The sequence below is a fragment of the Epinephelus fuscoguttatus genome, linkage group LG22 (genome assembly GCF_011397635.1).
Source record: "Epinephelus fuscoguttatus linkage group LG22, E.fuscoguttatus.final_Chr_v1".
Classification (NCBI taxonomy): domain Eukaryota; kingdom Metazoa; phylum Chordata; class Actinopteri; order Perciformes; family Serranidae; genus Epinephelus; species Epinephelus fuscoguttatus.
The window spans coordinates 19,644,677-19,788,855 of record NC_064773.1 but is presented as its reverse complement, the minus strand read 5'-3'; the positions used below and the strand labels follow the sequence as shown (position 1 = coordinate 19,788,855).

The window sequence follows — 144,179 nt, the reverse complement described above, 5'->3', positions numbered from 1 at the left end:
AGCTTGGCAGGACAGTTAGAGCTGAACTATATTTCTTCAAGGTAATGTGACACAGGGAAGGACTTCTAGTTCAATGAAGGACTAACCTGTTGATGGTCAGAGCACAGCCTCAATGTCGTATCATTGCATCAACAGATGCCCAGTCCAAACAGGCTTACTACACGATATCAGTCTGATTCTAGCCCGACACAGCATCGTACGGTGTCGGCTCGTATCATGAACAACAATGAGTGTCATCTGCGAAAACCCATCGTTTCATCTCGTGTAGTGTGTTATAGTAGATGTCAACCAACGCCACGTCTGGGACACCTCACGACCTTCTGACAGAAAGTCCAGCATGTTTGATTTTCTTTTTGTCTTTCAGGACTGCTCCTGTCACAGCCATCACTTTGACCAATAGAAACACACAGCAATCTGCCGCCGTAGACAAGTGTGCGGCAATGACACCCCAGGGTTTTTGATATTTCCTCTAGGGATGTTACCACACAGAGTGAAAAAGTGAATAATGATGGGGTGAAACAGCAGAGGCACTTAGTCAACCTGGTGAGTAACTCCATTAGCATCAAGCTAGCAAACAATGTTACTTCTTCATAATGGAGAGAGACATAAATTAAGAAATCCAAAAAATAGTGGCAGGGCTTTTACTCACCACAACTGCAGAGGCTACCAGCTTCATTTGAAACAGACTACATCATAAACGGGCCGTTATTTATTAATCCCTCTGTGTTTTTATATTTTTACTTTTTATCCGCTCCCGTTTGCCTTGATAATGTTAATGCATAGTGCTGTCATTTCAAACTCAACACTTCCTGTATCTCTTTCAAATTAAAAGCTAGTTGTTTTGAGGTGAAATACGCACTATATTAGCACTCACTTTGGATTATCAGATGCTATAGTATATTTTTAACTAGGAAAAGTTAAATATATATTTACATTAATTGGAAGATCACTGCCCTTGGCTAACATTATATCAAGCATGAACAATAAAAATAATAGTCAAGTTATAAAGTGCAAAGAGAATATCAAAGAAATGATCAAATGCTTGAGCCTCACAGCAGGGAAGACATTCAACCAATATTCCCCTTTAGCGAGCCAACTAAGCTGTCCCACAGGGATACACAAGAGTTCAGTGCATGTGTCTGCGCCTTTTGAAGACAAGCTTTGAATCCATCTTCACCCTCTTAGCAGTTTTAAATTGGAGACTTAAGCTGACAGTGAGCAGCACCTTGAAATCTCCAGACCAGCATTTATTTTAATTTTTAGTAACTCCCGTCACCTCTTGAATTGAGTTTTATTTGTGTTGATTTGTGTTTTTGTTGCAATTTTCACACCGGTTTTTAATCATTTAGGCATGCTACCAACTTAAATAAACCTGTTTTCGACTCAAAATAAATCATGTTTAGCTGACAGCGTTCACGGCAGCAGCACAGCCCTGTGAAGGCAGGAAATGGAAACGCACCAAAATATACCTGCTGTCACAAGTCATGTTAAGGAGGGAAAAAAAAAAAATCACATTTTCTCTCAGGATTTATTTTTTTTAAAAAAAAAAACATCTTTCTCTCAAGTTGTATTATTAGTTTTAACTTTTTGACCTTTGTTTGTGGAAAGTTTTCATTCAACTGTGTTTGTTTTATGTGCTGTACTCCTGAGCATGTTGCAGCAACTTTCTCACAGAATAGTGGGCTTAGATTGCAGAGTCCTTATCTGCTATATAGATAACACAGAACATTTAACCTTGACTGAATTAATGAGTTTATGGCTCCTGAGCAGAGGGTGTTCATCTTTTCTTAAGTCCCTACAAGTTTGAGTTCCTTCAGTCCTGAGCTGCAGTTTTAAAATAGCAGATAGAGAGTACAGCACGATTTCAGAATTAAAGCAGTAGGGTCTGAAATGATCATAGTATTGCATTTTGTCTCCATCTGCAGTACTCCTGACACTAAACAGAAAAAAATTAGTGGGAAATGGTAACAGCCCTGACGCTTTGGTTTCGATTACAGGGTGAATCATCAAACAATAAGCCTGGTGAAGATTCTGCAGCTGGACCAAAACGTTTGACTTCTTTTATTTCTCTATAAAACCATCTCCTCTGAACCACAGCAAAACAGCAACAGAGTGAATGTGTCTGTACAGTGTTGTACGTGTCTCCCTGCCCAGTGTGCATCTCAGTGCGTGCACGTGCGCCGGTGTGCATGTGTGAAAAACTCGTTTGTTTTTTTCTGTGCATAAACGTTGGCAGGTGTCCAGCTCCACTTGGACGGAGCTCAGTGAGAGAAGGGAGAGACTTGTCTTGTCTTAGCGGTTAAATTCCCTCTGAGACGGCGAGTGAAACACGCTCAGAGAGTTTTATGTATTGTTGCGAAGCGGCTTTTTTTATGGAGTTAAGCAGTGGTAAGCACCCCCAAGGGCTTTCTCAATCGCCTCGTCAACAGGTATCAGGATGCACAGGCTAAGGTTTGCTGACAGGCCTTCAGAGAAAAGGCTATGTCATCTGTTTCCAGAGGATTAGGCGATCACCATTAAACTAAATGATGTACGCAACATAAGAACTGGTTGAACAAAACACTCCATGAAACAGATAACAGATCTTTTTCTCCATCTAAAACTTGTATGCAAATTCAATTATTAGCACAGATTTATGTAAATGTCAATTCCTATTACATAAATGTGATTTTAAATTAAATTAGTGACACTTTCTCTTTGACTCATCATAAACTGATCATTCCATCTGCTATGCTGCAACTAATGAATAAAATTAACATTAGACAAGTTGTTTTTTACTGAAATACTTCTTCCTCAGAGGTATCATGTATATTCTAAATACCTAACAGCTTTTTTGTATTCTGCCCGTCTCTGCTAAGAATAAGTCAGATTGTTTTTGCAGGACATAAATATCACATTGCAGCACAAGATGACTTCTGTCTGTGTTAAACTTCAACTCTCTACACAAACCTTGCTGGCATCACTCTACAGGACTTGTCACACTTACCAGCCATACTGCTTACGTCTTACACATGGCCGATAGTTTGTTCAGCATAAATGAAATTAAATTAAATTCCATTTTTGCAGCTAAAGGTCCAGTTGAATATTGCAATAATGATGTGTGGTTATCCCAAAATCCCATGGCACACCTGGACAGGCGTCATGCCACACTGGCACAACATTTAAGAAACACTGATCTAAACTGCTTAAGTCGGTTGAACAGGTGATGTAAAGATAACGTTGTCACTAATGTTACCGGCTACAAACAGGCTCCCTAGTGGCTAAAATGCTAACATGCAAACACATGACATGAGTCACACGCCAGGAGACTGCATAAACATTATATTTTTCACATCAAATTTAATGTTTTATCCTGAAATTACTTGAAGCTAAAACACTGCTCAAAACAGAACACATCACTAAGAGATCATATTTTCTTCAATCTGCCACTGCAGCACAAAGTTACTCTGTGCCACTTCTTACCTTTAAAAAAAGTTAGCAAAAAGCTACCAAAAAGGCATGCAACCAAAATAGCTTTCAGGGTCTTCTTTGTTATTTATGACTAAGTAGTTGATGATGTGGTGATCTGTATTTTGGACTTCAAAGCACTCAAGTAAAGGCTGATAAAGGAAACCAGCAAAAACTCAACCAGCAGATTCCCAAAAGGGACTTGTGACTCGGGGAAGATCTTTGAGGTAGGGAAGTAACTACTGAACATTGTTTGGCTTCTGCCCGAGCAAAATTTCTGATTTTTTATCCGAACCTTGCCCGAATTGTCTGGCTCGGGTCCACACTCTACTCAATACATTTAAAGCATAAGTCAAAATACCTACAACCAAGTAGTCCTGAAACTTCTTAAACATCAAACAGTGCCTGCTTTTGTACTCTATTGGTATCTGTATCACTTTGAAAGTACTGGTATTGGTGCTTGTATCTTAATTCTTTTAGCGATACCCAGCCCTATAAGGCACTGAAATCCCAGCTTAGTATGACAGAATTAAAGTATGCTGCATTGTCGCCACTTTGGTATTTAATTTTACAGAAAAAGGAGTGAGAAATGTGCTAAGCCTCAGAGAATTCTGGAGGGTACAGGGACAAGCAAATGAGATTGTAGTGGCATCCATCTATTCATTTGTGCAATCTCCATGAAAATGCGACAAATCCTCAGCACTGCCTCTTTAGAGTTTCTACAGTGTGAACCAATCTCAGTACACAGCCAAGTAAACTCAGCAAAGTGATATTTGTCCACCATTTTGACAATGGCGATGACCCCGAGCCTATGCTTACATCGTCCCTGCTTTTGTGCCAGCAAAGTTCATGCTTTCATTCCTCACCTTTATGTTGTCATGTATCATTAACGTGTGATATTTAACGCTTCCCTCATCCTGTTAACTGTCGTGGACCAGTAGGGTGTGATTTTCACATTTAGGACAACAGTGGTTGTGGGAGTAAATACAGTGGGGGGATAAAAAAAAACACACCACTCGTTTCACACCAGGCTCATTTGCAGATTGGGTGAAGGTGCTTATTAACAGGTGTGATAACTCTGTATTAATAGAGTGTGATTGTTGGTGTGTTCATTAACAGCAGTCCAGCCTCCTCATGTGCATGTGTGTGTGGGTGAGAGCACACAACCATTGCTTAATTTAGAGGTGTCACTTCTTTAGAGCATAATTTCCAAATTGGTGTTTTGTGTAATTTTTTAAAAACATTATCACTCATTTTCTCCTGAGCAAGAGAAAACCTAATTGTAAAGTGTTTATGCCCTGCAATTTAATCAAATGTGTCTTTGTCAGAATGTGACTGACAACCTGGTGCAGCTCTTCTCTGTCACACACTGTCTGTTAATTCACTATATTTCTGTTTCTGTATTCATGCAGCCATTGATCTGCATCTTAATGCACACCCTTTACTTTTTCACTTCATACTTGCCTTTCCCCACCTCTGCTTTCCTCTTCTCCTCAGTGTGAACTAATAGTTCAAATTTTATTTAATTACATGGTCATATGAAGCAGCTGAAAGCTCTCCTGACACTGTAATTTTTCTTTAATTTGAATAACAATCACTGTTGTGAGACTCTCCACATCAATAGCTGACATTAGAAACGGTTGCCTGTGCTTTGTATGTCTGGTTTGGATATTAAAGGTTTAGCTCATTTAATTCAAATTAGAAAACAAATCAAACTATCAGAAGGGGGTGTTTGTATTTTTACCAGCGCTTCCCAAGAGAGAGCTTGACTCCGTGGTTAAGGATGCAAAGGGTAACTGACTTAGCTGGCATATTTATGCGTCTTTAGTATTTTGTATTGTCAAAACACTGCATAATAGATCATGTAAATCACTGATTAATCACCACCTCAACATTCAGCAATTAGGCCCATAAAATTAACCTCACTGGAATGACTGGGGGAGATTTTGGAGTAAGCAAAGCAAAGCACAAACCATGTAGAGAGGAAGCAGTTTTTGTCTCTGTGTGTTCCTGTCTTCGTGCTCCCTGACAGACGAGAGGAAACACATCAAAGCGTTTCTAAATGTCATCCTAATTACCACAGCCGTCGCGTTGAAATATCAAAAATACTCCAAAATACCAAAGCCCCAAGGTTTCTCTAATCATGTAACCCCTCAAATTTGTCTGCGGCTCTCAAAGCCCGATCAGAACTGGAGAGTCGCGATGGCAAGTCGGGCTGTGTGTGTGTGTGTGTGTGATTCACCGTGAGTCACGTCTGACAGACAGACGGCGGTGGCGATGACCAGAAGTAAACTTTGCTGACTTCCAAGAATAAACTACTTCTAGGACTACTTATGCTAATGCCATTAGTGGTTATATATAATACCACAATCATTATGAGTTAGCTTTTGAAGCGTTGCAATCACACAGCTACTACGAACAGGAGTATTTTTCGTCTGAGTACCACCACTATGAGCTTTTGTTTCATCAGAAGTTCAGTTTGGGATTTCAACCTGCTTTCAATCCCTAATTGAGCAACCAATTAGAAGCTATGCGGCTCATCCCCACATGTGCTTTCACTTAATTAGCCTGATTAGACCTTTTCTCAGGACTCTGTGTGCAGACTGTGCCTGAAACGCTCTGAACCTTTGTTTTTGCTTGCATAAAGTCACACATGCTCCTGGCAGATGGTGCATTAGCCACCAGCTCACTGAGAATTGTTTCTGCATCCACATATGTTACATTTGTACTTTTTTACGTAGCAAATACATTGAAACTTACTTACTTACGCTACTTCACATTTAAACAACCCTGTGGTCAACTTGTTGTTAGGTTTAGGCACAAAAATAACTTGGTTATGGTTACAGAAAGATCATGTTCTGGCTTACAATACCTGGTTTTGGTAACAAAGAAAATTTGGTGACAGAACATCATTATCCTGGATGGACACAGCCACAGGTCACTTAAAAACACCCATGTTTTGGTAGCTAAAAAGCTGCTGGAAACACGGCAATCAATCGCCCAAAATAACTGGTTTTGTTGTTTGTTGAGGCTGCAGTATAGGTCATAAACCTAGCCACCTCCATGTTAGTGGATGGGACACGGGCCAAACTGAAAGATCAAAGTAGACGTCAAATATATTTTTCCCCAAAGATGGTTTACGCCATTTTAGGTAGTCTGTATGATATGATTAAATGTTCAAGTGTATTTTTCGGCTGAGTTTGGTTTTAGTAATTTGCTGCTATAACAAGATGGTTTGACATCATGATTGACACCTATGTGAGATCACTAATATGCAGACTCTGACTTTAAATGACGTCACTACCGTTAGACTGGCAGCGGCTGTATCCTGGATATTTTGGCATCATTTTTGTACAGTGGGGATAGGTGGAGACACGTCCTCTATCTTTATATACAGTCTATGCTGCAGAAATGTACAACCCCAAGATTTGTAAATGTTGACAAAGAAGTACTGATTGTGCCTTTAAAACATTTACAACCTCAAGATTTGTAAATGTTGGCAAAGAAGTACTGATTGTGCCTTTAAAACTAAAAAAAAAAAATGCTGTCAGTTCCATTAAATGAACTGAGAAGTTTATTCCAAAATTTAAGCTGCAGCTGCATCGACACTGCTGTGGATGTGTTCTACAAAATGTGAACTGTCATCCCAGGAATAACAAAGTAAGTGTGTAATCCAGAGTGCAAAAATTCAGCTAACAAAACTGCCGGATTGTGCTGCAGGAGCTGTTTGGGGGAAAAAATGATTTTAGGCTTTTCTGGATTTGTAAAAAGACAGCCTCATTAAATGCAATAGGGCAGGAGAATACTGCAGTGGAAGTGTGAGGGTTAACTTGCTGTGTGTTTGGCTTTTCTACAAACTCGGACAGAGTAAATAATGGCTGCATTTTTTTTATTCCAGGGTGATCTATTCCTCCACGCTTATATACTACTATTGATATTGCTCTGGACCGCATAAAAGAATGTTGTCTTAATAAAACTAATATGAATGTACATAAAATAATAGCACCAACTACCAGCACAGTATCAGACCTTCCCTGGACTTTACTAGCTCCACTAATGATAAAGCTAGCCCGTCACCGTGCATGGAAACACACACATGTACGTCCCCTTTCACTGTGCAGGATGCTCCAAATTCACACACACATATGCAGATGTTCCAGCTACTTTGAATAAAAGAGGGAGAGAAAGTAATAAAGGAGATGAATAGCCAAGTCACACATCTGTTCCATTACCTCATGGTGAGCATGTCAGCCACCCTCCGATGTCCATTACCAAGAGGAGTGTGTGTGTGTGTTTTTGGGAGGCAAAGGAAAAAGTCCATGATGCTAATCAATAGTCTTAAGTCTAAGCCACACCTGTTCGTCCTCTTATCCATCTCTGTCTGCCTTTTACACCCTCTTGCTTTATGTTTCACTCACTTTCCCCCCTTTTTTCCTTCACCCCTCCTTCCCTCCAGCGCTCTATTACCACAGCTACACCCCCCCCCCCCCCCACCCACCCAAAAAAGACAATAATTTAGGGAGGTGGAAAGAGAGACAGAGAGAGAGGGAGGCAGTGAGATGAAAAGGGTGAAAAAAGTAAAAGAAAATGAAGAAAGAGGGTTGAGGACTGAGAAGAGTATTAAGTTTGGGGAGAAAAGAGGGAGCGGGAGATGTAAAAGAGAGCGATAGAGACAGAGGGAGGGGAAGGGGTGATGAAATAGCGAGACAGAGAAGAAAGGCAGCCCTGGAGAGAAAGAGAGATAGATGAAGGGATGCAGGGTGTGGAGGTGAAGTTAGATCCAGGGGTGGGGAGAGATAAAATGAGGGCTTGATGGAGGGAGGTGAGAGGTCGTACTCTCCTCTCCTCTGTCAGAGCTGTGATTATTCCAAAACACACATCTCTATCTCTCCCGCTATGTCTCACTCTCATCCCATCTTTTTCACTCTCCCTGGTTTTTTTTTTGTCCTCAATGATCTCCCATCCTCTGTCGTCTTTTATTCTCATCTTTTTGTTCTGTTTCATACCCTCACTCTCTGCTCCCTGCATCCTCCCTCGCTCTTTCCCCTCTCCTCTTTTCCCTCACTCATCCCCTATGCATAATTCAAGCAGAGATTCCAGCATGACGGGCGTGGCCATTAAAAATACATGGGGACGGTGCGCCGAGGCCGTTTAGTGCTGCCTTACCTCGGAGGAGGAGTGCTATCGGCTAGGGCAGCAAGGGCAGAGAGAGGGAGGACGGGAGGGAGGAGGAGGGTGAGTGGTGAGATGAAGAAGCTGGAGCACAAGAGCAGAAGCCGACAGGCATGAGAACAGAGGAAGAAAATAAAATGATTAATAAAAAAAGAGTAAAGGTATGGTCATGCTTTCATTCTGTGAATACTCGCTTCATCTTCCATTCAGTTTAATTACAGCCCGTAGGACAACCAAATTCAAGCATGCGGCTCTGGTTTCAGTGCAATCTCCATTTGGCTCAGACGACCTCCGGGGTCAGTATTCACCTTTGTTCAGCTTTCACTGTGCAGATGTGCAGGCTGGCAGAAACACAGCTGTACTGTGCTTGGACATGGAAGAGTCCTCCACAATAGCGAGGGTTTGATTCATGTTTGCTTTCATTTTTCTCGGAGATGGATGACACACACTAATTACGTTTTGTTCTTGCGTACTGACGTCAATGGACATATGGTGTATGTCTCTCTGTGTTGGTGGTTCACCAAGGGCGGAGCTCAGGTCCTCCACACACACCAGATGTACAAAAATTACACTGGGTCAGTAAATACAATCAGACAGTTGATCGGGCTCTTTCGCTCTGCTCTGCCTGTGTCTGTCTCCAACTTTAACAACAACTGGTTTACCACAGGGATTCGAGTGATGGCTAACTTGACAGCAGTCTTTTCTTGGTGAGCCAAGCTGGATCAAATCCTCCTGCGCTCTTTGGTGGGCTGATGTTTCTGCATCAAGCTAGCTGTCACTCTTATGTCCATGGACAAACCACCTGTAGATGCGCCAAAATGGCCCAGGATACACATGTGATATGTAGGGTTTTCAAAATAAGGTGAGACTAATTGGATTATATTCACAGGAAGTATAAATTACAGCAGTATTCTTTGGTATTGGGTTGCTTGAAAACCAAATCCTGGCAATGAACGTTACTGTGGGATCCTGCAGTTAGTGGAGGAGGCTCTGTGAGACTAAGTCAAAATCTACAAGCAGAGCAATTTCTTTTGTTTTACAACTACAGTGAAACATCTTCTTTGATAAAAGTAGTGTAATGTGTTATATCAAATTCATTGATGTTCATAAAATTTTTAATATTTTCTTACTGAAGTGCTAAAATTCAGTCACCTACCACATTATAAGACACTCTCTCTGATGACAACATGTGCTTTGATCATCAGAAACACAATCTAGTAAAACTGAAGCATAAGACAGGAAATTTTGAAAAAAAATTTAAAGGATTTCATAGGGTCAACAAAAGGTCCTGCACAGAGTTAGTATCGCCAACCTTAAAATGTACCACATGGTTTTTTTTTAAACAACACCACCTCTACATTGCCAAACTCAACAGGTTTCTGGTTCTGGATCTTATCGGATACAAAAACACTCCATCGTGATTTATAAAGCTATGAGACAGGAACCAACAACTCCTTAAAGTTATAAAAACAGCACTTATTTTATTATCTACCTCAACAGTTGCAACGTCAGCCATAGAATTACACCATTCGCATTTCGTTATCAACCTGGAATGTGCCTTGTACGTCTGACAGGCCAACGCCGTGCATTGCTGGATATTGTTGTTGAGTCAGATTCTCACTGGACACATTGTCCAGTGCAGCTCCATGCATTGGCAATGCCACTGTGTTGAAGGAAGTGGTCTTACTGATATTAATGGGCATCATTTTGCAGCGCCAACGTCGGTCTGAACACGGCCTCGGGGAAGCTGGAAACAGGAAGGGAGGCGGAGTGATGAGGAGGAGAGAGAATAGGAAGATTTCAGGGGAGAGACTGAAGGGGAGAGACTATTCCTGGCAGGCAATGAATGCGGATTAAAGGACAAAAAAAAGAGAAAGAAATGTTTTCCGTCTTTCTCCTCCTTGACCTCCAGCTTAGGGGGGTAATTGGCAAAACCCTGCAAGTAATGCACTCGTGCTCTCTCCCCATCGTCCTCCCTCCCTCTCGTACCCCCCCGTGCACACACAAATACACATGCTAATTCTCCCAACTCTCAGTACAGCAGTCTCAGCAGCCCAATACACACCGACATGAAAAACACAAACCATTGTGCCATAAATACGCTCATATTTCCCTGTTTATTCTCTGTCAATCAATAAATCAATTATATAGATCACTTCCATTGGAATGGAAGGGGATAGAAATACTGCGTATGGAGTGTGCGTGTGTGTGTGAGAAGAGGGAGAGGAAGAGTGTCATATGCAGCATATGTCATGTTCTATATTAGTCTTCAAAGGAGGACATCTATTTTAAACACACACACACACACACACACACACACACACACATACACACACATATAAGCATGCATCCTGTCAATGCCCCCTCAAAGATATTGTCTTTTTTTTTGCAGGAGGACCGTGGCTTTCTGCTAATGTTCTTTCCATGTCCTCTCGCCTTGCTTTCATAAATAATACCCTGCTGCTATTAACACGGTCTGAAAAGGCTGCAGGAGATGGAGAGCAGACGACAGAGCAGCAGAAGAAGAAAGATAGATTGAGGCATGCCAAGAGCAGGAAGGCAGGGATGTGGAAACGCCAAACACTTAACCTCCATCTTCCGTCTTCCTCCCACCTGTTCTCTCTGATCTAATGTAACATCGCTGCAAGATGTAAAAACACCTCTCGCAACCCCGTCTCTCTCCCTCGAGTCTTCCGCTGCTCTTTTACTGAACTCTCTCCCTCTGACGATTACCGTTTTACTGCCTTCCATCTCCTTATCTATCACCTTTACTGCCCCGCTTCTTTCTGTCTATCAATTTTTACTGGTCTCATCCTCCTCTTTTAGGAGATACGGAAGGAGCAGAGGCAAAAAAAAAAAAAATAGGAAAGATAAAAAGAATACAGACGACAGGAAACACGATAATGACACTACAGTAGAGTGAAAACAGATTAAGCAGTGAATCTGAATAATAAAAAGGGAGAGAAGATGCAGAAAAATAACAAAAAAACAGCCATTATCTTTCTATTACTTGTTTATATCTGCTTCTCTCATTGCCAAAACACCATGACACTTTTTAGCTGATGTTCACAGCTCCATATCAAACAAAAAACGATATTACCTGTTAAGTTTTAGCCTCATATTGGCAGCCACGTATCAAAAAATGGTCCACATCTCATTTCAGAAGGAATCCCTTCCCTTCTTGAAGCCACCTCGCCCCGTCTCATTTTCTCTCATCTGTCCTACTTTCGCTCACTTTTATTAAAAATACTGTATATTGAAATGTGTTTTCAAATCTTTGAACTGTCTCGAGTGCTTGTTTTAACTTCTTAACTTTGTCTTCCACAGCCTCAACATTGGAAATGCCGCTTGAAAGATAAGGCAGACTTAATGAAGCATTTGTCTCCTTTTTTTCCCCTTCCAAATATTAAATATGTATTCAAATGCTGTATTTTTTTCATGTCTGCGCCCCAATAAGCTACTTGAGAAATAATCTATGAATCACATGTCATTCAATTTAAAAGAATTTCCAAGAGAAACAGTTTGAACGTAAATTAACATCGTCTCCGCCCATGTAGCTCTGCGGCACGGTGCTGAACTTATCACCCAAGTGTTCATTCTGTCACTTATGGTGGCAAACACAAAGCAATAAGATCATTAAGCAACCACACAGATCGATTACAGTGACAGCAGCAAGCATCCAATCTGATCATTTGTGGTAACAAAAGCAGATTAAGAAGCAGCCGTCCAGCACAGATTGGTTTCTTGTTATTCCAACAATAACAAATGCTGTAACAACCAACAACAGCATTTCTTTTTCTTTTTCAGAAACAGACAAACACATCTCGCAAACACAAGAGCAAGTCAATACACTCAGACTGAAGGCCTGTTTTCCCCCATTTCAAACACTTTCTATAGCAATTTTCAGACTGACACCAAATTTCACACCTGTATAGCGGCACAATCCCACGTGGATGTGTGTGCGTCTGCCAAGGCTATTTTAGCAGGACTGGAAGATGACCCAAATAGTTTTGGAAGATGTAAGACACAGCACTCTCACTGAGCAATTATGACACACTCCCCTCACTCACGACATGATCACAAGTTTGTGTTTTGAGACCTGTGTAATGGTCCTCGCTGTTGTCCTCCAAGGCTCAAATGTAATCAAAAAATAAAACATAAAATGACAAGAAACACCAACAAACCACATTACAAACAATTAGTTAACTTTAGGATGGCGCTCAGACAACAAATGTATGTTCACATCAAAAATAAACAGAGGACAAGTCCTAGATAAATACATATTTCCCCAGAAGGAAATTTTGCCGTTCGCAGTAGTCTTTGTCTTTGTCAGTCTGTGTGTTACCATAAATAAATCAACTTCTTATTTGAAGATTACTAACTTTACCCTTAAGAAAAATAGGGAGCAAAAGAATAACTCAGCAGAAGTTCTTTAGCTGTGCTAATAGGCTTCTCTGAGGTTTCTCAACTCTGAGAACCGTTAAAATACACACGGTTGAGACCTGAATTTGATCACTGAGATCAATTTCTAAAATTGGGCATGCTCATTTTAAGCCAATCAAGTTTTCTTTTGGATCTTACTGTTATCTCAAGAGCTGACTATTTCAGACAAATAAAGATGACTGCAGTGAGAGAGGAAAAGAGTATCTTAAGATCTTAAATTAGGATCAGGCTGAGACAAGAGGAAGGCTATATTTCAGGGGCTGAATTTAAGATGTATGAGATGTATTTTGTTTGTTTGTTTGTTATTTATTTATCATGGTGTAGGCCTAAAGAAATTCTAACATTCTCCAATTGTAAAAATGTGTAGCATATGCACTGATTTAAAAAAAAAAAAAAAATTACAAAAATAACATTTCGTCAACTAAAATGTGCGTCATATGTCTACAACCTGGCACCTTTTCCTCAAAATTTTGCCAAATTCCAACAGCGGTGGCTAGTCTTGAGCATCCCTAGCTAGGCTAGTAATGGATTTCAGATCCATAAAAGCAAAAGTTTCAAAAGAAAATACAGAATTGCAAAGTTCAAGGACCAAATAATCACAAATAGCCCACTGCAGAGGAGCCATCTTGTGGTAAAACATATTTTTGAATGCTAATTTAGACCTATTTTTAATGTCAATAGGCTAATTTGGACTTAATACACAGTGTTACTATAAGGCTTAAATATGTTTTGTAGCTCCAGGCAGATTATTTTTTTAATTATTTTTGGTTAAAAATGGCTCTTTTGATATTTAAGGTTGGTAACCCCTGGTCAAAGAGAAATAAGCTGGACGAAGTCAAGGTCTGATGCACCTTCTTAGCAAACAAAAATATATACAGCAAAACTTATCCTGTGCTCTGATACAGGACTGCAACTAAAGATTATTTGTTTTATCCACAGATTTTTTTATAGATGAACTGGTTGATCATTTAGTATATGAAATGTCAGACAATAGTGAGAATCCACTGACAGCCAAAGGTTAGGCTCAAGGCATCAAACTTTACGTACATGTCCACATCAAAAAGATTCAATGCAGGTATAAAATACATGACTTGCACGGTCTTATCATATGCAACATCTTCCACAATATTCTAGCAAGCTAATAATTCATTACACATGCACAAATCACACATTAGCAGGTGACTGGACGATCAATAAATGCAAAACTGGATGATTTTAAAATTGCTCCAGGCCCCGCAGCCTCTCTGAGTGTGTGGACAACAGCTTGGTTACTTTAAACACATCATCTCTTCAGTAGCCAAACCAGGCTCAGTCCACATAGCAACTGACAACCGTGTTAGTTTATAGACATGGGGTGTATTAGACTCACGTTATTTGACGTCCAAGTCTTGTCTCCTTTCTTTCATGGAGATGAAGTGGTTCATATCCACTGTCCAGAAATTTCCCATGGCACTTGTTGCAGTTATGGTCATGTTGTTTACTCGTTGCCACACCTGTAATGCCGCTAGTTAATTTAGCTTAACAGTTAACTTGTCTTACGCTAACAATTTAACGTGTGGTTAGCTAATAAATTGAGCTAGCAACACCGTTAATTCTCCCACTTTGCTATCTCAAACTAAAATATCTTGTCAGCTTCACATTGTTTGGTGTAATGCCAAAGTGAGACGGACTTTACAACTCACTTTTCAGGGTTTCTTCTCCAGAAACTTGTCCATTTCTAGCTGTGCTGTAGCATCGCAGGGTGCGCAACAAAACGTTTGACAGGTTTTAATTACTTTCACCTGATTCGAGCATCAACCGTTACGGTGCAATACCACCTTTGACCACACAACGCGTATGACATTTACCAGCTAATCCCGGGGGGGCGCTGTTTCACTTATTTGAGGAAATTATGAACAGATGCTGCATTCATGTGCTCCATGGATGGTCTCGTTGTTCTTCTGATGTTAGTGTTTTCAAGAGCTTTAAGTTGTAATGTGGAAACAATATGGTCGCTAAAAATAATTTGTGTTGTATTAACGTCCTAGTGAAGATTCATGTTGCTATCCAAGTGTGCTAAAACAGTTTGAAGCTTTATATTAAAAGGGGATTTTGACTTCTTGCTGCAGCAGTGGCCACCTTTCCCTGAAACCATGGAAGTATTGCTTTACCTGTCAGGTTTAATATCAATAAAACACCTTTTCTCATTAATCTAGGTCACTCTATAAGGACAACATAAAAACTTACAACCTTATACCATATCATAAATTACAAATGAGCAAAAATTAATATACAATATTTGAATTTCTTAACATGAACCAAGCATTTTCTTCAGCCCGCCATTTTTCTGTGTAATATGACGTCCTCTTACGGATGAGACCTGGACACAAATATTATCATTAAAATGACAGTTCACTTTCTTTACATATTCTACACTAAAATATTGCGTAAAAAATACTTTTTAATAAGCTTTACTTACACAACGGGAACCATTTGCCAAGAGCTGACATCTTGTTTTGTCCATAAAATGGCAAATATTTCAATTTAAAATGTAACTCCCTCAGCTCTGGAAACAAGTTTCCACTCTGCGACTTCTCCCTCAATCTCATTTTCTCTCCTTGTCGAGTTCATTTATTTCAAATGAGAGAATCCATTACAGCTGCGTCATTCCAATGCAGATGCACTGTCTTCCAGAGCAAGTGGTGAAATCATGCATGCTGAAAACATTTCATCAGGGAGCCAAACTTACAACATAAATTCATGTTGGAATGACAAGTTGAGTTTCATCCAAGTGTTTGAACCATGGTATCCTTTAATAGAACCAGGCGCGCTGCTTGCATGATGATCAAGTCTTTAATAGACACACCATGATACACAGGCAGCACAGAAAAAAATGCCAAAAAATATGAAAATAATTTGATATTTCTGTTTTTCAGTCAATAATTATCTACATTTTAGTGCTGTTCTTCCTAGAGCGAACAGCTTCTCCTCACAGCGGACATGTCTTGTGAAATAGGGGTATGACTAACGGCACTATTAATGTGTGCCAGGGTCCAGGTATTGTGCACACCGGCTCGCTGGCACAGCTTCACACCTGAATTACCATGGGTGTTGGCTGAATGGTTAGCACTGGCATCTCATACAAACCCCCAAACCCCATCAGAGTTTAATGCTGTTTGCAAATTATCCCCATGTTAACATGAGTTTCCTTGCACCCCAAAAAGACATGATGCATGTTGGGTATTAGGAGTACCTCTGCCTGGGGTTGATCCCTGTGGTGCACTGCACAGTGGCTGCCAACTCCTCCTTAGGAGTGGAGAAAATGTTACCTGCCAAAAATGAATAGGCAGAAATTTTGACTTGGCTTAACAGGAAAAGCACATTAATAACATTAAAGTGGGTCCTGTTCTATTTAGGTGTGTCATTAAGTTCATTCATCTTAATATTATTAGTTACACCTGTGTTTGACAAGCTAAAATGACCACTGTGAGAGAGGTCGGTAAAATACACAAATGTGTTATTCTAGTTAAAACTGTGTGTTTCCTGATATGATGACAAGTCAGAATGGTCCGCATCATCCAGCTGTGATGTGTGAAACCGTTGGCGGTGTGTAATGGTTTCACTTATCCCTTATCTGAGCTTCTATTCAGCCACGAACCTGATGAAAGGAGGAGCAGAGATAGAATCTCATTCTACTTTAACGCACTCTATACACTGCTGCTCTCCATACACGCACACATGCAGATAATACTCACAGATGGTCTCTATCTCTTTTACTCTTTGCATTTCCCTCACAAACACACACAAACACACACACACATTCAATTAATGCCTTTCAGGCATTAACCCTCTCTATCCCACACACACAATCACGGTCAAGTAGGCACAAATAAATCCACACATTAACAAATACACAGTCAGCGGTTTCATTAAATACATTTCTAATGACCTCTTGGTTTTCATCAGAGAACTTCATTAAACTTTAAATTACATTCTTGCTTTGTCCCCGTACGTGTGACTACACATGTATTTATATGTTGTGATTGTGTGCATGTGAGCATGCACTGATAAAGGCTGTGGCACAGAGCAGCAGAATCACAGTTTAGTCTGCTGAACATACTTACCGTTTCAGTTTTTTATACCATTTTTTACTGATATTTTTTTCATATTCCATCGCACCCAATGTTCCCTGCTGCAAAAGAACATTGATCACCATGGTTCACAGTCAAAGAATTCCTTTTTCTATGATAACATTTCAGGAAATAGGAAATGAATGAAAAACTGGAGGGAGTGAAAATAAACTGCTGAATACGTACCAAATTTTCACCTGTTTTTTACTATAAAAAATGAAAAAAGGAACGTAGTCTTCTTACGCTGTGTATGTTTGACCTATAGTTACATTCTCATGTTTGACCTGCACTGTCATTCTCAGGCACTGTTCATATATATATACCTACGAAAAGTAACGCACCAGAATTCGTATATAACCCACATACTCATGAGTTAGTAATTCAAAAATAACCCGCTTAATCGTAAATGTTGCGATCACGCGACCAATGCACTGACAGAAGTAAAGAAGGAAACATGTCATGCCCTGTTTACGTGCCTTAACCAAAACATGATTACACAGCGTCACGGTGTCCAAAACGCAACTGCTAGACTATTAACCAAATCATGTAAGCGTGATCATATCTTCTTTATTTTAGCTTCCCTTCAATGGCTGACGTCCATTTTAGAAATGATTTTAATTTTTTTGTCTTGCCTTTTAAGGCCCTTTATGGTATGGCACAGAGCTACCTGGCTGATCTTCTAAATCGTCACTCACCATCCACTAACCTGAGGTCCTCTGACTAGGGGTGGCAGGGTGTTTCCTATTAAGGCTACAACTCGACACCACTCCAATACGATGTTTCTTTTCCTAAACTTTACCTACATAACTTCACGTTAAGTATGTAACTGGAGGACGCCCAGATGTGATGTTTCTTTTCCTAAACCTAACCTACATAACTTCACATTATGTACAAAACCTGACGACGCCCCAATGCAATGTTTCTTTACCTTAACCTAACTTACATAACTTCATGTTCAGTACATACCTTGACGATGCCTCTGTGTTTCTTTTTCTAAACCTAACCTACATAACTTCATGTTAAATACATTATAAAACGTATTGTACCAACCATGATTTTTTTCCTAAACCTAAGCTACGTAACATTACTTTCCCAAACCCTACCTACATAACTTTATTTTCAGAAAACCAATGTAACTTTAAATTCATGAAACTTAGCAATGGAACATTACGTTTCTAAACCTAATCTACGTAACTTCATATTAAGTACGTAACAAGATGACGCCCATTCGTGATTCTTTTCCCTAAACCTAAACTACGTAATATTACTTTCCTAAACCTCACCTACGTAACTTTATTTGCCTATCCCTAACCTACATAACTCAGATTTCCAAAAACAAACCTACGTACTTGTACATTAAGAATGCAACAAGACGACGTCCATTCATGAGTCTTTTCCTATACCTAACCTATGTAGCCTTATTTTTCTAAAACTAACCAACATGACATTACTTCCTACACCTAACCTAATTAGCTTTAATTTCTTAAACCTAACCTTCATAACTTTATGTTAAGTACATAATGTGACAACACCAAACCGTGATTCTTTTTCTGAACCTAACCTAATTGGTAGGGATGCTAATTTGTTGGATATCATATGACCCATTGTATAATTCTTCATATACAGTATATTTGCGTTATATTTATCAAACACTGTCCTTATGTTTGTACATATTGTAATATTTTTTCTAATGCTAGATGCCATTTTCTTTATATATGGCATCTACTGAATGTTTGTCTGCCCTGTTCAAGTGATCCCTTGAGGTTTTGTCCCTGTTCCAGGGTTCCTGGGGGGATTTTTCCTTATCTGAATCAAGGGTCTAAGAATACTGGATGTCTGTGTTGTACGGATTGTAAAGCTCTTTAATATGAATTTGTAAGTTATGGTTTGAGGCTATATAAATAAAATTGTCTTGACTCATCAAAGGGATATTACTCAGCTTCATACTGACACATTTTCAAGCATGTTAATATCTAAAAACAAAAAGGTTCATCCAACATTCCTGCCTGTCATTTTCCAACCCGGTTCAAGGATTTGTACCATTCAGCTGCGAACAAATCCAATTTGGGCTGTGCTCACACATTACATATGGCTCTTGTAAATGAATCATCTCCAGGCAACACTCAACAAATGAAAGTAATAAATAATTTCAGAAGGACAATTAGGTCTCCCTTCATTAACCATTTGCTCATTAGGGCTGCCTTCGTTAGTCGTGGTTGGATGAGCGCGTCCTGCCCGTCTGTAGCGACCATGATGTTTCCCCGCTTCAGGAACGTTCTCAAGCACAAGTTGACACAAAACGGAGACCCGCTCTCGTCCTAATGAGTTTCCCTGCTTGCTGTTCAGTGTGCTCTGTGGCTTCATTATCATCACCCTCTTAATGCATAATGCCTCCATGAAAGAAATCAACACCACATCATTACACTCTTGAGGATGCAACAGCCTCTCCTGTTCGCTTTGTCTTTTTGGCTTTTTGCCTTTTTATCCTCCTCTTGTGTCTTTATCCCTCTGTCTTTTCTTCGTCTGCGTCTTTGTCCTTTGTTTCTGTCGGTCTGTCGCTCATTAAGTCCTTTCGCTTTTGCTCCATCTTATTCTGTTTCCTGCTCCTTCCTCGCAATATCTCCCTCACACTCTTTCCCCTCTCTGCTTTTCTCGCCCATCATTATTTCATCAAACAATCTGCAGGATTAGGACAAGACTGTAACAGCAAACTCTGACTGACCTTGAGATTATTGGCAAATCTGTTAGGGATTGAATTGGCATCTGAGTAAAATAACCGCCTTTCCTGTTAATTGCATTTTAATGCAGCTGTTGTCATCTGTGTAAAGCTGAACGCCAAATTGATTTGTAATTCAGAGGGTGTTGCTGCTGTGCCTGAAAAGGAGATTGTTCTAGTACGGCTTTTAAGTGCGCAAAAGCCCCAGCCTGCTGTACTGTTTCAAGGGTTTCAGCAAACATTTGCTCACGCTAATTTGCTCAACGGCAGAACGTGTGCGGTTTCACATGCTTGTGCAGGGACTTGGTGCGCACACAGAAAAGGACGTTCTGTGTACTGTATCTCTGTGTCACAGGTACCTCCTGGCAGAGGGGTATGTTCACGTCACGCAATGTATGGTGCAGAAATCCACCTCAAACAACAGAGAGAGTAGTACTCAGGAAAGCAATCATAGCAGTGGTAATACATGGGCAGACGAATATATCAGCAATATCACACAGTGCAGCAGTTAATTCCCCAGACAGACGGCAAGGAGAGGAGGCTGCGACTGAATTATGGAAGCAATTGGAGGGCTCGTCTGCAGCTTTTCCTCCTCAAACACTCCTTCACATATGGTTATACACATATGCATACATAAGACACACATTACCAAGATGCAAACCTTGAATAATGGCTCTCACACGCAGCTCGTGCACAGCTGGACGTATGCGAGGCAGAGCGTGGGAAAGACTACTGCTTCTGACCTCGGCCTTGAAACGCACAACTTTATAAAAACCACCAGCAGAGACGCATATAATAAGTTGTCTCCTCAAAAGAAACAAGTGTGTGTGTGTGTGTGTGTGTGTGTTTGAATGTGTTTGAAAGCCTCAAGCGGAATCGAGTGGAACTGACGCTGATTGAGTGAAGGGTAGAGATTCCAGTGTGTGTGTTGTGGGTGCATAATAGCAGTGTTTCCTAAATTCCCTGAGGCAAAGTCATCCCATTTGCTCTCACCAGGGGACAGCCGCCACTTATCAATTTATAAATTGAATTTCATTTTCGGCTTCCAACACGCAGCGTGCGAGTGTCACTGAGTAAAAGGAGCCTTTCACTTCATTGTAAGATAGTGAGGACTTCCTGGAAACACAGCACACAAAGCCACACACACACACTCGTTGATGTGAAGGCAGCTGGCGCCTCCTACTCTGTAAAATTTGTCATAGTATGCGTAATTCTAGAGTTTGGGTGTTTATATGTCTTATTAGGCTTTTCATTGCAAACATTAGCAGGTTAAAATCATTAAGTGATAGCCAAGGTTTGCCTGAAGATGTGACCAAAAGCCTCAGGGCTTAATGGATTCATAGTGCTGCTGTAATTACCAACTGTGCACAAACACAATCAATATCCAAGGATGAAGCAGTGTCTCTTTGAGTATGAGTGATTACAGAGAAAAATAAAGACAAAACTTGAGAGTAGAGACAAAAATGTATGACACTGTGTGAGGTTTTTTTTTTGATGAGAGGAGCAACAGAGGGGCACCAAACTGCAAACAAGGACAGGATCGTGATGGACAGGGTGCTCCAGGTATGTGCCCTCCATATTAAATCTGCAATTTGTGAAACCCCAGAGCTCTCCCAATCTATGACTCACTAGTATCCTCATTAATTCGATTCCCTGTAGATGCATGGGACAATGCACGCTGAAAACAAAACTGAGCCTTTTATGGGCTTGAGAACTGACTCCACATGACTCTAGCTGTTGTTCCACACACCTTTTTCATGCTGCACTTTTAACAAGGCAGTTTATTATCCATCCATTCATTTTCATCTGCTTATCCGGGGCTGGGTCGTGGGGCAGCAGGCCAAGCAAGCACCTCAGATGTCCTTCTCCTCAGCAACGTTTTCCAGCTCCTCCTGAGGGACCCCAAGGTGTTCCCAGGCCAGATGAGATATGTAATCCCTCCAGCGTGTTCTGGGTCAGCCCCGGGGCCTCCTACCAGTGGGACATGCCCAAAACACCTCTAAAGGGAGGCACCCAGGAGGCATCCTGATCAGATGCCCAAACCACCTCAACTGACCCCTTTCGGCAGCAAGGGGCAGAGACTCTACTCCGAGCTTCCTCCAGATGTCCGAGCTCCTTACCCTATCTCTAAGGCTGAGCCCAGCCACCCCACAGAGGAAACTCATTTTGGCCACTTGGATCCGCAACCTCATTATTTCAGTCACTACCAAAAGCTCCTGAGGGTTGGGACATGGATGGAGCAGTAAAACGAAAGCTTTGCCTTCCGGCTCAGTTCCCTCTTCACTATGCCAGTTCAGCACAGTGCCCACATCACTGCAGATGCAAGACGGAAGGACGGTAGGACAGATGGAGGCGAGGAAGGAGTCCACATTGCCCTTCCTGAATCCGAGGTTCGACAATGATCAGAGCCTTCTTTCCAGCACCCTGGAGTAAACTTTGCAAGGGAGGCTGAGCAGTATGATACCTTGATAATTGGAGCACACCCTCCGGCCCCTTTTTGTAAATGGGGACCATGACCTTGGTCTGCTTCTCCAATAGCACTGTACCCAGCCTCCACGAGACAATGAAAAAGCGTGTCAGCCATGACAGTCCAACAATGTCTGGAGCCTTCATCATGTCAGGGCGAATCTCATCCACACCTGGCACCTTGCTGCTGGGGAGCTTTTTGACCACATAGGCGACCTCCGCCAGGGATATAGCCAAGAGTTTCCCTGAGTCTTCAAGCTCTGCCTCCTCCACGGAAGAACTTACAGCCAGGTTCAGGAGTTCCTCAAAGTGCTCCTTCCACCGCTCGACAATATCCCCAGTTCAGTTCAGGTAGTTTATAACAGTTTCTATGTTTTTGGAGTTCTGACAATCATTTCTATCCGTATCAATAACATTGTGCTCATCAAGTTAGTCGCTCAGATCTGGAAATGCAGCAAGATCACTAGAGGTGTTTTCATATTGCGTACGATTGATTCATACCATGCCTGAGTACGATTCCCTCCTCTACCCCCACCCTTGACTCAACCATCGCTCAGCTTTCACATCAGTAATGTTGATCCATACCCGAGTACATTTGCATCATCATCTATATGACATTTTTGTCACGCTACAGTGGAGAAAAGGGTGCAGCCAGTTACCCATGTCAGTCTATAGGTTAATTTTGCTACTCTTCAGTTTACTGCACTGCGCACCACCCAGATCAGGTGGGAGCTAATGTTAGTTAGCAGCGCTGCTAATTTTGCAATTACCATCCTGACCCAAAAGTGTTGCTGTGGAAACTTTATGCCTACCCTCTGGTTGCCCCGACGAGCAAGCTGCGAACCTCCTTTAGCATTGTTAACTACGGTTAGCTCTGTTAGTGTTGTTCGCAGTGTCAGCATGGATGGTAGTGCTAACATAGTTAACAATGCTAAAGGAGGTTTGCGGCCCGAAATGAAGCCGCTTGCTCACCGGGGCTACATGGGGGGGACACTGGAGGGTGGCCATCATGTTTTTGCAGCATTACTAGAAATAACTAGCGAACGGGCGGCACCACAAGCTAGCCCCCCACCCCCAGACCCTGGTGGTACACAGTGCACAGCAGTCAAGGCTAACGTTAGCTAAACAGTGAATAGTGGCGGCTAAGCAGTGGGCACTATGTTCCACATGTTAACATGGCTAGCCGGCTGTCTGTCAGCAAAGCCAATAGAAAATTTAAAACAAAGACAAGACATTTACATCAGAAAACATTAAAAATTCACCACCTCTAAATGGGTAGTGCTTTGAAATGCAGTGCAAAAGCTCACTGAGTCAATGGAGCACAGGACTGAAAGGAAAGGCCTCTCGTGTTTCATGTCATTTAGCATTCTTTTTTTTTTTTTTTTTTTAATAATTAAAAATTAACCTGATAATTACCAGTAAGTGGGGGACGGGCTATTAAAGTAAAATTAACTGGAACTGACATCAAGATAGACACTGCTGCCACAGGGATCGCTGCTGTCGGGCACGGAGCTCTCCGCCTCACACTGGAGCTCTAACTGTCTGTCTCTCTGTCCGCGGCGGGCTGTGCTGCCGTCTGATACAGAGGCATTGGAATTAAATTGAGACAGTCAAAAACTCCCGGTAGTCATGTTAAATAACAATCTACTTGCATGTTTTGGTACATATGTACATTTGGTGTTGACATCTGACGTGTCATGTACCTGAGTGCACATGAACCGTTCTCAAGACCATCTTTTCAAGTGGATCCGTGGATGGACTGACGTTTGTGCCCCAGGTACGTGACATTGTTCATGCTAATCAAAATCACACAAACTGGAATAAGGGATCAAGTGTGCTGGGCTCTGGACCTAAAAAAAAAACCCTTAAAAGAAGCACCACAGGGCAGGAAACACAAACAATAAGATTTTATTCCAACACAAACCATAACTACAGTTTAACACTGTGATCTATACATTTCCCTTTATCATATTGTTGAAATTCCTAGCTTAGTGTATTAAGATGACCCCCATTTGCTCTGTTCTTTTTATATGCTGAATTCCTTTGGAGTTGCCTCTGAAATATGCTGTGGCGCCGGCCTGGTTTCCCCACGAGGATAAGCAAAGTTTCATCTTATTATATCTTATGTCATCCCCTCTCTCCACTTCGTATCATCCCACAAAGCAGAGACGGTTAAAGATAATCTTCAAAAGAGGAACCAGTAACAAAAGAAACACCAACAACTTTTGTTCCGACTTGATTTCTCTGTGATTGTCAACACACGGTTCCCTCAGCGGCTGAGCACGGTTAAAAAAAAAAAAAAAAACAGTAGCGGCTGTTTATCTGAGGATTTGGATGCGAAATTTTTCACACAATCTGTTGTTTGAATCTCTTTTGTCTGCTGCTAGATTTAAAGACACACACACACACACACACGCTCTGCTGTGTTAGCTTTCTGAGCCCCTTGTGTTGAGTGGGCGACTAGCTGTGACTGGCACTGTCAGATTAGCCCAGTTAAAAAAGACATATGTTTATCGCAGCATGTTTGTGTGTGTGTGTGTGTGTGTGTGTCCTCCATACTATTTTCAGACTGTGACACATGCTGCATTATTCATGTTAAACCATGCAGAGAAAGATACTGTCTTGTGTCATATAATACCACTGCCACAGGCCTCTGGTTGGTATCATCACGCATACGGATCGGTTCACGAGCTACTTAAGACTCCCACACACGCACATAAACAATAGCTGGCACACTTACCCAAACATACTGTTTTTTACCGGTGGACAAACACGAGATTCACTCCCACACTGACATGCAACACACACACGTGTACGCAGACACACACAATGCACTAAATCGTATTAGGCAAATGAGAACGAGGCACTGCGGTGCCAGAAAGGCGCTCTGTTCGAGTGCTGTTGCTGTGACAGATCCTGGCATAAATCATGTTTAGTTGTTGTTGTTGTTTAATATGCAAATCTTCCATTCAAAGCACGAGCGGTTGTTAACAAGTGCGTTCGAACACACACACACGCGCACACACATATTGTACGGATTTCCGAAATAAGGGCTGCAAAAAATGTGTGGCTGCGAGCACACACACTTACCGTGGATGTGAAAATGCCATGGGCGTCATTACTGGACTCATATTTCATAATCATATGGCCATCCATCGGCACTGTTCAGCTAATGACGACAACGCCAACACACGTAAGCGTGCTTGTACAGACACACCTGGAGAGGCACAAGTATTCTCCATCATAGATGTGAGAGCTTCTGCAAGGACACAAACGAGAGCAGCACAAAGGGAAGAAACACCGTCGCATGCATACACATGAGTGCTGGTAAGGATGCTCAATTAGGCCCACACATGTACTAGAAAACACACTAATACAAAGAGATGTCCTATTGGGTAACACACACACACACACATATACACACGAGTGTACGCTGCAGTGAATGAAGTGGCTGTTGACAGATTTCAGCAGTAATTGATAGCCGTGTTTGGCAGCCATTTTTATTTGGCTCAACCACAAGCCAGGGATGATCTAAGCTGCGCCGTACACACACACACTCACACACACACACACACACACACACACACACACACACACACACACACACACACAAAACCCTTCCTTACAAGCATCACTTGACACATCTTGACACATCCCTCCTCACATACATACTGTACACACACACATCTGAGCACAAGAGATAAAATCACACTTAAAGCTTTTAAAGGCAGATGCACAGGCGAAAGAAAATTCCCTCCCAATCGCTACAGGAAGAGGTGGCACTGCTGCCGTTGTTAAAACCTCCGGGAAGACTGAGTTCATTTTAATTGGTTGTCATCGCTGAACTTTATCTCGCCAGCGATGATGAGTGCAGGGAGGAGTGCAAACGGCATGCACAGAAATGTACACACACACACACACACACACAGAGGAGAGGGGAAAAGGAAGGATTAAGGAGTCAAGTCTTACCTTAAACAGGCGCAAGATGTTGGCCACCATGATGGACACCGAGCTGGCCGCGGCGCCTATCACCCCCACGATTTTATCCGGCTTGGTGAAGATCGGAGGGTCTCCGTTAGCGCAGCGGACGTCAGAGCCGTCCCTCTCTATCAAGGCCTGCACGAACGTCAGGGACTGCTCCAGAGCGTATGTGTCCCTGGAGCAGGTATCCAAGATCCGGGCCCCCAGCGTGATGTTGGGAAGCAGCTCGGGGTCCTTGTTGATCAGGTCTATGGCGAACATCATGGCCTCCAAACGATGGATTCCCTTTTCCTTTTTTAGCTCCCCGCAGGGCGTGCCGCGGTCGCCTCGCGAGTGCACGGGAAATAATCCGCCAAGGATGATGTCCCCGTCCAGTCGGATAGAGTGGGCGTACTCAGGTGCCGCCTGGGGGTCTATTGGGATTCGCTGAGCGGAGGTGACAGGAAGGAGCCAAGTGTAGGAAGTCGCCATAAGCAGAAAGACGACGGGAGACTGCGGGTATGAAGTCGGGTTCCACTGTGATTCCATGATTACCAAACAAGAGCCAAAGTGATCTCAAACGGGGATTTCAGACTGGTATTCCAAAACTGAAGATGTGCTTTTGGGGAATATCAAAAAGTAGGGCCTTCCTATTGGTTAAAATGAGAGGGGTAGAGGGCCCCAGGGGTGGAGCTAGCCGAGCCCCATGAGCGAATCATATTCCAGAATCAACAGTGTGATAAAGGGAGCGGTAGCATAGAAATGTGGCAGCGATGTCGTAGAAATCTTGTCTGGGAGTTGAGCCTGTAATCCAACAAGTCACATCTTCAGCAGAGCCTGTTGAAGAGAGACAGGGAGAGGATGTGTAAGTACCAATGTGATGTGTGAACATCAAGCTGCTGCAGGGATCCACGGTCCACCTGACAAACATGTGTAAACTGGCTCACGGGCGAGGCAAGGAAGCACTCAGGCATACCAAAAAACAAGTCAAAAATATAGCCATGTGAGGGTGAGCGGGCGGGTGAGCATGGGTGTATTTTCCGACAGACTTGTCAAAATTTGCACTGGCATTCTATAATTGAAAACCCAAAGTCTGTCAGTTTGTAATCACCTCTACACACATACACACACACACACACACACACACACACATAGACACACGTCTCTTGGCATATCGATGAGTGGAACAGCTGTTAAAATGACAGCGGAGAACCTTGGCAAGCTCCTCGGGCTATTCGCACGAAGGCGCAGACTACCTGCTGCAGTGGAGGTGAGGCAGAGCAGGAGAGACGTGAACAGAGCGAGGAGAGAAGAAGGAGGGAGGGGAGACGGGCGGGGAGGGTGGGGGGCGAGGGAGGAAAGACAGAACGAGAAACCATGTGAGACAATGTGAGAGAAACAGAGACAGCAGCGAAAAGACAGAGAGCGGTGCCTCGGAGCCAGTGTGTTGCATCATTCAAACACCTGCTGTTTCTGCTGCAGCTAAATGAACACATTACATCCAGCACACCCCACTTCACACACACACACACACACACACACACACACAGAGCTTGAAATCACAACAGGTAGATTTAATGTTGAATGTTCTCCGTATTAACCGTATTAAAAGTGGGTATCTGCTCTCACCTACTGCAGGCGGTATGCACCTCTATCCCTGGGAGTAATCACGGTGTACTCTGCCCAGCAAGCTGCACATTAAGCAGCCGTATCCTTGGAAAAGTGCTATAACTTGGTCTGGGCTGGGACTGAAAATTGGTTGTGACAAACCAGTTGGTTGCTACATGATACAAGTGCTAATGTGCTTTCATTAGCGGAGGCCCCGGGGATTTATTTTCTCATTTGCCTCCCATGATCCAAAATCTCTGATTTTATTTTCTCGCACGTTGACTGTTTAAAGTGAGGAAGCAATCTTTACATTCTGATCCCTGAATATGAAACGTAAAGGTGAGTTGTTTTCTTTTAAACCTGTAGTGAACAGAGAGCATTCATTATATTGCTAGCAAGAGATATTTAGCCCTGAGTAAAGATGCAATAATTTGAATGAAGAATTAGATCAGCATTCAGTTCAGCACCATTAAGTGCTATACAAGGCTGTTAGGTTGACATTTATTTCATTACATCATTTCTCTATATTGAGGCCATCACTCTGAATCACCTCTCTTTATTATAGGTGTCCCGCTTACCTCAATACACACAAGCTTCACTATTGTGGCGGCCTTCTCCTTCCCACCATTTAGTCTATTAATTAGCCTTGTAGCTCATTCCATTGCTTATGTTCCCTTTGAGAATAATTTCTCAGCACAGTCGAGCATCTTAATGCTAAAACAACACTTTCAGACATTCTGGGGCGCATTATTCACTTTCCTGTGTGGAGTTAGCTACACGAGAGGATCTTTTCAACTATTCCTCCACCATGCGTTTCCCAGTGGTGTTATGGAAGACAATCAGATCTCTTTCCTTTTTCCTCACAGCCTAGTAACAGCGGCACAGGACACTGATTTGTTTTCCATCGTTATTTGTGCCATTTCCGTCACTGGGGTTAGTAATGTAGCCAATGGTTACGAGTTGTGCCTGTACTTATGGTAGTACAAAATGATCGCACAAAGGCTCCGTAGTCCGAACCAGGACGGCAAACATTGCTTTGTGTGTTACAGCTTTACCTCTTCCATTCTTACCTCTTAAAATTAAAGCCCTTGACATATATACCACATCACTGCTTCACTTGGAGTATTTTGCAAAGAGGCAACTCAACAAGAACTTACACTGATGCTCTTTGGCAACTGGGGACAGCTACTGATAGCTAACTGGGAAAACAAAAATGCTATCCTCTTCCTGTTTTAGATTGTGCAATGGTTGACCATGGATGTACAAAGGGAACTGGATGCACCATTGGAGGCAAAAGTTGCTCAGTGGTACATGAAGCCAAAAATGTTCAACTGCCGCATATAAAATTACTTGCACTGCATCCGCATTGGAGACTTCCGCTGGCTGAGGCGGCTACCTTAGCTTTAGCACTTCGCTAACCTGAATGGGGATAAAATGAAATCCCGCAGCTCTTCTAAACTTTCTGAAGACAAATTAATCAAACAAGCTATTTCGTTGGGGTTGTGGCACTCAAAGAAATATATCCACTGATTTACAGATGTTTCTTTGGTCATGTAAGTCTATGAGGTCTTTTCGGGCCACATGGCAACACACAGCAAATGTAATTCCACTGGTTGGCTTGGCGAACTTTTTGGGGGCCTGTGGTTTATGCAGTTCCTTTGTGCCATAAATAAAGACTCCCAGGAGATCACACACAGAATCATGTAGTGAAAGTGAGGCTTATAAGGAACCAATCTAAATGCAGATGTTATTGTTATTCTACAGCCATAACATTGTGCAATCAACTTTTACTTTGTGATGAAAGCAAAACTAGTCTATTTCCATTTTGTTTGTATGCTCAATTTAGGACTACAGCTAGCAGCCAGTTAGCTTAGCTTAGCATAAAGACTAAAAGCAGTCGCAAAATCCTTTAAGAACGCAACACATACATAAAAAGGTGTGGTCCCAAAGACAAGCTCACCTTCAACCTCCACATCATAGTTGTAGATTTTTGGGGGGGGACACAAGGGATGCGTCCCCAGCAATATTCAGAACGTGTACATTTGTGTGTACGTAAAAACATTAAAGTAGTAGAGGACTTTTATTTTGACAAAATGAAAGACATTTACATCAAAAATTGATGGGTACAAACGCAGGAAAATGAAGTGTCAGATGCTCAAAATTTTCTAGCATGTTCCCCTCAATGTTGAAACAAAATCTACGCCATTTAAGCATTTATGAAACTAGGCTATATTCAAAGCTGGAATACCAATCAGGCAAAGCTGGCAACTGCCTGGGGCCCTCGATCCTAAGCGCCCCAAAGACTCCAGGTTCACCTTATGGTAATTAGTTTGTGGTAATGTAATTGAGTGCAAATGTGTTCAGTAATATGATATGCCTCCTTTACGCACATTAAATGACAGCCTTAAGGCAGCCCTGTATTATTACTTAATCTTGAGGCTCCATCAATTCGGGGACAGGGATGCTAGTGGAGGCCCCTGGCTCATTTTTGCCTCGGGGTCCCCTGGTGGGTTAATCCCTGATAAATAGTGATAATTTAGGGTTAACTGGGACCAAATCCTTCACCATTCTTCCAAAAAGCTTCCCCACTATCTCACTTAAGTTAAGAAAAGACTGCACACACTGAAAGCAAAGCATCATCCACAAAACTTTAAATATTCAGCAAGCCTGCCTAATTTCACCCACAAGGGCCCCCTAACAGGTTTCGGGCTCAGATCTCATCACAGCGTGAGCCTCTCTCTCGATGAATCCATTTATAACTCGATTCTGTCCCAATTAATTTATCAGTTTCTCTCCACTCTAAATGGAATTAGGTCAAAGCCACTCATACACAGCCAAGCCCCCGCTATGATTAAAAGCCCTGCGTTATATAGGTTAGGCAGTATTGTACCCGCTGCAATATTGTTTATTCAACACTTTTTTGCCTTGGCTCGGGCACAGAAAGGGTCTAAACGAGGCTCGGGACCCCTGTTGTCAAGCCATTACATAAAATTAAACAACTGCAATTAAATACAGTCTAATTGGATCCACACACCCAGCTTCTCTTGATCATCGCCGTTGCGTTTCATCTTCCCGGCTCCTAACATTTGGCAGAAATCGGATCTTCCCGAGCAGGGAGCCACCAAATTAAGCTGACCTAATGGAAGTCAAATCCAAGGAGAGCTCATTCATGATTTAAAAAGTTACACTCACTCAGGATGTAACTACATGCAATCGTCTCGAGAGGGGCGCCAAAAAGTCAGATCTGTGCAACATGTGACGGTTTCATGACGGGAACTGAGGCCCCGAGGTTATTAAAAGTTTCATGTCTCATTTATGCACATTGATAATTATTTCCAAGGGGGGGTGAGCGTCAGTGATTTCTCAGTCTTTGTGTTCGTATGTCAGTGCCACCAACGTGCCATTCTTAATAACCTCATCTTGGTTATTGCTCTGTGCTCCCGTGAGAGTCCTTGTGCTTTATGATGCTTTACCAAAAGCTCAAAAAAGCATCCTCCCATGTTGCAGCCTTAAAGAAGGAAGCGGACATCCTGGGGAAGGAGGTTCCCTGAGCTGTGATGGTTAGTGAGATGAAGATGAAGAGGGTTAAGGCCTGAGAGGCTGCAGCTGGCACATCACTCTTTTAATTTACACCCAAGGCTGGCAGTCGAGGTGAGCGTTGTACACTCCTGGTTCTGCTGGTTTTATCTCATCTCCTTTGCTGTTTGATTCCAGCTGTTTTCTCTCCTCTGCATACCTGGCCTCTCTTTCTCTTCATCTCCTTCACCTCCTCAGCTTCTTTATGCCACTTTTCTTATTTACCCTCTTTCTTATTTCAACCGCCCTCTGCCTCTGTATCGCCCCCCCTCTCCTTCTCTCCTCTATCGCCTTCTGCAGGCCTCCTCATCTCTCTGGGGAGCTCGCTGCTCTTTTCAGAAAGTGATAGCATTCCTGCCGCCCTGTCCTCCTCTCCTTTCGTCTCTCCCTCTCTCTAAGTAGGTGTTTCTCCTGTCGTCTCTCGTTCGACAATCGCTGTCTGTCTCTCCCTCTGTCTCTCTGTCACCCTCCTCCAGCTCATCCATACCTCTCTACCTTTTCCTCCGACCTCAACCATCTCTCACACTTTCTAGTAGCGTTCTTTCTATGATTTTAGCAAGATAATGGGCCAATGAGGCGCTTCATACACCCCCTTCCTCTCCCACGCACCATCATTGTGGAGTCACCCCTCAAGTCAGAGAGGACTTACCCAGACTGCAAATAAATACATCAGAAATTAACTTAAACGCCCATACACTTCGATGGTGCCATTATAATGCAACATTTTTCATATAGCACCTCAAAAATCTGCTCATTTCTCCATTTTCTCCCTCATATTCTGATTATTTCCATATATGGATAAACATTTTAAAAAACAGCTCACATTGCTAAGAGACAGAGACGGCTCATGCATCATTTTAAAAAACACACACATGCCTGTGACGTGCTAAAGTCATGTGTCTGGAGATAAAAAACAGCCCCACAGGTTTGGAAATATGTGACATCAAAGTGGAAGGGTGTATGCTCATTATGCAGCCCCATTGGCTCCTTTCTGTACAGCAGTGGTGGCATTCAGATGTGCACCCTAATTAAGACAGTAGAAGAAGAGAAGCAGCATTGCAATGGTGTAATTATGAAGATTAATTGTTCATGTTTTTTTCTTTTAAATACTCCATACCCACGCACTATTGAGTTATAAGCTTCTTTTTTTCCCCATGTGCCATTTACTCACCTAACCACTATTGCACAGATATCCATGTGAATTTAAAATTATGAGTCAATTAAATTCCATAGGAGATAGGCAGCGAGACAAATTAAGACCATAAATGAGACAGATTGCCCAAAATCCATCACTAGAGGAATGTCAGGATGCCACAAACACCCACAGGAGGAGGGGGAAAAAAGAGAGAGTCAACAGCAATTGGTCAGAATGGAGGAAAAAATGATAGCATATGAGATACCTCAGGAAATCAAATTGATCCGACAGTGTGTGAAGGGTGAGGAGCACCGTCTCCAGCCTCATCCGCGCACGGACTCCTCCTCGGGGTCCCTGTCCGCCTCGGGCAACTTCCTTGCGGAGCTCAGCAGTTTTAGTCCCCCTGCCCACAAAAAAATATCAGTCCTCCTGGAATCAGCAAACAGCAAAAACGGGTTTAAAGAAAATTAGACCATCCGCAAGATATGAAGAAGATATATAGGAGATACATGTAGGAGATAATAAAAAAAGTGCTCCGTAGTGACCAGAAGAGCTGTTTTTAGTGATGGAAATGCAATTATGGAGCCCGCGCTTGTTTAAGAGGCTGCCTGTAATGAAGTCAATACCCAAGAATGAGTCTCAGATACAGAGAGGAGAGGAAGAGGAGGAGGAGGAGGAGTGAGGGAGGGGAGGGAGGGAGGGAGAGGAGAGCAGAGGAATTCATCATGCACGGAATCTGTCAGCCATGATCAATAATGTTGGCAAAACGCACCTGATTTTCATCCATGCTCCTCTCGGAGCTTCCCCGCACTTTGCAGCATAAACCCCCTCTTTTGCCGTCAAGTGCGCTCGCGCTGCTCCAACGGTCGCGCGCGCACAACACTCCTCTCTCCTCTCTCCTCTCTCCACCAGCTCCTCCGGTCGTCGGTGCTGAAAGGGACAGCGCACGACTCCACAGCCGAATGAAGTACGTGAAACATATGTATCTGAGGCATCCCAGTGGTCCGGCTCAGCCCGACCCAGGCACCAAATCATCGGCTAATTGCGCCACTGTCGCGCGGCAGAGTCCACACATTCAATCAAGTTTATTACCAATCAATCGGATCGATAGTTTCCACAATGGAGGGCTTTGGTTATTTGAGCACATTAATAAGTCATCAAAAATATGCTCACAGAGGCGTTGCGCCACACTCTTAATTGCCTCAACTTCAATCCATTTTTACTGCGCCCATTGATCCCCCCCCCCCATCCCACCATCTCTTGTAAAAACCATAGCGCCATGGCTCTTTGTGGTGAATGGAATTAAATAAATGAACCGCATCCCATCTGCTGTGTAATAACAATTTGATAAGCTGTGTGGAGTGAAAAAACCAGGCAATCGAAACAGGCCGGGGTGTTCTCCCTCATGTGACAATGTGCAAGATGTGCGCAACATGTCCAATTTGTGGCTCTACAGCTGCGGCGGACGGGTAGAGGCGCGCGGGGCGATGCCGCCATCTCGTGGCCAAATGTGCGTCATTGCAACTGAAAAACAAGCACCTGGAAGTGACAGTGCAGGAAGTGTCCTTTGGGGCACGTCAGAGGGTTTGGCCTTTTTTCTAAGAGGTACATTTGTAGTAGAGGAATGTGTGTAACAGGGTCAGTTAATTATAATACTTTTTTTTTTATTTATAGAGGGCTTTTCAAGGTACTCAAAGACACTAGAGAAGGCCCTGTCGCCCCAGGTTCGGTGCTTGGCCCTGAGTGGTGGAGTCAGGAAGTTGGCATCAGAGGAGCGTGTGGCAGTGGAGCAGGTCAGTGAGGTAGGAGCGGCCCTGGTTATGGAGCACTTTATAAGTGAGGAGAAGGACTTTGAATTGGATGCATTGCAGGACAGGGAGCAAGTGGAGCTTCTGAAGGACAGTTGTTATGACTTGACATGTTTAGGCCTCTGTACTATGTGGAGCATCTGATACTCAGTTTCTGTACCCCTATGTTCACCTTTAAGGGTACCCCACCTATAAACGGGTGTCTCCTACCTTACCTCTCCCCTTTTGCTGTTGGGCTCTGCGGGCGAGGTAAGCAACATTGCTCTTGTGGTAATGTTCGTGTTTTAGCGCTGCTGAGATATGTTTATAAGTTCATTTTATGCAAACATAATCTTGTGTCGCTTGATTTGTGTAGAGGTTGGAGTTTGTGTGGTTGTGTTTTTGCCACTGTCAGGAGAGGAATAGACGGAGAACGCCTCCAAAGATATCCACGGTATGCACCTCTTTATATTTACACAACGCAGAATGTATGCTATTCTCGCTCACCAGACCTTTCTCAAGAAAATAAAGGTCTGGCTGGGCCGACTTTCACTTTAAGATTGGAGGAAAAAAACGCCATGGCTGCTTGTATTTCTTTCAACCAATCACAATCGTTCTCTGTGGTGCCACAGCAACGGTGCACTTGCAAAAATATTGCCGGGGGGAAACAGGTTTTGGTGTAACACGCCCACAAAAATATCGCCTACAGGATGCGAACCATGGCAGAAAAATGGCCACATCCCCGCAAGATCAAACACCGCAAAAGTTAGTAAAGGACGTGTTGAAAACTGCAACCGGAGGTGGTAGGGCAGGACTTCAGTGGGTGGCTCGTTCCGCCCAATGAGAGGCTGATCTATGCAGCGAACTTCCGCCCACTCAGACTACATGTAGGCTAACTTAACTATATCCTCCTGAGACCCTGTGTACATTACATTTTAGGTTTACTGGTTTACCATTCTACTTAACTTCGACCTCGTCCTCGTTCGTGGACACCTTTTTGTGCCATCTAGTGGCAGTAAGACTAATCTACTAATACTATCTACTAATACTAATACACTAATCCATGTCAAAACAAGATGGCAGCCATCTCTACCAAGTCAGTCTCCAGCCCATACTGACGCAAAAGACAAGGTCCAAAAGCTGAACAAATTAATTACAATTATAGCAACAGTAACAAGCTAAGACACTGTTAATCACAAAGTACTCGGGAATTTTTCATTAGCTCACTGAAGAACATTGGGACTTTATTATGGTCTCCTTTAAGGACATAAGGGCTTTATTGTTGTCTCGTCTGAGGATGTAGGGACTTTATTTATTTATTATCATTGACATTGTTTAGTTTTTTCTACTTAGCAGGTCCTACTGATCTCAAATAGCTAGGGAAAACAGAAAATACATACTGAACAAAAGTTTAGGTACAATGAGTAGACCTTTATTTGGTGATCTCTCTGATCTCTCTGGTGTGTGCCCTGTGAGCATGTCAGCAACATAGGAAGGAGCTAAACCATTAAAACATTTCAAAACAATAACAAGTACTTTAAAATCAATTCTTTGTTTTATTGAGAGCCAGAAAAGAGAAGATAAAATAGGAGTTATGTGGTCAGACCTTTTAGTTTACTCACATACTTTGGTGCAGTTTGGAGGTACTTAAGTTATTTTCACTTCATGCCTACTTTGTTCTTCCTGTACATGTCAGAGGGTAATCTTATCTGTTTTACTCCACTACATTTATCTGACAGCTAGAGTTACTGCTACTTTACAATAGACGATTTTATAATCTGATCAGGATGCCTCCTGGGCGCCTCCTACTGGAGGTGTTCCTGGCATGTCCCACTGCTCGGAGGCCTAGGGGTAGACCCAGAACACGCTGGAGGGATTACGTATCTCATCTGGCCTGGGAACACCTCGAGTCCCCCAGGAGGAGCTTGAACGTATTGCTGGGGAGAAGGACGTCTGGGGTGCTTTGCTTGGCCTGCTGCCCCCGTGACCTGGCCCTGGATAAGTGGATGAAAATGGATGGATGGATGGATGGATAAAATAAGATACATTATGACAATATATATACGGTTAATTAAAACAGCCTCACCTTAACCATCAGGGGTCCTTGCAGGTCCCCAGTAAAATACAGATTCATTCACTTCTTTAGGTTCCTTTGAAGTTAGTCATATCTGTAAGGAAGTTTACCACCTCTTGGTGGTTAAAGGGTTACTCAACTTATTTATCACTGCACTTCTATAAAGCTGGAGAACTTGGGAGAGACAGATCAGAAAAACAAGGGCCAAAACCCATAAGTGCTTTATCGTAGGAAACTGGACTTGCTTGCGTTTCTTGAAGACGTTTCGCCTTCTCATCCAAGAAGCTTCTTCAGTTCAGTTCAGATCTGAAAGTATGTTGCTAACATAACATCACATAGCAAATGTCACATACATGGTTAGCAAAGTATGCGACACATAATGGGACACTACGTTGTTGCTTAAAATAACTCCTTTGACTTTTCCTGTCACACAGGACATGAACAGCAGTCTGCCGGGTGAAAGTCAGGAGTTTGTTTCCCACTTTTACAGTATGGACGATTTTGCTTTTAATCCTACGACAGTTGCTCAGAGTGTCAGAAAATGCCGCCATCTGGTGTATCTTATACCGCTGCTAAAGGCTGCCTCGGTATCAGACGCCTCGGGCCACTGGCTAAGCATTGGTATTTGATGAGTTGGGAGTGAGAGCAGGTTGAAACATGGATTGATTTAAAATGAACACGGAACAATTTACATAAAGTATTAGACATCAAAACATTCTGCTATCATTCAAAACATCTACAAGATGTGACTTCTTCAGAGTCATTTAAAAACTTCCAATCTGTCCAATGAGACAAGCTCCCGAATACTTAGGTAAAGTTGCGACTGATTCTAAGCCGAGGGAGCAGCACACTTACACACCTTTTCCCCAGTTCAGTACAGACTTTACAAGAATAAGTTCTGAGAGCGAAGACAATAACTTCCTATAATTTTGTGCAGGCAGTAGATCTGTAGGTAAGAAGTTAGCAGACCAAGACTAGCATCATAAATAAGAATGTGCCAATGGTTGAGTCGGTGGGTGGACAAGACAGACCGTCCAACCCGTGCATACAGAGAGCAACAGTGAGTAAGAGCTTTGTGATAAATCTCAGTGCTCCATGGTACACAGCAACGTGTGTATGTATAAAACATTGACATAGCCCAGCACAGACGTAAATTAAGGTAACCTTTGACCTTAGAGTTGATTATCTTTTCCCACAGCTCCACTTTGTGAACCAGACTTTCTGCTACACATTTATATTCTCAAAGCCAAAGCAGAAATGACTCTGACATTGTTATTTTCCTTCAGATCCTTTCAAATTGCACATTATCTCATACAAGTGTGTGTTTTTCAGCTGTTTCTGAGGCGATCTGCGCTGAAACGTTGTCTCTTACTGACGTCAGTGACATAAATCCCTGTGCCACTCTGAGACGTCGACACAGTTGATGTATTGCAGCACAGGAAATAGTGTGAAAATGGAAACTAGAAATCTCAAATAAGAAAAGCAAAAATGTTAATGCCCACGGATGCAATTCCTGAGAAAGCAAATGAAATCTCCTCTCTGCAAAACGCAGTAAACAAACGTGATTGATGGAAGTATATGACTCATATCTGAGGACAAAAAAGCCACGCAAAACTCCCCAGTGAGGTTTGAAGCAGTACATTTTTATTTATTAAGTGGTTGGTTTTAACATTCTTGTCACATTTGAAAGGCTTCTCTAACTCTTCTCAAGATCTCTAGAAGGTGAGCTTAATAACATATTACAGCTGATGAGGAAAGAAAATGACAAAACAAAAAAAAGACAAGTCTTTTGAGGTTTGATTTCTGTTCTCGTCTTGACACATTCCAACAAAAACCTCCTTCAAAAAGGAATGAGATACAAAAAAGACAACTAATCGTGGAACAAACTTGCCTCAGTATTAAACAGTGACACAGCGGTAACTAGTTGGACATGTTCGAAGCGTATGGTCAATCAACAGTTAAGTATAAGTCAATAACTATTGTGACTATTATAACTATTATTTATACCATCCGTGCAGGATAATTCCATATATACATGTTCTCAAGACCTTGTCACGGTAGCGTTTTCACTTATAAAAATAAAGTTTGGTCTTTCCTATCTGGTTTTGTTCCATTTCATGGCTTTCTGTTTGAACATTAAGACATATCTACATTTGGTCTTCCTCAAGCACTTTCCTCCCAACTCGTGTGCCAGTGTTTCAAAGACTACCTCGGGGTACCTGTTGCTGTCGTTAAAGAAACGCAGCCCCCTTAAGTTTGAGCACAAAACAAAAGTTAACAAGGTTTACATGAATGACTCCTGGCTTTTTTCTTAATGGAACGAAAAGTTTAATGTAAACTTTTAAGTTCAGAGAACAGAACTGTTCAGCTTGCCAGGGCGTGTTGCTTTCTCTTTTCCCCAGCTCCCACATTTTGGCCCGTCATAATCAAGAATAGCACCACAAATTCACAAACAGCCGGTGTTGACTCAATCCTGTTACACCTGCTGCTGAGGCACTACAGCTGACATGTCAACATATTATCTAGGGTCAGCTACCGCTGAGCGACAAGCGAGATGACGGTGGTCAACGATACTTCACCGAACACAGAAAAGCAATTCTTCCAGTTAATGGTTTCTGATATCTGATGTGTTGTGGCTGTTACTGTAACATCAACCTGTTCAAACACACTTTACTCCTTTATAATATGTGCAGTCCCACTTTTCCTGCTCTCTGAAAATTAAATTCTCACACAAGTGATTAACCATAGGTGGTAATAGGGTATTAATTTGATAGGTTGAATGTTTTGCTCGTGGCACCTGGCATCGTTTCAAATCATCATACTTAGTGCCATTTATCGGATTTTGGTTATTCTGTGTCACTTTTTGTCCCAAAATGGTTGTCTCATTTCAGAACAAGACTCCCTCAGTTCACAGACTGATTTCTTTGGACCTGTTTATACCTGGTGTTAACATCGACTTGGGTTATCCGTTCACACATGGAGGTGAAAAGCACGAAACACGCTGCACTGCCTTATTGTTTTAATTGGCCGCCACTTGTGATAAAAAGCCCTTGCTGCACCTTTGTATTGTTGCCAGGCAACCACGGACTCACCTCCTTATTTTAACCTACCTGTGTAATCATTCTGTTTTAGGTATTTGACAGTAATTAGCATCTAGTTTTGAGGCAGAGGGTACCTGCTGTAGCTCTGGTTGAGGGTGAGAGGCTGTCAGTAAATAGTTTGTTGGGCACAGGGAAACAGATCTGTGTGGGTACATGAGACCCTAAAAAAGAGGGTGGATCACGGGGAGTACCACCAGTTGGTCCAGGAGCTTCCCCTCAATGATGACTCTGGGGCAGTTTGACAACCTGCTGTCTGCTGTCAGGCCGTATAGCTCTGGGTATCCAGCAATTGCTACCACCAGTTTCTCCTCCATTGTTTACCAACTGTAAACTTGTTGTCGTGACCACCACAGAAGGCCCGCCTCTCAAATCATCTGATTGGATAATGGAAAAAAATGTGACGAAAAAAGAGATGTGGAGCGTTTTTCTGCTTTGTGTTGAAGTTCATCAGGCGCTTAGAGGGCAGACACGCGAGGAACGTCGCAACGCAAAAACTGCAAGCAAAAAGCTTCATTCTCATTAAAAATTATTACAAATAGGCGCCTCCAGCTGCTAAAACACTTTCTGTGTGATCAGGGCCGAACACAAATGTATCCTAATACATCCCCGACGATGACTATGTCATTAATGCAGGACGTGGTGGCTATTTTGGTGACAGCAGTCTCTAACTTGCCCATTTTTCCAAAAGTTAGATGAAGTGATTAATGAACGTCCATTATTTCTGCTGACAGCGATATCTCCATCTGTACCGACAGAAGCTAACATGAGTGTTGAGAGTACAGATTTAATAGCTGCGTGCAGGGCAGTAATGAAATCTGAACAAGCAGTCAACTGAAGACACAAGACAGACACAGGTGTGAACGGCAAAGTGTCTCGGCTGTCCACTTGTGTTGGGATCACTGGAGCGTATGTTAATACCAGGTATAAACAGTCTCTCATTGAGGTCTTGCCTCACAAAGCTTGACTGCTTTCTTACAACCAGGCGATTACTGGGACAAATAAGTCAGCTAATACATGGAGGTAAACCAGGATATGATCAGAGTGAAGGACACACCCTTAACTAATGGTTTGTTTACATGCAGTCACACATAAAAGGCAGAACTTAACAGCAACACGTGAAGAAAACAGAATTGATCTCTGGAAATTGATAACAGTTTTTCGGTTGTTTTCTAAAAAAGCAAACACACAATTTTCAAGGAAAACTAAAACATATACTTCAGGGCTTCCCTTACTGTGTCTGTACCCTGTAATTAATGAACAATTTACCCAAGCTGCTGTTGGTCACTGTAGAGCAGATACAAATTAATCAGTCTATAGACTTCGTACATGAATAATATTACAACTCTCAGTCGCAACATTTACATGAGAACATAAAGGTAGTTTTCAACTGTAAGGCAGGCAGCTAATCTTATGAAGAATGATAGGTGGAAATGGCTCTGCAGGGCCCCTGACACACCAAGCCAACAGTCAGCCTTTGATAAACGTCAGGCCGTCCGTCGCCCTACTTTTCGCAGCATCTTGTGCACCGCTGGCACTAGTCGGCCCTTACTGTCTTTTCTGTGGCTGATTCAACATATTGAGTTGGTGTCAGAGATGGTTGGTGAATAAATCACTCTGTTTGGCAGTTGAGCTCAGTGTATGAGAAGAAACACAGAAGTGAGGAAAGTAAACAACTGAAGTCTTGTATTAGGTAAGATTACTGTTTTAGCGATTGTGCTCTTTAGTAGAAACGGTTTATAGCTGTTTGTTATTGTTCGCTGGCACACAGTAAATATCCTTTGTTCTTTCAACATCAGGTTGTGTTGTTAATGTGCTAACTGCCTAACTAGCTTCTTCAATACATCCAGTCAAACTTCTGGTTTCCCTTTTTGAATGACAAATACGCCGCCGACTGGTATGGAGAATTACTGCCTCTCATACAGGCGCAGAACGAATGTACTGGTTGGCAACTTTTTGGCCGAGACACAGGCAACATCAGGCGACGCAACACTTGGCCTTCATGGCTACTAGTTCTCTGCTGTCGGTTTGGTGTGTGTGTGCCTTTAGATAGCAGGAAGCAACTGTGCTCCAACTATCAGTGGAATCATGTTAAGAAAATGCAAGTGAAGGAAAAAATGTATCATCTGTTATCTGCTGTAGCATTGAACTGTCAAGTGGTCTTGAATATATCAACTTGTAAACACCCTAGAAACACTAAGTAAGGTGTGAATATACAGAAAAGGAATAAAATGCTTACAGCCAAGGACCCAAATATGTTTTGAATATCTGTGTGGGACTGCGAGGGTCCAATCAAATTATGCTTTCTACAAAAAAAAAAAAAAAAAAGTTTCCAGTCTTTTTTCTGTGGATCCAGTCCGGATTCCATGTCTTTCTCACAAATGCTCGCACACCCGCAAACACACGCACACACACAAGCACACACTTCCATAGTGTACCTTCATCCTTTTGCTTATAAGAGCAAAGCAGTACGAATCAGCCATCTGCATTTGGATCTATACTTACATGCAGTTGTAAGTAAATATAGATGAATGCAGTGGTGGTTATTCTTCCGTTCCTACAGTCTCTCAGTGGATAGCAGCGCCACCGTCCAGCAAGCTGGCTGGCTTCATAATGAAACTATACAAACAAACAATGTCAGATTCCAACAATATATGTGGTTCGTAAGCAAAAGGTGGAAATCCTTTGTACTTCACTCCTCTGTCGTGCTCCATTGTTCCTTTCTTGGTTTGTTTCCTTCATCTCTGCACCGTGCTCGTTCCGTTCATCTATTATATTCCCAATTGAACGTTTTGATTCACTTCTTCATTGTTAGAGGCTCGCTTGTCCGTTATCCCTGGTGGACTGTGAGCAAAGAGAGAAAAAGAAGAAGAAGAGAGAAGATGGAGAAGAAGGAAAGAGGAGAACAAAAAGAGAGAGAGAATAGAGAGTAAGGGGGAAGATCAAGAGAAGAAAGGAAAGATGCATAAAAAAGTGGCAATTAGACAAAAGGGAAGATTTCTAATGAGCAGACTGATACAAGGAGAAATAGAGCGAGAGGAAGAACGCAGGAAACAGCTGGTGAACGTGCTTAGCGGTCAATTAAAGCCTGCAGAATCATTGTGGTGTCTTATCTTTGCCCTGGGGAATGGTCTTCTACACAAACATAAACACACACCACTCTCGCTGCAGAGGAAATCCGTGTATCACAAGCAAACTCGCACACGCAGACATTCACTAAGTTGCTCGAGTACACACACACTTTGTGGTTTCTGAATACACAACAGCAGCAGTATTCGCAGAGAGAGAAAACAAGGCAGGAGGAAATCCAGAGAAAAAAGGAATGAGAGGAGGACAAACAGACAGCGATGAAGCAGCAGAGTCCTTGTACAGCAGGTAAAACCTCTTGTGTTCTTACAGTATGTGTGTTTCACCAGACCAGGGATTTGGAGCGGGTGCTGACTCCTTTCCTCCGGCTGGCTGCTGCCGTCGCTGCATTACGGTGACTTCGCTTGTGAGACTCTAGGTACAGCTGGCAAAAAAATTGAAAGAGAAGATCATTCACTTTGAATAAATCCATACACAGTACACAGATGCATGCTGCAGAGGGTTAGTTTCATAATATGGAGTTAAACGACTAGTTGAGACAGCTTTAAAATAACAATGGCCAATTTTTTTAGCGCATCAAGCACCCCAAGCTGAGTGCCATCTAGTTCGATTATATTTGAGAGAAGGCAGACATCTCTTTGGCCAATATCAAGTTGCTACAAAGCAAATACGGCAACATATTAGAGCAGTAACAGGAGCATTATCCATCGCCGAAGAAACCTGGGGCAATTAGAAAGGACCGTCATTAAAAATAAAATCACAAAACATACAGTTAGGCCAAGAAATATTTAGACAGTGGCACAATTTTCATGATTTGGGCTCTGCTCGCCACCACATTGGATTTAAAATGAAACAACTGAGATGTGCAGACTTTCAGATTTAATTCAAGGGGTTGAATAAAAATATCCTATGAAACGTGTAGGAATTGCGACCATTTTCTACAAAGTCTCCTCATTTCAGGGGCTCAAAAGTAACTGCACAAATTAACATTGTCATAAATAAAATGTTTGTTTTTTAATACTTTGTTGAGAATCATTTGCAGGCAATGACCGCCTGAAGTCTGGAACTCATGGACATCACCAAACGCTGGGTTTCCTCCTTTGTGATGCTTTGCCAGGCCTTTGCTGCAGCTGTCTTCAGTTGTTGTTTGTTTGTAGGTCTTTCTGCCTTAAGTTTTGTCTTAAGCAAGTGAAATGCATGCTAAATCGGGTTGAGATCTGGTGACTGACTCGGCCATTGCAGAATATTCCACTTCTTTGTCTTAAAAAAAACTCCTGGGTTGCTTTTGCAGTTTGTTTGGGGTCATTGTCCATCTGTACTGTGAAGCGCCGTCCAATCAACGTTGCTGCATTTGGCTGAATCTGAGCAGAAAGTATATCCCCATACACTTCAGAATTCATCCTGCTGCTTCCATCTTCTGTCACATCATCAATAAACACTAGTGACCCAGTGCCATTGGAAGCCATGCATGCCCATGTTATCACACTGCCTCAACCATGTTTTACAGAAGATGTGCTTTGGGTCACGTGCCCTTTCAAGCCTTCTTTCTGGTACAGGTTGATCTTAGTTTCATCTGTCCAAAGAATGCTGTTTCAGTACTGGGTTGGCTTCTTTAGACGTTTTTTGACAAAGTCTAATCTGGCCTTTCAATTTCTGAGGCTGATTAATGGTTTGCACCTTGTGGTGAACCCTCTGTATTTGCTCTCATGACGTCTTCTCTTTATGGTAGACTTAGATACTGATGCACCTACTTCCTGGAGAGTGTTCTTCACGTGGCTGGAAGGGTTTTTTCTTCACCATGGAAAGGATCCTGCGATTATCAACCACTGGTGTCTTCCATGGATGTCCAGGCCTTTTTGAGTTCCTGAGCACACCACTGTGCTCTTTTTTCTCAGAATGTACAAAACTGTTGATTTGGCCACTCCTGACATTTCCGCTATGTCTCTGATGGATATCTTCTTCTTTTTTCAGCCTAAGGATGGTCTGTTTCACTTCCATTGAGAGCTCCCTTGACTGCATGTTGTGGGTTCACAGCAACAGCTTCCAAATACAAATGCCACACCTGGAATCAACTCCAGACCTTTTACCTGCTTAACTGATGATGGATTAAAGATGGAATAGCCCATGCAGCCCATGAAACAGCTTTTGAGTTAATTGTCCAATTACTTTTGGTCACATAAAAAGGAGGCGACTACATATTAAAGAGCTGTAATTCCTAAACCCTTCCTCCAATTTGGGTGTGAATACCCTTCAATTAAAGCTGAGAGTCTGCAATTTAAGCCGATACTGATTATATAACTGTATCTTGGATATGTTTTGGTACACAGCTAAAATATATATGGACCTGAATGTATGTTCCAAAATGCCAGAGTAGTGCGGAGACAGGTATATAGGTATATATGCAACAATAGTTTTGCATTTTGAAGTGAAAATGGATTAGTGCGGATAAGGCCTGGATTAATACGTAGCAGTACAGGTAAGAGATAAAATATATGTTTTTATTTTGGGATGAAGTGTACCTTTAAAGTTTAGTGACAAGTGATGTTATTTCTCACTGGGAAAAAGTCTACAAGGTGTTTCTTTTAAAAAAAAGGAGAAATTTATGTCAGTAATTGAAAATCCAATACCTTCTTGGCAAAGGCTCGTCCACACTGGTCGCAGGCGTGCAGGGAGAAGTTCTTGGTCACTCTGACTTCAGTGGAGGACGATGACCCCGTGCCGCTGCTCTCCGACTGAGTGTCGTGTCGTCGGGTGTGTGGGGTTTGATTGCTGGCCGAGCTGGTGGTGGTGGAGGAGGAGTTGCGTTGATGTGTGTGTTTTTCACTGCGGCGGGTCAGCGGGGGGCTGATGGGACGAGGCGGGTGGGTCTGCTGTCTCTCCTGCTTGCGGGTGACAGGAGGGGACGGGATGAAAGCTGGTGACGAGAGGTCCAGCTGTTTCCGAGTGACAGCAGCAGGAGGCGGGGCCGAGGAGGAGGTGGCTGATAAGGTGGTTGGGGCAGATGTGGGGCACTCTTGCTTGCGAGTGATAGGAGGTGAGGGAGAAGAGGAAGAGGAGGATGAAGAAGCGTGACGTCCGTTCACTTCCTCTTTGGCGACGCTACTTGTCCTCTTGGTGGGGGTGGAACTGTTGAGGACTACCTCAGCTAGCCTCTTCACCGCCCTGCTCTCCAGTTTGGGCATGATCTTGGCGAGGTAGGCAGACGACTTCTTGTGGACCACAGTCACATGGCGCAGGACGTCGCGTTTGCGGCGTGACTCGTAGCGGCAGAGAGGGCAGCGGTAGAACTTAATGAAGATGTCGTTGCCGTCTGTGTGCAGCTCAATGTGCTTTGTCAAGTTCTGACGTGAGCTGAACTGTCGCTTGCACAGTTTGCAGAAGAGCTGCTTGAAGTCAAAACCAACTGACAATTTGGTCATTTTGGCAGGCAGGCTCCCGCTACACATGTTGCCACCGCGCGAGGATGACGGTGGAAAGGATGCCGTCATCTTCGGGCTTGATGGGGCCTCCTCCTCCTTCACCTTCATGGGGCTTTGTGCCACAGGAACACCTTTAGCTGTCCCAGTGCTGTCACTGGGTGACGGGGCTGGACTGCTGTCAATATCCTCCTCCTCCTCATCATCGTCTTCTTCTTCTGAGTGCTCCACTGCTTCCTCTTTTACTCTGACACTGTTGCTTGTGCCTACGTTAGTACTGTTAGGAGTCGGTGCCGGAGTAGAGGGGGCTGGAGTGGTAGAGGGCCTGTTACTTTTGATGCTGTATATTTTGTGGACAATACGCATGTGTCTCTTCAACATGAGCTGAAATACACAGAAAAAAATCAACATCAATTAATTAATTTTCCTCCTTTAGAATAAACATGATTAGTCCAATTTAAAGGGGGAGTTTTGAAGTGGGGCTGTATGAGGCACATCTTCATAGTCATTGTGACTCCCAGTCTCTAAGAAACAACTGAGTGTATATCTTGCTGCCAACAAACAAACCTGCGAGCTGTAGTTCCTCTTGCAGAGCGTGCAGCGACACGAGGCTGTGGTTGCCTGTTGAGAGTTCGAGGCCGGACTCTGAGGTTTGGGCTGGTTTTGGTTTGAAGGCGTCGGTTTAGTGTTCACAGGGGTGGGCTTGGAGTTGGGGGCGCGGGTTGGAGAGGCATTGTTGCTCTTCCTGGGGGGTGTGACCTCCAGAGAGAAGGGCTGGCCAGGCCGCGAGGCAATGCTGGGTGTGATGGTGTCCCTCCGTAGACCGCGATGCACCTCGTCAAAGTGACGGCGTACGTTGGCTTTGGTGGCGAAGGTTTTGAGGCACACTGGGCAGGATTTTCCAGTCGGTGTGCTGAGAGTCCTTGGCCGACCTGCAGCAACAAAAACAAGGGTTATTATTTCATGTGTTTCCTTTGAAAGCTAAAATTAAAATGATTTCTATGAAAAAAAATTAAACACAAAACAATATCTTGTAATTCTGACGAATATTTTGAAATCACCACATTCAATCATTTTTGTAGTTTTTCATTGTAATTTGATTGACCTCTTACCTTTCACCATAGAGAGCAGGCTTGTGGGCACTGTACGTGTCTCTGTGAACTTTCGAAGCTCTTCCAGTTTGGTCTGGTGCATTTTGCGGCAGTGGCGTCTGATGCTCCGGCGTGAGTTGAAGTCCTGACCGCACAGACAACAGGAGATTGTCACGTCCTCAACCTGGATGGGAGGGAGACAGCAAAGACAGGAGTAAACAACTGACTATATTAAACGAGGCAATGTGGATAACTATGCGACACGTCCTAGCAATGACACTTGTTGTACATTTAGTCCAAGCACGCTGCCTTTACTGCGCCTGGTCACCTACCCCACTAGTGGAACCCTCATCTTCATGCTGTGGCTGCTCATCTTTAGCCTCCTCCTCAGCCTCCCATCTCCTCTGTCCCTGATTGTGTCCCGGGCTGCTGTGGTTCTCTGATCCTCCCGGCTGGCTTGTCTGGTTGGTGTCCACACCCTCCACTTGTTCGCCTTCCCATGCTACAGGACTTTCTCTGGCACTGTGAGGAACGTTGAGACAAACAATGAGGGTCTCACAAGACAAGAAGTCACGTCTAAAGAAACCATACTGCGCAACCACTGTTGAATTACTGTTAATTTGTTATGCTGATCTGTTCTGTACGACATCTATTGCACGTCTGTCCGTCCTGGAAGAGGGATCCCTCCTCAGTTGCTCTTCCTGAGGTTTCTACCGTTTTTTTTCCCCGTTAAAGGGTTTTTTTGGGGGGAGTTTTTCCTTATCCGCTGCGAGGGTCATAAGGACAGAGGGATGTCGTATGCTGTAAAGCCCTGTGAGGCAAATTGTGATTTGTGATATTGGGCTGTACAAAATAAAATTGATTGATTGATTGATTGAACCAGGATTTGTGTTGTGTTCCTCTACGAACAACCACACAACCTAATAAATTACATTTTAAAAGTTACAGCACACTCTAATCCACCAGTGTACACCACCTACCTTGGTGTGTGCGATGGATATCTGGCCAGCTCCTCCTCTGTGGTGAGGTACTGGAACACGGCCTTGGTAGTGGTTTGAATGGGCTCCAGTCTGACCACGTAGTCTGGGACTCTGGGATATATGGCGTCCAATAAATCCTTCATGGCTACACTCTGTCTGTCGTCACCTGACGAACCTATAAAAGGACAATCCAAAAAAATAATTGAAATCATTTAAAACTAGAAGGACAAGTGCTTGAACTTAGTTGGTGTTTTACAACATCCAGCAAGCTATCCCTGATTTTACAAACTGTTTGAAAGTTTTTACAGGAATAAAGAAAATATATTTGAATAAATAAAAGCTAACTTTTTCCACCAGCTAAGGGGCCGCACATGTGCTGAGTCTTTAAAAGCCTGGAAAACGTGAGGTCATGAGCTGGGTGCTACTTGTCTTTTCTGCACCAGCTTTCAAGAGTGTGGCAACCTCAACAAGTTCTTTATCATAGCCTATTCACCTGAAATCCTGAGTGCAGAGCTGATCTTCTCTCAGGCACTGTTTGCGTGTAGGCCTATTGTCTGTGGGACAGATGTTGAGCTCTGACAGCTCTGCACAAAAATGATCAACTTCTTCTCCGTATTTATCACAGACTGATATTTACGGATGAAAGGAAAGATATCCATCAGCTGTGATTGGTTGGCTCCTGTCACATGACATGCGGTGCGCGCTGCTGCATTCTAAAAGTTGAACTGAGTTTATATGTATTTTTTTTTAATTTATTGTACAGTGTCCTTGAGTGTGAGAAAGGCGCCTTTAAATTAAATGTATTATTATTATTATTATTATTATTATCTCCATTATTCTCCATGCTATCCTCCATCACTTTGGATTTGACGCTGTTGTTGTTTGTCACATTGCAAGTGACACAAAAGACAGTTTGAAATCTAATTCCGGCGGCCAGAGTGCGCGGACTGAGTTGGATCCGTAGAAATCTGATTGGAATCGCATTTCAAACAACCTCCAAATGTGGTTTTGATCTAATTTGTAAAAAAAAAAAATCCATTGAAGGTGGATTTTTGCTCTCCATACCTTCTGAAAATTAATCTGGCTATGTGAAAAACAGATTTGGCCTGGCATTCTGAACTAGGCTGTAGTCTTGATGTTAAATAGTAATAAATAATGAACCAAAAAAAAGGATATATTTTGGTGTTTATCCTAATCATACAATCATTTAATTTAGTTGTGAAGTCATCACTTGACAACCCTTACAGACCACAAATCTGCAGCCTACTGTATGTGTCCTCTCAAAATGTCTTTGAGCACATCACCGAACCCCTGCCTGCCTTCTTCTTGTGGCAAATTGTGCATCAGATAAAAGCACAAAAATATAAAAAGAGACATCCCCCCCCCCCCCCGTTCTAAAATGGCCACAAAAGAGGCATCATGTGGATGGGTTTGTGTGACTCCATTTAGGGAAGATGAAGGTCTCTGGCTACAAAACGTCTCCTGTTTGTGCACTTTTGGTTTGGCACATATTCTTACCCGCACAGCGCTTTCTTTTAGAGTGAATGCAGTTATTTTGCCTCTCTAAAGCCTCCTTTATGTGGATATTCTTCTTCAGGTAAACGCGCAAGTGTATTTCACACCATTCTTTACAACAGGAGATAAAGAGCAGATGGAGAGAGAGGAATTGAATTTTAGGGCACTTTAAAAATGGACCACAAATCATCACTGGAGACTGTATAGGTCCACTGTCAGGGCCGGATGGTGAAGAATTAAGTGTTTCACAGAAAAACTGTTTTGTTTATGCAGTCACCGCACAATTAATACCCAGCGTCTCAATGGTGACAAACAGACACCAATTAAGTCGTTTATCAAAATAACAATACGATACACTTTCAGCCACTGATAATGGACTCTTGTTTGAGAAAAATTAAGCCAAGGAACAACTTAATTAAGACTGCACGCAAACAGAGAGAAGACTGTGATGAAACAAAGTTCTTTTTTACAACAACAATCATTGCAGTGGATAAAACTGTGCAGAATATAATTGACCGTTTGTGTTTCCATTGATTTTTCTTTTAGGAGGAAAGGAGAGCTGAATCAGGACGGAGAAAACACTTGAAGGCTTCATGCTTTCCCTGAGTCTCCTACCACATCTAAGCAGCAAAGAACAGAGACGTGGATACACGCTGTGGCTAATGAGAAGTAGATAAAACACAAATGCTGCTGGATCAAAGTCAATTTCCTTACTGATATGAGAGGAGAGCAGAGGAGAAACTGCACTTTGAGTGAGGGAAATGATGGATGGCGTGGACGTGTTACTATATGCATGTGAGTTTGTGTGCAAAGGAATGAAAAAGCACCGTGTACAGACAGAGGAGATAAGAAGAGAATAATGAGTAGGAGACAGATGGTGTTGAAGAGAGAGAAGAAACCTTGGAGTGACAGAATATGAGAGTAAAATGTGGAGAAGCCTGAGGAGATGTTAAAGTAATCTATGATTCTGTGCATGCGTTTGTGTGTGTGTGTGTGTGTGTGTGTGTGTGTGTTGAGTAAACTGTGTGTATGGGTGCTGAGCTCAAGTCAGTTTGATCCCCGCCTTGTTCAAGGAGTCTCTGTTTGTCTGTGTGATCTGTACAAGATTGCATTTGCCTGTCCTCAGCATGCACAAAAGTTCTGGCCTTGGCTCCTGGAGATTGTGTCTTACCTGTTCTGCCTATTGATTTTATCATCAAGTTCATGCTTGTTTTGTCTTTGATGTTGTATTCTGTGCTTTGATTCTTGAGAGTAGGACTACGAGTAAGTCTAAGTATTCTAGACGTGTGGATATGTGTGTGTGTCTGCATCCTAATGCGCTGTGTCACTAACCGTCGGGCTCCGGCAGCCGTGATAGGCAGTAGTACTCTTTGTGCGTGATGAGGTTGGGCAGGCCTCTGAACAGACTGCGACACACTTTACACTCAAAGATGGTGTCCACCTCCCTCAGCAGCATGTGCTTCAGCTGACTCGTGCCTGCAAGCCAAAGAAAAGCAGAGATGATTACTTGCGGTGATTGCGGGGAGAAGTACAAGACTTATACCATGTACATGTTTCATTCATCATTTCATCGTCTGTACACTATATGCATTTACAGTATGTATTCTCATATTGTCATTTCCTGAGTGGTTAATTAGCGTTAGTCACTGTTCACCACATATTTTTTGACTAATAACTTAATTTTGTGCTCAAAGTTTAAAAAAGAAGATTGCTAAAGGGAAAGACGACATAAGACTGTACTAGATGCTGCAGGTCATATGTCATTCTTCAAGTTCATGTCTCTTTGCGTCTGAGCGGCAAAACCGATAATGGTCGTTGTGAGCTAGTGAGTCATTTCACCTTGTATTTTGCAGATATAATGGATGTGGACTGTTCAGACTGGATTTGCCTTGGACTGTATTTTTTTACTGGCTACACATGCAGCACACATTCACTGTAGGGTTGTGTGAGTCACAGGCAAAACAAGACGGCAGGCTTTCGTCATTGAGTGGGATTGTTTCCTCGGTTTTTGGACGCAGCACAGCGATGTGTACTTAAAAGTTTTCACAGAGTTTGTGTAACATGGGAAGGTTAACATCTACAGACTACAGTAGGCTATGTAACAGATAAAGTCCAGGTCCAGCCCCTTTTCCCATTATTATTTCCTGTTAGCCTATACCTGGGGCCATCACAAGTTGATTACGTGCACCCAGAATTTGGGACCGTTTGGTCTCAGGGGGCCCAAAACCCCTTTTCTGGAAGGATGAAATTTGGCAAGGTGTATCATGACACAAAGGGGAAAGTAACAAAATAGGATTCTGGGGCTTGCTGCCATTTTATTTCAAAATATCATATACATCATCCCCCAAAAAACAATAACTGTCCGTTTGACAAAGACTCATCAAAAGTGATTGTTTTTCATCACTTTGTGTTTAATATCACTGCTTCACTTGTACATAGAAAACTTCCCAAGATGATAAGCTTCAATTTGAGCCCAAGTTGACCTTTCTATCTTTCTAAAATTACACTTGCTTTGGCCTAAATTTGTACCTCAAATAAATAAATAAAAAAACCTGAATTTTCAGTCACTAGCCTTATACAGAGTCTACCTGTCACAGGGGGGGTATTGAGGATGCTGAATCAATTTCTGAGATTTTCAAAATTCAAAATAGCTGTTTAAACCAGATGTCACCATTTTTCAACTCTGATTACCCAAGTAAGGCCGCAGCGTGGAAGCCCTGTTTCGTAGAAAATACGGATTTAAAATCAGGTTGTTTAATTAACCTGTTGGTGTAACTTCTGTTAGAGTGACCACTGTCGCTATCCATGCTAATATCCATGCTATCGCTTTGACACGTATATTAGAACGGAAGTGTGGTTGCTATAGTAACAGATCACGTCCAGCTATTTACCACATACCCTTTCACTGTTTGAGAAAGAATGATAACCAAAAAAGAAGGCTGTTTATTGAAGGATGGGATATACTCTCTGACCTCATGGGAGATATGGAGTATGACACTATCAATCAATCATCCCATGTTCTATGATAGTGTTCCTGCTATTGAGCCTTTTGGCAACTGCAGATCAGATTTTACTGCGTGTGTCGCACCCCGAGGATATGATGTGGCATGATGCTGTGACCTCTCCACTTTTAAATCTCCTCACCGGCTGGAGTGGAGCTTTTAACAGAGAACATAGCCACAGAATAATGAAGGCAGGAAACAAAGAAGCTGATAAATTCCACGATGTGTAAAATACCTGTGAGGTAAATCCCCCCATCCCAATATAAATCCCACTGGCATTTCAAAGGACTCAGACGATTATTGCCTTTGTATTAGGTGCTACTTTTGTGTCACTGCTGTCATCAGCCTCACTTTTTCCATCACTGTCGTCAGCACGCTGACTCACTTCAGTTCAACTTGTCTATATGGAAGTATTCAGTGCTTTGTTGGATATGTGACTCATACGCATGTCCTCTGTGTAGCAGTGTGTATTGTATGCTTCGTTAGATATTTGACTCATGTGTACTGACACATGCACGTTTCGTGCCATAAGCACTGTCAGGGTGACTCACACAGATGACCGTACCTGTGTGACTTGCTGTCGCACACATACAGGAACACTCAAGACACCAACTGTTGTGTTGTCTGGTCGTTCATTGTAAGTTCACTAGAGGAAGTACGAAAGTGATTGACCGCCGGTGACAGACTACTAAAAAATTTTCAGAATAAAAATTGCTTCACATCAAATACTTCCTGTACACCCTTCTTTCTTTTCAATTTCTTGATGAAACATTTTTAAATATTGCATGGCACAAAGACACAGACAGCTTCATTTCTCTCATCTGGAAAAACACTTGCGCGTGCCTGCATCATAATAATAAATGGAAAAACTGAACGAATAATAAGAAAACACACTCAGACACCAACCTGAACGGAAGCACTCAATTATCTGCTGAATCCCGGACTTGGAGGTCTGCAGAGGCTGCTGGAGCAGAGGAGGATCTCCGGGCTCCACACAGAGACCTTGAGAGCAGGAGAGAGATTGCATTTCATCAAAGACGGCATATAATTACATCAGAGTGTGACAGTCTCGGAGAAATACGCCATCACCTGGGAATTCTGGGGACCTGGTAAGAACCAAAGTGTAGTGCAGTGTGCTTGAAAGGGCATGCACAATCATAGTCACACAATGGGGTCTGTATGAGACAGTGATTCACTCTGACCTCATTACCGCCATGCTAACACACACACACACACACACACACACGCATGCACACGCACACGCACACGCACACACACACACACACACACACTCAACGATGACTATGAGAAAACAGGTCATCTGTCTTCTCCTTTTAATTTAAGTTCATCATTAAAAACATTGCTGCTTTCTTAGTTTGGTCGAAGATGTGATCAGAAAGGAAATACAGGGCGCAGACATTAACAGATTAATGAAAAACATTTCTTACAAATTCAGTCTGTGTGATGCTCGTTCAGAGGACAACAGCTCAAGTGAGACTGTTGGCAAACATGCAGCGAGGGGGGGGGGCAGAGTCATGCTGATGACAAAATTTTTTGTGCTTATTCCAACAGTGTTCAGAGCCAGCGCAGCATCTGATACTTCAGCTTGAGTGTCACACGGTGCCACTTTATCGGGCAAAAACGTGAACGTGACCAAGGAGGAAATGCACCAGTGTGTATTGGAAAGCGTTTTGCTTTTGCTCGACCTCAATCACCGGGGAGCGCAGGGTCAGCTGGAGAACAGCGACAGTGACGCTGGTAGGGATTTCATATTTTGTTTGATTTACTGACCTGCTTTTATGCTGTCTTCAATTTTACTGCCACAATAATACTGTAGGGGCAGTGAGGAAATCACATCTCACCCGTCACATTGCTCGTTGTTTGAAAGCTGTGTTGATCTGGGAATTATAATATATCCCACTACTGCACTCACTGTGACCCGTACTAATCAATAACAGCATCAGGGGAATGTCTACAATAGCAATATGCGATTTAGCGCTATATACAGTCAGGATGGGTACTAAAATCTGCTATCATATGGTGCCTTTTAATGTTTCAGTGAAATGTATTATCATGTCACACCCTCTCCTCTGCTCTGTGTGTGTTGGGGCTGCTCCACATACACACACACACACACACACACACACACACACACGCTACACAGAGTGAAGTCATTACTGTAAGTAGGTGCAGTAAAACCTTTGCAAGGAAAAAGCCAATACAATATCAATACACCTGTTCAACAAGCATATACATAAAGAAATACTTCAATCTGGTCTGTCCGCAGTCTCTCATTCACCGCCACTAACATTATGTTTCACAAAAGCACAGTGCGCTTGCTCGACTAATAGCAAATTGTAACAAACAAGTTGTAATGAAAACTGTAATTTGCCACTGATCAAAATTTCAATTATTAAAAATTGGCCAATTCTTGCTGCTGGCAGAAGAAGGAGCACAGACGCTGACTGATGTCTGTGCTCTTTACTCTCTCTAGACTCAAGGTTCCCGCACATTTTCATGGACAAAATTTCAAAACCTCTCCATGACTTGTCAAAGACCCACGAAAAAAAATGGTCCTACTTGCCCAGCGTATTCTTTCGCCATTCAACTGTTTGAGCTGCTGTAACATGTGAATTTTCAGGATTTTAAGTGACCTTTGGTGTTTTTTTTTTCTAATTTGATCAACTGAAACAGCCGTGAACACCATAAATCAGAGGCATTTGTGCAGTGCTGGTAATCGTGCCTGCCATTCATCTGGACAGTGCACTGATGTATGACATCATATGCAACCACGCTATACTAATCCAATTCTGAATTTATTCTTTTTTTAAATAATATGTTTTTAAAAAACAAACAAAAAAAACCATAAGAGTAGCAGTAGCAATAAAATCCTCACAATACCCATCCCTGATATATGCCGTGTGCAACGTATGCTATTTAGAACAGAGATTTATTTTAAAAATCTTTGTGACATCTATTTTCCAAACAAAGCAGTTCAGCTTGTCTTTTGTCGAATCTTCAATCCTGCATTAAATGCTGCAGAGAACAAATTCATTCTGCCTTTCTAAAACACCACATAAGTCTAAAACACATATCTGTCTGGAACAGAAAACACAGAAAAAAATTCAACAAATACACCTTTAGGGTGTTATTTTTACTTATCGATCTGAGTGCCAAACAGTTTTACTTTACCTTTAAACATTAAAAATAAAAAAGCAGGAGTGGGGCCATGCTTCCTGCATTATTAATGTGAGCTGACTGTGGCTCCATGACCCACATGGGGCTACAACCAAGATGGATTGTGCGGAGGCAAAGTGCTCTCATTCTACCTGTTTTCATGTATGTTCTTTATTTCAGCGACTTAATTTTTACATCAACGCTATGTCAACTTTGCATGGTGATGGGCATGTGCACAGAGAGGAGTAAACAGCCACAAGAGCAGAGCAATTACACTCACAAACACCACCACAGAACCTGTAATCACGTCAAACACTTAAGTCTAATTTCTCACATTGTATTGATGTGAAAGAAGGTGACTAGGGGAACATGATTTTGCCGCAACAAAAAGAGCATTTTGTAGCAGCGATGGCTGGGACAAAGCCCCAAATTAAACATCGTCAGTGTTTCCAGCTGTGACAAATGTCCACTGTTCGTTGTTTTGAAGGATGCACTTCAATTACAGCCCGCAAACTACAATTTATGTTTAAGCTGAGATGCACTATTATCAATCACAGGAAAATGTTGTGTTTTGTTCGTCATGTCAACATATATATATATATATATATTAAATCATTTTTGGTAATTTTGTTTTTTTCACCAGAAAGAATGTTAGATTTTCTTTGCCGTTTTGTTCTATCTAAGATTAAATTACATCTGGTCAGATAACAAGACTATAAACAGACACTTTGCATGTTTAAAGCCTTGCTGGCCCCGTGCTTGAATGCACACACAAGCACACAAACCCACAGGGTTAGACATGCAACATGGCAGTGTGTGTGTGTGTGTGTGTGTGTGTGTGTGTGTGTGTGTGTAGGTGAGCAAGCGACAGCCAGAAGGCAAACAGACCAGCAGACAGACTGACACACTCACAAAGACGCAGACAGAAAGAGAGTTAGAAATGTGAATGACAACTGTGTGAGCAGGTCTGACAGAGACAGAGGTGGAGATTATGTATTGATGTGTGACAGAATGTGTTTTCCCTGCTCCCATCCCCCCACACTTCTCCCAGGAAAACTGCTACTGCTTTAATCCCAGCGGGGCAGGTCAGCGACCGGTCGACCCCCCCCGCAACAGGGTCAAAGATCGGCCAATCAGGAGCGTTGTTTCATGCAAACAGCTTCCTTTAGCGAGGAATGTGCGACTCTTTCTTTGGCGGCAATGTTAGAAATTAACTCATAGTATTTAGATCTGAATCAAAATATCTACGTCTGTTTTCAAGGAAAGCTTTAAAGGAAGAAGAAGGGCTAAGATGAAGGAAAAGCAGAGAGGAACACAGACAGCCAAGGAAGGAAACAAACCTGTCAGCAATCTGCAGAAAACATTACATCATCATAATGGCAGCTTTAGCAGCCATGTATTACATTTTATAATCCAATATCAATGGCTTGCTTGGCTTTAGGGTCAAACATAAAACACACTGGCTGTCAACTGAAGGAATGACACAAAATTGGCAGTACAGGCAGCCTGTGGTTTCAGAAGATCAACCTGAGAGACACAGATAAGTGTGGCCTAATTTTAAGCCAGCAAATTCCTTTTTTAGGTAGGACCAAATTCCTACTCACTCAGTACAGGGTTTCTTCTGCACAGAGAATCGTCCTCCAGCTCTCAGCAAAACTCTGGCGGATGTCATAATGGACAACACTGACATTAAGTCGATGTGGTATTTGGAAATCCAGAAGGTATGATTTTCAGCACCATCAGAAATACAGATGCTCCTCATTCTACTACACTGATACGCTGAGATGCTGTATGTAGTGCACAGCACATGCCACTAGAGGTCAGTCTCTACAGGTGAAACAGGCAGCCGAGCTGGGAAGGATAGCAACTGCAGATGGTGGGGATAAGCTACAGGAGCAGTAACAAAGAAAAAACACCTCTGCCCCTGTTTGGGAGTACTGCACATATAACCATCTTAAGATGACTTCTTCAAACTACAAAATTATTAGCCACCTAATTTTTTTGAAAGCATCCTTCCAGCAGCAATGACCCACCGTCCGACATCAGCACACTGTAGTGGAAAACGAGGGTCGGCGGAGAAGCTGCACCTGCTGCAGTAGGCGAACATGCCCTCTGCGGTCATTTTGACTCGACCAGTGGACTTCACTACAAGTCAACTGGCTGTAAAAACGGGTGAGGTGGTTACTAAAACCAGCCACCGCAATTTGATCAGCTGAGTTGCAGGTGGCCCCATCAGCCAGCTTGAGTCGAGCTCAGACCGGCCACTGCAACTTTTCTCTGCAACGTTCTAAAATGGTTTTGTCTCATCGCAAATCATTGGTCTGACCGAGGCTTAAGAAACAGAACATCGTAGCCATCTGTTTTTTGGATCGCAGCAAAGTGGAGGCCAGCCTTGGGCACCGCAGTCTTTTCCCAACACAACAAAACTCCTACTTCCGCCGTTCGATGATAGTTTTATATCGCAAGTTGGAGTTTTATATTGTTGCTGCAAACAGTAGTCAGACTCTGTGCTTGTGTATCCTGCGGCCTCCATATGTGTGTCTAAATGCTGCCTTGTACTGAAACTACAACGTTTATAACGGTGAAATGTAAGGAAATAAGAAAAAAAATTTCATCAACTTTCTTTCTCACTTTATCAGTGCACAAGTTCAAACAGACAACTGCAAAACGTGACAATAGTTATGTTAGAGCTGGTGCAATTAAATAAGTTCCAGATAAAACTTTCACAAAATGTTTTGCATGTTAGTCTAACCAGCAGTGCACACTAAATGCGGCACCTCCTCTGGTTTCCATTTCTTCCTCTGGGGCACACACACCATTTGATTTGATTTGGAGCACACAGTCAGCCATACTCTGATGCTCTGGCAGTGAAGCTACGCAGGAGCCTGACAGACAGTTTCAGCCTGTAGGTGGATGAATCAAAGTGGCAGGAAGTGCAAAGGAAAAGAAATCCTCACCCACCTGTGTTATGACCGTGGCTGCCTGCGCTGGTCTGCTGAAGTTGCTCCTCAGTCTGGCAGCTCTGGTCCCTGGTCTCAGATGTGCTGCTGCTGCGGGGCTCGGGCAGCAGAGGGGGAATGGGCTTCCACAGCGGCTTGGCCTGGAGCTGGGCAGCAGAGTCTCCCTTTTCCTCGACGTCCATCTGAGTTTCCTTCTGGTCCAAGCTCTCCGACGGCAAAACTAAAGCAGAGGTTTGGAGATGGGCTTCATCGGAGGACAGATCTCCTCCTTGGGGCTCCTCCTGTGGCGGAGGCTCGGTGCCTGACTGGGGCTGGACCTCCTCCATCTCCGTCTGACCACCAGTCTGTGGAACCAAAACAGACAGGAGAACATGAGCTACAGAAAAAGCAGCACACAAATCAACAAAAAGTACTTCGTCTATGATTATTATTTCATTATAGCATCTTTGTTTGTTTAATGAGACATAAATGTGTGAAGAAATGGTGCAGTCTATGTGCTGCTTTCTGTCAAATATTATCATTGTCCCTGGGTTGAATCTGTGGGTGGGTGGTGGTGGAAGCTGTCTGTGGGGTGTGCTGTCTTGCTACTACCACTGGATGGCGCCAAAGTCAAAAACGCTTAATAAGTTCAATTTAATATAAATGAAACTTTGTCACAACTAAATACTGTCATACATCTAACAGGGAAGAGAGCCCATCACAAAAAAAGAAAAACTCAGTCGTCACCCCTTTCTGAAAGACAAATGCACATTGCTGGGCAGGACGTGGGGTCACAGCAGGTGACAGAGAGAGTGTGTGTGCATGTGTGTGTCGTTGTCATGTCTCCTGAGCACCCAGAGATTTTCTAGGGGGGACATTAACCTTGTCGCACACAGCCACCCTTCAGCAGATAAGTGACTCCACACAAACCCTCCAGTGCGCACACATACATCTGTCTGCGTGAGTGTGTCTCCTGACCAGACCTCCTTTCTCTCCAAGTCCCCAATCTTCTCTCTTCTCCCACCCACCAATTTATCCTCATTTTCTCTCTGTGTCGGTCTCCCTCACTCCGTGTGTCCCTGCTGCCCTTGAAGAGGGATAAATGACTTCAGCGTTCAGGCACATTACAGCACATCACCACAGGACGAGAGGGCCACTTGGACACAAACACACTGCGCATACCACGGCGTGATCAAACGACCATATAATATCGCTGAACATTATGTTACGCGCGCTCAGCGAACCCCATCGATGCAGTGCAACACACTCAAACCATTACAGCCATTGAACACAAACACCTTCATCTCAACAAGTGAATCATGCTCTTCAGGAGAGTGTGAAGAGATGGGGAAATAGAAAATAAAATGGAACCTATTCCATTATAAACTAAAACTTCTTGCCCAGTGCACAAGTAAAAAGAAACATCAGGGACTGCCACGATTTAGTTAGCATATGAATTTATCAGTCAGTCAATATATCGACTGTTCATGCCTCATTGTTTGAGCACAAAGTATGAGAGAGGATACTGATTAGAGTAGGTGGACTAGCCATTAATTTCCACTTACTTCTCAATAAAACTACAAGGTGGAACAAATAATAAAATAGACAGGTAAAATCAGGATTAAACAGGGCAGATTATGATTGCTACGATTGATTATTCAACATGATTAATTTTCCATATCTGACTAAAAGGGAGGGTGTCTCTGTGTACATCTGTGTGTATCTGTCCTTCGAATTTCTCTACAGCCATTCATCCGATCGACCCCACGCTTGGCAGGTGTATTGCTGAGGATGGACGGAAGTACAATGACGAGTGTGAGCTCTCAAGATCTTTGGGCAAATTTATTAGTCATGCATTCTATACACACTGTGTAGTGTATTGAGAGGGGAGATCCAGTTACACCACTGAATGGCAGGCTGGGTTCAGCTCGATCTTTGATGCTTGCTCAGTTCATTCAGAACAAACAGAGAGATGTTGCATCGTAGCAAACGTCACCCTTTCAAACATCAGCAATGTAACTCTCTGAATGAACGCTTTCGTTGCCAGCGCATATACTGCAGCATTGCTAGAGGACGTAACTATGTCATGGTTAGTGTGTTGCTGCTATGTTGAGTATGACGATCTTTGGATGAGCGCAATACCAGAGGCCATGCGATCGGCCCATTCGTAACAGGCACGTTTTGAACGGGCCCTGCACTGGTTACTGTGAAGTGGAAGATACCTTACATCACACTATGATCTCATCACTTTCATAATGATCCTTAGCTGAAAACAAATACTGCATGACAGACTGTAATGAATAATTTCGGAACAAAGTGCATGCATTAAATGAGCAACTGCAGCCTCCGAGGTGCTTACTAGAATATGATTATGTGAATTTATCTCAATACAAATTACTTTCATTGTATTGCCTGTTGTTTGAGCACAATCTCTGAGCCCCTCGTGCAGGTAAAGGCTGTGGCACACTGTAATTTCCCTCGGCACAATGAGAGGTTTTTTATCTTTTATACACTTAGCTGTTTACTCTGTATATATATGTATTTATACTTTTCATGATGCACAAACATTTCACTACATTCATGTGTTTATTCGCTTGCAATCACTGTCTACCACAAATTTAGATTCTTTCATATTTTATTTATGGTATATTTTATCCCCGTATTTTATCTTGCACTATTTTATGTCTCAGATTGTTTTTACTTGTTCGATTTTCTTGTTATACATATTTAATTAGTATTGTTGGAGGGCGCCTGAGAACCAAGAATTTTAATGACGACGACTGCTTCTGTAGTTGTTGTGCATTTGGTAAGTAAATAAAGTGAATGACCCGAATAAAGAAACAAATGTTCGGGCCTACAGCGCTGGGGTCCGGGACAGGGAGTCGAGTTCTGTTTTTCCGTGCACCTATTGTGACTTAAGTGTTACACGGGTTAAGCTGGGTGGTTAAAAATTAGTGGTTTCATGTGCCTATAGAGAGCAAAGTGTCTGGTAAACTAAGATAGAGACATCCAGACAGAGGCTTTTTAATAATGTGGAATGTGCAAAGTGGGATATACTGTATACCCATCAGCAGAGCCTTAAATTAGAGTGAATCTCCACTGACACAAAGAAGGTACAGTTTGACCATTACAGCTGTTCAAATGACAGATTGCACGGGTGGGGGCCGAGCTGGGTATCAACATAAAGGAAATGTGTTTTCCACAATCTGACAGTGAAGGGAGTGAGACTGGACAATAACATCCAGGCATTGTTGTTGTTTTTTCCAGTACCTCCAGTCTGCGGGGACAGTGAGAGCTCTTCCTCCTAGTGGACTTCTGGACCTTCACCATGTCGCCAAGACTGGCCTGCTGCACCACACGTTCACTACCAGCACACCTCCTGTAACCTGCAACAACACCCCACATGAGCCACTGCACTTGATGAAGAAGCACTGCTGCTGGGTGCACTTTTAAATATAAAATGCTTGTTTATGTCTGTGCCTGAGCTCAGATTTTCAAAATGTATAAATAGATAAGACATTACGGAGGCTTCTCATGACTCATCCAACTGCTTGTGCTGTGTGTCTATGTATGGATTTACACCTAAGTTATCTGCTAGCTGCAGCAATGAAACTTTTGCTACACTACATGTAGCTACACACATGCAATGGTTACAAACAGTATGATATCAATGTCGCCACACACCTCAGCTTTACAAATTCGAAATGTCACCTAAACATCTTCCACATCTGTTAGCCATCACTAAAATGTGTCTTGGTAAGCTGGTGAACCTACAATGATAACCTGTGTATCACAATGCCCTACAAATACAATGCTCACCAACTGTGGGAATGTTTTAGTTTGCTGTTTCTGGACAATTATATGCTGACATTTACAAATGCACCGCTGTGATCCCTTTTAATTCAAAAAAATAAAGTCAATGTAATTAAAACAACTGGCAAAACCACATTTATTGTTAAAAATCAACAACAAAATGTCACTTCTGTTGCCAAACTGCACACCCACAACACATTCCTGCGCAGCCCTTTCTTGTGAAATCATGTATAATGCATTAGAAAACACACAGGAAACATAACAGCTTTGTGTGTTTAGTAGCTGTACTGCGCTTAGAAACCACCAGGCCGCACACTGGATTTAATACAAAAACAGAATGGAGTATTTTCGAAAGGTCACAGTAATGGCTTCCCACAATGCTAATTCGGCTGCTTGTCATATTGCTGGCAGGACAATTAAACCCATGTTACCTGCATCATTACTCCGTATGAGGCACACAATCCCTGTGTGCATTAGAAAATGAGTACGCTGGCCTTCATAACATAAACACTAATGGTAACGGACCTTACAGTGCTGGTAAAGCTGTTAATGCACACATATATATGCGACATACATATAGATTCATGCATATAAAGTATACAAAGTGAGCACTTCGACTAAGAATAGCTGAGAATCTACTTCTGAAATGTGTACTGGGAGTTGGGATCAATGCACATTATATGGGTTTTTATAACTTAATATTAGCATATAGAGAACCAATGTCAGGATGGATATTTGAACCACTTTTGATTATGTCCTATCCCCTAATGGGCAATAAGTTAGGATCTAGTGTAAAGGTTTGGAAAGGAATAAAGGTTTTATAATTTATGAAATGACAAGTAAAAAGTAAATAAATCTGAAAAGTAGTCCATGAGCTCCAAATTACTGAGCTCATGTTAATCACTACTGATAACCCACACCATCATTACATTTTATTTCATTTGTATTGCAGCACCCCTGGTGAAACACCATTTGTTGCTGCCCTCTTGTGGCCGTCTACATTAATACAGCTTGGTCCAACTCAGCCACATGCACCTGACACCACGCTCAAATCCACTGGGTCAATATGACATGCTTTAGCTGCACTGTGGCACGCTCAACAGCCTCACTGTTTTCTAATTTGTTACCCTCTGTCATACCTACTACCTACATGAGGCCAACAATAGCTGCCACCAACGTTGGCGAACCAACTGATCACTCTCGACACAAAGAAATCGACATTTTTTGACAGTGGATTAAAAAAAAAAAAAGCCCCAAGAGTCAAATTGTGGATTAATTAGATGAGCTGTAAGTGACAGGTGCTTAATGCAGTTTGGGCGTGACATGCCACAGGTGTCTCAGACTTAAGGAAATTTGGAACAAGCAGACAGCAAGCTGGCAGCAAGTTAACACCAAAACAACTGAGCAGAATTTGAGAGAGGGAAAGCATTGATCTTTGGTTAATATAAGATAACATCTCTCCTTCACCTCGGGCTGACATACATTAGTTAATTCTGTGGTTTTATGGATGTCTAGCAAAAAGAAGTAAACACATCAGCTCATGGCTAGACATAATCACTGTGTCTTACAGCTATGGGGAAACTTAGATGACAAAACAACATGAAAATCTGACAGAAATGCAGAGCTTGCATCTACACCTACAGTGATGCTACGCTGACAGTGAACGTGGCGGGAATGTCACACGAGCCAATGTCATATGCACAGGCATATTCCGACCTGGGCAGACTTGTAGTTCTGCTTGGTGTCCAGCAGAGGGAGACAAAGCTTGTACTTAAAATGTTTTGCTATTTGAAAAGTTTGGTGGTCTGCTAACGCCTCCCGAAGACAAGACATGAAGTACTCAGAGTGGTCGCCCGAATGCATTGTATGTCTTAAAACAAAGGATGTGATTTAGCTGTATTGTTTCACTGAGCCACGCACACAAAGGGAGCTCTGCCTGCTAATTAAAGCAGGCAAAGCAAAGAGCAGCAGGTGAGGTGATTACATTTCAAAACAGCAACTACACAACCACTTCACCTACCAAATTACCTGCTAGAACAATGTCAACATGAAGTCACCATGCACATGAAAAGACAAAGGTCAGATTGCTCTTACTGCCTTGTAATGGGAAATTAAATACTTTGTAAGGTAGCAGCTGTGTAAATCATGTTATCACACAGTTATGGTCCTGAACACAGAGGTATCACTGTGGTTAGGACGAGTTTCACCATGGAATTAAAAACACGTCTGTACCTTTGTTTTGTAAGCACTGAATCAGTACCCAAATATGGGTGTCACATCTGTTTCAGTAAGGTCACTTTAAGGGTGTGACATTGCTTGAAATTAAGTGCGAAGATGACGCGTTTCCTACATTTGAATCCAGAGTTTTCCATACCTTCTCTAAAAACTGGATCTGATGCTTTTAGTCAGAGTTAAACATGGTCTTTAGTCCTGGTGGTGAGGCAATTTGACTCAAATGGGTCATTGACAATTATTACTGGCAGCTGCAAACATCACACAGTGAAATGATTGCTCTACACTCTGCCAGATGTAAGCCTACTGTACATGCTGATGTACCTGCTTTACTCAGACCAGGGCTTACTGTGGAGACACGTCAGGGTTTTAGTAAGACTTTAAATTGTGTACTTGCCTCCTTGATTTAAAAAAAAAACTTTTAGACAACTCATTTTACTTTATAATTCAAGTTGAACACATGAAAACACATCTGCTTTTTGTAGCGAGGATGAACCAATTAAGAACTGCGCAATATCTCAAAAACAGAGGCTACTTGTGGGTTTGATGAAGGTTTTACTTAAAGAGACTACTTCAACCCCCAAATGACTGTTTGTATGTCAATTACTCAACACGTGTAACCATGAGTTCCTGAAGAAATGTTTGTTTTTTCTCGATTGCCTCCAGTAAACGAAGAATCCGAAAACCAAGAAAATTCTTGACGATATGAACTCATAGCCGACCATGTTTAACATCAGCAAAATTATCACATGACTCAAGCAGTATAATCCAAGTCTCATTTATCCAGTTGTATGCTCGGTACTTCCCAAACAGACGGCCCTTTGCAACTGTGAACTGAACTAAAAGTGAAACTCATCCATGCTCTCTGCGAAGCCAGACTCCATTGACAAAAACAGTATTTTTCCCTCGCTGAACACAGGAGCTGCTGGTCTACCGCTGCCTTAATCTGCAGTTTATTTGTGTTATTGTGTTACTTTGGTGAGTCCAAACTAAACATTTCAAACACTGAAGTCACAGAATAACACAAACAATCTAACTAATAGAGACAACAGAGAGCCAGCACCTCCTGTGTCTTGTGAGGTAAAATCGAGGTTTTTCCTCACTGGAGTCTGGCTTTAAGGATAGTATTGATAGGTTTTACTTTTAGTTTGGTCACCCGTCTGAAAGGGCTATCTGTTTGTTTGGGAAATACTGAGCGTACGACTCGATAAATCAGACTTAAAATATACTGAACAAGTTGTGTGATAGTTTGCCAACAAATGTTATTCATTCATTCATTCATTCATCAAGAATGTTCCCCTTTTTTTGGATTCTTCGAAGAACAAACTGAGTTTTCTTCACAAAGTCAACGTCACGCAGGATGATAGACTGATATACAAACGCATTTGGGGGAGTAAAGTATTCCTTAAAAAGACACACAAAAATAGAGTTCAGCTGAGTCTTAAATGAAGGGGAACAGACAAGGGAATATATAAACAAATGTGCGCAATAGAAACTGCTGTAAACTGTTGTCATCCTTCATTTTGTAGATTACATTCTACATAGGTTGCGGCAGTATGTGACACCTAGCACCACAAACCACAGCTGAGTTGAATTCTGTGTAAAAGGTGAAGACACAGGAGAGATGCTACAGGTGGAGGATGATTTGGGGACCATTTCTGAGCTCAGCTTTACTTTGTTGAGGTTTATCTGTAATGAAGACGCAATTAATTTTAAACGGAACCATTAGATAAAAATAATTTATATTCTAGCAAAATTAAGAGCAGGGATATTAATGCATTATGCACCTCTGCAGGTTCTATTTATATCAGGGAGGGAGATTAACACTCACCATTAACTATAATGGGAAATTAGGACTTTGACCGGAAAGTCTTTCTACTCTACCGACTACTGAAGTCAGAAAACATCCTCATTTAAAGGCTCTATTTCTTTATCTAACACAAAATAAAGTTGATTTTAGTTTGCACAATATTCAAAGGCAATGATGCCTTTAAAATTCAAGTGGACTCATCCCTCTGTTTGCACTTTTCTCTCAAAGCAAAACTCTCCCTGGGTAAATCTGCATGAAGTTTGCATGTTCTCCTCGTGTGGGCGGGATTTCCCCTCCGCTATCTAACAACATCAGGCTCTGGTGAAAACTCCACAATCAACTCAGCTGTGAGTGCGAGCTAGAGTAAAATTGATTCTTTTATGTGATAGTCTACTAGCTCATTGGCCTCGGATGACCTGTCGAGGGTGTTTCTCAGTGTTTCACCTAATACTGTGCTCAAAATATATATGAATTAGGAATTTAAGGCAAAAAGATATTTGAACATGCAAATTAAACCCTCTGGAACATCTTGGTAAAACTGAGCTTTAAAAGAGATCAGTGGGCCTCATGCAAGAACATGTTCGTGTTCCTGAACCTCTCTTACTTTTTCCTATGAGGTGTGTGTTCCCAGCTGGATTCCCAAAACTCTCTTAACTGCACAAACCTGGTGTAAATTACCAGTTTAAGCCTAATGAACGTCACCCGTTGGTGTACGTGTGAGTCTGTGAAATTTTATCATTTATCATAATCAAAAATGCTCCCAAAGAGTGAATAGAAGAATTTTCACACTGTGGAGCTCGAAGTCCTACTGTCAGAAATCAGCACATGAATACATAACAAGTTCAGCATTTACTCTTCAGTAGTCACTTTAGAGGACCAATTTGTTGTTTAAAGTACTTTGTGTATTGTGATATTATTAAACAAAAATATTAATACTTCAGCTGCCAACAACGTGTCATCTGAGCAGCGCTGTACAGGTCATGTGACAATCACAGAGATACTAGACAGGAGAAGATTACAGCCTACAGTTGGTAATTTATACTGTCAGATGCAACAGAGGATACTGGACAGCGACCTGTATAAAGTACCTGAGGCAGCTGTTGCAGTGGATTTTCCTGTCAACTAGTGCAATGTATAAGTTGCTCTGCCAAACCAATATATATATATTATAAAATGATCTACAAATAAAAGCTAAAAACATTAACATTAAGTTTTTTCCATATATTAAATTATTTCGGTTTCATATTTAAACTCCTGATTCATTCAGATTACAAATAAAGACACTATAATCCTTAAAGAAGTATTTCACTGCTGGAACAACGTTCAATTCATAAAACCGGGCTGTCTATGCAGTAGAGAGATGCAAATACTTTTGAAATTGGTGCAACGTGACCACAGAAAACAGAGAAAAAGGAAGTTGAAAAACCCACAACTACAAGAATGCACTGCCAATGGACCAAAAATTGCTCCTGCTAGTGGGTGACCATTCTCGGAACCCATCGGCTGTATTCGGCGTCTGACTTCCAGCAGACGGCGATACAGCCTTTGGGGGCAGACCCCCGATTTTTTGGCATTCCGGTTTGATTTGGGTGGAGGAGGCAAATTTCCATTTCCGACATCTGTTTATATATAAGTAAATATGCTAAACCATTGCGATGGATTCAGAGTTTGCAGTGACGCCAATTATGTTGCGCCTCGTTAGTTCACCGCACGGACCGTTTAACCTGGCAACAACTGCAAACGGCTCAAACGTGATTGGTCAATATCACGCGGACTACAAACAGCCTACAACCGGAAACCAGGGCTCTTCCACTCTTCTTCCGGAGGCAAGATCTCCGGGGTTTGCCTACAGACTCTACATTCACTGAATGTAGAGTCTGTATATAGAGACTAGTGGGTGACATAATGCATGCTTGGTATGCTTGTCCGTTTTGACACAGAAAACAATATGGCTGCCGGCTGGTCACAAATTATCTCATATTACAGTAAAAGAGTAAACTAAAGTATGTTTCTGAAAACATTTTAGTCAAGAAATAGGCAGCAACAGAATCTTGGTTCATATTTGATCATCACTGCTTAGTTTTACTGTTTGATCCCAGTCTTTTCAGCCTCCATTTTTACAATACAGGAAACAGCATGGCTCCCACTTCCTGTTCACAAATTCTCATGTCACAGTCAAAGTGTTTCTGAGGACATTTTGGGCGAGAAATAGGCATACAGTAACAGAATCTTGGTTTCCATTTGACCGGCCAAGTTCTACACTTTGATCCGAATTAGAGATGTTTCTATACTGTCCATGATGGCAGGCATACACAGTTGCCGAAGTACAATCTTTCGTTCGAGCAACAGCACTACAGCCAGTGAAAATCTGCCGAATGGCACATTTTGCGTTACCCAGATTTGAGCTGAGAGATGAGAAGGAGGGTGAGCATGGAAATTTTGCCACTGTAAGATGGTGGGAAGTTCACCAGTTGTTTTTTTTTACACATACTACCTCTAATGTTCTGATACAAAGCTGGTTGAAAATCAGCAAAGTGAGCAAAGTAGTCCTCTAAGTCAAATGGGTGTTTATTCCAGTGTGAAAAAAGGCATACCAACTGCACTTGACTGCACCACTTTTAAATTTCATTCATACCTGATAGAAAGTTCAGAATACGAGGAAATTGGTGAATGCCACAGATTCTCTGAAAGGGCTTGTATGAGTCACTGAGGGACACATTTTTTGTACCAGTGGTTCTTGCATGAGCCTTAATGACTCTGTATGGGCAGAATGAGAAAAGCCTGTCACAATCATAACCAAAAAAGTTACTTTACTGCTTTCATTTACATCTACAGTGCTATTTTATAACTAGGTTTGTCTTGGAGTCTCATTTATGTTTGCCATGGCACCAAAAAGGTTGCAAATCCCAACCCAAGACAGCAGACTAATTATTTTGTTGAGAAGTGTTTTGTAAAAACCTGACAAGCAGCAGCCTGCCGACGCTGACTGGCCAAGGCTTAAAAACCCCACTGTGGACAACTGTCTGAGAAGATACACAACACTTTCTCAGCTCACCTCCAAAGAGGCTACATGTACTACAAAAGATTTAAAACAAACACGTCTGGCCACACAAATGCGCCAATAATACACTCACACACTAACACGAGGGACTCTCCCGTTTCCGTGGCAACAGACCGACGTGGCTGTGAAGTACTGACTCCTGTTCTGACTCAGGTAATGAGATCAAAGGTGTCCTGGGTTCAAACTGGGGATTTGAGGATGCACTGCATTCATGGTCAACCCCCAAATCTCCACTCCACTCACTGCTTACTCCTGAATGTGTTTCATGTTGACAGATAAGAAAATTCAAGCTTTATTCTGTGCAAATTTAAAGTTTTTCTATATAAACCGAATCCACAAGCACGCCAAAGTCTTCTGAAAACAGCTGAACAATCATATTCTGCTCCAAGCTTAAAGCTTACTCATTGGGTGTTAAATATTTGGAAAGCAGTGATTACTGAAGTCCTGATCTTTGATTATAAGAACCAACACATCCATTTGACAGCTCAAGAAAAAAATGATATTGTTCTGGAAGTCCAATGATGTGCTGTGGGAATGCGAGAAAGAAAAGTATGCCCTGTTCTACACAAGCTGAAAGACCAATTTTAAAAGATCAATGAAAAGAGAAAAAAAAAAACAGATTTGAAAATGGCCTTTCCTTCCTTTCTCCAACTGATGATGGTCAGGGTAACATGGGGACAATGGCTAATACTGCAGAAAAAGATGAATAACATGAGCCTCTGATGGAAATGAATGAGATGTGACAAAGGAAAAAAAATCTTAGACTGACAATCCTATTTTTATATGCTAACCCTTCTCTGTAAAAATGCGACATCCTTTGCTAAGTACACAAATGCAACTGGTGATATCATCTCCAAAGTGTTACATATTTTATAAGCAAATATGTTTAAGTTTCATCTCCAGTGATAATCCATAGTGAATTTTGTTTATACCAGCCAGAAATCAATTTGTCAAAGCGCTTCCCTTTTGGGAGCGTCTCTCATTTTAGGAGACAAATCCCCGTTTGCCCTCTCGGAGGCAACAAATGAGGTAAATCCATGTCAGAAGAGCAGAACTTTCTCCTCTATGCAGCCTCAGCCTCTTTGTCGCCCACCCCATAAAGAAACATTACTCTGTCATGTTCCATCATGCAAGAGTGGGCATGTACATACTGTCGCATACATGTATGTGGGCATTTAAACGGTAATGCAGTTCCAGAGCCAAGAGATGCACGCAATCATCCCAGCCTTCTCATAGTTATTTCCGATGGCTGTGTGGAGGCGGTCTGACAGGACTTCCTCCTAATGGAGGGACACCACACTCACTGACATGATGCTGACTGCTGGCATACACACACCAGTGATACCACCTGACCATGAGACAGGGTGGGAGCAATGCTATGGCCTACTGAGAGAATTCCCCTGTGCTTACAGATAGATCTGCCTTCTCTCTGGGCGTTTTATTACTGGATGGCAGAGTTCATGTTCTGTGGCTCTGATCTGTTACCACCTTACTTCTGGTTCTTCTAATGCTGACAATCTAGGAAATTAAGCTGATTGTCCTGTTGTGCTAATAGACTGCATAAAAGAGATGGATGCAGGGTCCTGGTCCTGGACATTTTCTCAAAAAGTTTATGGTCTCAATCACTAGCTTCAAGTCTTCTTTAATACAACATGATGTTTATTTTGTACATTACGGTCCCGTTTAGAGAATAGAGGTGTGGCAACGCGTATCCATGGCACATTTAAATAGCCATGAACTAGTTTTGGGGTGTTATTTAAGACCCGATCAGATGGTCTTTTTAATTGTTGCTAGGTAACCACCGAATCACCTGTCCTTAGCTTAACTTTTGCTGTCAAGAACTCACAGATCTGTAGCCTACCTTGAAAATGCATAAAAATGGAAAGGCAAAGGGCACCCCTTTGGGTACAGTTTGGCATTTTTTCGTCAATCATCCGGCATAATTATGGTTGGTAAAACGTTAGAAAGTAGTTGAGGCTACAAGTTGTTTACCTATGTCTTACAGCTTGCCTCAAAGGGCAACGATGAAGGTGAGCTAGCATTAGCTTAATATTCTACACTACTTGTTGTCATCACCACCACATAAAATTCATCTGATTGGAGGCTGGGATGGCTTTTCCGCTCTGAATTAAAGTTCTTTCAGCTCAAGCAGTCCAGGCTGTCCTGCAAAAAAGCGAGGCGCATAGAGCAGAGAAACACGAGGCAGCAGCAATGCAAAAGCAGCAAGCAAAATGCTTCACTCTCATTGAAAGCCATTATAAAGCTGCCCCAGGCTGCTAACACATGCTCTGTCTGATCAGGGCCCAACACTTAAAAAACACTTAGCTATAAAGTTTACATTGTAAACGTAGTCAGGGCGTGCACAGTGTCCTCGGGTATCAGTGAGATCTTCCCTTTGCTCCTCATCAGCCTCACCCACTCATCAAAATATAGTCACTTCCAGCTCAAAAAAATAAGATGGCAATGGCCAAAAGGCCAAACTCATGGCTTCAAAACGACAGTCCACGAACAAATGGGTAATGTCACAGTGACTACATCCACTTCTTTTATACAGTCTATGATTGTACTGTCATTTCTCATTGTCAGCATATCAAGTTATACTTGACAAAAATGACAATATGCATATACTGTGTATAAAATTGATGGTACAGAAGATAATGCTATGACCTCTCTGTGCTCGACGGAACAAAAGCCAGAGGAGCCGTGCCCGAATCAGATATTTTAAAACTTGTATCATGTTTACCAGAGGTATCACTGTCCCACTTCTCCCACAAGACGTTCTCCTCACCCATGTGAGTTTGACAGGACTGAGGTCTGGCCTCCTGGGATTCATCACAGTGTGAATGGCACACAAGTCAAACAGCACTTGAAAATGCTGAATATGCTTAACTTTGCTGACGTATCTGACAACTGTAAAAATAAATTGAGCAGAAATAAAATGACTTCAGGAAAGTTGTCAGCGGCGGAAAACACTGACTTTCAAATATGACTGTCTAATCTTACTGCTGCTGACTGTAATGGTTTATGTGACAACATCATGTGCCCGTCAACAGACATGTGATCTCAAACACACACCAGTTGTGCATAACTTTTCCAGTGTGGGAATATAACACCACTGTGTTAGGAAAACTCCCAAACATGAATCACTGTCGACAAATCATCCTCTGCACATTATTCGCAAATGGGGAAACACCTGAGGGGTGTGCACAGGACACGCACACACAAATATGCAGAGTAGTGTGCACACATGTACCAAAATTATACAATTACTATCTGGTCTCCCAAACAGCGAGTTTCAGTATCTAAACAAATGTCATCGCTTCACAAAGTTTACCAGTCTGAAACAGTTTAAGGTCTGCAATAAGTTCCACTGTTTTTTCTGTGATAACTTTCATCACCCAATCAAGTCAGTACACACTTGGTAGCAGGAGGGCGGGCACCCAACAGACACTTGGCTAAATTTGCTATTGAATCTCCAAAAGCAGATATGAAAGGAAACTTCTGCACGGCACAATGTGAAGCCTCGATTCAAAGCAGGCAGACAGCACTTGGGAGCAACGTAAAGGCATGCAGCAGCAGAGAGTGGAAAAGGCACACTGACACGGATTTCCAGTAAATATAGATACAGGAGATACATAATGGACATTTTGGGGACAGGTGTGAATGAGCAAAATATGATCTTTGAAATCAAGCCTCTTAAAATCACATGGAAAAGTATAATTAAGCACTATATACGGTGGTGCCAACATAGTATGGCAAAGCAAGAAAAGCGGAATTTACTGTGGTATCCAACCCTGTAGTGATAACAGACTGTAATAATAACAAACTACTGAATCTATTTTCTCCAAGTAGCCAGAATATGTTCCCTCACGATGGGCAGAAGTAGGCCTCACCTCCACCTCCACCACTGACACAGCAAGACTACTGTTAAGTTTGGACTGGTGTGCTTTCTAACTGGTGTGTGGGCCCTCAAAATATGTGACCGCAGCTTCCTGACATCCAGGTAACCAGACTGACTAATAACCTTATTAAATAACTACTGTAGCTCACTAACTTTTTGTTTGTCTGACACTGATTTTCTGGTCGCCTGACTGGATAGCCACCCTAATGTCTCTCCCTGTCTGCTGGTTACATGACCAGCAGGTTAATGGGTTTGTTGACTGACTTACACGTTGGTTTGATAAGATGACTCAGTGACTGAACACAGCAATACACCATTAAGCTGACTGAATCATACAATGAAATCATTAAACTCTTACAGTCAGCAGCCACTCTGGTGAAAACCGATGAATCCTGGGGAAGCCGGGCAGTCTTGGCTGCTGTTCTAATAAGGAAAGACTAATCTCAGGTTGCTATAACCCCAAGTCTAATGAGATGATGGGAGGGCAGCAGAGGCTGTTAAGAGACAAATGGGATGAATGCAAACAATACTGTATATACGGAACAACTCCTATAATGTATTTGAAATATGCAGGGCAATGCCTTCAACTTCAGGCCAATCTGTCTTTCCATTTTATTTTAGTTCCTTATAACCCACTTTGTTATCTACACTCATGTCCTAGTTACCCATTCATATTCCTCCTCAAGGTTAGACTGGCCATCTCTATTGTGTCAGAAATACTTGTAATGTGTTGAGAGCATTTAGAGGGGGTGATATGATAGGCTTAGTCTGAACTGATTAATTAACTTTACAACACATGTGCAGCAAAAGAACCGTCTCTACAATCTGAAATAACACTGAGCCAGGCTATACGTTAATATGCAATGCAAAGTAAGTTTCCAGCCAAACAATCATGTCCTCACATAATGGTAAGTTGCACAAATGAACCTTGAATTGAACCTTAAATCTTATAAGACAAAAATAGTCCATAGAAGCAGCGCTGCCTGACTCAGGGCATCTGGGGTGAATCTCTACCTTAAAGGAGCAGTGTGTAGGATTCAGTGGCATCTAGCTATGAGGACTGCATCCTGCGGCCAGCTGAAACTTCTCCCATGTGCAAAGCAAAAACTCTCGATTGGGACTCCTTCAGTGTTCAGGTGTTTAGCGGAGGTGTTGTCCTCTCCAAAACAAACAGACCAGGTGATTAAAACCAGTACAAACACTGAAAAGAACAGTTTCACAGTAAAAATCTGTGATTTTCCCACGCTGCTCAACTAGTCACAGACAGGCCGCTAGCACAACAACTGTGAATGTATGCTCACATTATCTCTTATAACTTAAGATCCAGATGTTCAGGAGGTTTTTACCAGGAGACGAATTAGTTACAGAGGTGTCTTCCTCTCCAAAAGAAATGGACCAGGTGATTCAAAGCCATAAAAACACTGAAAAAAGCAGTTTCACGTTAAAAATCAGTGTTTTGCCATCAATGCTCAGCTTTGTGTGGAGCGGCTGCTAACTACAGTGGCCGATGCAATATTATAAATGGCCCTATGTCCTCGGTTACAGCAGAAATATGGCAATGCAAGAGGACGGACTCAATGGACAAGGGCCCTATGTAGATATAAACAACTCATTCTAAGATAACAAAAACATGATGATTCTTATTTTGAGGTGATTAAACACTAAAGAAAACACACTTATAATATTATATTCAATTTCTGCCAGTATATCCCCCTAAATCTGACACACTGAACCTTTAAGGAACATATTTCCAGGGTGCAGGTAGCAATCTCTATTCCTTGATTTGGTTTTAACCACACCTGTAATAATACTTGATAGACTACCTGACTGCATCTGCAGCTATTTCAATAAAACACAGGAAGTAGACAGTCATCTAAATTGCAAATAAAGTACATGCAAACATATAGCTTGACAGCATAAAACATCTTTAGGCAAGAGCAGACTTGATGTCTAAGTAAAAAAAATTGCACAAAATAAATTATATATCCATATAGTTATATATTTGCTTTAACAGCATAACTTATTGCTAATTAAAACATTTTAGTCATATTATCTGAAAGAGTGTTTTCATATTTTAATGCTTACTACAGGCTACTTAACATCATATGATCAAAAGAAGTGTCATGGTATTAGCATGTTACCAATAAGCAGTTATGTTTGATACATCATAAATTATATCTTTCCCCAGGAACATAATCCAATAGTAATTTTCATGCCGACAGAATCTGCACTCTGGAGTTAGAGAATTTCGGGACTTTCTGCCTCGTGAATAACTTCTCTGAGCACCGGTGGAGGAAACCATGCGCAGTGCCCAAAAGCGCAACAGCAACAAATAAAACGTTCCTGGATATAAACGCCCTGCTCATCTCCATACCAGAAACGCGTGGCGCGCTGTGGATGTTAACGAAACACGACACGAGTGTGTATCCAGTGTCCAAATCCATAGTCCAGCCTTATTCTCTGCGCTGTTAATAAAGGTTTTACGGTCATATCATCACGATCCAGTGGAGAGACATTTATCCACACGCGAGCGACTCCACAATAGGCACATGCACCGAGCACCATGAGGGAAGGACCGGACGGATATACTCCTCTCCGGCTGGCCTGTCGAAGCCCTGAAGCAGGTTATAACCAGTGTGTGTACGAATCCACTTACGCATCCCAGGCAGGGCGAAGGAAACCTAACCATCCCGAATAAACCGCGCGATCTTCCGTGTTGATACAGAATCCCAAGTCGGTGCACTACTGGAGAGTGGAAGCGCACGGCGATTGTTGCCGCCCGGGTCCGTGTCTATTGGTTCCCTTTCAGCTGGGGCAGCGTCAGCACACACACACACACAGTCTCCATTTGCAACTCCATCGCCCCCCATGGGCGTGCGAGGCCGCGGGCTGTGACGCAAATGGCACTGGGTGATTTGCAAATGACATATCTTCCTAATTCAGTGTCGTCGCCGCAGGGACCGGTCCAATTCACGAGATATCACACACAAAATACCCATCCGATGGTGGGTGACGAGTAAATAAAGGCGGATAAGCAGTTCGCTCTACGGGGATGCGGTTGCATAACTCAGGAAACTTAATAAAAATGTGCACAGAGAGCGATGTGCAGTCTCCACGGCTGATGTTCTGTCGTTGTTTCGGTTTGATCGTGATGGCCTGTAACATAACAGTCAGCACACGATCAGTCATCGACTTTTGGTCACAGGAGGAACCAAGCAGAGCGTATACACAGGGAACCGAGTGGCCTCGCTATGGTGGATGTGTGGTGGCCAGTGCTAGGACGCATGCACGTAGCTGACGGGGAAAGACAGGACAGCCGGAGTGGGACTTAGGACCGCATTCACAGGCCATAAAGGGCCCGCATGAATACTATTGTGCTCTTTTATCCAAGAGTCCCCAACTATTTACAAAAGGTTGGCCAACACACACAAAAAATATCGCGGCGAAATGGTGGCGGCGGTTACAGCAGCTGCCACTGTGCTCTGCGCAAAGCAGCAGCACAATCATTGCGCAGCGCCGGACTTCCCCAGTTTTGTGCAAACTATGTGATTCGCCCAAAAGACTTTTTATTTTTATCGCATTCAGCCTGTCCTCGTCTGGCAAGCAGCGAACCAGAGCGCAGGGCAGTCGCCGTTCTCATGGCACGATTTGCATCGCCCCCATTATCCCCGAAAATCTCTTTTTACACGGTTATATTGTCAGCCTCAAAACCACTATTTTGAGCCACAATAGGACAGCTTGACTTGATCAAAGGGAAAGCCAAGTCCAAAATGCACCTTTCACGCCGTAAAAGAGAGGCCCCTCATAACGATTGCAGCATGGCAGGGGAGTGCGGCGTAAAAACGAGCTAAACCGAATAAAATACACACAAAGACAAGGTGCAGTGCTCCCACAAATACGTCCATCGCCACCCTGGTAGTAACACTAAACCATCCATGATCATTTCAATTAGCCTAAAGCCAGCAAGGATGGCATTATTATGAATGTAAAACGCTGCGTTTTGCGGCTCCGTGCCACCTTTTCCAAGAAGCAGCTTGGCGCACAGGACCGGTGACCCTTCCATCTTTGCGCGTCCTTCTACCGAGCGAAATCGTGAACTATCTCCCGTTCTGACCATCTACTATTGAATAAAACACATTGCAGTAGGTGATTTTGTCTTTGAGGATGTAAACGCTACGTATAAGGGCTGCTACAAGTCTCTGAAACTATTCCTCTCCCCACCGCGGCCAGGCAGAAACAAGAGGGCGATGACGCCATTTTCTGCAAAAACAACCATGCTCGGGAAGCCAGAGCGAAGGAGGTTTAACCCGCTCCGCAGCGCTCTACTCCCGCTGAAACGAACCAGAAACCACTCCTTACCTTGTTTTTTATGGATGGGTGGTGGTATAGTGTGTTTGAAGAGGTAAAACTACGCGGTCGTGGCGACTTCGAGTCCGGAGATTGTTTATTTCGCCTCCCAGCGTCCCCGGTTCACTCTGAACAAGTTCGTCTGCGAGCCGCTGTCTTTGTGCACCCAGAGGAGCCTCTCAGCATTAAACCAGTCTCTGCGCAAAGGTGCACCCTCTACGTCCAATTTCAGCTGGAAATGTCAGCACTTTAGGGCGACACTGCGAAAAAAGGGAAGGATTTGACCTTTTTCAATTAAGAAAAGTTGTATAATTTTACAGCTCTTAACCAAAGGCCACGGTTGCGGCGCTGATTTATCCCCCAAAACGCGCAACCTTTTGAGGACACGGCTCTCCACAAGAGTCCATGACGCAAACGCAGAGTAAAACGGGTGGATACACCCTCCCAAAACTTAATAAGCCACATCATATAAAACACTTTACATCGCCAATAAAATCAAATACTTAGGTCTACTCATTCAGCAATCAGAGGGGACAACTAAAAGTGATATTCATAAATGTGTGGCCAAAAGTAAACTGCATTTACTCATTAAAAATACAGCCATTTTTAAATGTTAATATTCCAGGGCGTATTAGCTGTCTCCTAAAAGATATTTCACAAGTAGAGACACATTAAACAATGCACCTACATGTGGCAAAACTTTCTCAGAGGAGCCACATCTGAAATTAAGAAACAGAAATATGATATAAAACCTGCACTGTGCACACGGGCATGTGCGAATAACCTAGTGTTAATGAACTATCCCTCATTTTATATCCCCTCTCTACAAAACTAAAGCAGCTGAATTCATCACAGTGCGGATTCCAGTGGTTTCAGTCTCATTTCCATATCCCATGAGCGTTCATGCAGAGTTGAGAAGGCCAATACAAACACCACTGAGTCAATCAATAGTTGACAAAACACACACAGTTTGGCCTTATGTGAATACCGTTAATTATTATTGACGATTTGTTTTAAGGTATATGTTAACAAGCTTCACACTGTGTTCACAAAACTCTCTGCAAACAAATATAGGAGCATTTAAAGCCATATTTAATATGTGTATTATGGTTTAGGACGGCAGTGATAAGTCAGTGGAGTCTTACGCGTTGCTAAAGCTAAGCTAGCTAAATTAATTAAGCATAGCAAGCTAACGTTATGTCAAATAATCGTTAGCCTCACTAACTTCGCTCTTACAATAACTTTACCTCGCTTTTATTTAAACTAAGAAACAAAACCAATAACATGTCTAATGTTTTGTTATATTCTAGTTTAATATAAATGACAGGTGCAAATTATAAACAACTTTGCATTTTCTCACCGAAGCTTGCTAAGTTAGCTTAACTGCTAGAGCACAGCAACAGCAAGTTTACAAACATAAAACAGCTAAAGTTATGTTAGCATTATTTTTTACACTGGCACTGCTGTTCAACTTTTTTTTTTTAAAAAATATATAACAAATATTAACAACACTGTATGTGCGCACAAATGTAGTTTTATGCTATAACAGCCGGTCCTTACCTTGTTTCCAACAGAAACCTGTACCGTTGTGTTCACTCCTTCATCTCTCATCAGTTGGAAGATAAAAATATTGTAGTATATGTCAAGTAGATGCACTTCTAACCGCTTAGCTGAATATTAACTCACTATTTACAGTAAAAAGGCGCCATAGCAACCATTATGTTCTGCTAAATTTAGCTAGCTAATGTATTAAATAACTGCCCCATGTATTTAATGAGACAGCATCATTGATCAAGCTAATTGGGGACAGCTGGCTCATATACATGTAAAGTGATGCATGAGAGTTTATGCAGGTGGGGTGGTGCTGATGGAGAGGAGTTAAATAATAGTTTTGTACTAATATAGCTTATTAAAGCTTATTAGTGCATTAGTACACGTGCAAAATGTCACAGTTTTATCAAGGCAACAAGTTATTTTCCTGACTGTAAATACTTATGGGTAAGTACTTTAGTATCAGGGTACTGAATAGTGATGCAACAATATAATAGTTTTAAATGTTTCATAGGAACAGTGGCGATCCTTGACTCTGGGGTGCCACAGGTAAAGACGCCCATCAAGTAACTGACCTGTCCTAACTTAAAGTATCCAGCTGTCATATGGTAACTAGAAAGGGCCCCACTGAGGTTTTTGTTTTGTTTTATTTTTTTGGTGAACAGTGTGTAAGATTCAGGGGGATTTAAGGGCATATAGCTGTGAGGACTGCAGAACCATCTGAATCTCTCCAGGTTAGGGTTCCTTTAGTGTTCATTGCTCCGAAGGATTTCCCCAGGAGCCAAATTATCCGCAGAGGTCTCCTCCCCCTAAAACAAACGGACCAGGGGTCTCATTTATAAAGCAATGCGAAGGATCCATACTAAAAATGTACAAAAAAAATGGTGTGTGCCCAAAATTTTTTTAAAGAGCTCGAGAATCAGGCTTCCATGTCATCGCAAATTTCCCGTCTCCAAAATGTTCGTAAGCATGGCTCTAAGTTTCTCCCATCAAGTCTGTTTTTTATAGATCACAACTTTTGCATGGGAAGTGGTGTGCACGCTTTTTCAGGCCTCGTTTTGTGCTTACAGTACGTAATGTTTATACATGAGACCTTTTCTTTGATGTGTTTTGGCATATCGGAGACAGGCTGCTCGTCCAGCATGTGCTACTGGGTGCTAACTTTTTTACCAGTAAAAAAATCTGAAAAAAGCAGTTTTCTGATGCTCTCATTGCGGAGCTACTGCTAACTATGGTGACTGACCCAAAAACGCAAACAGCCCTATCTAGAGCCAGTGTTTGGTTTGTCCGTTCTGGGATGCTGTAACACAGTGCTGCCACATGGCAATCCCCATGTACATATAAACGTTTCATTCTAAGGTGACGAAAACACAACAAATCTTATTTTCAGATGGTTATACACTAAAGAAAACATACTTATTATATTCCATTTCTGCCAATATAACCACACACCGGAGCTGCAATGGGTTTTATAGTTGTCATTGCAAAATGTGCCAATATGAGTGGTCATCCAGGGGACCGTTTTCCCAGATTTTTTGGGGGGGGGCCCCAAGCATTCACCTGATTTGCCTCCCCTTATGGTGTGCCCCTGTATAAGCAGATTTTTACTAAGTAAGAGGCTACTTAAAGCAATACGGTCTAGCCCTACCACATATGGGGCCCACTCTGTAGCATAGTTTGTCGTAACAAAAAAGTTACCTACACGGACTTCAACTCTGGGCGTGGTTTAACTTAGTATTTTAGAGCAGTCTTGATGGCCTGAAGCCAAAAAGATCCAAACAAAAACACCATGAGTATCTGCAGTAAATGACAGTTACTGAGTTCCCATATCTTACGGTACTTTTTACAGTGCATCTTAAGTGTTATTACCCTTTTTTTAAAACCACAAATTGACGCAGAAAATCGGTGCATACATGTGTGTCTGATGCCCAAATTTTCCTGGCAGAGGACCCCCAAACCTAGATTTTCATACGTGTCCCCCAGTGTTGAATTGAAACCTACGCCCTTGATGGTATGGGCTTCTCAGTATCAGTGTTTGCATGATCTAAGGGAGGATGCTGTCAAACCAGCCAATGAGCAAGAGAGTCCAACTCTACCTGGTAACTATTTTTAATGAGAAAAAACCCTGCATCAGCTAAGTGGCTTAACAATCCTGAATGTAAACACAGTAAGCATCCCCATTAAACTGTAATTGGAACCCTGCTGTTAAAGCTTGAATTAGCGTATATGAGTCTAGTTAAGAAGAGTGTCACTTAAGCTAAGCTGCTCTCTTACCTCACCCAGAAGACAATGATAGATTTGTGTACAGTGTGAACAAATTGCTGTGTTACCCCTGCTATGAAAGATCCATCTTCAACATCTTGAGTTATTTTTATTTAATTTTCATTGAACCACCAGGTTAGGTAGCACTTAATAGATCTTACACATTTAAAATAATACAAAAAATGCTCCAATTCATCCCATAAGATCTAAAATCCAATAAGGAAAAACACTCAACTCCTTGAATGCAAAGTGAGTAGAAAGTGGGGGACTTTGAGAAGTTCTATAAGAGTTATAATCCCCGCCAGCTCTTTCCTTCAGGCTCATGAGAGCTCACAACAAAAGGTGCCCACCACTATCGCCTATACACAATTAACTAAAGCACCAGCATTATTCCATTATCATAAGAATGCTGTTTGCAATGGGGGGAGAAACTCCTCGGCATTCATGGACGTCGCCGAATAGAGCCCGAGAGCTTTTATCTTCTCAATTACATGCAGGCTGCATTTATCACAAAACCTACTGACATGTTTGGACACTTTTTTGTGCACATGACAAATAATTCGTCCATGCTGGTAATTTAAATAGCCTGTTTATAATTACAGCATGGGCTACTTGTTTTGAAGGGGTGCTGAAGATGTTGGAGATTTGGGTACAACTGCAACATCCACTGAAATAAAAACATGAAGAGCAGATTAGATGGAAAGAAAATCTTTCCAATAGGAGCAAATATTATGATTGACAAATGTTTAAAATTTGGTGTTCAACAGAAAAGCCTACTTCATTAAATATTTGTTACAGTCTCTTGGATGTGAGTGTCTGACATCCTTGGTAGCTGCAGCGATTATGAATTCAGCGGACAACCTGTGCAGTAATTGTTCATCCCAGCAGGAGCGTCTGAATAAATGAAGACTAAATAAGAGCCGATCCTTACTTTGAGGTTAACGTCATTTGCTCTGCGTTGCATTTCTCCCTGAGTGCTTTTGATCTGATATGCGGCTGATGAGATTTGGGGGGTCGTGTTAGAGGTAACTGACCACAAGGTGTCAATGTTGTCGGGAATGTGTTTTTCTTGTCATTTCAGTCCATTAATGTAAAAAGCACCGAGGAGAGCAGCGGGTAGAGAATGCCTGCTGGATGTCATGCTCAAATAAATCTAATTGGACGTAGTGATTTGTCTGGAGTGCAGTAATAGACGGCAGTGGAGCCATCTGTACATGTAACTACAGTCACTGCCTCAGTGCCAGAGCAGCCTTTACACAAGCCTCCAAGTCTTAACACATACATAACCTCTTTAAAAATGTCTGTAAACTGCCCAACATAACAGTAACAGGATACAATATATACAGTGTGTCTTTGGCTGAATCTTTCCTTGAAAAAGAAAAATGTTTGGAAAGGGTGTAGGCACATGAGCGTCGTGATTGTAGCGCGCTGTGCAGACCGGTGATCATGAAAAAATAATGCAGCAGCTCCTTTTGTGGAAAAACGCTCATAAACTCCGGCCTCAGATGCCAACGTTGGAGCAATATGTGGGAATGCGCGTCAAGGCATCCACCCTGACCGGGTAGTGTTGTGAGTTTGGGGGCCAGAGTTTCTTTTATTTTTGTATTTCTGTGTGGAATTTCACCACTTCCTGACCTTTGTCACATGCCATCTCCTTTTCTCAGATAAGACAATTACCATGAAAAAGGCCAAATGGATGTCTAGACTCACTTGAACTACAGGACCTTATGAATAATTTGGCTGTTACAGTAATATCAAGTGAAAAAATAGCAGCGCGGACGACTCCAAATCTTGAACTTGAAGTGTATCTGGTGCACAGTTGTGACAAACACTCACAGATACATTTTCTTATTTAGTGTGAGCGAAACAAACAAAAATGAACGTGTTCCAGCTACGTCAGCGTGATAAAACAAGTGGAACGGTGATTTATGAGAACAGCTAAGGATCAAACAACAATCTGAAACAAGCTCAAAGGTAAAAAAGGACCAAAATAAGGAGCTATAGAATCAGATTAATAAATAAAGATGCACATTACTGCACAATCTCATGCAAAACACTCTCATATTATACTTAAATACACATTGTTTATAACCCCTCTTGGGTAATATTAGTGATGAAAAAAAGTTGGATGCCTAAAACCATTCAAAATGCACCAGTGCTCTATGCAAATAAAGGGCTCTAATTACACAATTCATAGGGACAGGATATACTGGAGACACAGCATATGCTAGTAAAATGATTTAAGAGCTTTATATGACTCTATAGCAGAAATAGTTTGAATTATTTAATAGAGTGTGGAAAAATGTTCCGAATAAATACATCCACAAAATAAAGAATCCAGAAATACACAATAAATAGCATACAGAATTAAATCAAGAGCTATACTACCCCCTTAAATAGTTTCTACGGTATATATGTAACAAGAAAAAAAAAGCAGAAAAGGGGCAGCAGCATATGCCAAGGAACTAATTAAAAGGTTCACTAAGTGATTAGGATAACTTTTTTGAGTAAAACCAGGAACATGGACGAGTGTTAAGAGACCTGTTTGGTTGTCAGAAAAGTTTTTTAGATAACTCTGTAAAGCTGTGTCGTGAAAACGTCCCCAGGAGGCTGCTGTCATTAAGCGACTCTGAAGAGTTTCCACACTTAACTCCAGAGTTAAGCGACATACGGTAAAGACAGTGAAGTTAAACGGACTAAATTCTGAATCAGTGACACAATTTTCTAATCTTTTATATTGGCATATCCTGCTTATCTGATGGATCTCTGAACAGGGATTTGGGGTCAACGTTTTACAGATGTTCTGATGATCACATTTTTAGAAGGATATTTAAACCTGTTAAAATGGTTAAAACTGACATTACGTAACTTTTGAAAACAGAAATAACATAATACTACGCTTCGAAATTAAGATGCATTCAAGTTAGTGATAGTCAACTCAAGGCAGATGTTTCATCAATATTAACTGAGTCAGTTCACTGCCTTTTTTGACTCGTCTACAGTTGTGGTTCTGTTACACTGTGTTCTAAAGGGATAGTTCACCCCCAAAATCAAACCTACATATTTTCTCCCTTAAGCCTAGTTCACATTACATGGCTTTCACCGCGATTTTGACGTAGCAGAAGATCTTGAGAGCCACCTTGGGTCAGATGTGAGCAGGGGCGGGCAGGGGTTGAAATTCAGCCTGGGAGATTGGTTTGGAAAGGCCTTTTTTCCAATCACACGATGGACGCAAGTGGAACCATAATTTTAACACAAATACTTTATTTGCAGTATGAAAACAATCTAATGATATTAACCCTATGAGCCCTAGGCCTTTTTTCAGGTATTTTTACTGCCTTTACTTTTAAGCTCATATCACAGTCATTATAAAGGCCACATACACATGCTATATCTTGTTTTGTTTTTTTCAGGACAATCTGGGCTATCAAGATTTGCCATCATTCCATGTCCTTCTATGTGCCTGTATTTTATATTAATTTTTATTTCAATGAAAAAAACAAATCTGTGTTACTAAATTCTTACATTTTTACATGTATCTAACCATAGCAAGTTGGAAAATGACATATTCTGCCATATATGAAGAGGGGAGACTCTCTGGAATCTGGCAATATAAGAACCATGATGGTGGGACATTCTGTCACTTCACAGCTGTCCAAAACATGTGGTTTGTGCCAGGCGGACATGACTGCCAGTATTTTTTCATTATTGCAAGAAATTTCATTGACTCATTCACAAGTCAAAAATGTGATTTATCTGAAAGAAACATGCAATATTTACATCTAAGATCATAGAAAAATAGTCAACCAAGTGCAATGATGTCCTCGAAGATAATATTTGCCACTTTGTTTGCAGTTTTTTTGTTGTTGTTTTTCAGTTTCAGTTATATATTGGGGGACATTTTGGGCATGGGGGGGGGGGTCACGTGTCCCCCTCAGTGTATATGGTGACTACGGCCCTGTCATGCATGCATAATTAGGCTACTGTTGTCTGGGTGCGCAAAGGTGAAGTGGCTGGTCTTGTCATACAAAGTTTGATGGAGTGTCAACTGGACAATATGGAGATATTTGCATCTTGAAAGCCAGACTACAAAGGTGGATAGATAGGGAGAAACACACGCAAGCCTAAGACGTGGTAAGATACGATATTCCTCACTATATGAAGTGACTGATAACAAGATCTGTATAGGGGTGCTGGTGGCTTAGTGGTAGAGCAGGCGCCCCATGTACAAGGCCGTTGCCGCAGTGGCCCTTTGTTGCATGTCACACCCCCTCTCTCTCCCCCCTTCACACTTGTCTGTCCTATCCATTAAAGGCAAAAAGCCCAAAAAAATATCTTAAAAAAAAACAAACCACAAGATCTGTATAATGGGTTGTAAAGAAATTCGGCAGGTTTTTATTATGTAGACAACTGATCTGTATTTACAGCATGACACAATGATGTGTGTGGTATCACTGGAAAGCTCTGCTCCTGCGATTCATGTTATATGCGTGGCATTTCTGTGCGAGCCTGCATTTGCGAGTAATCCATCCAAGAGTAATGTGTGTGTAAAGCTGTATGAAAGTTCTGTTATTCATGATTTTAGTGTAACTTTATCATTGTTTTTCGCTGTGAAAACTGTGGTCTTGTCGGAAAGCTACGGTCCCGCTGTTTCACGTGATATGTGTGGCTTCTCGCTATGACGCACGGTCGCAGAGAAAATCCATAGAGAAGAACAGGTCTGAATTTGGATGCACTATGCATCTGCTAATTTACCCTACTGCTCTTTCCTTTTTTGAACAGGAAAACAACAGTTTAATGACTGAGCGGCTGAGCCAAACACATTTCAGTAGAAACAAGGATCAGCTCAAATTGGGAGAGGCCGCTCGTATCTCCCCTTAATATGCAAAATATTAGATTGACCCAGTCTGGCGTTCCACTCTGTGCAACCTGCGGCTGCGAGGGCAGGCTGCTGCGGTCAACCGCGGCTGCGTTTTATGGGGTAAAAAAAAAACGTTGCGACCACCAGCTGGTTCGGCCTGGAACAGACCGGCCGTTCAGGAATACTCCTGAACCTCACTATGGCCAGCCCGCCCCTGGAGGTGAGTCAGCAGAGTCTGCCACGACGAGTCCTCATGTGTGAACAAGCCCACGAGCAAGTCGCCCCCTCGTCCGTGACTGGGACTGGATATCTGGCATGCTAGAAAACTGGAGAAGTCTGACACGACTGACAAAGAGCATCAGCCAGTGAGAGGCAGGTTACTTTTCACGTCAGCACGCAGGAGGACAGAAGAAACGGCAACACTGACAAGCCAGCAAGCAACAACAACAATGGCAGCATCCACAGGATCACGGGGAGCGCATTGTGTGGTGACCCAGGCCCTGGAGGCAGATCTGATTCAACACTGGGAAGAATATCCATGCCTTTACGATGTGTCGTCTCCAAGTTAAAAACCGTAGTTTGGTGACGTCACTGCATTATCTGGGGCTCTGTCGGCAAGGGTTGTAACGCAGTTGCGAGACTCCCGATGACATAAACACACATCACCAGGTATGAACACTCAAAAGATTACGATAGTCTCCGACACAAAATCAGGTTGAATATCGTGTAATGTGAACTGGCCTTTAACTGTATTGCTATTTATCAGTCTAGATTGTTTTGGTGAGTTGCAGAGTGTTGGAAATATCGACCGTAGAGATGTCTGCCTTCTCTCCAATATAATGGAACTAGTTGGCACTCGGCTCATGGTGCTCCAAGTGCCACAAAATACATTTTAAAATGTCAACAGCAATGTCTCTTTCCAGAAATCATGACCCGGTTATTCATCCAAAGACCTTGCTGAGAGCAGTTTCGTGTAGGAACTAGTTCTACCAAACTGTACCCCGCCAACTAAATAACCCCACAGAAGGAAGCGTGCATCTACTCAGCTCACCTGGCAACACTGAGCTAGCTAACATTACACCTCAGCTGAAGAGGATGCCATTCATGTTTATGTGTCGTACTGTCTTGAGCAAGGGCGACTATTCAGACTATCTAACTATCTATCACCCATGAGTAGATGCACACTTCCTTCTGCACAGTGATAAGGTTGGTGGGTGTAGTTCGATGGATAGAAAACAGTTCCTACATGAAACTGCTCACACCAAGGTCCTTGGATGAGTAACTGGGTCAACATTTCTGGAAAGAGACATTGCTGTTGACATTTTTAAATGTATTTTTTGGCACTTTGAGCACCACAAGCTGAGTGCTATCTAGTTCCATTATAGTGGAGAGAGGGCAGACATCTCTACTGCCGATATCTTCAACACTCAGTGACTCACACCAAAACAATCTAGACTGATAAACAACACTAGAGGTAAGAGGCAAAATATGTACTGTCCTTTTAACATTTACTTTTGTTGCACATTTCTTTTGGACGTGTGGGAACAGTATTTTCCCATCTTTTTGTGGTCAGCTGCAATCTCTCCATGCTCATCGTGTTTCTTTTCTTGTTTTTTTTTTGGTTTGTTTTTTTTTCTCTAACACAGCCTCTAGTCACTACTCTCTGGGGGTCTACAGTCACATCTGACTCAGACTTGAGGACAAATTAGCTGTCCCCCACAACACTGGCAAGAAGCACTTGCAAGGGCTGAACAGAAGAATTCTCAGCCATCACTGCTGGTTAAAAAAAAAAAAAAAAGATTAAAGACAGATAAATAACTCCAGTTTGCTGTTAAGGATTTGTGGTTTTTGAATCCCCAGATATAAAATCACATTACTAGAATACATTATTTTTGAATTTGCAGTACTGATCTCCATCCTTTCTGGGATGATGATACAGCCCGAGCTGACAAGACAATGGGAACACCTCACTTTTCAGAATAAAACTGGCAGATAAATGCTGCGCTCCCTGTCTGAATCAGACTAATGAGCATTAAATGTAGCAGAAAGGAAAAGAAGCTGGTTAATAAGGCTCCATTAGCCTTGTAAATTTGTGTGAATCTTGCAGTTCATATCAACATCTACTTGATCAGTAAAATGATTAAAACCAGCCTCTGTTTGAAGGTTGAAGTCAAACGTATACTGATATTTTTCTCTTTAGCCAATTAGTTATGAACCATCAGTGAGCTCTACCACGACACACACACACCTTGACGTTTTTGACCTGGGAACATGGTGCTAAAGTTTGGACGAGACAGTCGCTGTTCGGTATCATAACAGAAATGTATTATTTATTTTCCCTGACCTCCTTTCATAAAGATTCAAGCACAGGAGAGCGCGAATGGTCATCACAGGGCATTTGTCCGATTACCGCCAGCAGTGCCCTTTCATTTCGGTGAACCATCGGCAAGAGCAAAGATGATGTCTCAGTGGGCCGCTTTCCACTATAAACAATAACAACATAAAATCGGTGCTATAAAGACACACAGGCTGTAAAATGGCACCAAAGAACAAAGCTGCGGCTCCCACTGCATCCATCTTACAGAACAGATGTGATGATGATGATGGAGTTGGATCATGAAAGAGTCGTGAGTCGCCGAAGGGAAACTCTGCCCCCATTGTCCTTGGAGGTCAAAGGTACAAGACAGCCACAGCATCAGTGGAGGCTGGTGTGGGATTCAACGCCATGCTCTGAGAATGTGTACAGAGGTCTGTGATTAAGAGACTGTATTTCTAACTAATAAGCTGGTAGCTAATAAGCAGTGTTTAACGGTTGATAAAGGATGGAATAAAGAATTAGCAGAGCTCCCACTACGAGCACCAAGAGGGCCTCCCCGAAGATCACTTGTTGCCCACTTAATTATATGCTGCATAAAATGTGTTTTTTGTTTCATTTCCTTGCAGCATTGGTTAATTTCCTGCTGAGCTGAAGTGTCAAGAGAACTCACTACTATTATTGTGTTATAGCCTTTAAGGGGAACACCACATAAACTAGAAGAAGAATTCCAGTATGATATTTCAGTAGTCTAGGAAAGTCCAAGTAAGTGGCTTTTAGAAATCACGGTGTCTACAGGTTTACACAAGTTAAATTTAAGACTTTTAAAACCTTTTTACTGACACTTTAAATTTAAGACCAAACTTGGGATGGAAATGCACACCAATAGCGAAAATATACTAAACACAGTTCAAAATGAACAGTAAAAATGATCCTAATGAAACTTTCATGTGTGATTCCACCGCCCTGATCCCTATTTTACCACGTTTGAAACATCTTTGACATATGGTGCAGTTTGCTTCGTAAACATTTCCAGGCACTGGCTTCAGTCATCTCGAGTAATTGTTACTCTTACGTGATCTAAGTGCATTGAGGGAGCAAAATAAGGGGCATTGCACACATACAGATGTTGTGTCGAAGTCTGGTACCCCATCGAATAGTGTCCCATTAACATTATGGGTCCTATCCACCTTATTTCTAGCCCCCATGATGCCTTGCATCAATTATGGGTTCAACTTCCAACGTTGAACCGAAACCAGCTATTTCCAATGGCAACAGTTTGTTCACAGTACTCTATTCTTCTTTCCAAGAGCAACCGGGAAATAAAACGTGGAACACACCACCTGTTATAGCTCAAACTGGATTATGTGATCATACCTTGTCTGCATTAACTTCTGATTTATTAAAAACTGTTCTGAGTGAAACATGATGCTGAATTTAGCAGCAGACTTCAGTTATAGTGATATTAAGCTGTAGGAAAAGAAATAACGTTTGGCATTTATTTTTTTATATGATATAAAGGAAGTACAGTAAATCAGTAACACATTCTCAGCCCTAATGACTCAATACATAATTCAGGGTATGTTGCTGAGTTTATTTTCTAATGTAGGTTGAGAATGAAGTCAGACGGGGAAAGACAGTGATATCATGTACTGACGTTGAGTGACGGACCTGTCAGCTAGGTGTCATTCTCTTCTGCAAATTCTGATTTAATATTTTTTTCGCTGTGTCTGGTGGTTGTACATTTGTGTATGGTTGTATATTTGTTGAAAAATAAATCAGTATTTGCTAAACTTAAGGCAAATTACTTTAGAAAAGAGCCAGCGTTGGCTGTTGGCCACCGAGAGTAGCCACGGGGACTAACCACAGACAGTCTATGGGACTAACTAGCTTAATGCTACTTCTGCTATCTCACTGGAAGTTGCGCATATAATCATTTCTACAGTAGTGCCCTCAGGAATAAGGTGGATAGCATCAAAACAAAAAAGTGTATCAGTGATTGTCGGTGGAGATTCTCACCGACAATCATGGTAATCATGGTAATCGTAAGTGCTAATATCGTAGGCAACTGGACTTGCTTGTGTTTCTTGAAGACGTTTCGCCTCTCATCCAAGAAGCCTCTTCAGTTCGAAATGACTGGCACAAAGTTGCAGGCTGTAAACCCTGTGTGGGTGGGAACCCTTGCAGAGTCGTAGGGGTCACAATGTGAGTTGTTGACCCACCTGGTCACCATGTGAATCATTACGGTCAGGTGGGACCAGGGGTGAATGGGTGTGAAGTCGTCTGGGGAGGGATCCCAAGACTGCACTGTAGGTGGGGGATAAGAAGTGCCGTGTATATATATCAATGATGTGACGAAATAAATTTTTAAGACCTATTCAATCTGAATTTGATTTAATACTTAATGAGGCCTTCTATTAGTAAATGTGTGTTTAAGACATTGCAAGACTTTTTATGGACCTGCAGCCACCCTGGTAATGGATTTTGATGAGTAAAGCATTTCGCACGCTGCTTTGTGTTGCTGAGCGTCTCAAGTTTTTCCGCTCTGTGCCCCTGTTGTTTTTGGAGGAAAGCCCTGAACGCCACGAGCTGAAAAGACTCCAACTCAGAGCAGAAAAAGTTCTCGATGTCAATGGCGTTTTCTTCCCAATACATCTTTTTCACTGTGGACATTTTGGAATGGGTCATAGTAGGAAAAGCACAGGTGTATGAATTAACATTAACGATAGCTGCATTTCACGTAGGGGAGGTCCTGGTAGTGTGCATGCTGGCCATCGTTAATGTTATCAGTTTTACCTGTGCTTTCCTGACTATGACAAGTTAAAATGTCTATGGTAAAACCAGTCTGTGTCCAAACAGATGACTTGAGAGACAGCCCTTCTGCGGAGGCCACAAGTGGCAGCGTTCATGGTTTTTGTGACGCCAACATTAGCTCAGTTTCAGTGTTGCCCTGGGCAAGCTCCAAGACATATCCGAACAAATTGTGGCCTCAACTACTTTCTAACATTTCACCAACCATAATAAGGCCCGACAATTGACAGCAGATTGTCAAACTGTTCCTGAGTCATCCCTATAATAAGCCTTGAACCGACCATCGTCCAGCTGGTGGCACTCCCTGTGATGTCTCCGCTTTCTGAGGGGCTCATGCACCCACACGGACTCCGTCTCCCTGTGACCAACACACATTTTGGGAACAGCCTATCATCCTCAATCAGAGCCACAACAAGTGTCCTCTACCTTTTCATTTTTTAATGAAGATTTTAAGGTACAAACCTGTGAGTTTACTTCACAGCAAAACAGCAGTTAAGCTAAGGACAGGACAGGTTATTTAGTGGTTGCCTAGCAACAAATTAAAAAAAATACCCAGCAAGCTAAAAAAAACACAAGCCCTCTAACCAAGTCTAATCTTGGTCTTTGTCTCAAACTTCTGATGCCATTGGGTACAATGTCTGGAGCTGCTCCACAGATGGTGAAGGGGAGCCTGATTTTTTTTGACCCAAAGAATTTTTGTTTTCTTTTCTTCATACCCAAATGAGAAATGTCATCCTGCTGTGGAGAAAAAGCTGCAGAGTCACAATCTAAAACATCCAAGTTTAACCTAACTCTTAAACTGATTAATCAAAGACGGATCTGGTTAGATTGCACTGAAACTTATTACCAACTCGTCATGTTTTAATGGAATACAACCTGACATAAACAGCACTAAACAACAGCAACAGAGCTGACAGAGCTAACATTGTTAACCGGGGGGAACTGGAGGTTGGGCCATACACTGTTGCGACAATAGCCACGTTTCCATCAGCCTATTTAGATGCGCATCGGAAAATTATGATGGAAACGCCAAATTTCGAATTAAAATCCCGATTCGCACAAACTAAAATACGCTCACTTTGGCCGGGTTTTGGTTGATTCGAAAAAATGTTGATTCGTAAAACGGGGGATGGAAACAGTTATGTTCTAATTAAGTCTGACGTAGCGCACCTCTCTCCATGGTGATATCCACACTCTGGGTCAGGAAGGCAGGAATGCATTTACAAGCTGGTTGCCAACCGCCAGAAAATGTAGAAAAAGAAGAATGTGAGACTTGCTTTGTTTCCAGTTCTGCGGAAAACTCGCGCGAGTTCATAATTTTCATGTCCGTACATTTAATGGAAACACACAGGATTCATATTTCTTTTAATGCGCATTTCCCAATGATTCAAATCACTTTTGGATGGAAACATAGCTAATGGCATCCCAATTTTAATGCCAACCACTATGAGCGCAGTGCAGAGCATCAGCAATGACCCAGACAGTTGGAATAATCCAGATAACGAGTTCCCGACTGGGGAAATTTCTGTGAATGCCCCTTCAAGTCAGAACAACTCCGAAAGTCTGAAAATTTTGGCATACGGGTTGTCGTCACATCACGCAGAAGCATGGAAAGTACACGTTCAGTTGATGGCAAGGAATTTTTTTTTATCATTTCAAGTACTGCATATCGTTTCATTCATTCATCTTCTAACCGCTTCATCCTCTTGAGGGTTGCGGGGGGGCTGGAGCCTATCCCAGCTGACATCGGGTGAGAGGCAGGGTACACCCTGGACAGGTCGCCAGACTATCGCAGGGCTGACACATAGAGACAAACAACCATTCACACTCACATTCACACCTACGGACAATTTAGAGTTATCAATTAACCTAGTCCCCAATCTGCATGTCTTTGGACTGTGGGAGGAAGCTGGAGTGCCCGGAGAGAACCCACGCTGACACGGAGAGAACATGCAAACTCCGCACAGAGGGGCTCCCACACCTGGGATCGAACCGGCAACCCTCTTGCTGTGAGGCGAGAGTGCTAACCACCACACCACCGTGCCGCCCTGCATATCGTTTGCTCACATGTAATCTGTAAAATGGTCCTAACTGTTAGTTGCTGTCCACGTAGAGAGACCTTAAGTAGATAGAAAAGTTACTCATCAGCATCAGCCAGGTCAGGCAATATTTTAGTTTGAGGGGACGTACTGGTGCACCAAGTCTTGGATAAAATCACTTTGCAATATAAAGCTTCAAAGTGTTATCAACTTGCTGTTTAATTACTCTAAGCAATAAAATACAACACATCGGATTTGTAGCGTCCATGTTGTGCCGACATTAAAAGCTCATGAACATGACAAAGTCGGAAGAATGACTTCCCAACTAGGGAAATGGGATCATCTGAGTGGCACGCAAATGCGGCATTACATGAGTGCTTGTCTTGACCGGCTTACCACAACAGACCACACAGAAATTGGATGGTATTTGGAGCGTAGAAAAGGTATATGACTTTACTGGCTTTATGGTGGATAATCAAGCTGTTAGGGTTCATCCTCTGAGGGCTATGAATACCTGTTTATAACTCGATGGCAATCCGGCCAATAACCGTCAAGCTATTTCACGAAATGCCACAAATTTCAACCTGCTGGTGGCGCTAAAGAGGGCAGGTCGGGAGATCACCTGTCGGCAGGATTGATCCTCTTCATCCAGGAACTATTGAGATATTTCATTCTGGGGCAAAGAAGTGGACGGACTGATGGACATCATCCTTGCCGGAGCCACGATGCTGGGAAACAAATCCTGAAAACATAAGTCGGCAAAAGTTTCAAGTCTCCTCAGATAATGGTATAGAAGCAGACAGGGCTCAGCACAATTCAGCATTTTCAATAATGAAAATGACATACAGATGCATCTGGTAAAAATTTAAGCACAAAATACATAATTGAAGCGGCTTTGTGAAACACTGACAGCCACAGAGGACACATTTGCTCTTCTGCTACAACACAAACATTAACAATCATGAGATCCTTACACATAGACAACACTCAACATATACAAAGCAGTCGTCATCATCAGTGGGACTCTGATTTACAAATTACACAACATCCACTTTCAATCATTTAATAAAAGCTTGGATATAAGACCATTTTTTTTATACAGCAAGTGTTCAGTTGTTCTGATGGGAAATCCATTTTCTGATCCAACTGCAGTGAGAGCGAATACGCCGCGACTCTTACAAGGTATTTCTTCAGACATTCGACACAGTTTGGATCAGATACAACAAACAACGGCGGCGCGCTGGTTGAAGGGGCCAACTCACCGAGAATATACTCTTCATCTTCTGTTACTGTAGTTGCCAGAAACACTTTTACAAATATATAGATATAGATTTGTTTTTTATATCTCAAATATTTATATAAATAGAAGTAGATTAAAGATCTGGGCATTATGACAAAGTGCAAAAAAAAAGGAAGGGGGAGGCTTTTAAAAAAAACTGTTAATACCTCCGTAAAATTCAACAGCAACGATAACATTAACTGCTCTGACATCCTTGAGCTTCGTCTTAATTTTAGCTGCAACAGACTGTACTAACTATAAACAGTAAGTCAGGGTGGGATTTCCCAAAAACATCTCAGCGCTAAGAACATCGGGTTTGATCTGTAGTAGCATGTGAGATACTGAACGGAAACAAAAACCTTCAACTTTTCAGCCATTAAACCAACATCTTTATACATCTGTTTGTATGTTAAACAGAGAAAACTATGAATATGTGTCTATAATGTAATTGCAGGCAGGCTAATGATTTAACTGTACACTGCGAGTACCCGGGTAAACCACGTGTGTCTACAGTGGAAAAAAAAAAAAAAAAAGACCACAGAGCCGGTATCACTAAACTGATCTAGACAATCTCACGCACTGATGAATAAAGTGTCATCATGGGAAGCACTTGGGGAAAAAGCAGAACACAAATACAACTGATTATGTACAATTCATTCATCATTAGTGCTTAGATGCTTTCGAGACAAAAAAAGAAACAAAAACAAAAAAAAGTTATTTAAAGCAGCTGGCGAGTACCAGGTGGGAACGTCGCTCGCAACAAATCAAAATGATTTCAGTTACTTTGGCTTCATCAGCAACACCACACGAATAAACAGGGTACCTTTCAGACATTTTAAAGGTTTTAACCATTTGTTTTTTGACATATGGCGTCCATGACACCACTTTTAACCATGGATATCACACGTTTTCTTGCACCTATATGATATGACATCCTCGGATTAATCTGATCATGTTTGCGCCACTTAGGACATTTAGTTGCGGCCGTGAGCTGCTATAGTACACCTGATGCTGTATGTATGCATCTTGTAGATATTTAAAACATTTAAGCGGGGTTGCATGAGGTACTCATCTGTATTCAGTGTATTACCGACAATAGATGTTGGTCCGCATGTCCCAGTTTGGAGAAGCAGACAGGAGTACTGACAGGGAAGCTAAGCAATGCATTGCTGTGGATGGGGGCAGCAGCAAAATGTATTTTAGCCACCCAAAAAAAGTCAACATCAGTTCAAGTGTACGTTATATTTAGAATATTTTCACTGCTTTACCTTGCCGTCAGTCCTACATCAAATTTTCCCCATAATATCGCAAATGGTATGGAATATCAATATATATATATTTTTTTAGCTATTTTATCAAATTAAAAAGTTCCAGTATCATGACAGCACTTTCAGACATCCCTTTCCAAGAAGGAACTGAAGCCGTTATCTATGCTCTCTTCAACGCCACCAGACTACTTTAAAAAAAAAACAACAGTGTTTTACCTTGCAGAAAATGAGAGTCGCTGCTCTGCCGCTGCCCGAATCAGTTTGTTACGGTGTTATTGTGAGACTTTGGTGTTTTAAAGGGTTAATTTGGATTCACCACAGTCACAAAACACAAACTACAAGCTGATCGAGGCAGCTGTACACCAGCAACCACCGTGTTCTGTGAGGTAAAATTATTGAGTGTGGTGGCTTTGAAGAGAGCGTAGAAAACAACTTCAGTTCCCTGTGAAAGGGAAAACAGTGACCGTATTCGAAAAATACTTGATACTGATTTTGTTTTTGTTTTTTTTTTTTGGTGGCTACATTTTGCTGCAGCCCCCATCCACAGCAACACATTGTTTTGCTTCTGTGGCGATACTACTGCGTGCTTCTCAAAACAGGCGGGTTAGCTGACTGCTAGCTACTATATGTAACACAGCGACTATGGATAAGTGCCTCATACAGCTATGCTTAAAAAAATCTAGACTGCCCCTTTAAAAGCCTCACGGAAATGGCCAACGACTGAGCCACCGGAGACAAAACGGTACCAAGTTTGACGGTTGCAGCTGATAAGTAAGTGAAAGCATTTCGACCTGGCTTTGATTTTTACACACCCAACGACCAAGGCTAATCGCACTGAGACTAGACCAATCGGTCCTGGAAGATAAAGACAGTTCAAAAATATAGCTATAGTTCTTTAAACATTGGAAGAAGTATGAAAAAGGGTGAAACCACAGGCAAACAGGAATGTGGGGCCCTTGTATGAAAATACTAACCAAGGCCTGGTGTCACAAAATCAAGCTTTGTTCTTTAGCGTACATGAGCTATTAGAAATCAGGGCTTTGTTTTTTATCGTCAGTGTGATGTCAATTTTTTTTAATGATAAACATCGCAAAACACTGCAGCCTTACTAGAAATGTGAAGATACGCTGGAATAGAAACATTTAGGACCATTATCTCTTTAGTTTTACAGGGTAAGAAAAGTGGCAGGAAACACAACACGCAACACAATTGAGCTTGAAGGTTCATTAATAAACTTATAAGTAACAGTCTGACAAAAAAAAACTTAACTCACGGTCCATTTACTACACCCCCTCTGCAAGTGATGACACCTGAGCATCTCCATAGCAACCAAGTTAACTCCATCTGATGATGAAGGTTGTAGCTTTGTCCCAATTTTAAACTATATACTAATTCTAAGCAGCCGTTGACAGCTACATGCATTGTACCATTTACAGCAGTGGTTCCCAACTGGTGGGTCGCAGTCCAAAGTGGGTTGCAAATGTGTCTAGTTTGCAAAAAACAATTTTCATTTTTAAGAACAGTGAATTTCAGGCACAAAGCTTTTATTTTGAAGTGCTGCTTCCTGCTGTAGTGTGACTGGCTAACAGACAGCTACTTGACAGAGACAGAAAACTACCTCGATGACATGGCCAAACACAAGAAAACGCCGACTATATTAAACTGCGTGGCCCTCGGACTAATGACAAAACTGGACCCTGTGGCTGGACCAGTTGGGAACCACTGATTTGCAGCGTACTTTAAAGTGGAAACAGACAAGTTTTTTGCTTTAACTTATCATTATGATTCTTGGCTACAGAATAATGACATCATCATGTTTCACTTTCACTATGCAACTCTGTCTGGTATGATCTTGTGAGAAAATGAAGCCTCGATTTACTGCAAAAAGGAAGTTAGTCAAACCACTGCTGAACCAAAACAAGATGAGGACAGCGCTTTTGTTTTCCCAGGCAACTATCAGGTAACTATCTATCCCAGTTACCTGGGATTATCAGTGTAAGTTATTATTCCCAGTAGGGGACATGGTGGACGGTGAACAACCAAGGCAACTATGGGAACTGTGGGACCTGCTGTGCACTGAGGATAATGGAGTAGCGGTGCCAACATTAATACCACATAGAAATGAGTACAGCTTTCTGGAATTGAGGCTGAAGCTCTTTCAAAACTCTCAGCCGCATCTCGAGTCAAGATATTCTCTGTTAGACAACACACTAAGCTAGACGTAACTAGGCTTTGTTATTAGAACACACCTGCCTAAAATCACTTTCAAAATTGGCCACAGGTGGCGGTTGTTATTTCGCAGCAGTGTGAAATGGTAATGACATACACAGCAGCCACAGCCAAAGTTCATATTTGGCTGTGTTTGAGTCATAAATTCGTATTAATTTAAAAACACGCTGATGAACAAATCTGTGAGGATTTTGAGAAACCAGGCCAATCTTGTCATCGTTGAACACAAGCCTATAGGAGGGCAAAAATACTCTGTTTAGCTCATATTTAGTAAAAGGGGACAATTATTAATAAATACAAAAATAATAACATATGTACACATTATCGACAACATGAACTATCATAATACTTTCAACATTTCTTCAAAATGCCATAGAAATTATTATTTTTTTTGCTTAAAAAGTCTCTGTAGCTCAAACCTCGAGGGGTCAGTTAGAAAATCATTTAGGAGCGATAAATTATTTTACAAAAAAGAAAATAAAAATAAAAAGATCCAACACCGTAGTAATCATTCCTTTTTTGGATGCAAGTCCTGACACACAGACAGGAGTTTGTGTTTCTTGCAACATTGAAAACCAGAACGAAGGAAAAAAAAAACAAAAACACTTCAAATAAAATCTGACTTCTTCCTATACTGAAATGCAATGCATTGATGCGACATTGTTGGTAACGCAGGTGGGGTTTTCTTTTTTCTTCCCTTGTGTGAACAGGTCCTTGTGTGGCACTGCTGGAGACTGCTCTGGAGTCAGCGAAGAAGGAAGCGAGGGCAGTAAGTGCACTTTGAACACAGGCATGCTGGGATGGACGGGGAGAGAGGCGGGATAAAGGTAAAAAGAGAATTGCAGAGATGTTGACAGAGTTGTTTGATATAAAAAAGTAGTAGAGGAAGATGGGAGGAAATAAAGAGACTGAAACAGAGCTGCTGTTGTCTCTTCCACCTTTGAGGAAGAGTAAAAAGCTAAAATCGAGATAGGAAAGCTGAGCTGAGGTGGCACAGATGAAGGCTGAGTCCTACAGCAGTTGTGTCAGTAGGTCCTTCAACCATCTAACTCCCAAAAACAATCACAGACCTCTTTCTTTGCCAGCTGACCTGAAACAGCAACCAGAAAAAGGGCCAGAGCAACCAGAAAATATTGTTCAAAGAAAAAAAGTGTCTCCCCCAAAAACTGTGCAGTGGTGGTTGTATTAACAATGCCTTAAAAACTGAGGCAATTTCCCTTTTCAAAGGAGAAGTTTTTGGATTCCACTGTCTTGTTCTGAAAAGGCCGCGACCACAGTGCGTGCACGGCAGCTTTCCGTGAAAAGTGATCCATAATGAGAAGGTGGAGGGAGAGTGGAAGTGACTGCCAGCCGACTGTGGGCAAAGACTCCAAAGCCCCCCCCCACCCCCACCCGGTGTCACAGCCGGGTGAACTGAGCTGTCATTGGATAAATAGGGGTGACATCGCAGAGAGTGAAGCAGTCTGATTGGTGCTGTCAGTGGAAGAGTGGTGAGGTCAAAGGTCGCAAACGGCGGTGGCCTGCACAGCTGCCCAACATTCTGTCCTTGGAACAGGTTTCCGTCAGTGATGCAACTTGGCCTACGGGGTGGAGAAGACAGAGGTTTGTTAACTGGCTTTCATTTATTATTGGTGGTGGAAGCAACTTCTAAAATCTTATCAAAATATAGATATAAAACTTGTCAGTGAGCAACAAATTTAACGTGTGTTTAAATTGCCATTTCCCACCTGAAACGTTCAGGAACATTTCATGCATGGGGTCATGTGTGAATGGGAGCAGGGATCAACATTCAGGGATATCTCTACCCCCAGTTCCCCACTTCAAGACATAGTAACATTTCAGGGAAAATGCAGGTACGGTTGTGGTGTAAATGAAAGCAGTAACATTGCCTGGTAAAGCACGCATGGTCTTATGTCTGAGAAAGACGCCCTTACATGAAGTGAACGACCCAATCACAAGACTCCACTGAGAGAGAGATCAAGGAGATCAAAAACAAACATTACTTGTCTCACAAACTTGTTGAAAATTAAATTGGCTTTGGACAAAAACCTCTCCTTGCACAGCACACTCCTGAAATTGACAGGCCTATTCCACCATGTGCAAGTGGCCTTGCTTCTTCTTCGTCTTCTTCTGTTGACTCTAATGGCAGTTGGCATCAATGGCCATCTGCTGGACCATCCCCTGCCCCATCTATTCCGACATCGCCATGACATGTGTAAAAAGGTGCCATACGGAAATGTTCCTGAACGGAGTGCATGTCAGGATAGTGGAAATCGCTAATGATGCCTGCAAGGTTATCCCAGTAATTTACTGGGAACGACGTGTGAAAGAGGCTTTAGTGAGTTTAGGTTTAGGCTACATGGGTTGTGTTCTAACTAATGTGAATAAATTCTATGTTAGTTCTCATTCATTCAAGTTTGATTTGCAGCCCTGATGTACATGAGTACTGTTTCATGTTGTGACTAAGGGCGCATTCACACTAGGATAGTCCGGGGGACTCAGTTCAATTGGGTGGGGAATGCAGAAAAAATTTCACACCTTCATTTGGTTCAGTTCACGCTCACAACGCACTTTTTAAAGTGGACCACACCGCCTGGACAATGTCACGCAGTTGCAACAGCTGCTCGTTTGGGGGTGGTATTGCCCGAAATGACCACTGACCAGGAAGAAAAAAAAAGCATGAGCAAGAAGGAAACTCGGCTCATCGATTGGCCAGGACCGAAAATTGCCAACCAATGAGCTGGGTTCACTGGATCGTCTGTTTGCATTTCCCCCTGTAAGCGAACTGCACGAGGGTTCACTTGCAAGTGAACCGAGACCCCAAGTTTTAAAGCGGACCAGGGTTGGCTCGTTTCGTCCTCCTGTGGTCCAAAGTTCAAATGAGCGTTCACACCACTCCAAACGAACCGAACTATCCATGGAAGTGGACCATGGTTCATTTAAAACGGACCAAATAGCGGCAGTGTGAATGCGTCCTTAGTCCGCCTATTCATTTTTCAGATTTAAGTAACGGAAAATGAATGGTGGTTTCATTTTGTTGACAGTTTGAGAAGGCTAAAGGTCTGCAGCCATGTTAGCAGCGACTTGAGGTTATGCTTTGAGCATAAGTGAAAATGTTTTTTTTTTTTTTTTTTGGCTTTAAGCTGTCTTTGCCGTTATCATAGATAAACATTTAAAGCAATGGATGTGAAGATGGTGTGCACTTTAAGGTTGGTTTGACAGTTCAGAATTGAGCACACATAATTAGACATACAGCGGTGGAAAATAAAGAGACTTCTAACACCTACTTGTCTCGGGGACTCTGGCCCCGAAGCCAGTATTCCCACGCTGTCGCTCCCATTCCCAAAGAGGCTCTCCAACCCACCCGGCCTGCTCAACTTGCTGGCCTTCCCTCTGTAAGAGCTGGGACTCCTCCTCTTCCTGCCCTCTGCTCCTCCCCCATAAGCCAAGGGTCCGGAGGGGGAAGCCAGGGGCTGATGGGGCGCAGAGGCAGGCTCCCTGTTGGGTGAGTAGGGTATACTGGTTGTGCCAAGTTCGCGACTGGAGAACGGAAGAGGAGGAGAAATGGCATTAATGATATACAGTGAAACTCCAGTACAATTTTCACTGTACAGTCGGACTGCTATAAAATCATCACAGCAGATTTTACAGAGCTGTATATTTTAGAGGGAAGCTAAACACCTGTCATCACAGCCTCTGCACTGCTGGCACTGTCCTCTCTGTTTACACACTGCTCTCCTTTTAATAAATCACCCCCTCATGCGTTTCTCTGCAGACTCTACTATGTTGTGCTGAGCTGAGCCTGAATTGTGTTTGCAGCGCTGACTTTTTAAGATCTGGGGCTGATCAAATTCATTACTATGATAAAAACAGCCCACTACCCACCTGTTCTGTGAGTTGTGACTTTGAGACCCATCTGCTCTGGATAGCCAGTCCTCTCCGCCGCTCCAGAGCCCACTTCCCCCACGCCCGAGTCCCTTTTTCCTGGCTGCCGTCGCCGCTGCCCCTCCTGAACCTTGTAACGTCGGATGATGGCTGCTGCCGTTCCTCTTGTGACTATCCACAGTTGGTAACAAGGAAGGAGAAAAGGACGAGGAGGAGGAGTAGGAAGAGTTTTTCCTCCTCTTCGATCCCACTACAGAGTCCTCCATGTCTTTGGATGGGCGGCTGGCTTTATGCGTGCCGTTACGGGCTTTACCCGGCGCAGAAACTGGGGCGATGGGCTGTGGAGCGTCTCGAATGCTGAACACCCCTGCCATGGATGCGGACTGAGGAAACGTGGTGGTGTAGGAGAAGGAGTTGGAGGGGGAGGAGAGGAGAGGAGAAGTGACGGAGGTGGGAGAGGGAGTCTGTTGAGAAGTGAGGGGGGAGGTACCGGAGGAGGAGAGGGAGTGGAGGCTCTCTGCAGCCAGAGGCACCTTCCTGAAACAAGAGGAGAAATGCACAAAGTTGCTTCGTTGCCATAGTATTCAGAGCACTGAACCTTACGTTGCATCATACTGAATCAAGGGTTTTATGTTTTTATATGATTGGGAAATGTAGTATGATGTTCTTACATCTCAAACCCACTGTTGCTCCGCTTATGATTTTATCAATACGAAAAAAAACTCAATGATGATTCTTAAAGTGGCATCTCCAAGATTTCAGTCCTGGTTGATTTGACACACCTGTCGTTACAGCAAATGTGGTTTAATGCTCCATGTCACAGAGCTCTGGGGGTGGCAAAACAAATTGTTGTCATTTTAATAAAGAAGTCAGGCAATAATTGGCCTTTTTCCATCCTTCAGCGAGGAACTGTGATCTGATTTTACGCTGCACGCAGCATGAGTCCGCGGCCAGGAGGGCGCAGTTAAAGAGGACGGTTACCTCGCTAAGTGAGAGGTGTGCAGCCTGTCGCCTGCAGCTCCTCATCTCACAGCTCACTGTGGCTGCGCCTGACTGTTCAATCACTCCCTGCAGTATTTCAAAGAACTGATGTGCTGTCGACGAATGCCGAAAAATGACCGTCGTCTTGTCTGTAGATACATTTTTTGATGAATGATGGTGGTAAACTCACTGACAAACACACTGCATTTCCTGTGACTGCTTCATTATAAAGTTCAACTCGTGTTTCACCTGTTAAATGGGTCGTAATGTCCGCGTCATTTTAGTGCAGGGCTAACCAGAGCTTTACATCTGTCCCATGGCCTAATACACATTTAAAAAACAAAGACTGGAATAAGATCAGCTCCGAAGTCAGGATTTCTGGGAAGTACTATATGGTGCTCATTATGGTCGCTTAGCAATGTCAGGCGCAACCTGCCTATGTGCTTTAAAGTTGGAACAGAGTAGGCACAGGAGTAAGACCCAGCTCCCGACCTCACACCTTCCAGGCGGTTATAGGTGTGGCACATGTCCTTGCCCTTATGCGGCATTTTTGTCCGCAAATTTCACTCTCGACACACAGTTCATAATAGTTCATAAACGAGCAATGTGTGTGTTTGTGTTGTTGTAAATTAACTGGCTTGTTTGATTACATTTAGACATGACATAAAAGCACTTCCCTGTCTACACACTGCATTTTATTTTTGACCTTCACAAAGCAGGTTAGCATACAGGTCACTTCCTGCCACATTTACACCTTTGTCATAGCGACAGTGAAATCAAAGCATTGACTTTATTGTGAACAAGCTCCACACAGTCAAAAAACACACTCACCTCCACATCTGCGCATTAAGGTGCTTCTCCACCATGCTCTGAAGCGCCAGCCTCATCCTGTCCCACCGCCTGTCGAACACATAGTGGCCCCGTCCCATGAGCCGGCTGCTGAACACGCAAAACTGGAGGGAGAAAGAAGGAGTGGGGTTTAAAGAAGGGATTCGAACGGGGATGAGGTAAGGTGAAGCACAGAGAGAGACGGGGAAAGGAAGAAGAGGAGAAGGCAGAGAATTGAAGAGGACGCAGAGAAAAACAAGGATGAAAGATGAAAGAGAGAGAGAGAGGAAGTACGAGGTGGGTAGACAGAACAGGATGTGGACCGAAAGAGATCAAATGACAGAAACAGAGAGATTGATAAAAAAATAAGCGATGACAAAGAGAGCAGAGAGGCGACGGAAAAATACCAAATTAAGACTAACTGATAACACAAGCTAAAATCTACTCATGAACTGAATACGTTTAGAAATAAAGCTGTTTCAGAAGATGTGACGTGACCATAGCTGCATCCAGCAACTTAACGGAAAATGACTGATGAAATCAACGCTGTATATGCAAAACAAACGCCCATATAATACAGTAACATCATGGTCACTTTCGACATCTGACATCAAAAGTGCACACAACCCTCACCTCTTCCTCCTGCCCTGAAAGCGATAAGAGCCACACCCGAGACTGAACACCGAGAAAACTAATTCCTCTAAACGGCATCTCAAAGCAGACCCCGCGGGGTAAAAACGGCAGATATTTCCTCAAACTTGTGCAAATGGGTGTTTAACGCCCCGAGGTTATGGACTATAAAAATGTCTGTGCAACATAAGCAGTCACAGTATTTACCCCTAAAGGCTGTGGGTGACGACTGGAGTAGTGAAAGGCAGGTCTGTCGGTGTCCTCTGGAGTCTCAGCGTCTCCCTCGTCGCTGGAGAGTCGAGCGCTGTCTCCTGCCGCCGCTGCCCAGCTGTGGGGAGACGGCTCTGGGTTAGGGGCCGGGGCTGGGGCTGGGGGCAGAGGGGTGGAGGTGGAGGTGGAAGTGGAGGTGGAGGTGGCAGAGCCTGGGACCCTGTGGGAGACATGATGGAAATAAAGATGGGTGAGTAAAAGAAAAGAGAGATGAGAGAACAAAAGGGAAGGAGACAGAAGAAGGAGAGGAATTATACATGAAGAGGAAAAGCGTGAGAAGAAAGAAAATGACGAGGAAGAAAAATTGAGGGACAGCGCAGAAGAGGAACACAAAGGAATTTAAAAAAAAAAAAAAGGAAAATAGACAGAAAAAAACAAAGCTCATGTGATATCTGAACCAGTCAATGCCACTCTGGTGTCTGCTACATACACAAAACCTCAAATAACTTCCTTTTTAAACAGAGAATCGTCTTCTAAATAGAAAGAGGAAATGAGCTGCTTCTAACACTTTCACAAGGGCACACTTGGCATTCTTTTATGACTGTTTCTACTTTGTGGCACTGTTGTTTACAGCGCCCCCTGGTGGATCTGCCATGCATCTGTCATGGCCCAGAACAGTTTTACTCCACTGATAGGGTCTTAAATCATGAGTAAAAGTCTAATATCATGAGGTACACCATGTGCAGAAGTATCCACTATGAACAAATAAATATAAACAATGCTTTACAAATAAAAACATCATTAGATTTCTGTTCAGAAAGTGCTGCTTTTCCTTCAAAATACAGATTAAAACCTTAAAACCCTGACAAAAAGAAACACTTCTATAAAACTACTACTTGTAAATTCTCTGACATAATCCTAAGAAACATTTTCTTAAAAGGCAACATAAAAGTCAACAGATGAGGAAGCAAATAATCTGAATATTTTGAGTCTTATATGCAACTTAACATCTAATTATGAAATTAAATAACCATGATTAAATGTCACTAAATTTATAGCATTGAAATATTTTACTTTGAAAATATTTTTAAGGGTTTATGTGGTTTAAGGGGACCTGTTATGCTCATTTTCAGGTTTATAACTGTATTTTGGGTTTCAACTTGAATATGTTTACGTGCTTTAATGTTCAAAAAAAACCTTTTTCCCCCAAGTAAGAAAAAAAAAAGGTGGATCAGACATCACATGACTGATAGAACTTAACTTGATTAAACACAGATCATTCAGCTACTTAAGATTCAAATTTTATGGCCCTCCTTTGCTTCCGTATACACATGCATAGTCGATACTGCGTGTGTGTGTATGTGTGTGTCCACTGTCCTACCTGGGTATGTGTGCATTCGCCAGCCGTAGCTTCAGCGTGGACAGAGGTCGTCCATTTGGGCAGTGAGGCTTGCTGGGACATGCTGTCTCTTGTGACGTGACGCTCTGGCTGCCGCCTTCCTTCGCTCCCTGCGATCCGTCCCTGTCTCTCTCCTTCTCCTTCACTCCCTCGTTCACCTTCGCCCTCCCCTTGTGTTCGGCCAGGAGGATGTCGAAATGTTTTTTTCGGCCGGAGACGGCTCGGCGGTGGGTTAAGGAGTGGGTCTGTGGCAGCAAAAAAAAAAAAAAGAACAAAGAAAAGGTTAATAACAATTTCCCTCTGTGAGGTAGTGAGCACTCACCGCTGAGAGATATTGGGTCATTTCCAGAGAGACTTTGTAAATCAAAGTACTGATGTGTGAAGAATTCAGACTGGAGCTCAAACATACATCACCGGGGGCCGATGGCTTCACTCACAGGGGCTTGAATCACGGCTCTCTGGTTTCAGGAACGTTTCCATAATCACTGCACCATGCTGTTGCCCACGTCACACCAGACTAACACGGGTAAATATTGCCGGTGCATGGTGAGCTTGTCTACCCTTCCAACTACTTTGGAAGGTAACCAGCGATCAAACATTTGGTTTTCCAGCAGTCCTCTAAAGGATGTGCGTGCGAGGCTGGTCAAATGCTGGTTTAAACAGGTAGTGTGGCTTTTGGAAGGAAAAATGTTTTCTGTGCGCACTCAAGGATAATATTGAGTATAGAAGACTCTTCAAAGGCTTTGCGAGCTGAGAGATGCATCTATTATACTCAAATATCTTGAATAACAACTTTGATTGAGTGAGCTGCTGCTCAAGGAAGACTTCAGTCAAAAGCGCATATAAAACCTGAGATCAAGCAGTGATGATTCCTACAGGACTCATCGATAAGGACGATGACAACAGAACCTGGACAAACCATTGCTCAAATCAGTCTTTCCATTGATTTTACTTTATGTGTGTGTTTTATTTTTTCATTCAAAAATCATCACTAACTTTAAATGAAACACCACTGAACGGAGAGTATCAGTGATCATAAAACCTGACATAATTTTTGGTTCCTTTTGCAGGTTCAGGAGCTCCTGAGTTCCTAGCCTCCTGTAGGCGGCAGGGGGTGCTCCTTAATCTACAATCACGTCCATGAGCATTTTAACTGATAATGCTTTTGAGGAGCGCCTTAGCTCAGCTTAAGGAGGATCATAAAGAGGATTTTATACAACCTTAAAGGGACAGTTCACCCCCAAATCAAAAATACATATGTTTCCTCTTACCTGTAGTGCTGTTTATCAGTCTAGATTGTTTTGGTGTGAGATGCTGAGTGTTAGAGATATCAGCTGTAGAGATGTCTGCCTTTTCTACAATATAATGGAACTAGATGGCACTTGACTTGTGGTGCTCAAAGCCAAACAAACAAACAAACAAACAAACAACAACAAAACTCAACAGCAATGTCTCTTTCCAGAAACCATGACCCAGTTACTCAAGATAATCCACAGAGTTTGTTGTGAGCAGCTTCAAGTAGGAACCACTTTCTTTCTTCTAAGCTAGGATGCTTGCATACACTTGCTAGCTCACCTAGCACCACAGAGCTAGCTAACGTCACAGCTCAGCCAAGGAGGATGCCGATAGCGTTTACATCTTGCGATGTCATGAGCAGGAGCCTCTTGTCAATGAGTAGATGCACGCTTCCTTCTGCACGAGGATACAATTGGTAGGGCTGGGTATTATGGACAAAAATTCATATCTCAGTATTTACAGGCTGAGTGGCGATACACGATATATATCTCGGTATTTGTATAAAAAGCAGACTGTGATCAAAATAAAATGCAAAGACAGGGATTTTTATTAAATAAATAGCAGGGCTGTACGTTAATTTTTTGCACACAGCACTGGAGCTTCAGAGGTTTAAAGGTTTGCAGCACAGGACACAAAACTATAACATGAGTATAAAAGTATCAAGTAGGTCTAAAGTCATTGTAGCTTAAAACAATTAAACATTTTCGTGGGGGGAGTTAAAAAGTTGTTTCCATGATCCTGGCAAATGAATCTACTGCTGAAAAATGATTTAAATTTTTTTTTCTTATACTGATATATCGTTCACAGTCGTTATATCACCCAGCACTAACGGTTAGAGGGCGTCTAACCCCTAGAAAGAAAGTAGTTCGTATATGAAACTGCTCACAACAAGCTCTGTGGACTATCTTGAGTAACCAGGTCATGATTTCTGGAAAGAGACATTGCTGATACATCCAAAATCTGGCAACTCACACCAAAACAATCCAGACTGATAAACAGCATTGCAGGTAAGAGGAAAAATATGCATTTTTAATTTACAGGTGAACTGCCTCTTTAAGATGCTTTTGGGAAACAGGGCCCAGGTCCTTTTCTTTAAACTGATGTTCTCACCGGGACTGTTAAGGGACTGTTACTATAAATGAAGACACCAACTATAAAAAACAACCCAAAAACATTATGAAAACATGATATTTCTCACCAACCATTCTAAAAAAAATATCAATACACTCCCATGACACATCTCTAATTACTTGTTGAAGTGATTAGTAAAGCTCGCTTGAAGTAATTAAAGGGCAGTAAAACAGAGTTATACTGCTGAAAGATGCTGTAGCTTCATCCAACATCTCTAATTACCTCATCAAGGGAAGTGTGGGCCCTGTAATGCCTCAGCACTGCTACCCAGCATTAACTGAGGGATAGGAAGTGCAGGCCTATCACAGAGACAGACAGGGCGGCGGACAGGGTCATAGCTGTGGGCTGGAGCGCTACAGTAGTTATAATAGTGCACCCTTCAATATTATTACTACCGTAAACAAACAAAGCTGTTTTCCTGGTCAGACGGTCTCAGACAGGAAGCAGGAAGGGACTATTATTGTCTCCACAGAAATTACACAGACAGGGAGAGTGTTGGTGATTGTGTTTTTGTGTGTGTGCGCTACCTTGCAGGTGAGAGACCGCGTGCAGGGTCGCTTAGTCTCAGGGTCCTGGACGCCACAGTGCTTGTTAGGATCAAACACTCTTCCTGTAAACACACAAACACACACACACAAATTAGACTGGTACTAAAGGCCATCATTAAGCCATGTCGTCCCTCCCTCTTTCAAGCATCAAATCACATTTGCTGGGAGTGGGAGCCTCGCAGTAGCACAACAAGTGCATTAATTTGTCTCTACTGAGGAAGCAGTTCACCTCACTGACATTTGTCTATTCACATATTCCTTTGTTCAATCAATCATTCAGCTGTGGTCTAAGGCGACTGGAGTCTAATAGTGCTAGTGTGCATGACATTATTAGCAGCGTTTCCAGTTTCAAACAGATAAAGTGTGCAGATCCCGCAAGCTGTGACAAATCAATCCTGACAGGACATACTGGCAGCCGGACAAGAGTCAACTGTGACTGACAGCCCAGGAAACTCTCTCCTGCTTTAATGAATAGAAAATGTACTTTGATGATGAAATGTAGCCCTCAACGTTTAAGACTGCGTCAGTCAAAAGTCTCTGATGTTTCTTCGTATGGCAAAATATTTATCAGATCTTTAGGTGTTAGAATTCACACACTATCCTTACAATGAATTTTCTCACTCAGCTTCTTACTATGAGTCACGGGATCGTACATGTACACACTATTTTCCTGCCAAAGTTAGAACAGTTTGGGTTGTTTCACAAGAGAGATTTCTGTGTTCCTTTTTTTTCCTCATCTTTGCTACTCTCACTTGTTCGACGTGTGCATGATTCAGCAACATTTGAATCAGAATCAGATGACAGTTGGTGAGTAGTTGCTGGGAGTAGTTTCACTGTCAATCAAACCACGTTCACTCTGTCTAAAGAGGCACATCAGCTCAGTGTTTAACTCTTGTTTTTGAAGATGCATTGTTGTTTATTCAGTCATGAATATACTGTTGTGAAGTGTTCAGGAGCTTTGAGGGTTAAGCCATCTATCTCATGTTTATTGTGGTTATGTTAGTTATTATGTTAAGTCCACCAGGCATGAGTCAAACGTTGGCCAGCCAGTATGCTGTATAATCACCCACTTTGTCATTTGTTTCAGTGGCTTCCAACTGGTGGGTCAGGGTCCAAAAGTGGGTCACAGGTCCAGTCTAAATGGACTGCAAGTAACTTGCAAACATGCCAAGTTTGTAAAAACCACACTGCATTTTGAAGTACAGTGAATTTCCTGCACAGAGCTTTTATTTTGCAGTGCCATTTCCTGCTGTAGAGTGGGTGACTAATGCCGGATTCACACTGCATTGCATGCTCATTTTTGTCTGTTCAGACAGTCACTAGTCATAAAGTCATGAGTCATAAAATCGTGCTTTGACTAATAATGTAAAAAAGTGCCACCAGACGGCAGGAGCTACATTTGCAAGTCGCCGAATCCTCCACAAAAAGTGCCTGCAAACGTTTCACAATAAAAGCCTATATAGAAAATGAAGGGATTCTCTCAACCGAAGTTATAAGGGGCTTTTAATTTGAAACAGATACAGGAAGTGTTGAGTTGGAAATGACAATGCGATGCGTTAACTTTATCAAGGCAAACGAGAGCGGATAAAAAGTAAAAATATAAAAATACAGAGGGATGAATAAATAACAGCCCGTTTCTAACTTACCAACAAAAGTGAAAGTAAAAGCCAACCCCAGATTCATTTTTGTTTTGCGTTCCTTTTTTTTTTTGCGCTGTGTCTCCTGGATGCCTGCTGCTTATGATCTAACACCTGGTCGCAGGGCAGAGTCTCTACAAATAAATACACTGTATGAGTCTATACATTATTTTTTGGGCAAATCCTGCACTGTATATCTTGAAACAATTCATATACAACCTACCTTTTAACACACACCTTCCTTTCCTCTTTTAAATAAGTGTTTTAGATCAGTGGTTCCCAACTGGAGGGCCAGTTTTCTCCTTAGTCTTTAGTTCAAGGTCCACACAGTTTAATATATTAGGCATCATACTTGTGGTTGGCCATGACGCTGAGCTAGATTGCCGTCTCTGTCGAAAACCACCAGCTAGTTAGTCACTCCCTCTACAGCAGGAAACAGCACTTAAAAATAAAAGCTCTGTGCTGGAAATCCTTTTGGTCCGTTCAGAATGGACCCGCGACACATCACTTGGGAACCACTGTTTTAGATACTTATTTTCACAAAGTTTAAACCAGAGTGTGGTTTAAAACTTGTTGATCGTTGATTGCCAGTGGACTGAGCTGTAAAGTAGTTGCCAAGTCATTTCCTCTCAGCGACGAAAACAGTGAGCAAATTATTAATCTTTGCGGAGTGATGATGAGAAATACAAAAATGAATTGGAAAAACAAATTTAACTTTGTTTACATGCATGAAAACCTTGTTAACGCAATGTTAATGACACTTCCTGTTATTTGTTTTTTTTAAATTGTGAAAGCTGAAACTAAGATTAGTCACAGGCCAAAATTCTGTGAACTTTCTATGCCGATAGCCGCAAAAGCACCGTGCAAAAACTCTGAAAGACCTGTGCTGCCCCACAAAAATGAGCCGGACTGCAACAACCTCCTGTCAGTTAGCAGGTTATCTAAAACAGTGTAACTGTCAGAGGGCTGTCATCTGTAATCTAGTGCTGGCCTTTGCTATAATCCCTGTAATCTTTCTGTGCAGTATGAAACAGCTCCGATACACACACACACACACACACACACACACACACACACACACACACACACACACACACACAAGTGTACAACAGTAACAAACATCCACTCAAGACATAAACACACACATGCTCACTCACAAGTTCACACAAACTCAAAAAGGAAGTTGAGAGAGAGAGAGAGAAAGAGGAGGATGGGTAGGGTAAACACAGACTGAAGGAAGACATTGATGAGAAAAGGAAACCAAACAACATAAAAAAAGCAAAAGAACAAGATGAGTGAGAAACAACACAGTGATGAACAGAGAGAAAACGCCGGGCCGAGTGTGTGAAAGAAAAAAAAAACACAAAAAAACGAGGCCAGGAGTGTGAGTGTGCGGGAGAGAAACGAGGAGGTCGAGGCAGGAGGTGGAGAGTGAGAGGATGAAAAAAATATAGAGACACAGGAGGTGGGGGAAATCTCTCAAGAAGACAAGCAGCTTTTTGGCAGCGGGAGCTCATGAATTAGAGGGTGTAAATCAGAGGCTCGGAGCGCAGCGAGACACGGCGCTAGCAAAGAGAAAGAAGAGAGAAATGAGGGGAGAGGAGGGGAAGCTGGATAGAAACATCTTTTTTAACTTTACTGCGATGCATGGTTTTTAACATCTCGTACTTCGAGGTGACCACGAGGTGAACTTGGGTGCGTCAATGTTAAATTTAAAAGAAAAAAAAAAAAAACAACTGAGCATTTGTTGAGCAAGGTTCGAATAAGAAAAACAATTGTAGATGGGGGAGAGAAAACAAGAGGGAGAGAAACATTAAAAACTATAGGGAGGCATTTCATCCTTTCCAAAGCACACAGTCTCAATCCACCACTGTCCTGTCTGCAGCCAAACATTCAGGCTGGACGCTTTTCAGAGGATACTGAGATAAGAAATGGTGAGTGTGTGAGCTCGTGAGAACATGTACAAGTATGTATTTATGTAGGAGTTCTTGAGTAAAGCTTAAAGGAACATTTCACCCATAAATCAATCATTTGTATATCAATTACTTTTGCGTTACGCTAAATTTGTGAAGAAAACTTGAACAGAGAATCCAAAAATGGAGACAATTCTTGAGAAAACAGTGTGTTTGGGAAGTACTTAGCCAACAATGAGATAAATGACACCTTAATTATAATGTGTTAGTTGTGTGATTGATTGTGAGAAGTTCATTCCTGCTAATGCGCAAATCTCTGCATCAAAATAAGCCTTAAAAGTAGATTCTCTTTCACCTGAATTCTGTGCAGCCACTTTATTAGGTACACCTTGCTGCTACCGGGTTGGACCCCCTTTTTTAAAATCAGCGCTGCTGACACTGGCCATGGACTTTTCTATGGCTGTTAGTTTAGGAAGCACTATTTTGACAGGCAGCACAATTTTCTATGAGCTAAGCATGCATTTTAAACATCAATATTTCAGTCAATCATGTTCAGTTAATTGTGGAAAGCCAAAAATTGTGATTGACATTAATATTTGATTAATGGTGCAGCCCTAGATGAAGTATTCTTTTAAGAAAGTAAATCAAGCAGCAAAGCCAGAAAAATATTTCACTCTTCCAGCACAGGAATGTTTGTAGAGCCTAAAAGTTAAGAGTATGTTTGGTGAGCTATAGGTTGATGAATCGAGATGACAAACCAGCCATAAATATGCAGGCAGGAAAGTGTTTCAATTATTAAACCTTCTCCACTTCTTAGTCAGCAGCAGAGGACTGTGGATGCACCGTGACACTGAAGATTGAGTGTATCACTGCGCAGCATAAAGTTGCAAGAAGAAAAACATGCAAGCACAAAGATTTCACCTGGATTAATACAGAGACGAAAAATCTTATTGCTGACCTGAGAGTCTTTTTTGCGACCTGGCAGAAGTCTTAGTCCCATTTTGGTGCTTCTTCTCCAACGGCGATGACGACGGCAGAGCGCCAGATCGGTGAGAAGGCGAAGGTGACGGGGAGGGTTTCCGGTCGAGTGGGGAAGGAGAAGGTGTTGACGGAAGCCGTCTGTCCAGCGGAGATCGCGCCGGACTGGGCCGCCTGTCCAGGGAGGATGGAGAGGTGGTTGAGCGCGGGGTGGACGGTCCACTGGTGCCGCGACCGTTCACGAGCTTCTCGCTGGACCGCTGGGAGCCCGGGGGAGTGAGGGATGGAGGTTTGAGGGAGGAGGGAGACGGGGAGGAAGAAGAGGAGGCGGTGAGGCGCACGTGTGATGCGGAGTCGGCGCGGCTGAGGCAGGGCATCTTCTCCAGGCTTACAACTGGAAGGGATACACTGCAGAGAAGAGTAATTAAAACAATGTATGACTAAACGTTTTGGGAGCAGAGGCAGCATTTTATGAAACTCTGACAGCTGCCAAAAATGTGAGGATGTGAGTAAGAAAGGCATTATAATAAAAAAAAAAAGAAGTATGTGCCCACCACGTCTTGTTCCGTGCCCCCTTTGGTGGGTAGACAGCAAGAGGCGCCTTGCTGAAGCGGGAGTGAGGGTAGTCTTTCGGCACCCTGAAAGCCAGCGTGTCCCCAGGACCGGGAGCCACGGCAGGGGCCACTGCAGGTGCTTTGGGCTTCATGGGGACCAGGGGGCTCCTGGAGGGGGCAGGGGAGCTGTGGCGCTTCTCTGGAACAGGTTAAGACAGAGGCAGAGACATAGATTTTTATGTGTAAGGTCACCTTGATGTGTGACACACTCCTACTATCAAGATCATGCTTTGCTGGGGGGAGGCTCTTGGATCTGGGTACTTTTTTGGATCTGATTTGCATCCAATTAGCACCTGAGTCTGGTAATGGAGTGTAGCGCGGAGTGGTATTTAAACCAAGTTACTACCCTGCTTAGGTGCCAGATGGCACACAGGGGAGAGAAATCTGTGCCAGAACCTTTCCACAAAAGAAAAACCGAAGTATTTACAAATCAATTTCGTGTAGTCTTCTCTAATTAGCAACTTCCTTGACACCATCTGAAGTGTCCTTGTGTGATTAACTCCACCAATCTGTTATTAGGCGAAGTTCAAACAAGAGCCAACAATTATAAATACATTTTGACCCAGATCTGATCAGAATACACACGTGAGAGGATGCTGAGGGGACAGAAAGAAACGTAGAGGGGAATAAATCACGAGGCTGTGGGGGGTACGAAAAAAAAAAGTAGGAGAGGAGAGGAGAGGAGCTCAACACTTACGGTTTTTGCTATGCATGTCTTTGTGGGAGAAGGGTGGGGAGGGAATGAGGGGGTGTGGTCCAGGACTGTCTGTGTCTCTCTGACTGTCTCACAGGGAAACTACACCCCAGCTACCTGAATGAAAACAGAGGGGGTGAACATGTCATAAAAAACAGAGAAAGGAGGTGGGGGGAGAAACACACTGCACACACAGTAACACAGTGTTTTTAACTGCTGACAAAAATTGTGTCAAATTATATGTAGCATTTAGCCGTAACATGAGGCGTAACATTGAGATTTTACCGACAGATAAGTTGGTGAAAAGCCGCTGTTAGTTTTGGGAGGAGCTGAACTTCCTGTCTGCTGATAAGATGCCAATCTAAAACTGAAGAGACCAATGAGATGATGAAATACACCTAAAGAGAGCAGCTCAGGTAGAACACACACTGCTAAATTTCACCCTGAACAAAGGGCCAGACACTGAAGAGCTAGTGGCGACAAATGCTGACTGTTGTCTCGCCCCACACTGCCTGTGTCTCAGCCAAAAAGTTGCACCTGAATGCACCACAAAGACTACAGCCAGCGGCCAACTAGCATATCCGTCCTGGGCCTGCCTGAAAGGATATAACTCTGCATAGCCAGCAGGTGGCGGCAGTCTGTCTTCGTCATTCAAACAGGGAAACCAGTTGACTACGGATTCAAGACACGAGTTGGCCAGTTAGCACATTAACAACACAACCTAATGTTAAACACATACACACACACGCACACACACACACACACACACACACACACACACACACACACACAGAGTGACAGACTGACTAACTAGTCAGGGAGACTAGCTGTTACCTGAATGTAACTCCAGTTCCATGAGTCCGTGCTTTGCCCTCTAGAAGGCTGATAGGGATGGGATGTACTCCCAGCTGGGGCCGAATCTCTGCATACAGCAACTAAACAGGCCCACCGACTGAGCAAAAGGTCAGGCCACTGTGTGCCACACTGGGGGTTCCACAGGAGTCCCAACAGGATGGTGCTCCAACAGACGTTGCACTTAGCAAGCACATTAAACCAGACGTCATATCCGACACTCGAGGCTATGAGGAAGCCAGGCAGTGTTTCCTGTCTGCTCGTAACCTGTGTGAGCTGTCAGAGGAGCAGCCTCGGCCTCAAAGGCAACGATTTCCCCCAAAACCTGATGCGCGACTATCGTAACATACGAGGACACGCACTGAACAGGACGCAGAGCAAAAGGCCCTCTCACCCTCATCCAGCGTGATGAGGTGGATAATCCAACCCCAACTAGAGTTAGATTAGAAGACTGATCCACTCTCATGTCTGTTGAGTAAATATGTATCCGCCGCCAGCAGCCGTTTAGCTCCACTTTGCATAAAGATTGAGAGCAGGGGGAAACAGCCAGTCCGATACGTAACCCAGGTAAAAACAAGAGGTATCGATTTTACACCTTTTTTTTGTGTGCAGATGAAGCAAATGAGATGAGTTTCCTGTGTTTGTGCTACGATAAGATAACCATCTCTTACCTGTAGCTTCAAATTTACCGCACAGACATGAGAGTGGTGTTCATCCTCTCACCTACATCTCTGTTGGAAAGTAAATAATGTCCCAAAATGTCAAAACCTGTATCTGTAAAGTACCTGTGATTTCAGAAAGGGTTTCCTTCATGTTAACTGACCTGACCAAGCCGTGCTGATGTCATGCTTTACTCAGAAGGCAGCATTAGGTATCCTGTGTGTGTGTGTGTGTGTGTGTGTGTCACAATGTTGCATTACTCAGTATAGAGTACAGTAGTAGTCTACTATCAGTCTACTATGGAGCAAAAACAGCAGAGCAGAGCAGACAGACGGACTGACCATGTGTGTTTGCTCGGAGTGCATGAGTGCACATGAAAGTGTGCTGCAGGTGACTAAGGGAGAGTGTGTGCGCAGTGTGTGTGCAAAGTGTGTCTGTGTGTATTGAAGAGATTAGCCACTGCATGCATAAGTATAACAGGTGTGTGTCTGGGTATGATACCACGCTGACAATGTATAAACTGCCAGTGTATGTGTGTTTCTATATGCGGTATGTATATATAAATATACTTTGCAAGAGCATAATTAGTGTGTGTGAGTGTGTGTGTGTGAGGCAGGTGTGTAAATAGGCCAGTGGAAGCAGAGGACTGGGGAGGCAGCTGTATTCAGAGTAGCAGGATCAAAGTCCAGAGCCACATTTGCAGGTATGCAGCTACAACAGCAATAATTTCACACATTCAATCACACATTATTTCACACAGCTTCACACATCGTTTCAGTCAACTCATCTGTACGGTTCGATGGCGCTGTACTCCAGCAATGGACTGGGAAATCTGTACGTGTGTGTGTGTTTTTTTTTCTGTACGGGTGTTTTAATGTTTTTTTCTGATTTCAGCAGTTTCTTATTTTTTCTGTTTGGCCGAGTCAAATACACCCTTAACTTATGAGTATGCGGGACCAACTTCCTGTTCTTGTTCATTTTTCTATTTAATGGGACTGTACCAAATGTAATTTTTTTTTACAACTGAAGCTACTACTGAGGTTTCTGAATCAAGAATTCATATTATATGTCGTTTTATATGATGTCATCACCCTTAAATACAATAAGAAAGTCCTTGAATGCACAAAAAAGGGATGCTGACTTGTTATGAATGAAGCTTTGAACTATTTGGTACATCCTCACTATCAAATACAAGATCAACCTTTAAAAAATGCTCTATGAACCATTGATTTGAATAAAATAATAATTCTGCAAAGTGACAGAATAAAAGGTAATTATAGATTTAACTGTAAAACAAAAACAATAGTATTACTTACAACTTAAATTGCAGCTAGTGTACTTGTATCTACAAGTCATCATGAAAAATAAAGAACTTATTCCCCACCAAAGAACAGCTCCAGATTTTGTGTCTTACAGCAGAGCTCACCATGAGAGCAAAGAGCCAGTGGGGAGCGAACTGTACTGATTTACAATACATGGACGGCTGCCCAGGCAAGGTCACTAAGCCACTCGACCACAAGGGCACCCTCACTACTACGCTCTCCTGCCTGCCTGTCGTTATGGCAATGCTGAGAGCTCAGCTGGCCGCCTGATTGGCTGCTGACTCATCCTGTGGGTGGAGCCGCTGCGCGATGAGGAAGCAGAGGCTCGCAGAGCTCAGCTGGGTTTGTTTACATTGAGCGTGGCGAGGAGCAAAGGGAGAGGGAGTCGGAGAGAAAGAGATGTGAGATTCTCAGCCATTCAGGTTATCTGGAGGTACTGAGTCAAAGGCAGCTGGGCTTATAGTGGGGAACATTGTACTGGAAGCACTGGGGTGCATGTCTGTGTCTTAAGAGAATAGGAATTTTCCACATAAAAAACAATTCACACTAAATAATTTTAATGTTCTGTTCATTAGAAACCCTGAAATATGCAGTTACGCTGCAGCCAATACACCTCACAGTTGCGGGTTGTCATAGTGATGATACATGCAAGCAAGTCTTCCAGGTGAACAGAGACTGTCAGATCAAGCAATGGAAACATCAGTCACTGTTAATAGAGCTTAAAGAAACACTGATACTGAACAGTTGAGCCCTCTCCGCAATCTGAGATGACCAAACATTAGCTGGACACATGGAGGGGTGGATTTGTTAAAATGATAAAAATTGCAAACTGCATTAAGAGTCTAGAGGAGGATTTATTTTAGAAGATGACAAAAACTTGAACAGTGTCTCTCCCTTTGCTCCTCAGCACTGTGCATTTCTAAAATTCAAACAAATTTAAGTGCAGAGAAAGCACCTCTGATGTGCAGTAGCAGCTGGCATTTTAATTGGCCCGAGCCTCAGCTAATGGGTCACACGCAGCAGTAACAATAACACCACCGGTAAACGAAACTAGGCAGAACTTCTGTGGTTAAGGCCAAAACTTTCCGACAACAGAGAAACATCATGTGAAATTAACAAGTGCGCCCCACACTTTCACTCAACAACAACCGACTGAGACGGGGAGGCGCAGAGCAGCCTTGTTAAGTTAGGAGTGAAATGAAACCAAAAGGAAACGGAGACCTTTTTCTTTTTTTCCACCTGCCTCAGAGCTCAATTAATCCGCTGCTACAGAGAAAAGTCGGAGGGCGAGCGGAGAGAGACAGGCACTCCCACCACCAACACCAACGAGCCTTTCATCGTGCACTCCTCGACTTACTCGCGCGCAGCAGGCCACCAGTAGAGGAGACAGACTGAACGAGCCCAGAGGAAAAAAAATAGTAGTAGATGAGAGAACTGGAAGGAAGTCGTGATATATCTGAACGCGGCATGGAGTGCTGATTTATCTCTACACACAGCTTCAAAAGCATGACTTACACACACACACACACACACACACACACACACACACACCCCCACACACACACAAATCAAATCATCAGTTACTTGTGACTCTTGAATTCTCTAGTTTGTCATGGTGTTCACAAGGCACCGAATGTACCAATGTATGAAATGCTCTCTGGAATAAAGTCATGCTAATTATACTAGCCTTAATATGAAGACAGTTTCAGAGATGTCCCTACATTGCTTAAAGGTCCAGTGTGTATGATGTTGGGGTATATAAAGGCAGAATAATTACCTGAAAAAAATTACGTGTTTGTCACCTCAGCCTGAGACATTTACATCTACATAGGGAGCGGGCCCTCATCCACCGATGCCGCCATTTTGAATACCATGTTTCAACACTAGCCCAGAATGGACAAAACCAAGCACTGCTGACTGATGAAGCAACATGCGAAACTCATAGTTCTGTCCTACACGCTGGAATACTGATTTCCTTTTTGCCTCATGATGTTTATCCTGCACTGGCTGGCACCCAGCACATCTTAAGTTCCCTGCTTTATTCAGCGTTTTTACAGGTTTAAATCACAGAGTCCATTCCTTTTAGAGAAGAAGAAACCTCTGCGGATAATTCAGCTCCCGGTAAAAACCTCCTGAACAATTAATACCGACGGAATCCTAACCGGGAGAAGTGCAGTCCTCACATCCTCCGAAATCTTACAGACTGTTCCTTTAAATATGAAAAACGTTTCAATAATTTCCCCACACTGCTTAAAAGAGTGGCGAAATCATTATATCTTGGTCTGCCCATAATAAGCTCTAAGGTTCTCCCTCAAGAATTAAAAACAATTTCTTTGCACATTTTCTCTTCACAAGCTCATGAGAGGAAGCGTGGTACCAACACTGCCTGTGTGAGGGATTTATTTGCTATCCCACCAGGGCCACTTATGCTAAGAATATACATGCTTGCCTTACTCTGAGGAGATTTAAATAAACAAATCCACCACATGGAGCAAGTCTGACGTATTAAATACAGTAACCTTTCTGAGGACGTTGCATATATTATACATCCATCCGACACGGGTCCTTGCTTAAGTTGTGACCGCTCTCCCTTCGTCGCACACAGCGAAGCTTGAGCAGCAAACTGGGCGTGTATAACTCAGAGCCACTGACCCCCGAGGCAGCCAACCCCCCTCCTCCTCATGTGTGCATGCATTTCTGTATATGTAAAGTCTCACTGCTAATTTGACATACAGGTCAAGCAGGAAAGCAGATCCCATGATCATGGATACATACACAAGGCTGCTGTAATGAAAAATAAAATGCACAGTCACAATATTTAAAGGAGAATCCCCAGCAGGAAAAATGGCACTGCGATTGTAAGGATATTACAGTAACAGCAGGAATGAGTAACAATGGGAGGAAATGCATAAAATATCATAAAAAAAATGTTAACAGGGGCAGTTCCTGGAGGCAATCCACTCAGCAGAGGTCAGGGGGCGCATTTTTCATGTCGTGACACAGAGTAGCTGTGTGTATAATGCTTTAAATCTAAGAATGAAGTCAGTGAATCAGCTGTGTGGACAGACAGTGTGACTTCTAGGTCACTGCACTATAGATAGATATATAGATTAAAACATAAAAGTATATGATGAAAGAAGGTGAAAATTATTCACACACACAGCTTTTCGACTCATCAGCATGTGACTGGGCCTGCTGGTCCACTACAACGCCTGCTTGTTATCACACTGTGGCCTGAGGGTTGCTTTGTTTTATGGGGAGCTCTCAGGAGATTCCCACTCCTAACTGTGTGTGTGTGTGTGTGTGTGTGTGTGTGTGTGTGTGTGTGTGTGTGTGTGTGTGTGTGTGTACGAGTGTGTTTTAGACCTGTTGTTACCCGACTCTGTGTGCGTGTCAGCAAGCAAAAACGATGCCAACAAGAGAGAGGGTGGAGGGGGTGGGGGTGGGGGGGGGGCTGCAGGGGGCAGGAGCAGGGACAAAACAACAGCGCCTGCCAGAAGTCTATGAGCGTGTGTGTGTGTCTCTCACAATTCCACTGACCTCTTTCTGCTGAGAAACAGAAAGTGAGAATGTGTGCACATGCAAACTCCGCTGGCCTCTCTCCTCTTGGGGAGAAGTGTGTGTGTGTGTGTGTGTGTGTGTGTGCGTTCATTAAGCGTGACCATGTGTCTCACCCCTCCCTGCTAAAACAGACGGCTCTGACTGGTGCACGTGCCGCCAACAGAAGGAAGCAGCAGCTCGCGGGCAGATGCGAGCGCGCTCAGTGGAGCCACAGTCAAAAACAAACAAGGAGGTAGACAGACAGGGTGGAGAGCCAATGAGAGCCGGGACCGACACTCCCACTACTTAAACACCAAATACTGATCAACAGCGCTACAACTTAAAGGGTAAGTTTGGTATTTTTCAATCTGTACCATCACGTTTTTGAGTCTTAGTTACTAATAACAACAACATTTATGAAATTGGTCCTGGATTTGAGCGAAAGGGATGCAGCTCGCAGCGGCAAAAACAGGCTACAACACTCAGGATGTTTGTACATACACTAAAAGTGTTTGTTTTTGCCACTGATAGGCTCAGATTATCATTAATAGCGTCTGAAAACATTATGGAAAGGATCCTGACAGAGATAGACCTTTTGTTTCACTAGAAACAGCTCAGAAACCACTATCCCCAAACCAACCAGACTGTTTGAAATAAACAGTAATTTTAGCATGCTTAGAGCCAGTGTGTATTCACATCTAGCTGGGTGTATTATGGGTTTATTTCAACCAAACCAGAGCTGGTGATTGTTGAGATGATAAATGATAAAATTACCCTTTATTTAAATGGAGTTTGGTGAGTTTGGCTAAGGTGATTCCAAGGCTGTTTATGCTTCAACAAAATAGGATTTCAACCTTTAAAAAAAGATCTATCTCTGTAGGGATTAGGGTTGGGATCCGGATCCAGTTCTTTTTTTGGAACCGGTTCCATCACATTTGCAGTAACGGTTCCTGCAAACAGTTCCTAGATTGTTAAAAAAAAAAAAAAAAAAAAAAAAAGTTACGTGCATTTCCATTAGAGTGCGGCAGGGGCTGCATATTTCTGTCCGAACCCGACCGAGCCCGACGTTATTTATTTACTAAAGCACTGAGTTTGTGTCACACAGTTGTTATGGTTACAGACTATTTAACAGCCCGGTGGGCGTGCGCCGTGGGCGCCCCGCGAAGAGGGAGACCTCCGTGTTTGAGACGGGAGCAGGTGGCGGGAGTCCGAGGCTTCCAGTGAGGGGAGCGGTAGAAACAAACAGCCAATGTGTGTGTGTTCTGTTCAGGTGTTGTCACGTAAATGACAGTGCCCAAGCATGAATGCATATAGGTATTTTTTATTACATTGCTGTGGTTAATTTGAGGTAATAGTGTTACTGTAGAAATCAGAGAATCACTTTTTGTTGTTATATATTCTCAGGGAGATGACACAAGCTCTAAATCTGAAATACACACCACACACAAATGTGTATTTTCATCTAATTGTACTGTGCAACAGTTAGAATAAAGTTTTTGTATTTGTATGATTGCATTTCACGCAGTTACAACAGCTGCTCGTTTGGGGACAGTATTGCCTGAAACTACCACTGACCAGGAAGGGAAAAAAGCATGAGGAAGAAGGAAACCCATCGCATCGATTGGCCAGGACCGAAAACGGAAATCCATCCCCTTCAGCCGGCTTGGTCAACACAAAAACACCAAACACCAAAATGCATTGCGCTCTACGTCACTTCCTCTCTTTGGTTTGCTGGATAGTCTGTTTGCATTTCCCACTGTAAACAAAACCACACCAGGGTTCACTTGCAAGTGAACCGAGACCCCCAGTTTTCAAGGGGACCTGGGTTCGCTCATTTGGTCCGCACCAGAGTTCAAATAAGCGTTCACACCACTCCAAACGAACCGAACTATCCGTAGAAGCGGGCCAGGGTTCATTTAAAGTAGACCAAATAGCGCCAGTGTGAATGCATCCTTCGACATAAAATGATGGGAAAATAGGGTCCAGGTTAAAAAAAACATAGCAAACTTTAAACAACAAATATTTATTCTAAATAATCTGATTTAAATTCCTTTTTTTTTGTTTCATGTACCAGTGACAACATCTCAACTAGATCATTAGGTCTGTTGCTGAAGATTACAGTCTCCATAGTAACAAATATTGCATTTTTTGAGAGCTGTATGTGTGCATCATAAGTGTTTATCAAGTTTTCAACATTTTCCACCCTGCATAAAAGAAAATGTGTTGCATTGAAATCAGGACAGCAGAAGCTTTCAAGCCGGAGGTGCAACAAATCTTTTCATTTTCAATCCATCAGCCTGTGGAATATTCCTGTTGCTTGTATATGATTTTGTTTATGAGTGCAAGAATATTGAAGTATTGATCTGAACGGCTCGTGTGTGTGTGTGTGTGTGTGTGTGGGTGTGTGTGTGTGTGGGTGTATAGGTTGGCTCTGTGCCTCCATGTGACAACTGGAGATACGCGGAGGTGTGTGTGTGAATGTATGTGTACCTTGGTGAAGTGTATATGACTCTGTGGTGAGGTTCTGATGTGTGCCTATGCCCTGTGGGCTCTCTGTGTGAGTCTTACCATAGTGTGTGAGGATGCCCTGAGGGGTGACCACCTGATTGCAGACATGGCAGACAACAAGACAAAAATCCTCCAGTGCTGGAAACTGGCTGTAGACGAGCATCTCTGAGAAAGATACGAAGAGGAGAGATTACATTTTAGACAAAGAACAATCAGAGTAAAAGGAACACGCATCAGTTGTCAACTATTAAATTAATTGCCAACTGATTTGATAATCAAGCCAAAATTTTCTGATTCCAGCACCTCCTGGATGATAAACTAGCATATTGATGTTCGAGGCAGAATACAGCAACGCTGCGCCTGAAGTTACAAAAGAGCTCCACCCACTTAAGAAAACTGAAGATTAATAGAAATATTGCTAAAAACAAATATGCCCAGTGTAAAATAGCTGCTATTTCTTTTAGCTAAGCTTTGAGTATGTAATCTTCCCGTAACCGAACAAGCTCTGCTGACAGAAATCACAGCCCTTATTAGCACGGGGCTTGAGACAGCCTCACTGAGGGGGAGGTGGGTCGTGTATGGACGTACGAGTGTGTTTGCAACAGCTCACGAGGGAAAAATTTAAGAATGTGTGGGTGTCTGACAGTTTATGGGTGCATGCCGTCATGACCTCGCATTGCTGGCTAGTTCTGTGTCATCTGGGGCGTCACAGAGATCAGCAGTCATGCCTAGTGCCCACCAGTGTGTGTGCAGGAAACAGATCTGCTAGGTTATTCAAGGTCAAAGCCATATCATACAAATATGTAGACACCGTGAGCGTGTGTGTCTGTGTGTGTGTACATACTGCAAAAGGTCACAGTTGGTTTCATTACTTATGCATGGAGTGTTCAAGGACACATAGACTTACACCGAGGCTGTCATGTCTAGTAGGAATATTTTGTAAGTTTTGAGTTGTGTTAATACTGATTGAAGAGTGCTGTTAAATAAATACTGAGGTGCAATGAGACTGAATCAAATGAAGGGCAAGACAGTCATGCCACAGCGGTAAAATAAACTGATCTGCTGAGGAAGAGGCTTCCACATCAGGCCTACAGCTGGACGCCGAGCAGCTGCACTGAAGCAGTTAGTGGTAAGATGCTTTGCAAAAGTTCACCTTGTCAATACAGAAGAGGAGATTATTTCTCTCATTTTCCACGCCCATAATTTCTAAGCGTGCTCCTGGATTTAAGCCACAGTTCAAACTCTCCGATTCCTATGTTTGCCCCCCCCCCCCCCACGGGCAAATAAACTGCAGTGTTTGTTTTCTGACTTAACTGAAAAGGGGCCTGATCAGAGCTGTAGTACAAACACACATGGAAAGGTGTGGCTGCGTTTGAAAAATGGCTTTTTGAATATTGTCATTGTAGTCCACAGGTTGTTAAGTAGTCAGGGTTAATAACCTCAAAATGTGAGCGGTTAAACAGCCTGCTGCAGGTTAGCTCCACCTGCCACCAGCATCACAACAGTTTATGTCCATCCTGTGATCGCTTTCTGTGGAAACCAGCACAGTTACTTGTTAATGAACTATCAGGAAAGCCCAGCCAAAACAAAATATGCAAAGGACTTGGGTGGGAGTGCTGGGAAAAAAAAGCAAGAATGCAATTTCCTCTGTATCTGCCAAGTCAAATGCAAACTAAGTGCGTAGCCTATTTCTGCAGCCTCAATTGTGTGTGTGTTTCTCAAGCCAACTGCCACACGCTGCCAAATGACTGACAGGCCTGTAAATGAACTACAAAAACAATCAGTCACTGGTGAACAAACATGTTTGGAGCTACTAAAACAATCAATCATTGGACATGGATTACATTCAGAAGAAGTAAATCAACTTCCCATTGATGAACTGCGGTTTTGAAAGTAACTTAAAAGATTTTACAGGTAAACAAAACGGGTTTGAAAGGGACGACTACCATGAGAAGAGAACACTCAGCCCTGCCTTAGAACACTGAGTTCCTGCTGACTAACACACCTAAGTCATAACACAACTGTGGCAAAGAAACAGCAACGTGTTTTACTGAGAAAATGACCTACAATCGACCAACTTAGAGGAAACCACTTTTTAATAATCGCAATTTCAACAGTTCCAGAGGAGGGCACAGGCCACAGCAACAGCTCCAGCTGCTTTCTGAACAGGCACACCACATAATTATTGGTCCTGCACCAAAATGGATGATAGTGAAAACAAGCTTACCAGCAGCTGACTGGCAGCTAATGGCACAGACTCAAGGCTACAAACTCCACAAGCCTATTCTCTCCATTTTCACAAACATATCCCAGATACAAATCTAGGTAAAACCTGCAGAGTCATAAAACTCTAAATGGTCTATAATGAAGGTAACACAGCCGAACAAGGCCAAATTAGTCAACAGGATCTTAATGAGCATTCACCCACATGTTATGTAATTTGGTAGTTTAACAAAAGCAAACAGATCTGGATTTGAAATTGATAACTCGCCTAGCAAGATTCAAGGCCAGACACCGCTACTGAGGCTTAGCATTTTAATTCACAAAATGATCATTTGGAGAATGTAAGAATCACTTTAGGCCTTCAACAAATATAAATCAAAATGTTAGCAAATAACCAATATTGATTGCCTTATCATTTTTATCATAGCCACAGGGAGTCACAAGAGAACAGCTAAAGAGTCACAAGATGCTTACCCCTGTTCTAGGATCTTCCTTCTTTCCTAAACTACAAAATGCATTTCCTGCAGAAAATGCGTGTGAATGCTGTCAGCTGAAATTGGGAAGGCTTGCCGAAAACAAAAGAATCTTAACAGAGTGGTTCAGGGATGATGTTTTATTTTTAGGCCAATGAGAAAGTTAGCGTCACTCCAGTTCCCTTGCCAAAGCACAACAAGGATTTTTCCCGTTGAATTTCGGATTATTGCAGAAAATAAGCTCTGTGGCAAACAAACGTTTATGATACTTGCATGTTTTATTCGGCAAGATAATCTTCACAAATGAACACCACTTTTATGAGTTTTGAGGCCCAAATGCAATCGCCAAGCTGTGTTTGGCATGACGTTTTGTAGTCTCATCAAGCCGCTTGTTAGTAACCGCCTTTATTTTTAGACAAATAAAAGCTTTAACATTTAAGTTTGGGGTATTTGCTTACGTATTTTATGTCGTACAACAAAACGTGAAAGTCTCTTAAGCTTGTGTTAACCACAGAGCAAATTTCAGACATCTCACCTGAAATGTATTGACTTTGAGATGAGGGAACCAGGAGTGCTAAAATGCTAACTTATTTCCAAATTTTTGGACTCATTTGAGCACCACTCTATATGCTGAGAACCATGGAAGCTGAATTGTAAAAATGAGTTGGAAGCTCAATTGCATTACCCAAAGAAGCTAAGAATTTAAATATATTCCTAGAAAAGCTGAAAGCTAGACTGTAATTCTGTTATAGGTGGAAGTTGAAATGAATTAACTTGAAAGATATATAAAGCATTAGGTTTTCTTAATAAGAGAATCAGACCTTTGGTTGTCACCCAAAAATAAGTGGCAGACCTTTTCTTTGTAAGTCACACTGAGAAACTGAGTCAATGAACTGTATTATGATGAAGGACTCGTCACTTAAAAAAGTTTAAACCTACTACTACCAAGTTATTACTGTATAAAGCTTCAAGCATCTGTTTTCAAGGTCATCTGATCATCAGGTATTAAAAGCCAGGCTGAGAAATGAACTCCTGTCTGGGAAATGACTGCATGAAATCCTCGACAGAACGAACTGTCCTCGACAGAACGAACGGTTCACTGATAGCGTTAAATGTGAAATTAGGGTTACGATCTAACATCTAGGCTGAATACATTAACATCAAGGACAAAATCATTCCACTTCAACATCTATTCATCTTTTTTTTCTTACACACATTCTCTTTACTTCAGACTATGCTTCAATTCTGACAACAGAGCTAGGCCTATATCTCACGATTACTATCCTTATCAATTAATCTGCGGGTTTTCTCTATTAACTTAATCACAATTTCTTACAGCTTAAGGTCATGTTCAGTTTACTATCACATAAGATGAGGAAAAACAGCAAATCCTCAAACAATTAATTAAAACAGTTTCAGGGTAATTCTTTACCTAATCTTTCAGCTCTTAAGGTTTTAGGTGTAGAGCAGGAATACTCAGCCTGCCTTGCCCTGGGGATAATTTCGCAAAATGACACGTGACCCGGGGCCAATTAAGACACAGACATTCAGAATATTGCAAATCCAGTCGCAGCGGTCTGGTTTATGAGGGGTATTTCTAGGATTTGAGGATATTTGGGACTTAGTTCACACCTCTATCAGGGAGTCTGGACAATCGTCCCCAAGCACTTGTATCCCTGATAAATAAGCTCTATTATGATGCTTTTGTTTATGCACTCTGGCACTTTCTTTACAAGTGAATAATAGGCTACCTGGCACCCTATCACGGGCCAAATCTGGCCATACATTGGTGTTAACTTTACGGCGTTTTGCCTTTCTGCATTTTTCACTGAGGTGATCTCTAATAAGGTTTCATGGATCCTGAATCCACCTCGCTTTAAAGTGTTTGCTCGAAGTACAGGAAATATATGCATCATTTTCTTTGACTGCATTCAAGCGCTGACAGGGTAATTTGACTAATTTCAGCTCAAATCATTTAAATGCAGACAATACTAAACGCGAGGTAACCAAGGCTTTTTTAAATCCTCTGCTGAGAGATTTCAAACACCAAAGGGAAAAACAGCTACTGCAAGAAGCACTGTGGTAAGTTCCCTTCTGTCTGATGCATACTGCAGTTCAGTGCATTTACACTCCAAGCACATTTGATCTGGGACAACTCTCAAAGCACGCTCGCAGAAACATCTTTGTACTCGTGTTACATACTGTACCTCACAGTTAGAGTCATCTTCATCAACTGTTTTTGATAATACTGAACACACTCAAAGAACACTACGGTAAATGATCATTTAAATGATCTCCACAATAACACAATGTTCCTCATGATTCCCATCCTGACTAAATCCAGTACAAATAGAAGCATTACAACACTGCCTATTTCTAGTGAGATGATGACAGTGGCTGTCAGTCTAGCCGACAAAGTTGCTGTTGGTTGTCATCATCTCCACTGTGTGTGCGAGGGTGACAAACAGACACAGATACCAATCATGTCCTGCACCACACACACACACACACACACACACACACACACACCAATTACAGCCGACCTGGCCTTGTCATCTACAAATATGTGCGCGCACTGAAGTGTCAAGTGAGTAAACATGTAACGTAATGAATCACACTAGGTTCTGCGAGACACAAATGTACAAATGAGGCATTTAAGACATGTTTCCTTGTGTGTTCGTGAGGGTAATGGGTGTCTGCGTCTGTGTGCGTGTGTGTGTGTGCATATCACTCTCAGCAGGCCTTGGTGTCATGTTGCCAACAGATCAGCAATTCTGGAAACACCGCTCCAGTTTGGCTCTGAGAGAGGATGATGAGGCATGTGAGTGAGTGTGTAGGAAGGGGGCGGGGTGGGGTTGGTTTTTGACCAGTGAGAGTCAGAAGAGTTTCCCTGGCTGTGGGTGTGTGCGTCAGTGTGTTTGTACGAGCGCTGCAGCACGCTTTAACTTTCAGGGATGACTCAAGTGTGTTAGTGTGCAGCGCGTGCTCTGGTGGGTATTTATACGTGGTGAGGTGTGGAGGAACTCCTTTGGCTCCGTCTCTGGGGGGGGGTGGAGGTACCTACTCACCGCTTAGGGGCACCCCACAACCCCCTCCTCATACACATGCTATATTTATAACTTTATTCCTACACAAAAGCCCCAAAGCAACACAGTAAAGACAATGAATAAGACAGATTCTCCGCCATTCATCAGTGTATCACAAGCTATTTTTTCTAATGACACAGGTACAGTTGCAATAATTTGCTTTCTAACTGATTAGCTAATCAAGAATTAGAAACTACTTTAATCGTCAATTAATCATTTTTCAAGCAAAAAACCCCAGCTAAATATTCTCTGGCTTCAATTTCTCAAACGTCTGATGCTTGTCTTTGTCGTGCATGGTGGTAAACTGACTAATAAGCAATCTGAATGCATCACCTTGAGCTCTGGGAAACTGTTAAGTAAGTGTGTACACATACGAGGAATTTGAACTGCGTGTGCTTGCACTGAAATAGAAATAACGGCTAAAAACAAGGACAATAAAGCAATACCATGATATGAGACTAGATATGGGCTTATATTTTGGATATCGAAATATTGTAACTGCTCTATTATTTGCCTTTACCCACTTCGTCATTATATACACATTACTGATTATAATTTATCAAAAATGAAATGTTGTAGATGTTTAGCGTAAGCATCAATCCTCAACCAGAAAATATTGTCGCAATAACTCAACTCAAATGTCAAGATTTGGACCCGAATCAACCAACAAGACTACTAAATACCCTTATATACTGGTTTTCGACATATACATATATCATATGCTATGTGATTTGTGATTCAAGCATGGCAGGTCTCCATGAGTCATCCTTTAGCCATACAATACCAGAAAATTCTCAAAATCCTTTAAGACAACCTGTTATATGAACAACTACATATCCATTATAGCATTCTTTGCTCTCTGCACCACTGCACTGTTGTCTAGCTGTCTGCACATCCTTAAAAAGCCTTAAATTATATTAGGCCTTAAATTTAAATGTCTGAGGTCTTAACTGCCACACACATTTTCACCAATCTTATTTACTACAAATCTTTTTCTCTGTCTTTTGACTTTATAATTATATTTACCTGTTGATTTTAAAATCTAGATTTTATATAGGATTGTGGTTATTACAGGGAGTTAAATGAAAGTATTAAGTGAAATGACAGTGCTAGGTTCAGAGGTAGGTTTAAAGTTTTCACAGGAAAGAGAAGACAAACAAATGATGGATGAATGAGACCAGATAAAATGACCATGCTGAATATTTGATGACATTTCAAGCCTGATATTCCTAAAAATGAATTTAAGACACCTGGTTTGTAGACAGCAAGACAACAGTGCAATGGTGCAGACAGCAAAGGATGCTGTTTACATAAATTTGACAATTTTCTGACATTTTATGGGCAAAATATTAGTTGATTCATGAAGAAAATAATCATTAGTTACGGGATGCTACAGGCTGCACCCCTTATATATCAATTAACGTTACAGTGTGAATTTATAAAGTAGGTATGATGCCCAGTTATGTTGATTTCAGTGAGGAGATGTTAAAATAAATATACCTTAGCATCATTTTAGCTGCAGAGCATGAATAACGAAACAATAACAAAGCATCATCGTCTAAGTGACAGCGTGAAGTGTCTAACTTCCTTACCTTGTTTGCTAAGCCTCACGGCTTCACCGAGGCAGTAAAGCTCCTTGTCGCTGTTATCCAAAGACGAGTCTGCGTCAGAACAAAACACAACAGCCACTTAGAAACACGCAGGAGCATTCACAACAAACTTTGGGGCCATGCGTGGAGCCATGCTGGTCCGAGGCTGCCTGGCTACCTTGTTAGCATTAGCCTGCTAGCGCCCGAGCTGGCTTCCCCTACCGCGAGTGAAGCTGTCAAAGCTAACAAACTTACAGCTGGACAGTTGAGCCTATCATGACCGCACGAGCCACAGCGGCACGAACTCCGCACTGTAACGGCTAGCTTGGCTCGCGCGCCTGTGCACGAGCGCCAAAGCAGCGTATTAATATTGCATTTCGTAGTAATATTTTTTGACAGTTACTTTGCTGCGCTTTGACAGACGCTGCATGGTGGAGGAGCTTACTCAACTCAATCACAGACAGTTGGACCACGCACTTCCCGACAGTTTGTCCGCAAAAACAACAACGCTACCGACGTGCGAACTTACTGTCAACAAAACGTAATTTAGCCGCACTGACGAAGGAAGACCAAGGCTCGCAAAGGAAGGTATCCGGACTTGGTATTTGGCGATCCAGTGTCGCCATTGCTCTTCCTTCTTGTTGCTTTGCTGAGAGCCGTTTTTTCCTCTCTCTCCTTCGCACGCAGCAGGCGAAAAACGAAAGAACGAAATATGCTGACGTCTTCCTCGGCGGGCTTCGATTCGGCTCGGGAACTTCCGGAGGGTTGAGAGGTTGAGCGACAGACGAAGCAGCTCTCGAGTTCAAAAGTTCAGAAAAGCCCAAAGCTTATTTTACACACAGTGTGCTCACTGTGGGACACCTTCACTGTTACATTATGTTGCATTAGAAAACATTAGAAACTATATTTTTTATTTAAATGGCATTGGAAGACAGAAAAACAAATAACAGTGTCAGACCTATCAACATTTATGTTCTATCAAAAAGAAGGTTAATCACTGAGCGTAATAACACAACCTGTATCCTTAAATTAAAGACCTACCTTTTTAATCTGGCTTTTAATGTAGAATAACATCACAGTCTTGAAGTTTTAACCATTGATTGTTACCTACTTCTATTTCTCCTGTTCATTTTTTATTCTATTTTATTTATTTATTTTTACACTATGGAGTTTTAATCATCTTTTTTCTTCATTTGTTCTGTTTTGGTTGGTTTGCTTTTTTAATATTTTATTGTTTTGTGTCCGTGTCATTCCAATTTTGCCATGTGAAGCACTTTGCATGTTTGTATGAAAGGTGCTATATAAATAAATTTGAGTTGACACACACATAACAATTATGTGGTAATAATAATAACCGTACGCTATCCACACAATGCTGCTGAACATGAACAGCTTTTGATACATTTGTAAAACCGAGGGGATATTATAATGGAATAATCCATTTACTTGTTGCTGTGATTGTAAATGTTAAGACTATACCTTCATTACCGAAAGTAACATCATCTGAACTGATGACACAGGCAGACTTACTTAATATGTAATGATCAACAAATGTGTGAAAACTTGAGACGAAACTGATGCAATATAAAAGGACATATAATTTTTAAAAGCACTAGAGACATGTGGTGACATATTTCCATAAAGAACAACATCGCAACACCAACAGGACATATTATCAGCAGCAGCAGAAAAGAGTTTGGCGCTTACATGTGTGTGTATTAATCATCCATTTTTTTAATTGATTACTGAAGGATCTATAGGTGTTCAGGTCTCTGATTCCTCAGTGGAATCGTACAATGTTTTGTCTCCGAGTGACACGAACGATTAATGTTTGTTCTTCTGCTGATAACACAAGTTTGCATATCTTACTGAGTCATCCCAACTTAAAATCTGATGACTTTAGAACCAACCTGACAAAATCAAAGAAAGACTTGCAACTTGGACTTTAACATCAGTGACTCATGACTTCACTTGGACTTGAGCTTTTAGACTTGAAAATACTGTATACCTTCCCCCAAAGCCCCAGTGATGAAAAAGTAGTCTATGTCATTTCCTAGATCAGCTAACATTAACAGAATGTATTCGCAGGAACTTCACACTTACTTCCTTAGACTGATTTAGTTTGAACTAACATGACAGCATCCGAAGACTAATGTTACCTTACTTAGCGCCAGTTGGAAAAAAATGATACCAAAGATAATTTCCTTCACGTACAAAAACGACACGGCGGTGAACAAAAAAAACAAGTTGCAGTGTGCAAAAAGTCCAGGTCAAAAATAACAGACCAAGACGCAACAACATCCAACTTTGTTTGACGTTTGAAGGTGCACAAACAGAAGTTAAGGCTCAAATTGACATGGTTAGCGAGCTAATGCTATGCTAACTCTTTTACAAACTTGTTTAAAGGAATAAATGAAAACTTTGAAAAGCATTTATGATTTTTATAACTACATTATTGGTGTTGTGTTCGTTGAAGAGCGCATTATGCCTTGTTAAGGACTTGAAACTCAAAGTTTAGGGCTCCCATCTCTGTGACAATTTGGCATTTTGTAAACATGAAAATAAATATCTAATTCCAGACTGAGCGGGAAAGGGGCCCTTGTGTGAACCTGAACAATGCACCAGAGATTTAAATCTCACTGCTTCAATAAACAAAATGAGAGTACTATGAGGGCTTGCCAGGGAGTTGCAAGGTAATGGGTGTAATGGATTTTGGAAGGAGGGGGTCAGAACAACAGTATGAATAACATGATGGTGTCAATAGCTCAGATTGTATTGTGAGGTTACAGCTGCAGTTTGGTTGTTTTATTTCACTGAGAGCCTAAAAAGATGTAAATGATTTTGGAGCCAGTTATATAATGTCTCAGCTTTTACAGTGCCAACAAAACTCTTTGAATGGAGTCACATAGAGACTGGTGAAAAGCAGGGATTTTTCAGACCTGAAGTCCAGAGGAAGTTCCATCTGCATCATGCACTCACAAGTGAATTTAATACAGTACAACACTGATTTAAGAGATCTGAATTCTGTGGTCACGGAAACAAACTGGCTCAGGATGTTAAGGCTCTCCAAGTGGCTCAGTAGGTCAGGCTCATGGCACTACATAGACCTCTTGTGGCTGAAAGCAGAACCTGCACTCAAAGTGCAAAGTCGGGGTCAAGGGAGGTGACACACAGATGGCCTCCTTTTTAAAGGAAATTAATGTCAAATGGATGACAGTATTTCTTCCATTATAATAATACTGAACAAACTGACCACTGAAGGAGAAACACTACAGGTGGAGACATAGCTTTTTTGTTTCTCTGACTTTTGTCTAATTTCAGACCACTGGAAAGAAAACATCTACATTACAGATTTTGTCCTTGTCCTTCACAAAAAGCACAGTTGCATATTTAAACATATGGGAACATAATCATATGATCTATAATCATTATATTTGATCCTATCCACGTGTAGTGTCTTATTTTGGCTAAAAATGTATGAAATTTTACAGTACTTACCTTTAAAGGTAGTGCTGTAATGTAACTAAGTACATGTACTCAGGTATTGTACTTAGTTACATTACAGCACTACCTTTAAAGATATGTATCGTAAAAAAAAAATCATATATTTTAGTAGAATTTTGTAGAAATTTGAGGCACCTGGGGGGCTCAGCAGCTCAGAAAGTAGAGTGGGTGCCCCATGTAAAATGGCAATGTCCTTGCCACAGTGGCCACAGGCTTGATTCCATTCCTTGGCCCTTTGCTCCATATCAGGGCACCATTGCACTTTTTACTCCACTAACAATTATTAATGTTCAGGTTCAGGTTCAGGTTACTTTATTGATACCCAAGGGTAGACTAGTTTTGCAGTTGAGAGTCAAAACATCCATCACAGTTTGAACAATCAAAACAAAACATAAAACATAGAATACAAGAAAGAAATTTAAAATCGACAGAAAGTGCTGCAATCCATGAAATAAAAGCATGAAATAAAAGCAAATAATTAAAAACGCCAAGAGCAAAATTCCCTACAAGACATAGGTTAAGAGAATAAAAACAGTTCAATAGAATAAGAATAAAACAATGAGATAAAAAACAATCAATCAATAAAAAAATAAGATACATGCTCCAAAGTGACTGACTTGTGCAGTTTTGTGCAAAGATTCTACAGCTTGTTTACCAGTGTGATTGCAGCTGGAACAGAGCTGTTTTTGTATTGTTTAGTTCTATAACTTGGGACTAAAAACCTCCGTCCAGAGGGAAGAATCTGGAACTCGCTGTGCAAAGGATGCAAACTGTCATTTAAAATGGTCGTGGCTATCTGCTGTAACTGTTTGGTATACAGGGAAGAGGGGTTCAGCTGGGACTTGCCAATCAGCTTACTTGACCTTTTCACAATTTGATTTAAAGAGTTCTTATTGTTTACAGAAAGGCTTCCAAACCATGACACCAAGGAAAAGGATAAAATGGATTCACTAAAAGCGTGACTAAACAGGGTCATCATGGTTTTATCTACATAAAAATAGGATAGCGATTATCAAATAACTTAAATGACTTTACAAATTAATATTTTTGCTCACAAACCATGTAAAAAATGTACAAGTGCAGCTAAAACAAGTAGTCACCTGATCAGAAAAGTAACTGGCAGCTATTTTGATTTAAAAAAAAAAAAAAAAAAAAAAATTAAATGCAAAAATTTTATGGATCCAGCTTTTAAAACAATAGGATTTGTGGCATTGTTGTTAAATTAAATTAAATTAGATTAGATTATATTAAATTCAATTTAATTTAATTTAATTTAATTTAATTATTTGATTTATTAATTTGATTTAACTTCTTATTCTTTGAGTACTTTTGGGACTTCAGTACATTTTCATGATTTTACTTGCATGCTTTTGCTAAAGTAACATTTTCAGTGCAGGACTTTCAGGAGTAACAGAGTATTTTTACAGTGTGGTATTAACACTTTCACTGGAGCGATGGATCTGAATCCTTGCTGCAACACTGTTTCATGACCATTTTCTCAAAATGAGTTTGTTCATACTGAACCAAAAATCTTAACTTCAGCAAAACTTACAAACACCAAACTTTCCAGTTATATTCCTATCTATATTTTGAAGGCTTTCACGGAAGGGTTTGTCCATAAATCATTCATCGCCTGATTTAAAGAATATTATATCCCAAAAAAAAATAATAAAAAAAAAATATTATAAGTAGTAGTATTTTTCAATGGTTGTTGACAATATTTTCTGATTTATGGAGTGATAAAAAAAAAATATTTTAATTATTTCAATGTACGTAATGAACAGGGGAAGTTTCATGTTGATATCTACTTAGTTAAAAGTTTTACCCTGTAGTGTCACCCCTTAAATCCAGATTTTAGTCATTAGAATTAACACAGTACTTTATGATGCTTAAAAGGTTTAAAAAACTTGCCAGAGCTAAAGAATCCCGTGGCTACACACATGTGATCACATGACGCAGCATGAGATGGTTTTTTTTTTTTTTTTTTTTTTTTGGTTGTTTCACTGAACCAGAGGGAGGGTGAATGAGACTGAGAAGGGTGGAGATGCAGAGGAAATGACAGCCTTTAAACGAGGGCAAGGAAATGACTTTGATTAGTTTATACTGATGTGTTAAATCAGGTCAAATCCACACACACACACACACAGAGTCCACACACAGCTCATGTGCTCATCTGTGGTTAAATGCAATCCTTCCTTTCCCACACAAACACACACCAGCACACTTCTCTGTTCTCTCACACAGAGGGTGACTCAGCCACAGCGTTGTGTTTGTTTCCCGCACAGTGATCATTGAGGTCACAGGACAAATCAGGAGGTCACAGGAGACAAACAAGGAAACACAGAGTACTGTTTGTCTGTCTCTTCAAGGGTAATATTAACGGGTTTGGGTCACAAATGTCTTCAGATGCTTTCACTCTTTTATTTCACCCTTTTAGACTCATAAGGCTTTTCTTTTAAAATCTCACCTGAGCAGCTGAATCCAAGCAAAAGTATAGCTGCTGTGCAGCAATGGTCGGGGCCAGGCAATTTTAGGCAAAATTAGGCAATTCTGAGCAACAAGCAGAGTGTAGGAAGATGAAAAAAAGGTGGCATTCTAAGCATAAGAGACTATGCTCTATCTCACTGAGCTAATTAGCAAGAGACAACTCTGCGGTATATATGTTCTATGAACTTCTTCTAGTTCATTATAGGAATTCTACTATGGGGTGCCGTTTGTAAAGTGTCTCACGCTGAAAATAACATTTAGCTTCAAACAATGTTTAAAAAAGTATTGTGAATTTTTTAACATCACCTTTTACCACATTTACAGCAATATTTGTTAACTTAGAAATATATTAAATAGTTAAATCTAAATATTAAATGTGGCACCTAAATGTTAAATGTTAAATCTAAATATTAAATCTAAATCTAAATCTAAATATTAAATCTAAATCTAAATCTAAATGTTAAATCTAAACGCTAAATCTAAATCTAAATATTAAATCTAAATCTAAATGTTAAATCTAAATGCTAAATATAAATATAAATATTAAATATAAATACAAATGTTAAATCTAAATGCTAAATCTAAATCTAAATGTTAAATGTTAAATCTAAATGTTCTGGGTGTAACTAAATATTTAGCTAATATGCAAATTCATACCGGAAGTACCAAAATAAAAGCTCGAGATGGTCAGACTGTGTTTATAGAATCAAATAACGAATTAAAATCAACTTATCGAGAGAAATGAACATTTGAACATACATTAGCGTGATAATAACTACCTAAAATAACAAGAAACGTGATTGGAGAAATTTTATTTGACGTGTACTTTGAGTTGTTAGTGTCCCTTCGGAGGGACTAACAACCTAAGCTAAGCTAACAACCGTTAGCTCTTAGCACCGTTAGTAGTGTCTGTAATGACTCATTAACTCTTAAATGGTCCGTGAAAAAAATATTTTTTTCCAGCGGATGTCTTAGTTACAACATGATTGAGCTAGCAAAGCAGTTTTGTGTTGCGATGTGTGGTATTTATTCAGTTTTGGGAAATCATGATGTCTAGAAAGCATCAGTGGCTGCAGTAGCAGCAAAGCTAACATCAGGACGTCATCTGTTAAAAGCCTCCCGTTGTCGGATACGACATGAAACTATTCCAGTTAGCTCAATCATGTTGTAACTAAGACATCTGCTGGAATTTTTTTTTTTTCACAGACCATTTAGAGTTAATGAGTCAACAGCTAACGGTTAGCCCCGCTAATCTACGATGACCATGTTATTAATTTCAGAACGTGATAGTAATGTTTGTTCAATCATTGTGTTTATGGACTTTACAAACACCAGATTAGTCTAAACGGTGATATAGTGACGTGAAAAATGTGAGATATGCATATATATATATATATATATATATATATATATATATATATATATATATATATATATATATATAATTGTAGCTAAACTCCGCTGGTTTTCGACCCAGAAGTATTTGTAAACAACAAGGTGATTCCCTCCGAAGGGACACTAACAACTCAAAGTACACATCAAATAAAATTTCTCCAAACACGTTTCTTGTTATTTTAGGTAGTTATTATCACGCTAATGTATGTTCAAGTGTCCATTTCCCCCGATAAGTTGGTTTTAATTCGTTATTTGATTCTATAAACACAGTCTGACCATCTCAAGCTTTTATTTTGGTACTTCCGGTGACCGGCAGTGTGAATTTGCATATTAGCTAAATATTTAGTTTCACCCAGAACATTTAGATTTAACATTTCACATCTTCATCTTCTAACCGCTTCATCCTCTTGAGGGTCGCGGGGGGGCTGGAGCCTATCCCAGCTGACATTGGGTGAGAGGCAGGGTACACCCTGGACAGGTCGCCAGACTATCGCAGGGCTGACACATAGAGACAGACAACCATTCACACTCACATTCACACCTACAGACAATTTAGAGTTATCAATTAACATAGTCCCCAATCTGCATGTCTTTGGACTGTGGGAGGAAGCCGGAGCACCCAGAGAGAACCCACGCTGACACGGGGAGAACATGCAAACTCCACACAGAAGAGCTCCCACGCCCAGGATCGAACCGGCAACCCTCTTGCTGTGAGGCAAGAGTGCTAACCACCACACCACCGTGCCGCCCCCATTTCACATTTAGATTTATATTTATATTTAGCATTTAGATTTTACATTTATATTTATATTTAATAATTAGATTTAACATTTATATTTATATTTATATTTATATTTAGCATTTAGATTTAACATTTATATTTATATTTATTTTTAGCATTATCATGGTTTTGGACCTTCAGTCAGACAAAGTGAGATGTTTGTGGATGCCAGATTGGAATTGGGGAAAGGTAATATGAATTCTACATAATTTTATAGACAAACATTTAATATAGAAAATAACTGGATCATAATTATTTTAACCTTAGTAGTCTCTAATCCACATAGCATGATGCCTGAACATAGGACTTTCACATTAGAATGTCCGTTCTGCTTTAGCTGAGGCTTGAACTCACAACATCTGAGACTGAGGTCCGTCTTCTATCTCACTGAGCTAAGTGGCAAGTGACAATTCATGTGTGGCTTAACAAACTGACTAAGCCAAGCATCAGGGTGCCAGACAATAGCCATCCATGCCATGGAAATGCAAATTTCAAAGTGAAAGTTCCAAAGCTGTAGCACATATGGTTGATTTGTTATGAATTTTCAAAGTTTTGAAATTTAGAGGCTTGCTGTAGCGTCACCATCAGGACTATTGTCTTGTGTTTCCAGTTGAGGACATCTGGCATGGGACTGGACCTTTATGAAAAGTTTGGGTAGATTTCTCATATGGAAATGTTGCACGAGCTGAGGCTTGAACTCACAGTCTTCAACACCAAGAACCATCTTCTATCTCGCTGAGCTAATTGGCAAACAGAGATGTCACATGTAGCTTCACAAATTGACTAAGCCAGTCACCCGTGTGCAAGACAGCAGCTGTTAGTGTGTAAAGGCAGATTTCAAACAGCTGTCAAAAATTCAGTTATTAAGACAAAAATCCGAAAACACAGGAATTGCATCTAGACAGCATGGAGATGTTGGTAATTTGTTTTTAACAATGATTTATTGGCTCCATAAGTGAAAAACTGATGTTTAAAAATGCCATTTTTGCATTGACTCCAATTGTTCGCATGAGAGCGAAATTCAAAATGCTGTAAAAAATTCAGTTTTTGTGATAAAATTCTGATATTTTCCAAACATCATCTTCCATGACTCCAAAATTTTGTTATTTTTTTAATGAACATTGAAAATGTATTTAGCAAGAATTTGCAAGTATAAGTTTACAATACTGTTTACAGTCAAACATTTTGATGCACTGTAGGCTCAATTTTTGATAAATCAAAAATCTGTATGGATGGTTTGTGTAGGACAGTCTGAAGATGCTCTGTAGCAAGTTTGGTGTCAATTGAGCAAAAATTGTGGGAGGAGATAGGTTCAATAAGTTTTACAGTTTTTGAAAAAAACAGAGTGCTGGACTTCATAATTTGCAATAGGTTTAAATGTACAAAAGTTTCTTCAGTATTGGGGCTACATTTTGGAAAGTTGCAAATCTGTAACATATATGGTTGATTTGTTGTGAATTTTCAAAATTTTGAACTTTAGAGGCTTGCTGTAGCACCACCATCAGGACTATTGGCCTGTTTTTGCAGCTGAGGCAATCTGGCATGGGACTGGACCTTTGTGCAAAGTTTGGTGATTTTTCGAGCATGGGAAGTAGGATTTCCTCAGAAGAAGAAGAAGAAGAAGAAGAACAAGAACAAGAACAACAACATGCAGGATAACAATAGCAGCTTAGGCTGCCCAGCCCCTAATTATACTGTTTTTCAGATGTTTAAACCTGTTCTGCATAATCATCTGTTTCACACATGACCAGGAGAAACTTACCACCTCTGGGTTGTATACGTCTGTGAAGAAGTCAAGTTGTAGTTACAGTTTAAGTCCATGTCTGTCCAGAAGTATATGACAGTTGTCTCTTGCATTGGTCAGTTGACAATGTCTCAAATATTAATGTTGCTGCAAAGAAACTACATGTGACTCTTTCACCCCTATCCAGTGGCTCCCTATGGCTTTGGCAAAAAATTACATAGAAATTAATTACGGCAATTTTTTAACACTTTAATTATCATTTTTCATTGTCAAAGGCCTTGGGTGACTCTTACATTCTCAACTGTAAAAATATGCAGCCTATACACAGAAAAAACCAAGTTTTTACATTTCATCAACTAAATGTGCATCATACGGCCCGTCACCTTTTCCTACAAATTTTGTCAAACCTCATTATCAATGGTTTGCCTTGGATCTCCCTAACTAAGCTAGCTATGGATTCAAGATTAAAAAAAGTCTTGGAGGAGAATTAGAGTAGAGAATTCAACAGCACATGGACATATTTGTTTGCTTTTACCGCCAACCCTGCAAAGTTAAAGTACCAAACAATCATAAATGGCCCACTGCAGAGTAGCCACCTTGTGGTAAGAAATATTAATAAATGCTCATTTAGATCTATCACTTAAACTGATGGGTGAATTTAGACTTACTGTTACCTTCATTATAAGGCTCCATTTTTTCTGTGGCTCCAGGCAGATTATTTGAGAGCTTTTTTGACCAAAAATGGCTCTTCTGATGGTAAAGGTTGCCGACCCCTGGTCCATACAATCAGCACAGTTTCAAGGTGGACACCCAAGATTTGTGTTACCAATTCAGTATCTGACCAAGATATGACATTGAGTAATGGCCAGAAGTGTCTTTGCAGAACATTGTGATGTCACAATGAATATGACCTTTGAAATTTTGGATATAAAATGTCATCACTTAATTATATCCTCATAGACATTAGCATATGAATTCTTAAGTTATGGCACATTCTGTGAGGTTGCAGTGACCTTGAACTTTGAGCTTTGACCACAAAATTCTAATCAGATTATTCTTGAGTGCAAGTGGAAGCTTGAGCCAAATTTGAGGACATTCCTACACGGCGTTCTTGAGTTATTGTGTTCAAAAGAATGAGATGGACACAAGGTCACAGTGACCTTGACCTTTGACCACTAAATTCTAATCAATTCATTGGTAAGTCCAAGTGGACGTTTGTGCCAATTTGCCAAATTTTAGTTATGGCCAAACACATTTTGTGAAGTCGCAGTGACCTTGAACTTTGAGCTTTGACCACAAAATTCTAATCAGTTTATTCTTGAGTGCAAGTGGAAGTTTGAGCCAAATTTGAGGAAATTCCTACATGGCGTTACAAGAATGAGATGGACACAAGGTCACAGTGACCTTGACGTTTGACCACTAAATTCTAATCAATTCATCGGCAAGTCCAAGTGGATGTTCGGGCCAAATTTGAAGAAATTCCCACAAGGTGCTCATGAGAGTGGGAGAGAAAGGGACAGACGGACGGATGGACATTTGTATGGATGAACGGATGCACTGACTGGCTGACAGTATGAAAACATAACACCTCCAGGCACAGCTGTTGCCAGCTTGGAGACATAAAAATGTGCAGTGAAATTAAAGCTAAATGGATGTTTTGGAAAATGTTTTGGCATCCATGTCGTGGCCTGACAGAAAAGTGACAGACAGACACACTCACAGGCAGAGTGCATTTATCAGTGCACACATACAACCACACACACACATTTGCAAATGAATAGGACGTTCACTAAAGAGATTAATGAAAAAATCATTCATTTTTATTGAAAAAAAAAAAAGGTACATTGAAATTGTGCATGTCACAGAGTGAATGTACGTCTCTCTCTTGAATAAGACAGTTTGGCAGGTTAAATGCATAGAAATCATTGACAAAGCTATAGCTGGTCGGATGATGATTACAAGAGTGCAGAGGCATAACCAGTACACCACACACATACACACACACGCACGCACGCACGCACGCACACACACACACACACACACACACACACACACACACACATTCATTTAAAGACATACTATGCAGGATTCTCCTAACAAACAATGTATAGACTCAAACAGAAGTAATCCCTCTCAATCATCACTTATGGCCTATGAGAAGTGTGTAGTGGTGTATTTTTCGGGGATTTATAAAAAGGTAGAGACCAGCTGCCTGGCCATTAGCGGCACATATCCAAGAGAGTGAATCTGGGGTAGGCTTTACTGTCACTTTCACTGGGGAGCTTGTTGACAATCCTGCATAGTATACCTTTAACTTTGCCGAATGACAAAGTTAAATGACTTTAAAATCATCCCACTTACATTTTAACCGCATCAAAAGGCATAAAACAACAATAAAATCAAAAAGCCCTTCAAATATTCATCTACATATGCTAAAAATGAAAAAAAAAAAAAAAAAAAAAAAGTGATAGTTTATAAAACACCAGCTAACTGTTTGGTGTATCAGGAAGGCTTTATAAAAACTAGACGATCAAAAAACAAGACAAACTGTTTTGGACAACAACAAAATAACTGATTTAACACACAGAGATATGAAATGAGCTCAAACAGGGGGTAAGAATAGTGCTATGGCAAGGTTCAACAGTGATGAATGAAAATGACTACATTCAAAAAACACCAAACATTTTTCTTACAC

The 144,179-nt window shown here is 42.0% G+C and overlaps 3 protein-coding genes across 9 annotated transcripts in view; all 3 read right to left on the bottom strand.

Annotated features, from left to right (window-relative positions):
* Positions 1-33,673, bottom strand: part of grm8a (glutamate receptor, metabotropic 8a) — a 337,827-nt gene extending 304,154 nt beyond the window's left edge. For 3 of the 5 annotated variants that reach the window (XM_049566775.1, XM_049566774.1, XM_049566776.1), the window contains exons 1-2: positions 32,898-33,248; positions 26,323-27,150 (exon numbers count right to left, since the gene is read on the bottom strand). In XM_049566775.1, coding sequence (XP_049422732.1) covers positions 26,323-26,862 — 540 coding nt within the window. In that variant the 5' untranslated portion in view covers positions 26,863-27,150; positions 32,898-33,248. Of the gene's footprint in view, positions 1-26,322; positions 27,151-32,897; positions 33,249-33,404 lie in introns of those variants that run through there. The other 2 variants (XM_049566773.1, XM_049566771.1) reach the window with 2 other exon arrangements.
* A 4,448-nt stretch (positions 33,674-38,121) lies between these two features.
* On the bottom strand, positions 38,122-62,180 carry znf800b (zinc finger protein 800b). Its single transcript, XM_049566933.1, has 11 exons — positions 62,069-62,180; positions 58,821-59,163; positions 53,589-53,684; positions 51,013-51,156; positions 48,166-48,340; positions 47,518-47,707; positions 47,207-47,369; positions 46,662-47,026; positions 45,306-46,478; positions 42,989-43,102; positions 38,122-42,435 (listed from the first exon to the last, which is right to left on the bottom strand). The coding sequence occupies exons 1-10, from the start codon at positions 62,126-62,128 to the stop codon at positions 43,001-43,003; spliced, it is 2,811 nt and encodes a 936-aa protein (XP_049422890.1). The 5' UTR covers positions 62,129-62,180; the 3' UTR covers positions 38,122-42,435; positions 42,989-43,000.
* Positions 62,181-95,595: 33,415 nt separating this feature from the next.
* Positions 95,596-132,268, bottom strand: atxn7l1 (ataxin 7-like 1). Of its 3 annotated transcripts, none has more exons than XM_049566764.1 (12): positions 132,103-132,268; positions 131,577-131,645; positions 124,263-124,367; positions 114,567-114,765; positions 113,993-114,420; positions 109,464-109,546; positions 106,492-106,754; positions 105,108-105,330; positions 104,274-104,395; positions 102,462-102,998; positions 101,864-102,116; positions 95,596-100,156 (listed from the first exon to the last, which is right to left on the bottom strand). In XM_049566764.1, the coding sequence occupies exons 1-12, from the start codon at positions 132,197-132,199 to the stop codon at positions 100,139-100,141; spliced, it is 2,397 nt and encodes a 798-aa protein (XP_049422721.1). In that variant the 5' UTR covers positions 132,200-132,268; the 3' UTR covers positions 95,596-100,138. The 3 variants fall into 3 exon arrangements, with proteins under 3 accessions (XP_049422721.1, XP_049422722.1, XP_049422723.1); XM_049566765.1 differs by lacking the exon at positions 132,103-132,268 and adding an exon at positions 131,752-132,093; XM_049566766.1 differs by lacking the exons at positions 131,577-131,645; positions 132,103-132,268 and adding an exon at positions 115,324-115,437 and having other exon boundaries at positions 124,263-124,364.
* Positions 132,269-144,179: the final 11,911 nt, after the last annotated feature.

Excerpts from the sequence above, each read along its gene's own strand:
- atxn7l1 (XM_049566764.1), bottom strand. The coding sequence starts at position 132,199 with ATGGCGACACTGGATCGCCAAATACCAAGTCCGGATACCTTCCTTTGC. Across the intron at positions 124,368-131,576 it reads CGTGAGGCTTAGCAAACAAG|AGATGCTCGTCTACAGCCAG; the intron begins GTAAGGAAGTTA and ends TATCTTTCTCAG. Across the intron at positions 102,999-104,273 it reads CTTAATGCGCAGATGTGGAG|GAAGGTGCCTCTGGCTGCAG; the intron begins GTGAGTGTGTTT and ends CTCTTGTTTCAG.
- znf800b (XM_049566933.1), bottom strand. The coding sequence starts at position 62,128 with ATGGTGAAGGTCCAGAAGTCCACTAGGAGGAAGAGCTCTCACTGTCCC. Across the intron at positions 47,708-48,165 it reads TATCCATCGCACACACCAAG|TGCCAGAGAAAGTCCTGTAG; the intron begins GTAGGTGGTGTA and ends CGTTCCTCACAG. Across the intron at positions 47,027-47,206 it reads CCTGCTCTCTATGGTGAAAG|GTCGGCCAAGGACTCTCAGC; the intron begins GTAAGAGGTCAA and ends TTGTTGCTGCAG.